Source organism: Bactrocera neohumeralis, chromosome 4 (assembly GCF_024586455.1).
Source record: "Bactrocera neohumeralis isolate Rockhampton chromosome 4, APGP_CSIRO_Bneo_wtdbg2-racon-allhic-juicebox.fasta_v2, whole genome shotgun sequence".
Classification (NCBI taxonomy): Eukaryota; Metazoa; Arthropoda; class Insecta; order Diptera; family Tephritidae; genus Bactrocera; species Bactrocera neohumeralis.
This window is the reverse complement of record NC_065921.1, coordinates 51,101,418-51,231,504: the sequence shown is the minus strand read 5'-3', so window position 1 is coordinate 51,231,504 and position 130,087 is coordinate 51,101,418. Positions and strand designations below refer to the sequence as shown.

Here is a 130,087-nt window from a genome sequence, read left to right as displayed (position 1 = left end):
CAATTTCACCTCCCTTTTGTCAATTCACTTCAAGGAAAGATGAATTCATCACGAATGTTTATCCGAACATTGGTCAAATTATCGTAACTGCAATTGCTTGAGTGCACGCGCAATTTTAGCTGCCAAAAATACCGATGTTAATGACTTAAACTGGAAGATTCAGGTTTGCGCTCATATAAATCGATCGATCATCTTGACAAGGAAGACGAAACCGTAAATTATCCAGTCGAATTTCCAAAATGCGTCTCAAAGTTGGATTACGTTTCACAATCTTCATGCGCCAAAACTGTGTAATGGAACCCGACTGATTATGACGCAGTTATCGAATACAAGGGACAGCCGTTTCAGTTCAAACGTACTCAATTTCCAGGGAAAATTGCCTTTGCGTTGACAATCATCAGGACACAAGGAAATCGGGAAATGCTATGTTTTTCACACGGCCAGATGTACATATGTGGCGTGTTGACGAGTTGGAAACCCATCTTCTTGCTTTCGTTTCGCTTTTTTCGGCACTTTCAAATTAATTAATATAAGTAATATTCACGACTTAACCCGCACACGTCTTATTCGCGCAAAATTTCCAACTTTATGAAAATTGGCGCAATTATTGACACTTCAATTTTATGTATAGTTTAAAACATGTTTACATATGAATATATAATATATTTGATTTTGGCGCAATTATTGACACTTGTCTTAATATACAAAATTGGGCCAAAACGAAACAATGAAATACATAATTACTTTTGCATGTCAATATGGAAATGCCGACGGCAAAACGCAAAGGCATATATTGCACATATGTACATACATACATACAAGCGATTTCTTGGTTGAAAGCAAAAATTGAAGCATGAGAAATTGAAATGCCGACGGCAAAACGAAATTGCTTACATTCGTACATTGTGTATGAATCATGAAAATATCATCATAATGTTTAGGTAAATCTTTTATATATTTAAAACGAGTTATTATAAAATAAGATCAAATTAGCATTAAATAATTTGAAAAATACTAAATCAAAAACATGTAAGGAAGGGCTAAGTTCGGGAATCACCGAACATTTTATACTCCCGCATGATAAAGTGATAATCGAGATTTCATTATCCGTCATTTACATATTTTTCAAATAACGTATTTGTGTAAAATTTTATTCCGCTATCATCATTGGTTCCTAATGTATATATTATACAGAGAAGGCATCAGATGGAATTCAAAATAGCGTTACATTGGAAGAAGGCGTGGTTGTGAACCGATTTCACCCATATTTCGTACATGTCATCAGAGTGTTAAAAAAAATATTATATACCGAATTTCATTGAAATCGGTGTATTAGTTCCTGAGATATGGTTTTTGGTCCATAAGTGGGCGACGACACTCCAATTTTCAATTTTTAAAACAAGCCTTGGTGAAGCTTCCTTCTGTCATTTCTTCCGTAAAATTTAGTGTTTCTGACGTTTTTTGTTAGTCGGTTAACGCACTTTTAGTGATTTTCAACATAACCTTTGTATGGGAGGTGGGCGTGGTTATTATCCGATTTTTGAACTATATATGGAAATGCCTGAAGAAAACGACTCTGTAGAGTTTGGTTGACATAGCTATAGTAGTTTCCGAGATATGTACAAAAAACTTAGTAGGGGGCGGGGCCACGCCCACTTTTCCAAAAAAATTGCGTCCAAATATGCCCCTCCCTAATGCGATCTTTTGTGCCAAATTTCACTTTAATATCTTTATTTATGGCTTAGTTATGACACTTTATAGGTTTTCGGTTTCCGCCATTTTGTGGGCGTGGCAGTGGGCCGATTTTGCCCATCTTCGAACTTAACCTTCTTATGTAGCCAAGAAATACGTGTACCAAGTTTCATTATGATATCTCAATGTTTACTCAAGTTACGGCTTGCACGGACGGACGGACAGACGGGCGGACGGACAGACAGACATCCGGATTTCAACTGTACTCATCACCCTGATCACTTTGGTATATATAACCCTATATCTGACTCCTTTAGTTTTAGGACTTACAAACAACCGTTATGTGAACAAAACTATAATACTCTCCTTAGCAACTTTGATGCGAGAGTATAATAAAAGAGTTCTACATGCATATTTCCATTCTATGGAATATCAAAGAAATCATTTTGTAAATACATATATCTCTGTCTCTTCATATTCTCGGTTAGAATATGTGAGAGAATTGTAAAAAATGATAAAATTGCGAGGCGAATTCCGACCTACCTGATCTTCACAAGACAATATGGCAGCCAAATTGGCTGGACCTCCGATCAATGTTGATAAAATAAATGACAGTGATAATACGCATAACACAGCGGATTCCAGGTTATGTGATGGTAAGTTTCTCTTGAATATTTCAATTGTCCGTAATAGATGCACCTTGTGCATTAAACTTGTGCCTTGAAACTAATATCAATTGGATTGGCAAAAATTTTAATGTTTTGATTTTAAATTGATTTTACAGCGGAAAAAAACAGTGTAGCCCGCGTTTCAAGAGGAGGGAAAACAGCACAATATTATCGTGAATACCGAGCACGAAAGAAAGCAGAGCGGGAAAAGGAGAAATTGGAAATGATAGCTGGCAGTCAAACGAAGAAGAGGAAAACAGCTGCGAAATATCAGAGAGCGCGTAAAAAAAGATTCAACGTTTGCTGTTCCATCAATCTCTGCGGGAGCATCTATAACTACTGATGAATCAACGGTCGTGAATTCGCCGATAACTGCTGGGCCTTCAACGCGTGTTGATGGATTACAAAAGAGAGATGATTACGCTGCATATTCTCTTCCGCAACGAAGAGACAGAACTACTTTTCTAGTCAAAGTTCCTTCATTTACACTTTGCTTTATTTTTCATTTTATGTGCATAATAAATTTATAAAATGTGAATTTAACTTTTCTAGTTTTCTTTCATATAAAATGATATGCATTTCTTGGAATATCACTAAGAAGTATAACTTCATCCGCGCGTAGGGACTCCACGCACCTTTTTTTGACTATGTTATAGAAAATTTAATATTGGTTATCGACATATTTATTTTCATTCAAGATTAAAAACATCTCTGAATAATGAAATGTAATAGATTTTGTGACTGTCACTTACAGAATAGCAAAATCGTCTCAAGTCTCAAAAATTGTCTCTAACTCAAAATCTCAAATTTAAAGACTTGAGACAGTATCACAGTACAGAATTGCACGGATAATCGACAGTGGTGCAGGACAACGCACAAATATGTGTAATGAAAAATAAAATAAGCAAAGTGTGTAAATATATGCACATACATATAGTGAAAGAGGGGGATTCAATGATCTATCCTGAATTCGGAGATAAAATTGGTATAAACGTACAGAGTAAGTTCCCCAGATTAAGAATGTTTATATATAAGTATAAAGACGTTGTAGAAATTCGAATGTTTATAATCTTATATATAAAAGTGAAAAACTATTTCCTTTTGTGCGTTTTTTTCGCATTAATTATGTTAGTTTTATTTAATATGGACAGCAATACTGCTAAAGGCAAAGGACCATAACGGTAGTGTGGACGGTGTCCTTCGTTCGTTACTTTTAGACGAATTAATGGCGAACTACAATTTGGAGGAATGCAGGGGGAAATGGGCGCTTTTGATATTAAAGAGCATTGATATAATTATTGGTGAGCTTTATAAAATTACATATGTATACTAAATTTATAATAGCATTGCAAATATATTTTTTCCAAATGTTTTTCCAGAACGGCTAAAGGAACAGATCATTTTAGACTTAAAACATTTTATAGCGTTAAGTCTTAATAGAAATAAGCTACTTAACTATAAACTAAAAATTAAGTCTAATTCAGTAATGTAGATATATAAAAAAGTTACATAGTTTAAAGTTAGATTAAGTTGTAAATATTAATTAGTTTTAGGATGTACATACATATTACAGTTTTGGATTAATCATACATTACATAAAAATTAAAAAATATTTATATAAATTTAAAAAAGAGTTAATTTTAAAAAAGAAAGTGAATTTAAAAATAATGGTGTGAAATTTTCAATTGAAAATTGTTTACTTTTTAAATTAAAGTTTTTATATATAAACATATTATATTACTATAATTTTAGTAATGCCTTCTTATTTGATGTTTGTTACCATTATTACTGATTGCGTGCCTGGGTGTTACAAAGCGTTTTTATTGTTTTTTATTTTATTTTTTTAGTTTCGAAAATAGTGATAAAAAAGGCATTCGAATGGTTGATTGGTGATACGCTTTACAGCAGGCATGCTTTACTTTTAGCGCTGCCAATGTAAATTTTTGATTGCGTTTTTTTGTATATGGTTTTTCTCTTATATTTTTTGAATCGCCATTAGCGGATGGCATTAACTTGGTTTGGAAATAAAAGTTTGAAATCAGAAAAATAATGTTATCCTTAGATGAATTTAATACAAGAATTCATTGAAAACACCCTGTATAAAAGTAAGTAAATTATACTACTATTATTGATATTAATTTTATTTGTGACCACTGTATGCTACCTTTAGAAACAGTTGTAAAAAATAAGGGTCGCTTGGCGAATAACAATGCATTGGTACTGCCAGCATACGATCCAACACTTCCATGTGTGCAACAATTTACACAAAGTATCCCAGCATAGAAAAATTCATCCAGCTACCTAGCTATCTCCGGATCGAAAAACAGCCAACCAGATCGATCATGTTGTGCTCTGAGAGCACTCGTCAACAACTCAGTATAAGGAAACTGTGGGACGGCATTTCTAGCTCCTTACGTACAGTTGCAACCGAAATCATTGGTTTTCGGAAAATGCAAAAGAACAGCTGGTACGGCGAGGAGTGCCGGGATGGGATAGATACCGAGAGTTGAAAAGGGAAGCGAGACGCATTTCTTCTTCTTTATTGGTGTAGACACCGCTTACGCGATTATAGCCGAGTTAACAACAGCGCGCCAGTCGTTTCTTCTTTTCGCTGCGTGGCGCCAATTGGATATTCCAAGCGAAGCCAGGTCCTTCTCCACTTGGTCCTTCCAACGGAGTGGAGGTCTTCCTCTTCCTCTGCTTCCCCCGGCGGGTACTGCGTCGGATACTTTCAGAGCTGGAGTGTTTTCGTCCATTCGGACAACATGACTTAGCCAGCGTAGCCGCTGTCTTTCGTCGTATATCTCGTACAGCTCCTTCCCCGTGGCCATCGCGCAAAGGACCATAAATCTTTCGCAGAACTTTTCTCTCGAAAGCTCGCAATGTCGACTCATCAGTTGTTGTCATCGTCCAGGCCTCTGCACCATATAGTAGGACGGGAATTATGAGTGACTTATAGAGTTTGGTTTTTGTTCGTCGAGAGAGGACTTTGCTTCTCAATTGCCTACTCAGTGCGAAGTAGCACCTGTTGGCAAGAGTTATCCTGCGTTGGATTTCTAGGCTGACATTGTTGGTGGTGTTTACGCTGCTTCCAAGAAAGACGAAGTTATCTACGACTTCAAAGTTATGACTGTCAACAGTGACATGAGAGCCAAGTCGCGAGTGCGACGACTATTTGTTTGATGACAGGAGATAATTCGTCTTGCCCTCATTCACCGTTATGTTATTTATAAAGAAAATGACTAATACGATAGGCAATGGTAACCAATGAAAAAAAAAACAAATAACCCATAGCAGGTGGCGCTATAACCATTACACCAGTTTTCTGTGAGCGGTGAATAGCGAAAAAAATAACCTATTGATCGGAACGAAAGAAACTATTTTCAATAACAGATGGCTAACCAAAAAATAGCCAATGAAACGGACGCTGTTAAAATAAATGAGAGAGAGCGAGTAAGCTAATCACGCCGACGTGTAGTTAAAAAGGAGAAATAGTTACTTTTTTTCCAAGGCTAGAACAAAAGTAGCCTATCGGATAACGAATACATTAATTACTGATAACATATCGGTGACCAGTTACCTAACTTTCACCCGTCTCGTAGAAATGAACGTCATCATTCCAGCATTTTGCTTAGCTTCGTTTTAATGTGAACGAACTCATACAAATACATGCATCGGTCATTTTTGTTAAAGTAAATGTCTGTAGCAAAGCCAATTCACAAAGAAATTTTGCTTCGCTTTACGTCTGATATTTGTTTCGTCAGAAAAGTTCGATGTGCGCTACTTAATAGGTTTTTGACGTGAGGATAAGCAAAGTGTTGGACAGCTCTCGTCTGTTTACGCTTTATCAAACACGAGTCGCCATTTTAATAGAGAAAGATATTAAGATCAAAGCGTTTATTGTGACATACCTTCTGTTTTCTGCGATTTGTTGTTTCTAAACAGGAATAAAGGTATACCCAATTTATTGCAGTGTGAAAGCACCTCAAAATAAGCGATTTTCATATAATTTTCCATTGTAGCCAGATCGGGCAAAATAATGGTTTTTGGGCATAAAAATTAAAACACCCAAAATTTAATATAATTAAAAAATTAGTTTATATTGGACTTCTAATATACCTTGAAACTATTTAAATCTTTATGATTTTATGGTATATTGAAACAACTGACTTTTGAACTTTCAATACTTAATAAGGTGAATTAAGCCTGTTAGTTCTGAATTAATAAATGTTTTTAATTATTGGTAATTAAAAATAAATACTGCTATGCATCACATTGCAAAACTTTTCATGAAATACATTAAATTTCGCATTTTCTTTAATTTTCATTGTTTTATTTCATTTCTTTTAGTATCGATCTTGAACGCCGGCACCAAATCCCTCCGTTCACATATATATTTGCTATAATTTCGATCTGGCCGTTCCAGTCAATCCAATTTGCAAAACGTCAAAACCTACCAGATCCAGTCAACTGTCAAGTGCTGAATACATTGAGCGCGACAGACTGCAAGCGACATCTGTCAAATATTAAAATACACACGTTCTTATGGACACAGTTATTTTGACAGCTGCACGACTACACGACTGCAGGCCGACAGTTGTCGCTCTCGCTAACTTCAATATATTTTTATACGACAGTAGGACGACAGTAGAGAGATGAGGTAGAGTGGTGATGCCACTAATATGTACAATGTAAAATTATTCAAAGGTCTAACAAACCTGTAACAACAAACCTTACGCCATGCCGATCCCGGGGATCCCCGAATAAGAGATCTCAATTTGGAGATTCGGCGAATGGTAAGCCATCATAAGCGGACGAAATGGATAGAGCACCTGAAATCCTGCAACCTCTCCACCGGTGTAAGTAAGCTTTGGGCTATTCTCAAGGCTTTGTCTAACCCGAAGAGACATGACGACCGAGTTGAAGTCCAATTCAATGATCATGCCTATTCGGACCCGAAGAAATGCGTGAGCTAGTTTAGCCGGCAATTTACACTGCACCCTTTGGTAAAAAAAAACCAAGCGATGTGTTAACCGACGGCTGCGCAAAATGCCAAACGTCTGAGCGCCACTTACTTTCGACAAATCGAAATCATCTGCATTATATTGCTTATGCTAAAGCATCTAGGCTCGACGGAAGTAAGCTATCTTACCAAGGTTCTCAACCATTCACTGACCACTCTTCAAATACCCAATATGTGGAAAGTCGGAAGAATGATCCCACTACTGAAACCTGGGAAACCAGCCAACAAAAGAGAGTCCTATCGTCCAATAACTCTCCTCTCCCCAGTAGTGAAGACACTTGAGGCCTTGCTACTCCCGACCTTCACTCACCACCTGAGTCTAACCAGCCACTAGCATGGATTCCGAAAAGTGCACAGCACCACCACAGTTCTTATCGTCATAAACGTGCAGATAGTTCGTGGCCTTAACCAGAAACCGCCCATTGATAGAACGATCCTCGTAGCGTTGGACTTATCGAAATCTTTTGACACAGTCAACCACACAACGCTACTGCAGGACAACGAGAAAACTACCCTTACTCCAGGACTGAAGAGGTGGACCATGAACTAAACTGAGAAGAATAAAACAGGGGGTTCCTCAGGGTGGTGTCATCTCCATCTCGAAACTCCCACGGCCACCAGAAGGAGTTTACATAACCTCGTACGCAGATGATTGCACGATATTGACGTCGGGCAATGGAATCGAAGACATGTGTTCAAAAGTTTGTTTTTTCAAAATTATTTTATTTATTGGATCTGCTTTTTCTTAAAGCCCAACAATAAGTTATAAAATCTAAAATCTTTTTAAAAACTAGACAGACTCAAGCAAGTGATTGAGCTGTTTTGGTGATACGTCGCTCTTTAATACTTTTAAGGCGTGTTTGATCGCAGGAATGTACCAAAGCATTAGCTAAATGGTTTGGGGATCTCGGAGTTTAGATATATATTTAATTCTACTATCCTGTACTTCTTTCTTTACCATAGAAATACCAAGGTCGTTATGGATATTTTCGTTACGCATGTACCATGTTGAACACGTGATTGTTCTAAGCATTTTTAATTGGAACCTTTGTATTATATCAAAATTAGTTGCACAGGTCGTACCCCACAGTTGAATGCCATACATCCAAATCGGCTTTATGACCGAATTATATAAAATCACTTTGTTGTCTAGGCTAAGTTTGGAATTTTTATTTAAAAGCCAATTTAAATTTGCAGCTCTAATCTTCATACATGTTATTTTACTAGGTGAATACCAAGATATTTTACTTCGTTCGCTTGGGGTACTAAAATAATGTTTATTTTTACTGCCGGGCACATCTTTGGTCTTAGCGAAAATGTAACATGCTTACACTTCTGTTCATGCAAATTTATACGCCAGTTCGCTAGCCACTCTTCGACAGAACTTAAATGCTCTGCTAATATCCTTGATGCTAAAATGTGGCATTTGTTACGGCTAACTATAGCTGTGTCGTCCGAAAAAGTTGAACTTAGTACATTATTAGCTGTTGGAAGATCTGCTGTATATATGATGTATAGTGTTGGGCCTGCCCTGGGGTACACCAGCCATTATCTGTCGTTCATCAGGTATGAAATCTCCCACTTTTACCTTAAATTTTCTATTTTTTTAAATAAGACTCCAAAGTTTTATACAATTCTAAAGGTAGATTTTTTTTAATCTTGTATAAAAGACCTTCGTGCGACACCTTATCAAACGCCTGAGCTACATCTAGAAATATTGCTGAACAGTACTCCCTGTGCTCAAATGCTTTCCTTATCTCGTTAGTAATTCTATTTACTTGCTCTATTGTGCCATGTTTCGCACGAAATCCGAATTAATGCATTGGTATTTTATTTTAAAGGAGACATCTTTGATAGCAATACTTTTTCAAATACTTTTGAAAGACAGGGTAGAAGACTGATTGGTCTGTATGAAGATGGCTGTGTTAAGTCTTTCTCAGGTTTATCTATCAAGATAATCTGGACCTGGTCTATTCGGTCGAATATTATCCAATAATTAATGCTAGGACTCAAGATGGGAGATGTTGTTGCGAATAGTACGCTTAGTAGGCCGATTATGTTGGGCAAAAATTGAGCGAAGCGCGCGAAACACATTTTTTACATAATGTGAATTTTCGTAATAAAGTTGATCGATTTGTAAACGTTGTTCAGGCTATTGAAAACAGTACTCCTACTTGGATCACCCGTTAACAGTTATTGCATAGATTTTGACTAAAAAATCATTATGAAGGAATGGTCGAATGTTTATGATGGTTGAATATGATGTATGAAAATTTTTGTTTTTTTTTGAGGACTACACAAATATGTACAAAACTTTAAAAAATCGATTTTTATGTTTTCACAAAGTAATCTTTATATTTTTATTTTTCCTTTTCAAAATAAAAGTTTTTTTAATTCATAACTTTTATTTATTGCTCACAGAATAACATTTTATTTTTATTTATTTATTTATTTAGAAGAGAAATAAATATAAATAGTTATTCCACTTATGTATATACATGTAAAGCACTGGCTGCTAGGGCCTGCGGCTTGATTAATATTTACAGATTAAGTTATTACATTTTTATTACTTAAGACTAAAGCAAATTAAATATAGTTTGTACTTCAGTTATTTGTATATTAAATAATTAATTTACATACTTGCATATATTTTATAAAAAGATTAATGTTATTGTCATCTGTCCGATCGAGTAAGTCAGATGGTTTGTTGTTACCAAAAATCAAGACTCTTTGTTGTTGTACGTGTGCACAGTGATCGAGGATATGAAGTATTGTGAAATCTTCCGAACCACATAAAGTGCAAATGGGTTTGCTTCTACCATTCAAAAGGTGTCCATGTGTCGCAATTGTATGTCCGATCCTTATGCGTGTGAATGTTTTTATATTTTTACAGGTGATTGTTTTGGAATAATGTGGTTTTTGGCCAAATGGATTAGCAAGTTTATAGTAGTGGTTATAGTGTCTCCAATCGGTTAGGCAACACCGAGTTATGTTGTTTGGCGTATGTCTTAATATCCTTTGTGGTGAAGTATGCTGACGTATGCAAAGGTTCTTTGTTTGCTTCTTTCGCTCGTTTGTCAGCCATTTCATTTCCTTGAATCCCTGCGTGTCCAGGTATTGTCCACATAATTTTGATTATGTTATTGTGTTGAAAAATAATGTTTTTTATTTTTGTAATCAGGTAGGACTCGTTTAATAGCATCTATGGCTGATTTACTGTCGCTGCAAATAATAGTTTTCTTACCATTCCTAGCGGCAAAACGATCCAATATTGCAGCTGTTTCAGCTGTAAATACCGAGCAGTACGAAGGCAAAACAAAAGCAGCTATGGTGACACCGTTCTTGTTTGTCAAAGCAAATGAGGTGGATGTATCACTTTTAAATCCGTCTGTAAATATAAATTCCCAATCATCTCTATAAGGTTGAATGGTTTCCTTATATAGCTGAACATATTCCGTGTTGCTGGTAAATTGCTTGCGATATTGTTGTGTAACGCTGATATAACTTGAAGATAATGTCATGGAAGGCGGAATTATTAAAGGTTCAACCATTGTAGGACCATTAATTATCCCTAGTTGCTTGGAAATGGTTAGACATCGCATTATAGTTGTGGGTTTGTTGCATTTGTGTGGACATTGGAGAGTGCTATTTACATTCATGAGTGTTAACTCGTTTCTGCATAGAAGCAACTTTGGAATGAGTAGCATTGTGTTATGTATGGTCCTTTGCTGAATATCTGGTAACCCGGATTCTTTTAAAATAGCTTTGATTGGTGATGTTGGGAAGGCACGAATACTCCTTCTCGCTGCCGCATGGTAAGGTGCATTTAAGAGTTTGATATGAGTTTTGGGACAGTGTCCGTATATTGCAAGTCCATAGTCAATTTTTGATAACAATAGTGCTCTTGTCACAAACAATTTTTTGATGATAAGTACTTTATAATGTTTAGTCTTAGAAATAAGTTTGATCGAATATATTTACAATGTTCTTTATAAGAAAGAGTTTTGTCAAATATTAAGCCTAGAATTTTTAAGTTATGAGTATGGGGAATTTGTGTATTTAAAAAGGATAAGGTGGGAAATGAGCAATTATGTTTTCTACAAATATGAAATGTGGAGCTTTTGTTTAATGAAATTTTTACACCTGAAATTTTGGACCATTTGTTGACATCATTTAAAATTTTTATAAATGCATGTTTAACTTGTGTTAAGTCTTTAATTTTTGTAAAGATCACGACGTCATCTGCGTAGATAAAGTGTTTTATTTGTGGGTTAGTACTAATTATGGAGCTGACTTTATTAAACGCAATGATGAAGAGAGTTGCCGAGAGTGGTGAACCCTGGGGTATACCATTGTTCAACTTGAAAACCTGTGATTGGCATTTATTGGCGCTAACGATAAATTTCCGTTGATATAAGAAAGATTTTATAATGTTAAACATTTTGTTTCCAATTTTCCATTGCTTAAGTTCACTTACCATGTGAGCTCCAACCCTGTCGACGGCTTATTCTAAGTCCAGGCTTAGAACTGAAACGTGATTACGGGTTGTCAAGTTAGTGGAAGCGAAGTGTTCAAATTGTAACAGGGGGTCTATTACTCCTAATCCTTTTTGAAAACCGAATTGGTGCGGGCTTATGAGTCGATTTACTTTTGCATACCACATCAGTCTCGAGGAAATTATTTTTTCTAATGCCTTGGACATACAAAGTAAAAGGGAAATGAGTCTGTAATTCTCAATGTAGGAAGAAGGTTTATTAGGTTTAAGGATGGGAATGACTAAGAAAACTTTCCATTGTTGAGGATATATACCTGAGTTTAGTATTTTATTATAGAGGTTCACAAGTCTTACTTTAAGCGAGATTTTTGGGAGATTTTTTAAGATGGGATAGGATATTTTGTCTGCACCGGGTGTTTTTCCTTTTAAGGTCGAAAGTGTCGTATCGAATTCGTTAATTGTAATGTCAGCTTCAATGTGAAGTGCATTTGGAGAAGGTGACGAGTTAGAATACGTTTCATTTTCTATTCGTTTTTTAATTGCGTTAAATGTAGGAGCAAAGTTTGTTTCAGAGGAATATGATGACCATGTTTCTGCAAATTTTTCCGCGATTTCTTGGGGTGTGTAAATAGGCCCTGAAGGCGTGTTAATGTGGGATATACTGAATCTGTGTGTAGATCCTGTTAGCATTTTTATATCGGACCATATTTGTTTCGGCTTCGTAGTTGGGTTTATATTGGCTGTTAATTTAATGATTGCCTTTTAGTCAACCTTAACTCCTTTCGAAAGTTAGCATTAGCCTTTCTATATTCAATTAAATTATCGTCAGTTCTGTTGTGTTTGAATGTTGTCCACAAAGACTTTTTCCTATTTCTGAGGATAGATAATAGATTAGACCAATACGGTAATTTTGCTGAAAACCTTTGGATGTTATTTTGGGGAATGGTTAAATGAGCTGTTGAACGAATAATAGTCTTAATAGCAGATGCTTCAGCATTTACGTTTTCTCTAGAGCTCCTAGTATTGGATAAACTTGCTGAAATGTTAATGAATTTTTCCCAGTTTGCCTTATCGGTTAGAAATTTGGATCTTGGCTTAACATTGTACGTTTTAGGGATGGAGAGGGATGTGACTATGGGAAAGTGATCGCTACTGTGGAGGTCATCGATTGTATGAGAAGAGAGTTTGGGTGCTATTGTGGATGAGGCTAGGATAATGTCGGGATGTGTGAAGGTGTTATGTGTAGAGAAGTGGGTTGCTTTACCATCGTTTAGCACGATAAGATCATTTGAAATGACTAAATCTTCGATGATTTTGCCTCTTTTATTCGCTGTCGATGATCCCCACAATGGACTCCATGCATTGAAGTCTCCCATTATGATAATTGGAGTAGTAAACTGTTTTATGATATTGTCGAGTTCTCCATAAGTAAAATTTTGATGAGGTGGTATGTAGCAAATAATAATTGTAAATTTAAATCCAATTTCTATTTAAATAGCTAAGCACGAGATGTTGCTGACGATTGAAATTTGCTTATGATTTACAGATTTCTTGACGAAAACTGCAATTCCTTGTTTGGCGTATAAGTTTTGTGTACTATTGTGGAAATAACTATGATATTTATTAGGAGGATATACCTTTTTATTGTAAGGGGTGTGGGTTTCTTGGAGTAAAATAATTTCCGGGCAAAATTCATTGATAAGGATATTTAAATCAGGGTAGTTATTAAGTAAGCCATTTATATTCCACTGTAAGATTCGCATTGTTTATTCTATCATTTCATTATCTGTTGTCAGAGAGGGGAATATTGTAGGTTGAGGTGAGTTTATTGTTGGTGTTGTTAGTATAGGAGCTGTAAGGTGAGTAAGCAATGATGAGATCATTGCGTGGGTTTGAGAGTCATCGACTGATACTGTTGTTGTTGCATTTGTTAAATTTGCTGTGGTGTAATTGTTTTCGCTTACTTCTTTATCTTGTGATTCGTTATGCATATTGATGGTAGGTTTGTTGTTTGTAATAGAAGGAATATTTTCTGTAGAAGAGATTTGTGAGAATTTGTTATTTTCCTTTGCGTTGTTGGTCGCATTTTTTGCCATACTAGCGAATGTAGTAGAGTTTTCACTGAGTGCAGGAGTAATTTTTATTGCTTCTCGCATGGAGCACTTTTGTCTGTTTTTATGGTTATTATTTGTTTCATTTGTATAAATTTGGGACATATTTTGTCAGAAGATGCGTGATTACCTGAACAGTTTATGCAAAAGGAACGAGTACAAGGGGATGGTTGGTGAGGGGGGAGAGCGCACTTGTCGCAAGCAGCGGCTTTGGTACATCGCTTTGTGGTGTGACCTAAAAGTTGGCAGTTTTTGCACCTCATAGGGTTTGGATAATATGGCCTTACCTTAGTTGTGTACCAAGACACTTCAATTTTTTCAGGAAGGTGATATTTATCAAAGGTCAGGAGAACGACTCCACTAGGTACTGGCTTTTGATTAATGTATTTAGGGAATTTGAATATTGATACAACTCCCTGTGCTTTTAAGTGTTCAATGATTTCGTCGTCGGAGATTTCATTGAGGCATGGTGCGTAGATTGTTCCTTTTGTGTAGTTAAGGTTGTTGTGGAGTTTTATTTCTACATCACATATGCCATATAAAGTTTTCGTTGATATGAATTTTTGAGCTATGTTGTTGTTTTTTACTAGTAATAAAAGTTTTCCGTCTCTAAGTTCTAATATGTTTATTATTTCGTTGCTTACAATTTTTAACGCTTTGTGCACCGTAAAACACGAATATTTGCTTATGGGTTTTTGAGAGTTAATTGCACTTAGCACTAAATATCTTGGGTTATCTTTTGTTGTTGGAGGAAGGCTTGGGAAATCGTTATTGGGAAATGCTTGATTTTTTTTTTCTTTTTGATGTAGGACTTGTTGATAACAGAGAGAATCTGTTATCACTAAGAGAGTGTCCCCCTGGGGAAATGTTGTTTGTTGTTCATTATACTATAATATATGCAGTCTTTAACACGTGCTTTAAATGAAAGTTCTAGAAGTTAGAATGCACTTACGAAAAAGGTGTGAGAGAATAGCGAAAAAAAAACACCAAAAGCACTACAAAAACACAACCGTTCGCTTCAAGTATCAGTCGATGACTGCACAAATAACAGTTATGCAGAGAATTTTAAATAACTCTTACGCAATAAGAGTAGAAAATAAGCCTTTTGTTTTGCCTTTGCGATTTGAAAGTAATAAGGTGAGAATATTATTTGCTAATGCAAAAGAAAAAGATTACTTTTCAACACTTATTGCGCAAAAATATATATTTATTACGATGCTTCAACCTTGGTCTAATAAAAGTTAGTGATTGGAAGAGAAATTGTGTAGATGTTACGACCTCACCTTCCTACATGCCTTGTAGCTCCTTAAAAATATTTAGTCTCAATAGTTAGAACTATCATTGCGATGAGATTAATCTAATAGCAAGTGGCTTTAATACCACTAACTATGTTGCCTTTTATATTTCGGGATTCAAAACAAAACCAAATTTAATTAATCGAAAAATGCTTTATTGTTGATTACCTCCATTAAGATCTATACATTTTTGCATGCGTTTGAACCAATTGTAGGATCAATGGCTCATTTTCACGATAGGTCACATGACAATCTTGCAATATCAGTTTAATCTGAGTTAATTCACGTTTAAAGTTGTACACAATAAAATCAATCAATATATTTTTGCCCGACAAGAAAATTTTAACTTACAACACAAATAGCGCAGGTATGTCAAAACGTTATGAGTATGCATACCATCAAAAATGCCAAACTTTGCGATAAAATTGTGAGTTTCCGGACTGCAACACTAGTGTCCCGAAATATAAAAAGCAACATACGTACGTAAATTTCCCTTTGGGCAATTGGCATGTGAAAGTGAAATGTAGAAGACAGGTCGATATCTCGTTATCACTACTACTATATTGGGATAAATCAGGATGGACATAAAATAAAATACTCTAGTTAAGATAAGATAAGTTAAGGATAAGAATTTAAACCGGTTATTAGGAATTGGTCGATATATAATCAGTCGTAAATTGAGTTTGATAAAGTAAACATCGTTGGTTTTTTTTTTTTTTGATATTTTCGCATATCAACAAAACTAAAACAACTACGAGGGCTGCTATATATATTCTGGTCTAGGGCAACACTAAGTTTTGCCAGGTGCAATCTGACATTTCCATTGGAAAGTTTGACATTTTTAGCATAACATCACTCAGAACGTTTTGCCATTTAATCGTGAATTGTTTTATTTACAGGGAATTAAAAAATTCATCTCGGCCAAAAAATGGAATTAACTCGTGAACATTTTCGTGCGATCATTTTTCACAACTTTCGACGTGGATTATCACGACAAGAGTGCATCGATGAACTAAAATCTTTGTATGGCTATGAAGCACCATCCTATAGCACTGTGAAAAACTGGTACAACGAATTCAATCGTGGCCGACGCTCGCTCAAAGACGAATTTCGTGAAGGTCGTCCAAAAACAGCCGTTGTGCCAGAAAACATCGATGCCGTACGTGAACTGATAATGCAAGGCCATCATGTAACATACCTTCAGATAGAGGTATGCCTATGCATTTCTCCCACCAGCTTACATTCGATATTGCATGAACACCTGGCCGTAACGCACAATTTGACAATCGCTCAAAAAAAGGCTCGTGTGAATTGGTGTAAAGAAATGCTGAAAAAATACGATCGTGGTGCTTCAAAAGACGTTTATAAAATCGTCACAGGTGACGAATCATGGATCTATGCGTATGAGCCCGAAACAAAACAGCAATCGACAAAAAAAAAAAAAACAAAAATAAATAAATAAAAAAACAAAAAAACCATTTTCGTTGATAAATATGCCTATTTACATTATTAGGCCAGATATATATATAGCAACCTACGTACATAAATATGTATACGAATACTATCCCTCGATGATCTACGCTTTCGATGTATTTTTATTTTGTTACATATGCAATTTTTTTCTACTAAAAGAGTTTTATTTCAATGTATACTTTGTTCATAATTTTAAAATTCTCAATGTATTCTTCAAAATCTACGTCGTCCGATTCTAATACACTTGTGCCAACGTTTGGTCGATATATGCGGTACAAAGTCACCCGGAAGTTCGATTATCTTTATATTAAGTAAATGGAGTATAAGGGCATAGACTACAGGCATTATTCGTGCCAAGTTTAATTCCGTTATATTTATTGCTTCTTGATTTCTTTGGCGCCGCGACCTGAAGGTACCGTTGGAAAGAGAAAATCCTCCTTATTAAAAAATATTGAGGGTTATATGTAGCGCAAACGCTAAGTTTACGAGATATTCGACTTTAAAATTCAAAAATTCCCAAAATTTGAACTTTTCAACAAGCTATTTCACTACATTTAACACACTTTATGCACATTTTCACTTCAAATTAATTAAATTAAACTGTATACATTTAAACAAATTTTAAATTTACAATTGCAGATTTTATATGTAAAAAATTTATATTTTAAAAATTACCTTTTACACTCGTAGTGAGCATCATTTATTTGCTAACAATTATGAGAAAATGGAGCGCTGCCATATGATAATAAGCAGATATGAGCAATTCGCTGAAACTTCTCTTTTTCGCTATAATTCCTCTTTCTTCATTTAGCAATCTTAGTTCTAATAAAAACAAGCGTCTGTAATTATATTTCAAATTAAAATGAGTATAAACAATCTTTCATGTATATGGATATTTCTTATTTAAATTTAGGGTTCTTCTTTTAACGCGACCGAAGGCCGCCAACACAGAAAGGGGTACTTGAGTCACCCTGGGTATTGAATCGACCAGTGTTATTTTTTTAAAGCGGCGCCGAAGGCTGACAACACAGAAATTAGTACTACGCAAAAGTACTTCAGTCACCCTGGGCTTCAGTTCGACCAGGGTTATTTTTTTAAAGGGCGGCCGAAGGCCGCAAACGCAGAAAAGAGTACTACGCGAAAGTACTTCAGTCACCTCAATATGATATAAATTTTATTATATTATTTAGAATTTTACTTATTTGTGTGTATTAAATATAGATCACATATACATGTTGACAACTCAATAATAGCTTGAAAAATGTTGGAAAGTATTTTTTATTAAAGTTAATACAGAAAAAAGAATCACGCGAAAATACAAACAAAGAAAAATCGTTGAAATCCTACATACATATGTATTTGGTGTTTAAGATGTAACAACGCTCGTTTTCCTCATAATTGTAAACAATCTCACCTTTTCAACGATAAGTGTGCTAAGTAGTTTTTAAATTAATAAATATAGCTACAATATAACAAAATAAAAGTGAAATATGAATTTATTCCAATGTTTAGAGTGTATATTTAAATATACAAAGTGAAAAATGTGAACAAATTTATTGAAACATTGTGAAATACTAAGAGTTATTAATAAAAATTTTTTAATTTTTACTCGGAAATATTTCAAAAAATATAAATGTTAGCAACATTATTTTTGCATATTCCTCCTCTGAAGAAGCTCCCCTATCCGTACATACCCCATTTATTCGTGTTTTTACCCGACCGACAAAGTAATCGGGATCGTGCCATATTTACATCCGATTTAATCCATTTTCTCACTATCGGTAGGAGTTCTTGTAATATTCGTGTTGGACAAATTTGTTTTCTGTAGCTTAAGTAATTTAGGAAATATTTACATTAAACATTGTCGCACGACTACTTTATCAAAATTTTTTTCAAACAGGTGCTTCTGGCTACTGCGATCCCCTGTGCCAAATTAGAGTTTTATATCTTAGTTTAGTGTTTAGTTATGGCCCTTTATAGTATTTCGGTTAATGGGAATTTGTGGCGAGGCAATGGGCTGATTACGCCCATCTACGAACTCGAAATTTTTTGTGTACTAATGAACCCCCATACCAAGATTTATCGAGATATCTCAAGTATACTTTGTTCTTTATAATATTTTTCTTCTTTACTGGTGTAAAAAACGTTTACGCGGTTATAGCCGAGTTAACAACAACGCGCCAGTCGTTTCTTCTTTCTGCAAAGTGGCGCCAATTGGAGATTCCTAGCGAAGCTTTCTCCACCTGGTCTTTCCAACGGAGTGGAGGTTTTCCTCTGCCTCTGCTCCCCTCGGCGGGTTCTGCGTCGAATACTTTTGAGAGCAGGAGTGTTTTCGAATACGATATTCACCGTTGCCGAACCGCAAAGGAGCATTAATCTTCCGCAGAACCTTTCTCTCGAAAACTCGTAACGTCGACTCATCAGACGTTGTCATGTCCATGCCTCTGCACCAGGATGGGAATAGTGAGCGACTTATAGAGTTTGGAATTTGTTCGTCAAGAGAGGACTTTTCTTCTCAATTGCCTATTCAGTCCGAAGTAGTACCTGTTGGCAAGAGATATTCTGCGTTGGATTTCGTGCCTGACGTTGTGGTGGTAACGCTGGATCCAAGATAGACGAAATTATGTACGATTATGTACAAAGTTTTATAATTACCGGTTAAGTAGTTTTGACATGAAAGCGTAACATGCGTACTTACATTTACATTTATAATATTAGTACGGATAATAATTGTATGGTGGGCGTTTGCTCACTTCTTTTTTAAAAATCAATCACTTACAAATTTAAACAAATACAACCTTCGCAATCACAATCCTTTTAATCATTGATTAAATTGGAAACTACATACAGTGGACCAATAAAGTTAACATACACCTAGTCCTATTAAATTACGACACTTTTATTTGTTACAAAATGAATAAATTTTTAGTTTTTTTCTATCCATTTCAAAATATGTATATTTAACCTATGAAGTTATTTTTAATTCCATAACAACCCTGTACGAACAAGATACAATGTGTACTTATTTTGGTCACAACACCGTGCAGTATCGTCTAATCGCTGAAGACATCGACTGCAGGGATACCACCAGGGTATAGCTATCCGGTCAGGCGATGTCGAGCTCGAAATATTTAATATATACATCCCCCCAGTTACATTTTGCTCTACATGTTATCACCCGAATATAGGCGCGCTACTTCGTGGTGAAAACCGTTTTGTACTAGGCGACTTTAACGCGCACCACGATCTTTGGCATTCCTGCCTGTCAAATGATCGTACGGGGGTGGAGCTGGCGGAACAGATTGACGATTCGACATTTTGCACAATGAATGAAGAAGCCCCCACCAGAGTTATGAGCACCTGTAATAGCTCGCCCGATATTACCATTGCTAGCGGTGGTCTGATAAATAGCATAACCTGGCGACCTATGCTAACTCTCGCATCAGACCATCTGCCCATAATTATCTCGACCGAGAAACCTCCTGATTTCGTTTCTGTGGACAACCGTACCTTCATTAACTTTAATAAAGATAACTGGGTCGGCTTCACAGAATTTACTGAAATCCGCCCCAATTTCCGAACCGAAGCAGCCGTTTTAGCCAATGAGCGCGACACCTTACACCATGCCCATCCCGGGGATCCCCGAATAAGGGATCTCAATTTGGAGATTCGGAAGGTAAACAACTACCTCTCACATGGGGAAAAGGCAAAGAAACGTTGTTGGCAACATACAAGGCAATCGGCCGGCCGGTCCTCAACTACGCAACACCTATATGGTCGTTTGAATGCAGTGGTACGCAGATGAGGAAACTCCAGACCTGTCAGAATACTGCACTCCAGACCACGACGGGATGCCTTTTGAACACCTACACAGTGAGACGCTTATGCTCCCGGTTAAAGAGCATAATGAACTCCTCTCCAAGCAATTCCTACTGAGATGTTTTCGTAGAAATCATCCTTGCAGCCATCTGCTTGGAGCGGAACCGCCTCCTAGGAACATCAAAAGGTCCTTCCTTGACTACGTCGACGGCGTCGTACAGTACGCCGACCGGACTCCGGACGCAACCAACTTTCGACAGGTACTGACCGCCATTCACAGTGGAGCCATCAACACCTTTACCGACTCCCTTCCCGTGAAGAGCTCGAGTTGCCGCGAGAAACGCGAGTGACCCTAGCACAGCTTCATTCTGGATATTGTAGCAGGTTAAACTCCTACCTATCCAGAATTGACCCAGACATACCCAATGTATGTCCTGCACGCAACGAGTCTCCGCATGACACTGACCAATTCTTTGCATGCCTTGCCAACCCTATCCATCTAACACCCCTTTCCCTTTGGTCCGACCCCGTCGAAACAGCACGTTTCCTGGGCCTCACACTTGATGACGTCGACGACAACCTGGATAACCCTTACCATGCTAACGGGGCTTGATAATCGTTAGAACAGTAACAACAAGGCTCTCAGTTGTCGCTCTCGCTAGTTTAAAAGTATTTTTTTTTAATTTGCAGGCGGCAGTACAGAGGAGATGAGAGGGGAGAGGATGCCACTAACATGTATAATGTAAAATTTCTCAAAGTTCCAACAAACCTAACGTTATTTTACATACCTACCTTAAAATATATTTGTTATATCATTTGTAATAACAATTGATAATTTAAGATAAATAAATTTACTTATTTAGTTATTTTTTGCATAAAAAATTCATTTCACTTTGAACAAAATAATAAAATTTCATTGAAGGGAAAGGTATTAGTATGGTAACAACAAAATTGTGTACATGCAAATTGGACAGCTGTATTGTTTTGTGTACAGGAGGGATTTTGTTTGACATTGACTTCTTACAAATGTTCACGTACAGTACAAATGCACAGTTCACTGTCGTGCAGTCATGTTGTGTCGCCCTCTATGTGTTCAGTCCATCAAGTGCTGTACACAATGAGCGCGACAGACTGCAAACGACATCTGCCAAATATTAAAATACACATGTTCTTATGGACACAGTTATTCTGACAGCTGCACGAATACACGACTGCAGGCCGACAGTTGTCGCTCTCGCTAACTTCAATATGTTTTTATACGACAGTAGGACGACAGTAGAGTTGACAGTGGAGAGATGAGGTAGAGTGGTGATGCCACTAATATGTTAAATGTAAAATTATTCAAAGCAATAACAAACCATACGTTATTTTACAAATAAAAGCATAAAATAAACCTATTATATCATTTGTAATAACAATTGATAATTTAAAACCTATTTACTTATATTTACGTATTTATTTATTTTTTGCATAAAAAATTTCACTTTGACCAAAATATTAAAATTTCATTGGAGTGAAAAGTATAGTATGGCCACAACGAAATTGTGTACATACAAAATGAACAACTGCGTTGTTTTGTGTACATGCCGGCCATTGCTATGTCGCTGCTTCTTACAAATGTTCATGTAGTAGGATTTACGACGCCATTTTCAGTTCACTGTCGGGTCTGCAGTCTGTCGCGCTCACTGTGTTCAGCACTTCATAGTTTGGTGGATGAACGGTTCTCACATTTCCAGTGACAGGAAAGTTGGGCTATAGATAACTTGATACCAGACTCTTTGGTTCGAGAGAGAGCTGTCAAAACTCACATTTTTTATAACGTTTGCCAATGATGCCCCTGCTGAAAAAAATTAGATTGGGCATTTTATAAACAACTTTTGGGCATTTTGCAGTTTCCACATTACCACTGAGGTATGCAAATAACGCGTTACCGATATTTTTTTGAGTGCTCGGTTCCCCAGTAGGCCTATATCACTCATATATATAAATAATTTTATACACTACTGATATCTAATTTTACAAAATTTTAACAACGCACTAATTTTGGCAGTTCGTTTTAGCGCTACTCTTCTGGCATCCCGCCTTTTTCACTAACAGCTGGGTGACGGGTTCGCTGCCAACTGACAAGCGAGAGAGCAAGAAAGGAGATTCTGGTCTATTTATCTATGGTTGGACATCTCTTTATATCTGGTATAAACTGTCATGCAAAACGAGAAAAGATTTATTTGAATATGTTTTACATGGGGTTGTAAGCCTCTAATTATGTTTCTATCGATAATCAGTTTGAAATTTCGTTTACGATAAGAATCCCACATATATAATAAATTTTGTTTTTAAGGACGATAAAGTGTAGTAAATTATGCAGTTGCCCTTTCATAAAGGGGTTTAAAGGAATGAATGAGAATTACAGCAAAGATTGTTTGGGGCTTTGTTTAAGGATATCCGCACTTCACCAAACGTGGAAGTGGTTGCATCAAACAATCGCGTTACATGAATATTTAATATCTGTAACTGCAGCAAGCTCGGCAGGAAATCACTGCGATAAGAATTTGATGTATTTCAAGGTCGCCAAAGAACATAAGAAAAATTAAAATAAACATATTCAACATACTCTTAATAATTAAAAGGACCATTTTTAAGTGTAAATAATGTTGACTTAAGGAATGTGTCGCGAGCAACGTTAACAAATTGAAAGAAATATAATTGTTAAGTAATAGTCGATCAAAATATAGTAATCTCTGTATTTAAAAAATTGTGCTGTAACGATGAATACCATAATAACCAAAGGTTACAAAAGAGGCATTCATAAATGTCTATATTCTGTTTTTGAAGAAGCTCATATTAATTTACCGCAAAAATTTTTTCATTCGAATTACAAAAATCAAAATAATAGGACAACAAATAATTATGGATTACCCCCGTCTTCATTTGTTACTAATTCAACTAATAATAATTTAAAAAGTTCAAATGTTACGAAAATATCTGATGGAAATATTAGAAAATCAGTGTTCATTTCACAGTCATATGACGTATTTACTAACTTAGCTCTTGAGGACTGGTTGTACAGAAATTTCGATTTCAGCCATCATCACGTATTATTATTATGGGTAAATGATCCATGTGTTGTGATAGGTCGTCATCAGAATCCCTTTATGGAAACAAATGTGTCGAAATTGAATTCAAATGGCGTGACTATAGCTCGTCGGAACAGTGGTGGTGGGGCCGTATACCATGATCGTGGTAACCTCAATTGCACATTTTTTACGCCACGAGAAAGATATGACAGGAAATATAATTTGAACATTTTAACACGAGCACTATTTCGAGAATGGGCCATTAAATCGGAAATAAATAAACGAGACGATGTATGCATTAACGAAAAAAAGGTAAGTAAAATATGACTACTGGTTTTTGAGATATTAGCATTCAAAGTTCAAAAATTCAACTGGGTAACATTTAGATTAGCATCCCCGGATTTCGGGGATAAAATGGGTGTCACTGGAAAGGTGGCGTTCTCCAGATCTCGAAAATATATACATTTAGTTGCCGCTGACTTATAGTTTTAAAGATATTTGCATTTAAAGTTGAAAAATTGACAAATTTTACATTGATAATTTGTGTATTGTGAGTAACTTTTTCACTTATATTGTGCACTTTTCACTTACTAACACTTCACTACAACGTTTCGGTATATTCATTTTTTTAATATTTGTTGTAAATAAAGCTTTATTTTAATTATTTTATTTTAGTTACAATTCTCTGCATTTGCACAATAAGAAAAGGGTTGCCATGGTTATTTTTTTTTCGCGCCGCGCTTCAAATGCAAATATCTTTAAAACTATAAGTCAGCGGCAACTAAATGTATATATTTTCGTGATCTGGAGAACACCACCTTTCCAGTGACACCCATTTTATCCCCGAAATCCGGGGATGCTAATCTAAATCCCAGCCATTCAACTATTTAAAATGCGTATTTCGCCTATTTATAATGAATTTTACACTTATATTTTTAACTTTTATATCCACTAACACGTTACTAATTCGTTTCTACCCATTTATTTTATATTAAATAGTGACAAAATAACTTTAATTCGCACAATTCCGATTTCTTAGGTGCCGAGATCTGGAGGTACCCTTGGAAAGAGGAAGTCCTCCTGATTTTTAAATATAAATTGGGGTATAGATACCGCAAACACTTAGTTTACTAGTAATTCAACTTTAAAGTTCAAAAATTACAAAAATTTTAACGTTTTAACAAGTTGTTTAAATTTTTAAATAGCATCCCCCGATTTCGGGGTTAAAATGGGTATGTATGGATAGAGGAGGTCCTCAAGATTAAGAAATATATATATATATTTGCCGCTGATTTATGGTTTTTGAGATATTTGCATTTGAAGTTAAAAAATTCAACTATTTAAAATGCTTGTTTCTCCCATTTATAATGAATTTTATAATTTAACTTTTATATTCACTAACACTTCACTAATTCGTTTCTAACCATTTATTTTATATTAAATAGTGCAAAAATAAATTGTATTCAACATTTAATTTTTGTTAATACAATAACAAAAGGGTTGCATTCTAACTAATAATCAGTGCTACCTTACGATCATATTTTACAGAAGAAATAAAGAAAACAAATAATACCCTAATGACAGGAGATATATAACACATTAGTTTTCCGCATAGAATTCTTTTCTGCATTGGGGGCTTTCGGCCGCGCTTTAAAAAAATAACCCTCGGTCGGACCAACACCTGGCCGTGCTCAGTTCGTTTGCGTTGAACTCTATTTTGCGTTGGCGGCCTTCGGCCGCTCTTCAAAAAAACAACCCTTGGTTGTACCAACACCTGAGCGTGCTTAGTTTTTTTGCGTAGAACTCCTCTTTGGCCGATCCAACACCGGGATTTATCAAGATAATGAGAATTCTGAAAGATTTTACATTACTTATCACACGATAATGAATTTAGTTATGACGTCATAATCTTTATTTTTTCTTATATTTATTCCATTACAAAATATGGTAACACTAATTTTTAGCTTGTTTACAACCATTTCCTTATTTTACGAATAAATGGATTTTAACTAAAGTTTGATATGCAATTAAAGTTATTTATGCACTAATTAATATAAAAGAAATGATTAGAAACAAATTAGTGAAGTGTTACTGGATATAAAAGTATAAAATATAAGTGTAAAATGCATTATAAATCGGAGAAACACGCATTTTAAATAGTTGATTTTTTGAATTTTAAATGCAAATATCTCAAAAACAATAAGTCAACGGCAACTATATGTACATATATATATGAGAATTTGGATCTTGATCTGGAGAATCTCCTCTATCCGTACATACCCATTTTAACCCCGAAACCTGGACATGCTATTCTAAATCGCAGCCAATTATTTCACTACATTTAACATACTGTATGTAATTTCCGAGATATGTACAAAAAACTAAGTAGGGGGCGGGGCCACGCCCACTTTTCCAAAAAAATTACGTCCAAATAAACGGACGGACGGACGGACAGACAGACATCCGGATTTCAACAACTTACAACTAAGCAAAAAAACATCAAGATGAGGAAAAAAATTAAAAGGTCTGAAAAATAACTGACACATACGAACGCCATGCTAGTACTTATATTATTTAAAGTATTTGTGGTTAAAATTTCATAAATTTTTATCAATAACGCATATGCTCGGTTTCACAGTCCATACTTAAGTTGTGCTTAAGATAAAATAGGAAAATAGTAGGAGTATTCTCTTGCTCTTGCAAGATTGCACGATGACATCAAATGCAAAAATTCTATATCGAAATATGAAAAGGCACGAGAGCACCCATGGCAGAATCTAGTGATATATGAACAGCTGATTCGGTAAATTTATTGTGAATGACTATTGTGAGTGGCGCATCTTCTGCATTCATTCTTAACAAAACAACTATAACAAATCTATAATGGAAATAGAAATTATAAAATCTTTTGAAAACTTTCCAACAATTAAACGGTAATTATATTTTTACTTGTCATTGCACGAAAATAAACATGGGTTTTGATCCAACATTGCAACAAGTCGAAAATTCTGCAATTCGTGCAACGTGCAAGGGTTTTGCAAGAGCAATAGAATATACCTAGTAGGGCAATTCAGAATCTTGTGCATCTGAATTTGCAAAATTATGCAATTGCAAATATTTACCATCAACAATGAACGTCTTTTTTGTGGTTTCTGTGTAACCCTTGCAAAGACCATTAATTCACAGTTGATCAGTGAAGAAAAACATTTTTTCGCAGAAATTGCAAAATATGCCGAAAAAAGTTTTAGGGAAAAATTAACTGACGCTTTATTTGATGAAGCTGCTGAAAAAATTATGGACATTGAAGGTAAGAAATATTTTTATGCGGCACATAGCACAAATTTCACTTTTACTTCTGGAACTTCCTACAAGAAATCCGGCATACTCTGGATTTCTTTTTCGCTCCACTTTTTATTCGACTTTTCGTGTTTTAGCCTTATTTTATTCAAACCGGTTTGCTCCATTTCTTCTCTTTGTTTTCAATGTTTTTATTTTTGACAGAAGCTGATAATTTGGAAACCAGTGTTGCAAATAATACAACAGCGTTTTATTGTTGCTTATTTGCAAGGGTGTAGCAGATGCATCGCTATACATTTTGTTAGTGTAAAAACAAAAATATGCTAGCTAATAGGCAATTGCAAAGATGCAAGACATGCAAGATGCAAGTTCATACTTAAGTTATGCTTAAAGGGTAGTTTCCAGCTCACAAGAAATGTAAAAGCTTCATATAAAAAAAAACGCTTAAGAAATGGTCAAGAAAATTTCCTGTGGTACATTTTCTTGTGCTAGTATGCAGCTCTAAAGAAATCTAGTAGGTAGGTAGGTAGGAGTGCAGCCCTATCGGGCTCAATTAACACTTGATGTGCCATTTTGATGCACTGTTCGTAGAACCTCCTGTATCTGCTATTACGTTTCACCTTCTCTTTCAAACCATTTTGAGGTTTCGATGAAACTACTTATGTCCGCTATGCTTTTAGTGGAAATCCATTCAAGGTTTGGTGCTAGATGGATTCCAAGTGTTTTGTGTCGGATCTGTGCTAAAGCTGGGCATTCACAGAGAAAGTGGAAGATTGTTTCCTTGTTCCCTGCTACTCCGCAGCCACGGCAGATGTCATTGTAGGGCATACCCATTTTGGATGCGTGTTCCCCAAATGGCCAGTGCCCTGTTGTGGTAGCTGTTACTCTGTAAATACTTTTTCTTGACCTATTTAGTAAGTCGTTGGTTCTTTTCCTGTCATATGTTGGCCATAATTGTTTAGTTATGACGCATTTTGTGATGTTTTTCCACCTGTTATTTGCAATTTGTTGAAATTGTCTATTGATCTCACTTTTGATTGATCCTAGCGGACTTGGTATTATGTCCGCCTCGGATTCGTTGAGGAAAGCTCCTGCCTTTGCCAACTCGTCTGCTTTTTCGTTACCGAAAATGTTCCTGTGGCCGGGAACCCAGATTAAGTTTAGTTGGAGCTTGTCTTTTATTGCGCTTAGTGCTCTCTTGCAGTTGTGTACTGTGCTGGAGTTTGTCATGGGTGAAGACAAGGCCAGGAGCGCCGCCTGGCTATCCGTAAATATAGTTGCTTTATTTATATTCCCGTGGTTTTCCAATAAAGCTTCGCAGGCTTTTTCTATGCCTAGTACTTCTGCTTGGAAGATGCTAGCCGAAGAAATCTAGTACTAAATAATACATTTTTTCAATAAAATGCGAATATGGCAACGCTGGTTGTGCGAAGAAACATGAAATCAACAGTTGTTTCTTGAAGGAAATTCAAAGTAATCGAAAAATTAATCCTAAATTAGTTAAAATCAGTATTATGATATATAGTTCATTTTGGAATGTTGTATAATACTTACCAATCATCCACCACATTCCTTAAATCGCAAGGAAAATGTTTATATACTTACACACATAAGTATATTTTCTTTGTTTATTTTCTCTTGCTCTTCTAATGTGCATCATTCACAATGCGTAACTTGCTGCCGAATTTAATTGACTTCAGCTCAAAAAATAAGGAATTTATTTTCTTGAGCATTTACTTGACAGCTGGAACCTAACCTTAAATACTGAAAATGGGAGACTTAAGCAGTGCTTAAGTAACTGCTGATTTTTGTTTTGAATTGTTTTGTATTTTCATTTATTTGTCAAAAGAAAAATTATAAGTAATAAGAAATTATTTTTCGTGAAAAAATATGGAATCGGATTGGGATTTCCTCCAGTTCCAATAGATGCTCCGATTCGCTAGCGGTGAAATTCGGGGTTATTTTGTGTTTTTCATCCATTTTAGATATAGCTTTCCTCGCAAATTTATGTATGTAAACATAATAAAACTTTATAGAAATTTATTTATTTATTTAGTAAAGTCTATGAACATTGATTCTTACAGACTAATGAAAAACTAGGATGCATATTAAAATTCTAAAATAATTAAGTTACAATAACATGAGTAGATAACTTAAACTAAAAAACAGAATTGATGGTATTAATGAAGGATACCCTAGAGTGAGAAAAATCAAGAAGAACTTTCTCGGAAATCGAGTTAAACTCCCGCATAGCCCTCTTGAGGGGAGCATATTCAGCAAAATTAGTACTTTCCTTTTCTAATAAAATGGGGAAATGGATCTGAGAAAACGCTGGGGAGTATTGAAGTTATAGTTTCCCTAATAAGTAGGGACAGTCAATATCACCGTTAATGACATTGTAGTCAAATGAAAGGGAGAGAACGGACCTTCGATTTTCCAGTGATTTAAGATGTAAAAGCAATAAACGGTATGTATACGATGGTGTTGGGTCAATAAACTTTAAGGAGCGGAGAGCATATTTAAGAAAGATCTTTTGAACACGCTCGATCCTGTTAATTGACGGTATGCAATATGGTCTCCAAATAAACACTGCATACTCCAAAATGGACCACACAAAACATGTGTACAGTAATTTTAACGTGTAGGGGTCGGAAAAAATTGTAGAATTTCGACGGACAAAGCCAAGTACCGAAAAAGATTTTGAATAGTTGATGTGATTACTGAAAGAAAATCTGTTATCAAAGATTACCCGAAGATCTTTGATTTCAGTAACGCATTTTAGGACGCAATTAGAAATACTGTAGGTAGAAGATAAGATGTTGCGTCCCCTACCATAAGAGATCTGTGAGCATTTATCTAGATTCAGAAAAAGCTTCGATTTCAGGCACCAATTATGAAAAGTATCAATATCACATTGAAGTTTGAGAACATCTTGTGTGTTTTTGATTAATGCAAAAATTTATAAGCCATCTGCATATAACAGAAAGTTGGCAAAAGAGAAGCAACAGTAGATGTCATTGATAAACAGCACAAAGAGAAGTGGACCCAAGACCCTCCCTTGTGGGACTCCCGAAGACGCAATGAATGAATCAGATGACACTCCATCGACAGTGACAACGCATCGTCTGTTTTGCAGATATGATTTAATCCACTTCAAGAAGACCGAGTGAAACCCTAGAGATGATAGATGATGATGATTTATTTTTAACAGAACACTAAAAAATTTTCGAAATAGTAGAAAGTTTAGAAATAGGCCTGTAATTGGAGACATCATCCTTTCTAGCACCTTTATGAATAGGGGTAATGCATGTCAATTTCCAATCAGAAATAAAATCCCCGATGGCGAGAGACTTATTGAAGATAAGCGTGACAGGATATACTAAGGCAGTACAATTTTTTATAAGTACGGGCGGTAGCCCGTCCAAATCCAATTTGGACGAAGGCTTAATATCACAAATAGCCTTGGCAATATCGTCCTCAGCAGCTTCAGAACTACATAACTGTGTCCATAAGAACGTGTGTATTTTAATATTTGACAGATGTCGTTTGCAGTCTGTCGCGCTCAATGTGTTCAGCACTTGACTCTTTGACAAAACGCCAGTTTCGGTCATTGGTTGACCGTGACAACGGAGATGCGAAAGATGCGTGCGACACTTTTTATTATGAATGTATGTGCATATGTATGTGGCTCGCATTTGCTTTCGTAGACATACAGACAAATGTGCCAAAGAAATAATATACATATGTATGTGTTGAAAATACTTGCAACACAAACTACTTGTTGTAATTATTATATTCTAATCATTGTATACTTCTTGTGATTTGTCTTATAAAGAAAATTTATTTTTCATTCTGTATAAACGATTCTTCCGAACAAAAACGTTTCTACATTTAAATTATAAACTTTAACAGATTATGAGACTTAAGAAAGGCATAACCGAGATTCGTAACCAGTCAAACGTTTAGTAAAAGAAAATTTAGGCATCGCAACTTAAAAGTGAATTAAAGAAAATAATTTTTGCAACTAACAATGGCTACTTCTGGATTGTTTTCCATTGATAAGCTCGATGACACAAATTATTCGTCGTGGTCAGTCCACATGAAAAGTGTTCTAATTCATGCCGATTTATGGGGAATCGTATCTGGTAAGCATGTGAAGAACGAAAATGCAACGCTAGAAGAATCAGCCGCGTTCGACGCAAAAGATGAGAAGGCGCTTGCGAGCATTACGCTTTGTGTCAAGCCATCGCAGTTAAATCATATAAGACACTGCACTACTTCAATAGAGGCCTGGAGGAAATTACAAGAGATCTACCAGCCAAGTGGACCAGCTCGTAAAATTACGTTTTTCAAGAAAATTCTGTACCTTAGTTTGTCTGAGGGCGAAAATGTGTCGGAGCACATAAAGCAGTTCTCTGATATCATTGAAAAAATGGCTGAAATTGGTATAGTAGTTCCAGAGGAAATGTTAGTCATTATTCTGCTATCAAGTTTACCGCAGTCATATGAAAATTTCGTGGTTGCTATAGAAACGCGTGATAATTTACCGTCATTAAATGCATTGAAAATTAAATTACTTACTTACGTCGTCAGGAGAAGGATGCAAATGTTGAAAATATCGAGAATCAACAGGCGTTTTCGGCAAGGTCGAACTTCAGGAAAAATGTAAGTGCGCACAAAAATCTTAACAAAAATACACGTAAAGGATATACTTCAAATTCGGTAACGAAGCAATCTAACGTTAAATGCTATAATTGTGGAAATAGAGGTCATCTGGCTGCACAATACAGAGCACCTAGGCAGCAAACTCAGAATGCTATTGGAAGTGTACTTGCAACATCTGGTGTACAAGAATTTAACCGTTGGACATGGTGCGTGGACAGTGGAGCGACATCACATATGTGTTGTGAGCGCAGTTTGTTTCATACGTTTCAGAATCATACTGAAAAGGTGAGTTTAGCGGGTGAACATTTTATCGAAGCGCAAGGTATTGGGACTGTGATCCTACGATCAGGAAACGAAGATGTTATCATGAGGAATGTTCTGTACGTCCCAGATCTTCAATCAAATTTTATATCTGTTGGAAAGGCTTCGAGCATAGGGTGTACAATTTTGTTTAATAAGAAATTTTGCGTTATCAAAAATGCTGCAGGAAAAAATTTACTTAAGGCGCACAAACGCAATAATTTGTTCATTTTTGGGAAAGCACCGAATTCATGTTTTTATTCTAACGCTAATGAAGTAATGAAATGGCATAACAGGTATGGTCATTTGAATTTTAAAAGTCTACATGAATTGTCTAACAGAGAGTTAGTACATGGTATGAAAGCTTTTAATATTTCACAATACAATGAATGTATTACGTGCATGAAAAGCAAAATATGTACGAAACCATTTCCAAGTATGTCCAACTCAGTATCTAAAGATCTTCTTGAGTTAATTCATACGGACGTTTGCGGTCCAATTAATAAAACATCAATTGGTGGTTCAAAATATTTTCTAACCTTTATCGATGACAAATCGAGGTACTTGTTCGTATATTTCCTTAAAACTAAGGGAGAAGTTTTACAAAAATTTAAACACTTTAAAGCTATGGTGGAATGCCAAACTGGGAAAAGAATAAAAGCTATTCGCAGTGACAATGGGCGTGAATTTTTAAATAAAGATTTCGACAATTACTTAAATTTGTACGGTATTAAGCGTGAACTTACTGTACCATATACACCTCAACAAAATGGTGTAGCTGAGCGCGCAAATCGCACTTTAGTTGAAATGGCGCGATGCATGTTAGTTCATACAAGTATGGATGAAAGTTTTTGGGCAGAGGCAATTTCTACCGCTGTGTTTCTACGCAATAGATCGCCAACAAAGATTCTAGTAAATAAAACTCCTTACGAAACTTGGTTAGGAAGAAAACCAATGGTTCATTTTCTAAAAACTTTTGGATCATTAGCTATTGCTCTAAATAAGAAAGAGATTCATAAGTTTCGACCTAAAGTTAAAGAATATATTATGGTTGGATATGCAGAAAAGGCCAAGGCATATCGTTTATATGACCCAATAACACGCAAATTCATCATAAGTAGAGATGTTATATTCATTGAAAATTCTCAGAAAATTAATGAAGTCAGTGATAAGGTAGACGTGAGCGAATTGATACTCAAAACAAATAATGACGAAGCAGTAACTGACACGGAGTGCAAAGAGAATCTCGCTGGAGGAGGAGAGCAAGTAGATACCAGCAATATTCCGATAGAAAAAGATGATAAAGTTGAAGTAGATCCTATTAATATGATAAATAATGAGAAATCTAATACAAGAGGAAGAGGAAGACCAAAAATAATCCGAACTGGCAGGGTTGGTCGTCCTAGAAAGCAACATAATATATTGAATTCAATGAATAACAGCATAAAGATACCTGAAACTGTTGAAGAAGCATTACTCAGCGAATATTCTGCAGAATGGAAGAAAGCCATGCAAGTTGAATATGATGCGTTGATAGACAATAACACATGGACGCTGGAAGAATTACCTTCATGTCAAAAAGTTGTCGGATGTAAATGGGTTTTTTCTGTGAAGCGAGATGTTGATGGTAATATTGAACGTTTTAAGGCAAGGCTAGTAGCAAAGGGTTGTAGTCAGCAATACGGTATAAACTACAAAGAAACTTTTTCACCAGTGGTACGCTACGAAACTCTTAGGATGATAATTGCATTAGCAGTAGAGCACCAAATGCATTTACATCAAATGGACGTTGCAACAGCTTATTTAAATGGGGAACTTCATGACACAGTTTACATGAAACAACCAGAGTATTTTGTAGATAAAATTTTCCCAAATCGTGTCCTTAAACTTCACAAGTCGTTATATGGACTCAAACAATCAGGAAGAGAATGGAATTCAAAACTCGATTTCATTTTGAAGAAAATTGGTTTTTCGTCATGTCCAAGTGAACCTTGCGTTTACACGAAACATTCAAATGGGTGTTTTAATATAATCGCTGTTTATGTTGATGACATTATGCTTGCATCAACCAATAAAGCGTATTTAATTGAAACCAAGAAGAAAATTGGAAATGAATTTAAAGTAATTGATAAAGGACCACTGAAACACTTTTTAGGAATGACATTTCAGCGCAAAGGGGAAACTGGAGCAATTACAGTCAGCCAATCTAATTATATCAATGAACTTTTAAAGCAATATGATATGATTAATTGTAGGCCAGTTTTAACTCCACTTGAACCTAAATTTCAAGTTAAATGCAACAACGAAAATTGCAAGAAAGTTGATCAAACGAAATATCAGTCACTTATTGGTTCGCTTATGTATTTAGCAATTTTAACAAGACCCGATATTTTACACGCTGTTTCTAAATTATCACAGCGTAATAAAGATCCACACATCGAACACGAGACAGGAGCCAAACATATATTACGATATTTAAATAAAACATGTGATTATAAATTGCATTATTTAAAAACAGGAAAGTCGATTGAAGGCTATGCAGATGCTGATTGGGGTAGCGACGCTACGGACAGAAAGTCTTATACGGGATATGCTTTCTTTTTGGCAGGTAGCGTATTCTCTTGGCAATCTAAGAAACAAAACACAGTTGCACTCAGCAGTACAGAAGCGGAATACATGGCGATGTCCGCAGCAGCAAAAGAAGCCACATATATAAGAAAACTTATGCAAGAAATCGGGATTGATCCAACGAATAATCCTATAAAAATCAACGGCGATAATTTGGGGGCACAACAATTAATTAAGAATCCTGTATATCACTCCCGCAGCAAGCATATTGATATAAAATATCATCATATACGCGAAGTTTTAAATAGTAGACAAATTTCAATTCATTACGTTCCAACAAATGAGATGGTTGCCGATATACTAACGAAAAACTTAGAAAAATGTAATCATCATAAATTTGTTAAACTTTTGGGATTAGAATAATACATAAACATATTTGGGCTGTTACTGTTGCAGTTAATATTGTGTTGAGGAGGAGTGTTGAAAATACTTGCAACACAAACTACTTGTTGTAATTATTATATTCTAATCATTGTATACTTCTTGTGATTTGTCTTATAAAGAAAATTTATTTTTCATTCTGTATAAACGATTCTTCCGAACAAAAACGTTTCTACATTTAAATTATAAACTTTAACATATAAAGAAATTCTATTGCTACGAATATAAAAATGATAACGAAAGCAACTCGAAATAGTTATCCGGTACGGGAAGTTTCGGTAAAAAGGCGTAAAAAGTGAAAACTTGTAGAAACCAAAATAAATTAAAAGAATTCAAAAGTTTAAAAGAGTGAATATACATATATATATTTCCATTTAATATCCTTCAAAACAAAAATTGTTTTAAAATTGTGAAAGTTTTTAAAAGAATCAAGTGAATTGTTATACAAAAAGGAAATATATTTTTCTCTTCCTCTCACGAAAATTAGTAAAAGTTAAATTTATATTAAGCAAATTTAACAATAATACAAAATCGTTCATAATATAAACACGTTCAGCAGGACCTTCGGCTCCGGCTAACCAAATTTCGCCAAAATTGGCAAACATAATTAAAACTATGGTAGCCCAAGCCCTAGAAACGAATGGACCCAACTTAGTTCAAAGTGTCCTTAATAACACAACAAATCCCATAGTAACCGATCAGACAATAGACGTACAATTTCAGAATAACATGAGCGAGATGAATAAAATACCAGATATAGTACGCTCATTACGAGAATTTTCAAGGAACGCTTCAGAGTTTAGCTCCTGGAAAAAAAGCGTAAAACGCATTTTGAGGATATACAAACCCTCAAAAGGCACTCCACGCCATTTCGGTATTTTAAATGTAATACGAAACAAAATAATCGGAAAGGCAGATATTGCACTAGAGTCCTACATATAACACACCATTGGACTGGACAGCAATCTCTCGCTGTTTAACTACTCATTACGCCGACAAACGGGACATAGGTACGCTAGAATACCAAATGACTTGCCTCATACAAGGCAGACTGATAGTGAACGAATTCTACCAAAAGGTATCCGCACATTTATCACTCATATTAAACAAAATAGGCTGCATGGAAGTTGGAGAAGAAGCAGAACAGTTATGGACAGAAAATTATCGTTCAAAGGCCCTCGATACTTTTGTCAGAGGACTTTCTGGCGATCTACCTAGGCTTCTCGGTATTAAAGAACCAAAGAGCTTACCTGAAGCCCTACACCTATGCCTAAAGCTCGAAACCCAGAATTTTAGAGCCTACCACGCAAATAATCAATCTTAACGCGCCGTCAACATCTCGACAACAGGGCTTTACCCAACAAAATTCACGACAACATTTTGCCCAACCAAGATACTCCCAACCACAAATCCAACATGTTTCACAGACAAAATTCCATCTTGAACTAGCTTATCTACCGCAACCTTTGACAAATCCTAACCCATACAATTATCAACGCACACAACAAAATTATTACCCACCTAATATCCAGAAATCTATAAACCAGAACACAAATCAATTTAACCAGCAATATAACCAACAAACCCATATTCCACCAAGACCTAAACCACCTCAACCCATGGACGTAGACATGAGCCTGCGGACAAACGCGATTAATTATGCAAACAGGCCGAACCCTAAAATTATTGGTAAGCGACCTGTAAGTGCATCCAATAAAAATGAAAGTCAACCAAAAGTGCAAAGAAACTTTCACTTGAATTCAACCCCAGATCCATATAATGAACAAAATTACCAAGATAATCAGTACAATTACGGCTATCAGGATAACGAAAATAATCACGACCATAACTCAACACAGGACGATGGAAATGAACACTCTTTAGACCTGACAGACGTACATTTTTTAGATTAAACAGCTCTTCCTTGCCATATTTCAGATGCAAAACGAAGAGCGGACAAATCTTAAAAATATTGGCTGATACTGGTTCAAACAAGAACTATATTCAATCAAGTTTAGTAAAAAATCCCAAAGAAAATGATTACCCTTTTTATGCAAATTCCGTATGTGGTAAAATAAAAATTACGCACCACGCACTTCTACTTACTTTTCAATATCAAAGAATGCAATTTAAAATTTTTCCTACTACCAACTCTCACCACTTTTCATGCCATACCAGGAAACGATAGTTTAAAACAACTTTCAGCAATAATCCATACTAAAGATAATTTTATGGTCGTAGCAAACAAACATAAAATCCAACTCCGACAATACACAGCACAGGATGTAAACTCAATACAAATTCCTTACGAACATATGAATGAATTAGAAAAAATCGAAATTATACGACTTGTACAAAAACACCAGAATTTATTTTCAGACCCTCCCTTTGGCTTGAAAAACGCCCCTGCCATTTTCCAACGGACGCTAGACGATATTCTACAACAACACATAGGCAAAATATGTTATGTATATATAGACGACATAATAATATTTAGCAAAGACGAAGAAACACATTCCCAAAACATAGACACAATTTTCAATACTTTAAATAATGCTAACATGAAAGTACAAATCGATAAATGCGAATTTTTCAAAAAACAGGTCGAGTTCCGAGGATTTGTAGTTTCCTCCGATGGAATCTTTACAAACCCATCAAAAGTACAATCAATAGTAAGTTTTCCTTACCCTCTTACTCTCAAAGACTTGCGATCTTTCTTAGGCTTATCCGGATATTATAGAAGATTTATCAAGGATTATGCCAAGCTCGCAAAGCCATTTACATCCTTACTTCGAGGCGAAGAAAGCAGGATGTCAAAAAATATCTCAAAGAAAACTCACATACATCTGAATGAGGAAGCTAAGGCAGCGTTTAATAAAATCAAGGCTGCTTTGACTTCAAAGGACGTCATTTTACAATACCCTGACTACAAAAAAGAATTTGACCTAACTACAGATCCTTCCAAATACGCAATAGGCGCTGTTTTGGAACAAAATGGTAAACCTATAACATTCATATTAAGGACATTGAGCAAAACCGAGGAGAATTATGCAGTAAACGAAAAGGAAATGCTTGCCATAATTTGGGCACTAAATTCCTTTAGAAATTATCTGTATGGCACGGCAAAAGTAGTAATCCATACGGATCATCAACCTCTCACGTACGCTCTGAGCAACAAAAATAACAATTCAAAGTTAAAGCGCTGGAAAGCAATACTCGAGGAATATAATTATGAAATTAAATATAAACCCGGAAAATCCAATATGGTAGCAGATACACTATCCAGACCTTTCGAAATAAATTCCTTATCAGTTGCCACACATTCAGACGAAAGCTCATCTCACAATCTAATCCCAGCTGTAGAGGCACCTATAAATACTTTTAAAAACCAACTTTGGATCTCAGTAGGACACGAAGAAAGTTATCAGTTCAAAATACCGTTCCAAACGCACCATAGACATATAATCACAAAACCCAATTTTTCTCGTGAAAACCTAATTTCACTTTTAAAACATTACCTAAATCCTTCAATTATAAATGGCATATTTACCTCTGAAGAGATAATGGGAAAAATACAGGAAATATACCCACTCCATTTTTGTAATTATAAAATCCGATATACCCAAACAAAGGTAGAAGACATACCAAACGAGGATACACAAACTGAAGAGATACTGAAAGAACACAAACGAGCGCACAGAAATAGGGAAGAAAATAAAAAACAACTCATACAAAAGTTTTACTTTCCTAAGATGAGAGCAAAAATAGCAAATATAATAAAGCAATGCAAAATTTGTAAAGAGAACAAATACGACCGCCATCCTAATAAACCACAACTACACGAAACCCCAATTCCCGAATATCCTGGTGAAATAGTCCATATAGATATATACAATACAGAAAAAAAACGTACTCACTGCAGTGGATAAATTCTCGAGATATGCTCAAGTTAGGATAATACATAGAATCAAAAGCAATAGAAAATATCAGGGAACCATTGCGACAAATACTTTTCGCTTTCGGTGTACCCAAAACAATAGTCATAGACAAGGAGAAATCTCTAAATTCATCTTCAATACAATTTATGGTCGAAGATCAACTTGGTATTAGAATTTTTAAAACACCCCCTTACGCGAGCAAAGTTAACGGACAGGTAGAAAGATTTCATTGTACCCTATCTGAAATTATGCGTTGTCTTCAAACTGAAAATACCCATCGCTCCTTTCAGGAACTCCTAGACCGTTGCACATACAAGTATAACTACTCCATACACTCTGCTACAGGGAAACGACCAATAGAAACATTTTCTGGTAGACGCATTTCAATAGACCCAGAGCAATATGAGAAAGCAAGACAAGAAAATATCATAACTCTTCAGAAAAGACAAGCAAGAGATTTAGAATTTTACAATAAACACGAAAGCCAACGAAAACCTACTCCCCTGAAGAAATAATATATGTTAGAATAAACAAACGATTAGGATCTAAGCTCACAGCTAGATATAAAAAAGAAGTTGTGAAAGAGGATAAATCCAGTGTAGTAATCACGGAGAAAGGACGAACGGTACACAAAAGCAACATTAAAATCTAGTTTTATTACCCCTTCTTTTTTTTTCCTTTTTCTTCCTCTTACAGATTTTTCGTAAATCTGGTGTACGCAGACTTCCAAATAATAGACTACACCAACTCGCAGTTAGCAACATATAATACAGGACTAACCAAAATTCAAACAGGAACGTACAGAATAATACATAAAGTCGACCTGGATGCATGCCAGAAAACATTGAATGAAATAAGCAGCATCATTAAGATAAAGATCACTGAAGAAAATCCCCTCCTTCCTATTCTCATTAACGAACTAAACTTGACACAGACTTATTTAAACAGACTTAAACCAAGGAGATTTAAAAAATCAATAGATGCACTAGGGACAGTCTGGAAATGGATCGCTGGAAATCCCGACCACGACGACCTAGTAATTCTAGAAAATCAACTTAACAATATAATAGCAAATAACAATAAACAAGTAATAGCAAATAACAATAAAACAAAGTAATTTCTGACAGAATTAACAATATCACCACAATATCAAATAAAATAATAAAAACTTTACAAACGAACGAAGAAATACAACACCATTTGGCTCTTGAAATAAAATATAAATTAAAAACAAGTAAGGAAGGGCTAAGTTCGGGTGTCACCGAACATTTTATACTCTCGCATTATAAAGTGATAATCGAGATTTCATTATACGTCATTTACATATTTTTCATATACCGTATTTGTGTAAAGTTTTATTCCGCTATCATCATTGGTTCCTAATGTACTATATATTATACAGAGAAGGCATCAGATGGAATTCAAAATAGCGTTATATTGGAAGAAGGCGTGGTTGTGAACCGATTTCACCAATATTTCGTACATGTCATCAGGGTGTTAAGAAAATATTATATACCGAATTTCATTGAAATCGGTGTAGTAGTTCCTGAGATATGGGTTTTGGTCCATAAGTGGGCGAGGCCACGCCCATTTTCAATTTTTAAAAAAAGCCTGGGTGCAGCTTCCTTCTGCAATTTCTTCCGTAAAATTTAGTGTTTCTGACGTTTTTTGTTAGTCCGTTAACGCACTTTTAGTGATTTTCAACATAACCTTTGTATGGGAGGTGGGCGTGGTTATTATCCGATTTCTTCCATTTTTGAACTGTATATGGAAATGCCTGAAGAAAACGACTCTGTAGAGTTTGGTTGACATAGCTATAGTAGTTTCCGAGATACGTACAAAAAACTTAGTAGGGGGCTGGCCACGCCCACTTTTCCAAAAAAATTACGTCCAAATATGCCCCTCCCTAATGCGATTCCTTGTGCCAAATTTCACTTTAATATCTTTATATATGGCTTAGTTATGACACTTTATAGGTTTTCGGTTTCCGCCATTTTGTGGGCGTGGCAGTGGCCGATTTTGCCCATCTTCGAACTTAACCTTCTTATGGAGCCAAGGAATACGTGTACCAAGTTTCATCATTATATCTCATTAATTATTAAAGAGGAAATAATTAATATAGATTACGCAATGCATTGGGCAAAAGCCGGCATCGTAAATTCATATATTTTGTCAAATGATAAACCTAGATTAATAAAATCTGTATTTGAAAATAATAATTTTACATTAAATAATATGGAAGATTCACTAGAACTAGCAAATATAAAAGTCGCCTCAAACAATACAATCTTACTTTATATAGTCGGAATACCCTTAACAAATGAGGATATTTGCGACTCAATTTTGATAAAACCAATAATAAATATAGTTTAAAAAAACTAAAAAACACGATTTTAAAACATATCAAACTAAAAAGTGAAAAATAATTCCTGCATTGTGAGAAAAGCGTGGAATGCTCGATATACATATGACCAAGCACCCCACGCTTTTCTCACAATAATGCAGGAATTATTTTTCACTTTTTAGTTTGATATGTTTTAAAAGCGTGTTTTTTAGTTTTTTTGAACTATATTTATTTTTAATTTTTTAGTTTGATGTGAGAAACCCCAAATTTGTTAAAATATGAACTATGACATGTGGTATGGGTTAAGTAAATCGATAATTAGGCAGCATTTAATATCTACTCGTAACCTTTCATTGACTTATTGTTATATTATTTGCGACCAAGTTCTATTGACGACTTTACGAATTATTACTTCTTAATCGAATCATTTCTTCTAAAGTTTCAATGTTACATTTACCTGTCAACTTTAAACAGTCTAGTTCTTCAATTCGAGCACCGTCCACAGATCTACAACGACTAAGTGCTACATAAGCTTGTCCAGCAGCAAACAGTCGAGAGCCAAGGTAAATTACTGCATGATCTACTGTACAACCAGAGAACGTATTTTTATAATATATACATATATCGTATATTTATAATATATACATATATCGTATATTTATAATATATACATATATCGTATATTTATAAATATACGTTCTGTGGTACAACCTTGAATCTTATGAACGGTCGACGCCCAACTCAGTATGCTATTCAAATATCACCAAAACTAGTTTTATATAGATGTTGCATACTTTTAAGCGCATCTTTTTGGTGAGTACTATCGCCTTCCTACAGTGTCGCTCAAATATTCTAGGCTTCAGCACCACTTAAAAAAGTTACAAACATACATACATGCATACATACATACATACATGCATACATACATACATACATATGTACATACAAGTGAAGCTAATAAAAGCGTATTAAAAATGAGGAAAAATATTAATAAAATCCCCTATGAGGATATAGTTACTTGTAATAATAACAAAGTTTTTGACGTTAAGAATAAATGTAAGGAACATAATAATATAAGAATTTGTAGCCGTAGGAATTTAATAGATATTAGTAACACTACTTGCGTTCCTCGACTACTTCGAAGCGAACCAGCGGAATGCACTATAATAAACAATCAGCACATCCCATCAGTAGAGAATATCTCACCTGGCATCATAGTACTAAATCAGTACAATGGCACAATAGGGATCGACAACCAAAAGATAAATCTTACTGGATCGTACGCTGTACAATATCAAAATTCTACAGTTAGCATTGACGAACAAAAATATACCTTTAGCGAAACGTTAAGCACCAAACCACTACCCGCAATTCTGCCACCAAATCTCCCTTCAAATAGGGAAGAAGAAATCCTAAGTTTGGAAATGTTCAAAGAACTCCACATGAACAACACCAAACACCTAAAAGCACTACATATAACCCACAGAGCAGCTTTAATCACGAATTTATCTCTTTCAATCATCAGTCTGATATTCGTAGCGGTAATAGTCATCGCATTAGTTCTAAGGGAACTTTTCAAAAGCAAACTGGTAGAACGGTCAAGTTATAACGTAAACGTAAACGTGAGTGACCGTAAAGAGTTCACAACATCCGAAACACCACAGTTAACATAGTCAATAACGCTAGTAAGCCAAATGCAGTAACCCAGTAGAACAAACGGGGACGTTTGCTTTTGGGGGTGGAGGAGTTAACACCAGAAATATTGCCAATAAACCAATAACTGCCGACGTCAACTATCTCCCAATAGGAATTATTCCAGACGTTTAGACAGCAGAAACAAACAATTGGGAACAACATCCGCCATGCGCCGCATAAGCGAACGTTAACCAAAAGTGCTGACGCAAGTAGATTTAAGCAATATTAAGAATATGCTTAATTGTAAATTAGTTAGTTGTTATATTGGATTTAACCAGTAAAGGTCGTTTTGACCATAAAATGTATTTTTTTTCGACTTTGTAATCAATAGGTCGTTAATTTGCATATTTCATGAAGGTCATTAATTTTGTTGAAAAAAAGGAATGAATGGAAGTGTTTATATGCGCACATTTAAGTTCATTTTATAATAGTCGAAATTAATATCATTTTTGAAATAATAATTTATTGAAAATAATTTTTTATTTAATATTATAACATAAAATTTTTACCATTTTTCGGAAAACAATGGTTCTTATAACACAAAATAATCACGCATATGTGACAATAGCTCATATAATACAAAATAAGCATGCATACTATATTTCACTAAGAGAATGCTTTTTTACATTCTCTGTGTGACTTTGTATATTTTACCTCAAAGTTCTCTTTATTTATGTCGCATGAATTTACATATATTTCTGTCACTGCACGTGCTCAATTCTGCTAAGTAGCAGCGAAAATGGTGAATTCCTTACTATGATTATATCGGCTCTGTTAGCCGGTCAATCGAACCATCATACAGAATTCAATTTGCACCTTCTCTATACTTTACATTCTCTGGCTCACCTCGTTTCACTTCTAGTTATTGTATCGTACACCCGATAAATTTAAATTAAAAATTATTTATTTTAGTAAAAACAATATTAATAAAGTCTTAATTTATAGATATTTAAACATTTTGCGGCTTTGGTAAAAATGATCAAGACGACATAAACAATTGGTAGAAACTGCACATAAGTTTAGACAGTTATTAAAAATCTTTCAAAACGGAAGATTTTGACAGTGGTATCAGGACGTGATAATGAAGGCACAACCTTACAGTATCCGCTGAATGTTTGGGGACGTTGCATTGGTGAAAACAAAATCAGTTCCAATTTCTTTATCTAACCATAGTGGATACAAGATATTCAAGGTTTCTTATCCTACTAGCTGCAATACTTCCCCACACCATCACACCTCTCTCTTTGTATTTTGTTTTATTTTGGTAACACTGTAAAATACTTGAAAGTGTAGCGTCACTTAAAATCAACATATTTGCGTCAGATGGCAAACAAACAGTGTGGAGAAAACCAAATAAAGATATGAATGGAACTAATTCGCCTGCGACTGTCAAACATGAAGGAGAACACGTGATGGTGTGGTGTCATTTAATCCGCGGCCACGAGCACTCTGTAACTGCCCTTGAAGAAAACTCGAGCAAGATACAAACATGTAAAAAATTAAAAAGTTAGTCAACTCGCTGCCAAGGATTACTACTTTGTACTATTTTAAGTGACACATAAATTTTTGAGTTGTTAGCAATAATTTTTCATTTGCTAAGTTAACTACTGAATTTATTTTGTTTTTATGGTTAAATAATTTATGGTCAAATATTAAACAAACTTCTTCCGCCGCTGTCTTTTAGGGGGGACTCTTTTGAAATTTTTTAAGTTTAACTAGAAGATAAATAATTAAAAAATATGAATCTCTTTGAACTTTTTGTTTCCGACATAAATTGCGACCTGCATCCTGCCCGCCGTCCGACAAATGCACATGCGAGATGCATCGGGCAATTGCTTCCCAAAGCCAGAATATCAAAGATTTTGTATCCAAAATAATTATGAATGATGTTTAAACATATGCCTAAAAATTGTAATCAATTATATCTTTCCTTCCCAAAAAACTCCTCACAAAAATCGATTTTTTTAAGCTTCTAAAGCAGGCTCCCCCCTTAATTCGCTTAACTTATCGGCCCATCGAATGCGATATTCGCCGTAGACAACGCGCAAAGGACCATAAATCTTTCGCAGAACGTTTCTCTCGAAAACGCGTAATGCCGACTTATCAGATGTTGTCATAGTCCATGCCTTTGCGCCATAATGAGTTTGCATTTTGTTCGTCAAGAGATGACTTTGCTTCTCAATTACCTACTCAGTCCGAAGTAGCACCTGTTGGCAAGAGATATTCTGCGTTGGATTTCGAGGCTGACGTTGTTGGTGTGGTTGGTTCCAAGGTAGACGAAATTATCTACAACTTCGAAGTTATGACTGTCAACAGTGACGTGGGTGCCTAGTCGCAAGTGCTACGAATGTTTGTTTGATGACCGGATATATGTATGTATTTCGTCTTGCCCTCGTTCACCACCAGACACATTTGCTTCGCTGCCTTATCCATTCTGGAGAAAGCAGAACTAACGGCGCGGTTGTTAAGGCCCTGACGGAGCTTATGGTATTGCTCAACGTCAGTTTACACAGCCGTATTAGTTTTGCGGGGATATTAAACAAACTACTCTGATATTTTTTATATCATTTTTGAATATTTAAATACAGTTCCATGCAGCATTTAAGTGACACTCACTGTATGGGGTTTTTTTTTTTATAATACAATATAAGGATTATACCGTTCAATTGAATTCACTATTTATATACTATATATAATAAATAAAGATTTGCATTACGTTATCCGCAAAATTTTTTTGAATATAATAGGTCAATTGATAAGCCTTCTGCCTGACACATTGATGCCACTACTACAATTAAATCTAAAAGGGGAGTGTTGAAGCAAAAACTTGGCTATGATATGTGACAATGAATGAAACATGGCTTAATCCTTTCACATCAAAGTTAAATCGACGGTCATCCAAGTGGACTGGACACGATCAATCCGCTCCATAGCGAGGAAAAAAATCGACTGGCTTATGTATTCCCAGCGACTATTTCCTGTTATCGGATCTGAAAAGAATGCTCGCTAGGAAGAAAATGTCGTCAAATGAAGAGGTGATCGCCAAAACTGAGGACTATTTTGATGCAGAGGGCAAATTGTACTACAATAAGTAAAAAAGGGTTAAGTTCGGATATAACCAAACATTTCATACTCTTGCAACTTGCTAGAATCAAAGCCAGGGAAATACCTTCAGATGCTTAAGGTTTGAAAGTTTTCACATTTGCTGATATATGCGGTAAAAGTCAACTGGAAGATCAATAAACTTTATATGTATGGGCTAAAGAAATTATTGATTCGATTCAACCCATTTTTGCCATTCATGCAATATATATTTGATAAAGATTCTCTCCGAATTTCTATAATATATTTCCCAGATTAACTAATATTTTAGGTAAAAAGTTCGCAATTGGAACTTTGAACCACATATTCGGTACCCGGGGGTTTGAAAAGTTTTGTTCCGTTTCGGAAAATTTTTGGTCATAAGGAGCCTACTGTAAGTGCACTATTCGGGCAAAGCTTTTTCCCGATATATTCATTGGTGCTTGAGTTGCACACCTGAATGTAAAAGAATCATATGGAATTTAAAATAGGGTTATATGGGAAGTAGGCGGAGTTATAATCCGATTAAAAAAACAGCTGCTTGAAGTAAAGCCAATGTATTAAATAAATTTTATTTTGAACAGATATGTATTTGGCAACAGGGGTATAATTTATTTCATTAATCGTTTAAGAAGAAAAAAGGGTTGGGATTAAATGTACAGGTTTATGTAAATCTTTCGAGGTGAATATGCACGTTATCGTGCTGGAATGTTAATTAAAAAAATAATAATTTGGAGTTATATTCATTTTACTTAGGTATTACAATCTTAATATTTTTTCAGTATTATTACAAGTCATGGCCAACTGCAATTCATATTGGGCAGATATGAAAAGCAAAGTGTTGGCGGTACTTTCAGTTCTTCTCAAAAATATATTATCTTTTGAAACATAACGATTTATCTGCGCCATCCAGTCAGAGGAACCTAAATTTACTTTTTTTTATGATGAACCATACCTAGGGATGCAAACGATGCATCGATGTTTCTGATCTTTTTGACAAAAACATTGATGTTTGCCATCGATGTTGTGATTCTAAAAACATCGATACATCGATGTTTTATGTCGATGTTTTTTCAAATTTTACTCCACATCTTTGCAGCATTTTTTCCCGGTATTAATGCGAAAACATCTGCTTCGAAACGCTTTAGCAAACTGTCATGTGTTTTGTTGTAAAATACGGAGAATTCGTTGGTTGAATGTGCACGTGAATAATACTGAGAATTCGGAAAATTACAGAATCAATTGTGAAATATATTATAATGGACAACAAGCCATTTTCCACTGTAGAAGGAAAAGGTTTTCTGCAGATGATGAAAGAACTGGTTCCGCTTTTTAAAGTTTCAAGTAAAGAAACAATAAAATTACAGGTGGATGAAAAATATGAAACGCTGTCTTTAATTTTCAAAGAGTATATTCGTAAGTGTGACAGTTATTGCCTAACGTATGACATATGGACGGAGACAATGAAAAATCAATCGTTCCTTGGGGTAACAATTAATTTTTTGGACAATTTACGTTTGTTGAGTGGGACGTTAGAAGTAATCGAACTGCACGAAAGTCATACAGCAGCTTATTTAGAAGAAATTATGTTTAAACTTTTCAACGATTGGAACGTTTCCATAAATAAAGTTTCTGCTTGTGTAACTGATAATGATTCAACCATGATGAAATTAAATAGAAGCTTGTTTGGGGGGAAAAAAATAATACCCTGCTTCGCACATACGCTTAATTTGGTTGTAACGCAGTCAATAGATAAGTCCAGGGAAGTATCAGCTTTGATAACTAAGGTGCGCGACATTGTTAAGTTTATTAAAATAAGTGTTATGCCCCTATTGCGGTTTTCAACCCGACTTGGTCGAATTGAAGTTAAGGCAACTCAACTTCAGATCAACCAAACTCTTTTTCGATATTGCGAACTTCAACTAAGTTCAGTCGAAGTATGATTGGCGTTGCCAACCTAAGAAAGGGAAATTTGACAGATAGTGAAACAGCTAAAATTTTGTAAACGACATATTTAAACATTTGAATTCAGTTGTCGCTCGCGCAAAAGTGAATAAACATATATGTATCATAAAGAATAAATAAAAAATGGATATAAGTTTTGATTTATATTACAATGACGAAAATACTGGGGGCAAAATTGATGACCTTCCAAATGCAAAGTAAGCCATAGTTTTTTCACAATTGAATTGCTTTTTAATAATGTTTGTTGCAGATTCATAAGTTATTTTCGATTAAATAAAGAAGCATTTTGTTTTTTACTGAATGAGATGAAGGAACATTTCCACAAACGTGTGCGAGGAACGGCCTACCTCCTATATTAAAATTTTGCGCAACTCTGCGTTTCCTTGCTGACGGTGGTTATCAAAAATGCAGTGGAAATGATTTTAACATTGGGTTGGCGCAACCTACGATATCTTTAGTAATTAAAGAGGTTCTAAATATAATTGAACAACGTATTTGTGCCCAATGGATTAAAATTCAAATGATTGAGGAGGAGGTTGGTTGCATCGACGGGACTCATGTTCGCATAATTTCACCAAGAAAATAAGTGCAACATCTTTATCTTAACAGAAAAGGCTACTACAGTTTAAACGTGATGATTGTATGTATGTATAAAATCTGAATTATATTAGAAACAAAATGGTATAATTTCTTAAAATTTTTAGCTTTGTGATTATAAAATGTCTATTCGGTATGTGGATGCTAGGCATGCAGGCGCAAATCATGACTCTTTTGTTTTCAATGTTAGCGATTTGAAAGTGCATTTACAGAACAACATACAGAATAACACTTGGATCTTGGGTAATACTTTATCGTATTTATTGCTAAATAATTAGAGTAATGTAATTTCTTAGGCGACGCTGGCTATCCTCTGCACAAATTTTTAATGACGCCTTATCGCTTGGCGGAAGCTTCTTCACCCCAAGCACGCTACAATACAGTACACTCAAAGGTCCGTAATATTGTAGAGCGGACAATTGGTGTACTCAAGAGTAGATTTCGATGTCTTTTATCTGTACGAGGTTTACATTACGCTCCCGAAAAGGCTACGCAAATTGTGAATGTTTGTTGCGCATTGCACAATATTTGCCAACACTTTCAAGTGGAATCTCCGGAAGAAATACCATCTACTTCACATACTACAATGACCAATGATATTTTGGACATAGAAAGAGAAGAAGAGGATACGGCTCGAATAATTCGCAATAATATTATGACTTTCCTCTAAATAATTAAAATATTAAATTTCATTTATTATTTGTAATGTGCTATTTATTCAGGCTTGGAATTAAATAACAATATCACTTCATTTTTTAATGTAAACTTAAACTATGGTACAAAAATATAAAATATCACTTCATTCCAGAATAATTAAAAATAAAATTAAAAAAATATTACTTTGTGTATTAAATAACCAAAAAAAATTAAAATCTTTGCGAAGATTTTAATTTAGCAATTTTGAGGCGCTGCACCTCAATTTGAATTTATTGTTTTCAAATTGTGGCTTTCCTCTTCCTACTTCTGGAAACTTCACCATTAACTCCACCAATTTTTCGAATTGCTTTTTTGTTGCAACTTTATTTTTTCTAAAAATTTATAAAAAATATTAATTAAAATTAATTTAACATTAATTAAAATAGTTATTTTACCCGTCCTCCATTTTTCTTTAATATTTTTTTGTATTTCACTGCACGAATGTTGAACTGCTTAATAGCAGTTGAAGTTTAGGGTTAGTTCGTAAACGCAGTAACTTGGTTGCACTGCATATTTGCAGTGGCAACGCGTTCGTCAAAAAAACCTGCGGCAATACTGCTCTTCGTCAAAAGTTTTTTAATGCATGCAGTTGGCAGCACTTCGGCAAATTGTCGCAGCCATTGCAGTAATTTTTTTGAAACTGCGTAGAACCAAAGGCGAAATGGAAGAGTGAGTAAAATGATTTCTAATTCTTCATATGTCTTTAATTATTAATATGATTATATAATAATAATAGGCCTTATTTACATTTAGATCCTACGAATTTCCAGCAAATTATATAAAAATTTTAATACGAACAAGGCTGGACATAGAGTCGGAGTTCCAGGAAGGAAGGAAAAAAAAATCATTCCTGTGGGGGAGAATTCTTGAAAAAATTAAAGAAAAAGTTCCAGAATTTAATTTATCACGGGATCAGATTTCCCGTAAATTTGTGAATCTCTTCTGCACATATAAAAGAATTAAAAAGCGAAATAGCTTAACAGGGCGTGCTGCAAGTGCTTGGGAGTTTTTTGAAGAATTTGACGATGTGTATGGAACCAGACATTCCATTAGTACGCCTCCTGAGAATTTGTATTCGTCTTTGTCACTGCCAAATACAAGGGATGCTTCCAATGTGGTGGAAGATATTGGGGTTTCGAATGACTCTCCAGGAACCTCGAACAACACAACATCGACCAATCTCGGCAGAAGGCGTAGGAGAACCAGTGCCAATGAGTCTCTGGAATTCCTTAAGGAAGAAGCTAAAAATGAAAAGGAAAGGCACGATCAAATTATAGAGCTTGAACGGGAAAAGATGCAAATAGAGCGCGAGAGAATACAAACCATGGCTAGCCTTACATATATGCTTCAAAAGTTTTTAGACAGATAAGATGATAGTATTTAGTCTTAAATATGAATATGGCTGTAAAACAGAGTAATTAGAGTTTTTTTTTTTATTTTTACTTACGAATAATTTTAAGTTGTTAATTAGTACACAAATAAAACACAATGGATTCCACTCATAAGTATTTTACTTATATTTATTTAGGAACAAAACAACGTTGTCAAATTGCGCCTTATAGCAATTCATTCTAAATCGTCATTTTCTTGAGGTGCCAGTGAAGTACTAAGGTGATTTTCATTTTCTTCATTTATGACGTTATTATTTTCTGGTAATCCAACAAGATATTCCGAAGGGTTTCCTCTATTTATAATAAAGTTGTGCAATATTGTACAGGCAAATATTACCATTGATGCTTTTTTGACTGACCTCAAGTTTATATAATTTAGTATTTTAAACTTTTGTTTCAAAATCCCAAACGACTGCTCGATAAAAACACGAGTTGAGCTTAAGCAGTAATTAAAGTTTCTTTCTTCCGATCTTAAATGCCCATTATCTCTGTAAGGTGTGAGCAGGAATTTTGATAAAGGATAGGCAGAATCTCCTAAAATGACTGCATTTTCAGCAAGTTCCACTTCACCGGAAATAATTCCTTTATAAATAGGGCTAGTTTTCCATACATGAGCATCATGGCAACTGCCTGGACAACCAAAAAATACATCCAGAAAGCGAAATTTACTGTCACATATGGCCTAAACATAAGAGGTATCAGAAATTTTGTGTTGATAAAACTGAAGCTTAAATACACAAACCTGCAAAATAATTGTATGATTTCCTTTTCGGTTGTAGTAACTAATCGCATCATTTTTTGGAAGCGAGATGTTAAAATGCGTCCCATCTACACATCCCACAACAAATGGAAAAGGATTGCATCGGCTCCTTTCGAAATGTTGCATACTTGCCTTTGTTTAACAGCAGAAGGCCATATTATTTCATTTTTTAAATATTTTATGCGTGATTCCCTTCGCAACACCAAACCGGTCACTAAGCTCGCGAAACGTGACGTTGCTGTTACCCAATTTCCACAGCGTTACATAAAGGCACATTTCAAGGGAATGCCCCAACCGGCCGCGCAATGATCTGGTCCAATATGGTTGGATAGAGTTTCGCAATAGCTAAAACACAAAGTAGCACACTACATATGTACATATCAAATTCAACAACTAAAAGTTAAGCTTACCATAAAAGTTGATCGCGCCATCCGAAAATGCGATTGAAATACATCCTCTGGATAGTTTATTTTAATATATTCAGGTAATTGCCCATTTTTGGTACGGACCGCCTTTTCTTTTTTTAAATTACTTTTTAGTAAAAGATTTCTTCTCTTTACTTGTTTAATCCTTTTTTATTGTAATTCAATAAAATATTCTCACTCTGAGTTTCCTGGTTATCAATAATTACGTTAATTAAAAATTCCATTTCTCTGGCGTTCGTAAATGCGAAAAAATTCTTCGCAGCACAATCGCAATGGCAAGGCAGTAGAATCAGCTGATTGTGCAGTAGCAACCACAGCCGGCAAGAATGCAGCAGGGTTGCACAAAATTACTGCGTTTACGAACTAACCCTTATTTATATACTAGTCAACCCCACTTGTACAGAGTTGAAAACCGCAATATTGCAGAAGAAACAAATAGACACCGGGGCTTCTACAAGTAATACCAAGAAAATGATTATTGACGTAGGAACGCGATGGAATTCATGTTTTTATATGTTAGAGAGAATTGTCCAGTTAGCCCCTATTTTAAGTGAAGTACTGCTCACTCGCACAGAAGCACCCTCTATGGTTAATGCCTCCGAGCTGAACAAAATTAAGGAGGTGATTGAATTATTAAAGTGTTTTGAAATTGTGACCAGGGAGATTTCGGCTGATACATACGTTACCATGGCAAGGTTATACCTTTAGTAAGCTGTTTAACTGAAGCTCTGACAAAAATTTCAGTTCAAGACGCTATTGTAGGGGAGCTCAAAAGTGAACTGCAAAAGAACATGAATAGGAGACTTGACAAACTTGAATTTAATTCAGTTCTGGCGTTGGCTACTGTATTGGATCCGAGATTCAAATTTCTGCATTTTAAAGATGCACTGTCTAAAAATAAAACAGTTTTGTATTTAAATAATTTCATAAAGGATGCAAATAATGGCGTTAGAACGTCAGAATCTTTGGATCAGTGTGCAACAGAAAACCCTTTTGATATTAGGAGCCATCAAAAACAGTTGGCCCACCAAAATATGAAATGTAAGTTTTCCAATTTATCTGCTATTACAACAACGGAAGTTGAAGTACAAATGTATCTTGGATCAGCTGTTGCTTCTATCAATCAAAATCCAACAGAAATGTGGGATCATATGAAAAATGTATTTCCCGAATTGTATAAACAAGCTTCCAAATATTTATCCATTGTGGCCACTTCAGTGCCTAGTGAACGACTGTTTTCTGAAGCTGGAGCAACGATCACACAGCAAAGAAATCGCTTGACAGGGAAAAGACTTTCCAAATTGTTATTTATAAATTCTGTTTTAAATAAATAATTTGTTGTTTGTTCAGAAACTATTTATATCTTTTGTTTATTGAGAAAATTTTTATTAATAAAAAAATTTAATAGGTAGCTAAAATATATATCAATTAAAGGCGTACTACTGTATTTCACTTATTTGTGGTTCTGAAATAAGCTTTTTATGCTCACTAATAAAATATGTTAAAAAAGTTCAAAAACCCATCGATGTTTCAATGGCCGATGTTTCTGATTTCGATGTTGTTTGAAGAAATATCGATACATCGAACCATCGATGTTTCATTTCACGATTTTTGCATCCCTAACCTTACCCGCTAGTTACAAAGAAATCGCTGAAGATCACGATTAGAATGCGAGTACTAGGAAACTTATGAGACAAAACCCCACAGGCGGAAATAACACTAGTTTACAGTACATTTGTTGCCGAAGAAATTTTAGCTGTTGCTGACTACATATAATATGCTACATATTTCCAAAAATATAATTTAAATATTTTTATCAGCCCTAGTTTCAGAGTTTCAGCTATATAGGTGTTACACAGAAAAAAACATGTATTTATTAAGAAAAATAATTAATCATTAAGTTCTAAAAAACTTCGTTTTAAAGCTCTTCTCCGATGTGTAGACTTTGGAAAATTACGTATTAGTGACCAACAATAGTCAGACATCATATTTGTATCCCAGAAACCATGATAGCGTTCTTCCATGACGCGTAAGTCTTGATGCATACGCTCTCCCTGCTCTTCGCTCATATCTCCTAAATTTTCCGGAAACGTCTCTAGGTGACTATGGAGGAAGTGGAGTTTAATACTCATATTGCATCCCATATTTTTTAACTGTAGCAGAAGGTCTTCTACAAGTTCAATATAATTTTCAGATTTTTTATTTCCGAGAAAATTCTGCATCACAGATACGAATGCTGTCCAAGCCTTTAGTTCTGACTCGGTCATAGAATTTCTAAATTGAGTATCTTTCGTAAGTTGTCTAATTTGGGGGCCATCAAAAATTCCGGCTTTGATCTTTTCCATAGTGAGCTGAGGAAATTTTTGGCAAATGTAAGAAAAGCAGTTCCCATCTTTATCTAGTGATTTTACAAACTGTTTCATGATGCCCAGTTTTATATGTAATGGTGGAAGGATAATTTTGTTACGAGTTACTAATGAATTGTGGACTATATTGTGCTTTCCAGGCTCCATTTTTTCTCTAAGTCCAGCTTTTCTCACCCAATGCTCTTGTTTAGCTCTACTGTCCCAAAGACATATAAAACAGGGAAACTTGGTATAACCACTTTGTTGATCGAGAAGAATGTTGACCATTTTTAAATCGACACAAATTTGCCACTCATGGTCATTGTATTTTATTTTGTTCAAGACTAGCGAAATGTTACAATATTCCTCCTTTAACTTTGTACTGTGGCCAATAGGTACCCCAGCGTATTTATTTCCATTATGTAATAGAATACATTTAAGGCTACGTTTTGAGCTGTCAATGAATAAACGCCAGTCGTTTGGTTCGTATCGCTTCAAGCCCATTTTTATCAACAAGTTTTTGAAATCTGAACAAAAGGTAATGCCGTTTTCTTCGGAAAAATAACGCCGTAATTCTGCATCTCTTTCACGATAAAAACTTATTTTAGTGTCCAAGGATAGCAAGTTTTTTTCTTTTAGTCTTGATGCTAACAATTCTGAAGCTTGTTTAGAAAGACTTAAATCTCTTACAAGATCATTCAACTCATTTTGGGGAAAAGCGGTTTGGCTCATTAGACATACCTTCAAAATCAGCATCATTTTCTGATGAGCTTGGTCCTTCAATGTCTTGCTCTATTGGTTCAGATATATTTTTAGGCTCTGAAGAGTTAGGTGAAACGCTGCACTGGACGTTGAACACAACTAGTACTTGGGTACTGCCATTTAGCTCGATTTTTAGTGTTTAAACCGTTTATGTTCACAAACACACATGTTTACAAACACAATTGGGAGACCAAGAATTCTTATTTTTATCCAAGAGCACAAACTTTTCTACAATTTTTAAACACATATTCTCCGCAAATGTAGCAAAAATGATCTGGTTTATTTAAACAACGTCTTCTTGAACTACTCATGACGCAAAAACTTGAGAAACTAATCTTAACACTGTAAAATACGCCTGTTTTCGATTAATATATGTGCTTAAATGATAAAAATCAAAAACGAAGTAACTCGATGCTCAAAAATTTTTGAGGGTAGATTTGACAAAAACAAGTAATAAGTTCAATACTGTAAACTAGTGTAATTGTTAAAATATTTGCGTCAAACACAATGAAGTTTTTTGTTTTGCTTTGGAATACCTTTTTTTTTGTAATTTCCTATTAAAGATTTAATTAAAACAAAACTGCTCCATTACTTTTGCCCTATTGTTTTTACATTCAGCAAGGCATCAAAAAAATAGGTTAATAAAAAAATTTTGGAACTTTTTATGCCAAATTAAACGATTATAATTTAAAATAATACTTCCTCTGTAAATTCATTTCCCTTCCAACTGCTTTTCATAGATTTATGATAATATATGTATGTATATTCAACGCCAATCGGTGCTGAAAAACACTTCAAAATGTTTTCTAGCATTGATAAACCTTAAAATTGGCCTCGATCAATTCAAAAGTTTCTTACAAAATATGGTCGGAATAATGTTTTAACTTCGTCAACTGTGAAATGGCTGCAAATTTAAATCTTGCGTTAAATTTGCGACACTCTGTACTAAGTTAATAAGAAACAAATTTAATATAAAGTATAATTACTCATCATCCAAAAAGTAATCAAGTTAGATATACGGTTATATACTTATTTGGTGTATAAACGATCAGGGTGATACGGCTGTGTAAGCATTAACTTTAGTTAAAATTGAGAATGAAACTTGGAAGTGAACTCGCCCCCCTAATAGGTTTAATTTATGTACATACCTCGGTCAAATAATTATATGTTAAATTGTTTTTCTTTATAACTTCTGTCCTGTTTGGTTCTTGTAATTATGGTTTAGCATCAATTAAAAAGTTTATGCGCGTAGCGTATTCATAGTAGTAAAGTTAAACCTTCTGCTAAGTTGACCGATTTTGAGCGCCATACGTACCGCTTTGAACTTATCTATTTTTTCCAAACCCAACCGTTTGTTTGGCAAGAAAAGCAAATGTATTCCCCGAATTTCTATGTAAAAAATTATTGTTGGTGTCGCGAGGTATATACATATGTACATACATTGTTTGTCATGGGCTTTTGAACTTGTGAGTTTTTTATAGTTAATGCATTAAAAAATGTCAACAAAGCAGAAAAAATCATCGCAAATCATCAGATTACATTTACGAAAAGACGGCACCTGGCCGAAAAATAGCTAAGGATAGAATCACATTTATGTTGATGGTTCGCATAAGTTTTAAATCTATATCTATACATATATATGTACGTATATAAAAGAAAGTTGTGTTAGTTACACCATTTATAACTCAAGAACGGCTGAACCGATTTGACTGAAAATTGGTGGGGAGGTAGCTTAGAACCAGGGTAAGGACATAGAATACTATTTACATCTTTATGTTCAAATTCAATACAATTCATAAATGCAAAAATTATATTTCTAATCATAAGCATTTGTTAAAAATTCAATTTTGTAGGAATCATTTGAATATGTAATTTCTTCAAAAATAAAAAACATAAATAATAATAAAAGCAATAAAAAACCACATACATATCTCTATATATAAAAAGGAGCTTTATGTATCAGTGGTGTAGCCACAACTTCGGGCGCCCGGGGCCAAGGATGTTCTGCCGCCCCTCTTTATCTACCTACATACAAGTTTCATGAGGTTCGAGCAAAAGTGAATTTTTACAAAATATCTTCGATACTATGTATGTATATACAATTTAGGAACCAGAAGCCATGCAAATTCTGAAGTTCCAAAATTCTCACAATACGGTTTTTGAGGAAATTGAAATTTAATCAAATCTACAAGACATCTTATTAAAAGCCATAGAAAAAACCCATTTTCGCCCTACTACACTTTTGACACAAAGGAGCTGTTATTAATATACATATATTAAGATCGCTTTGCCGCCCCCAAGACGTTGCGCCCGGGGCGACGGCCCACATCAAAAAAAACTCACATCTATATAGTACATACATAAGTATGTATATAAAGCTATGTTTCTATTGTCACACACCGACGAAAAAAATCTATTTTATTACGATTAAAGAGCACTCAAACACTTCTCAGAATCAGTTATTTCTTGTTTTTGTTGCATTATGAATTTGCGAGGCACCCACTTTGCACAGAGTTTTCGCCTCTTTAGAGCATCGTTGTCCTCGGTGCTCATTTCGCCTGTTTCCAGCTTAGCAAATATCTTTTCATCGGTGGATTTCCCTGAGCCCAAATGCAACAGTATTTTCTCCCAAAAAGCAGTGCTTTATAAGTTGCTTCACAAAAATGCTATATATAGATATCATATAAATGGTAGTAGTAGTAGTATCCATGTATCAGCCACAGTGGAGCGTGTACGGGCCTCTAGACATTGATAATTGGTAAATCTGCAATGGAATATGCTAAATCGTAAAATTCTTGGATGAATTCAGTCGACTTCGGGAGGTACATTCGTTATTGTCCAAGGTGGGTGGTGTTGACGACAGCACTGAAGACATCGAAAATTGGAACGACGATCAAAATACAAAAGATGACCCAGATTTCGAAGTGTCTGACAATGAAGTTGAAGAACCAGTTATCAAGGAGAATATGCAACAACGGAAAGTGAGTTTTTCGGAAGCAGTTGAATGCATCAATACCTTGATAAAGTGATATGAAAACGATCATGATGCAAATCAGATATCACATCCTATTAATATGCTCACGAATATTGTCAGGAGCTATCACACAAAAGAAAAGAAACAACCAAAATCTAAGTTTCAGTTTTGTTACGAGTAAAAGTGAGTCCTACTAGTAAATTGAACGTATTATATCAACAAAATTATGTTTATTTCCGCGCTTCTTTTTCAAATTCGAAAATCCATTATAAAAGTTGATAGTAAAACACTCTTGGGTCATTTTGGTTAACTTTTTTGCGATTCTACTGTACCATATTTTAAATGAAGTAAGTCACAAAATGAAGTATTTGTGTTCTAACTGGTGCCAAGTAACCATATCACGAGAAAAAGCGGAGATAAAAATTTTAAAGTAAGTACAGTACATGACTAAAAGTTTAAAACGAAATAAAAGGAATTTTTAGGAAAATGCCACGTCGGACTGATTCGTATAGGTACCATTGATGACAGGAGCAAACTGCACTTTCCGCAGCTAGCAACCAATAGTCATATGAGTGAAAGCGAACTTGGTTTAAATATAACTAAATAACGTGTGAATTAAATAATAAAAAAAATATTTTCCCGTTAAATATGAAAGTCGAGTGCCGAAACCATGCCTAAAGCAACGTTATAAAAAGGCGATAAATTTTATGAAAAATATAAATTTTGCAACGAAGCAAATTCTTAATACATATGTGGTTTTCATTGACGACATGGAATTTAATTTGAACAGACCAGATGGTCTTTATAAATACTGGAGGGTTTTTAGAAGCCCAAGCGAATCATGCCATAAACGCGTTCATGGTATTGCCAGCATTTTCATCAAAAGGCAAGTCCAAAATATGCTTTGTGCCAATCAAAATTAATGCAGAAATCGACATTGATTTGTTGGAAAAGAAACTCCTTGATTTTGCTGGTTTTATACTTGGTAATGAATGGATTTCTAAGCAAGACTTTTCATTGATCCATGTAGCAAAGAAGGTAAAGGCGTTCTTTAACTCTCTGAAATTTGGTGGAGTGATCTGCCTTGGGGAATTCCTTCAGGTAAAATGTATGCATCTTTCAAACAAAAACTGGTGAAGTCAATGCTTCATTGTGTCCAATTGATGCAAATACATAAGGGTAACATAATCCTTAATTAAAAGTTTCAATACTACTACTACTTTATAACTAAAATTAAATGTACTTGTATTGAACAAATTTTTTGCACATATAAATATTTTATATGGAAATTTCGGAAACTATTATTATTATTTTTAATTATAAAAACAATTTGCATATAATTTTATTGTTTAATGTTTAGTTGTTTTAATAAAGGCAAAAAATAATCAAATTTTTCTTTTAAGTCAGCTTTACAGTACCCCGCCAAGCTATTAGAAACATGGTAAATAAATAATAACGTACTGCGGAAGTTTGCTAGACAAATAATTTTAACTTTTTTCCACTGCCTAAGCATTAAGTAGGCTGTGCACTACTCTGAGTCAAAAAAAAAATATTCCGTAGCGGGTCTTAAATACGAAATCATGCTGAAATGTATACTTTACTTGGAGTTAGAATTTGTGATTTCTGGCTTATCAGAGATAAATTGTATGGCGTAATGAAAGAAATTGATTTTTTCATAAGCGTTTAACTATTATTTCAGATATTACAGAGTTTTATTTGTGAGGGAAGTATTTTTTTTCAAGTTTTCTGAAGCTTTATAACATAATCAATGAAAAATATACCTTTTAGGAAATACGCAGAAAATGGAACATTTCAAACGAAACCCGAAGTGCTATTGCTGCATTTTTAAAAGAAAAGAGAGCATGCTATAGAAAAATAGGAAATTAAAAAATGGAGCTGTTGGTCGCACAAGTATGAGGTAAAATGGGAAAGAGCGCATTCAATCTAAAGTAGAGAGGCTCCTTCTGGAATCGCGCAGCAAACCAGCTAGAGAAATTACAAAGGAGCTAAATGATGTCCTTGTAAAAATATCGCAAAGAACAGTTGATCGCATCTTTTCAGGAAAAAACTTAAAATGATCCAAAATCCAGCAAAGAAATAAAAATTGACCAAGCGAATGAAAGATCAACGGCTAATATGTGTCAGGCTCCATCAGAATTACATAAAGGTAGATTGGAACAAGATAAACATAAAAGGTTATGAACGACCCCCTAAAGTCCCCCATTCAAAGTTACCCTGTTATTTAACATGATCTTTAGCGACGAATGCCGGCTAGAAGCAGCGAAAGAAACCATTCAATTTGTGCAACGCAGACTGTGTGAATGTTATGCGGAGAACTGGAAAATATACCTCCAGTGTAATGATTTGGATCTTCATATAGGTGGAAGGTCCTGAACCAATTAATTTTCTTGAGGGAACGATGAATAGTGAACAGTGTATCAAAGTATTTCAACATGTTTTGTACCATATTTGGCGACACTGAACTCTCCAGTAGCGTAATACAAATATATGCACGATGGGGTGCCCTGCAACACCTCCCGTCGGGGGTCAATCACCCCACTTAAACCACATCGAAAACTATTGGACGTTTCTTAATCGAAGGTGTATTCTCATAGAAATTCCACAGTAGCTGCACTCAAAGATAACATAAAGGATGTGTGGCTAAGTGATCCAGATTTAAAAATAATGATAAAGAATAGTTTAAATAGTAAGGCTCAAAGAGTGAAGGATGTTATTAAAAATTAAGGTTTGTCAACCAAATACCAAAAAAAATGGAAGTTTTTCTGAAAAAATTAAATTTCAAACAAATATTATAGAAAAAAAAACCATTTACATAGGTATGGTAATAATTTTTGGTTTATTTGACTCTGAACGCGAAACTATGCGACTAATTTTCCTTGTTTCAATGGATTGGCGGCCATCGAACCAAGCCTATAGGTACTGAATATGTGTACCCCAGAATCTATGTATAGTTCACTTTTTACCGCAAATATCGGTCAATGTGTAAGAATGTGGTCTTTGAAATTCAGGGATAATATTTTCCTGACAATAGTATGTTTGTGTGTCAAAAACGGATTGAGTCGGGTCAATACTTGCCTGAGCCCCCATATATCTAATATACCTCATATATCGGCCAATATGTGATTTATATATCTCAATAAAAATAAGATGTTGTACATATATTTGTCTCATTTGACACGTGCAATATAATACACCGTTGGGAACCTTTAGGAAATTCCTAACTAACCATAATAAAAAAAATGAAATCATATTAAGAGGCATGAACAGTTCCAAATCATTTAAATGGTTTGGGTATTTACATCTCTAAAGAAAACACACATTTTTATGCGAATGAAAATATAAAATATATCAATCGCAAATAATTTCTTTTTGTACATAATAACATATATATTTTTACAGTTGTCCGGAACTGCCGCGAAATTAGGGTATCCGAATGCGTATCATCATTGCACACTTCTGGCTAATACTAATAAACTCAACCTGGGAAATTGTTTAAGCAAAGAAGAGGTAAGTTTTGTATACTATACAGATCTATAGAAACATATTTTAGAAGGAATGTTACAAGTTCTGTTCAAATGAATATATTTACAAATCAATCCACAAAAAAAATATCAAGATATTCAGAATCGTACTACGCTACGAATTAATGTGATATGATAATTCTATATAACAAAAATAAATGTAACAAGTATCTGCTCTTATAGCTTAGTTTACGAGATATTCGACTTCCAAGTTCAAAAATTTCCAAAATTCGAACATTTCAATAAGCTATTTCACCATATTAAACATACTTTTCGCACATTTTTGAAATTAAACTATAAACATTTAAAGACATCCACATTTTTCACTTTTTGCAGGTTTTTTACCAAATACTATGTTCGGACCGACAACGAAAACATGTTTTCGTGGAAAAAACTGGTTTTCGAACGAAAACTTATGTTTTCGTCCATGCAAAAGCTGTCAAACGAAAACACAGTTTTCGCTGAAAACTGCTTGAAAACTTACATTCAACTCATTATTATCGGTGCCTGCTCTAGTTGAATCGATGTTTTTGGAAGACATATTTTGCCGACCCTAAATTGTAACTTGATATTTGTTTACATTCCATACACAAAAACAGATGTCGCTTGATATTCTCATATTAGGGGGGTTCTCTTGCTCTTGCAAAACCTTGCACAGTGCAGAAATTGCAGAATTTTCCTCTTGGTGCAACGGCACAACAACAAACACACACAGAAAATTATTTGCAATGGCTATAAATATGTCAGACCAAAACCCACGTTTATTTTCGTGCCGTCATTTATCACTAGATTCTGCAATGGGTGCTCTCTTGGCCTTGCAAATTTAGGTATAGAATTTTTGCATTTTGTGTCATCGTGCAATCTTGCAAGAGCAAGAGAATGCCGCTATTGATAGTTGTCAGTGAAAACATACATTGTCGGTCCGAACGACTTAGATTCCACAACATACAAATGTGTTTTCAAAATATAAGAAATCTTATTTTAAAAATTACTTTTTACACTCGTAGTGAGCATCATTTATGTGCTAACAATTACGACGAAATGTGATGATAAGCAAATATGAGCAGTTCTCTGAATTTCTCTATTTCGATATAATTCCTCTTTCTTTATTTAGCAATCTTAGTTCTAATAGAAACAAATGTGTCTATAAATTATGTTTCAAATTAAAATGAGTATAAACAACCTTTCCATGCATATGGATTTTTTCTTATTATATTTAAATTTTGTAACAACTAGATAATATTATGTAATAATATTACGTAATAAAATACTTAGATTAACCCGGGTATTGGTTCGATCAGGATTATTTTTTTAAAGGAGTACTACGCAAAAGTACTTTAGTCACCCCGGGTATTCGCTCGACCAGGGTTATTTTTTCAGAGCGCTGCCGAAGGCCGCCAACGCAAAAAGTAGTATTACGCGAAAGTACTTGGTTTTTAAATGAATAAATTTTGGCAAAATACAGCAACATAAAAGTGAAATGTGAACTTATATCAATGTTTAGAGTGTATATTTAAATAAACAGAGTGAAAAACGTTGAAAAATTTAGTGAAACATAGAGAAATACCATGTGTTATTAGTGCAAATTTTTGAACTTTTAATCGTGAATATTTTAAAAAATATAAGTTATTTTGATTTCTGGAGAAGCTCCCCTATCCGCACATGCCTCATTTATACGGAAATTACTTTCGACAACTTAGCATTTTTTTTTTGCTGTTCATGGGATCAGAGTCCCATACTTTTGAACACTGATTCTTATGTAGAATTTAACGAGGAATCGAATGGGAAAGTCAATTTTGAAAAAAAGTTGGGAGAAAAGCACAAAAAAACGGATTTGGAAAAAAAAATGTTTATTTTTTTTGTATTTTAAAAATTTTCATCAGAAAGCTGAGATTTTTTTACATACAATTGGATAACTTCAAATTTTTTTTCACTCAATTTTGAGGTCGTTGAAAAATAAAAGAAATAGTCATTTTTTTGTTTGATCTCAATTTGAATTGCGCGCCAAAAAACAATGGAGCAACTTTGACCACTAAAAAGTTAACAGATATTCTTCGTTTGGTCTATATTATGATATTCTAAAGTTTGGTCAAAATCGGAGAACCACGGGTACAAAACCATGTCGCCAATTGATGGAATGGCCCTAATGGATTTTTTCATTCGTAAATTTTACATTTTGCTTATTTTTCATCTACCACTTCAAAAATCTGCCATACATCACCGGTAGTGAAATATCGTTCTAAATCTAGAAAGATAAATCCATAGAACATACACCCGCGGCCAAGCGTAACTTACCATTAAGAAATTTCTAGCAAACACGTGTTCTATCACTCATTGTAACGGTACTTGTTGCGGTAATGGAATTTTTCCGTTAAGTTTTAACGAAGTGATCTTTGACTTACACAAATATAAAATATTAAAAAAAAAAATAAGTTGTGTCAAAAAAGTAAAAGTAAACCAGAACTAAAAAAAATGTTAGAAAGTGTTTGGGAGGAGGAAATTTCAAGCAGTGTTTTGGAGAAACTTGTTGGGTCAATGCCTGCTCGTATCGAAGCTGTAATATCCGCTAGAGGTGGACCGACGCCATATTAGATTTCCCGTTATTCTTTTTGAATATGTTGTAATTCCATTTTCAATTGAAACAAAAAATTTTGTTAAGTTATTACAAGAATTAGTAAAAATGAAATCAAAGACTTGTGTGCAAATAAAAAAAAGTTGTCTCAATTTAATTTTACAAATGGGCCAGATTAAAGTCAACAGTTAACCAAATATATTCGAGCCATCGATATATTCCCCGTATTCTATTGAATCCATAAAAAAAGTTACCCAAAGAACGAAAAAATTGAAAATAGTGAAAAAAATCAAGTGGTAAGTTACGCTTGGCCGCGGGTGTATGTACGTTGTGACAAAAAAACACCCGCAAATTGTAAAATTCCCCGTATAAATGATATTTAAAAAAAATGTTTTTTCTGTGATGGTATTGTTGTCTTTAATTAATGCCAAATATGAGCGCGATCTGTCAACCCGTTTGTTTACAGCAGCTGCTTAAGTCGATACACCTCAGTAGTGCGTTGCGATTTTTACAATGGATAAAAATATATAAAAAAGATTTTGTCTAAAATTTTGTATATTTAACCAAATTTCATGTGCGGCGTCGATGCGAAGTTTGAAAAAGGCTTACTGTGATTCAGTTTTATCAAAAACATAAACCTACAAGTGGTCAAAGACGGTCGAGAGATCGTTGAAGACATGCCTCATTCTGCACGACCTCTTCAACTGATGCAAATAGTCAGGCAAGTGTCATCAAGAATTCCTATCCCACATTAATGGAGAGTACATATATTAAATGCCGATGAGACATGAGCTTATAACTTTGACAAGAAAACAAGTCAATAATCATCGGAATGGAGGGAAAAACGATCGTATGCAAAAAAAAACGACAAAGCCGCTCAAAAATCAAGGCGTTGCTTATTGTCTTTTTCGTTATCCGTGGTTTGGCGCATCATGAATTTGTTCCGGAGGAATGGACGGTCAATAAGGAGGAATATTTCGCCGTATTGAGTCGCTTGTGTGAGAACATTCGTCGAAAACGGCCAAAATTGTGTAAGAGCAATCCATGGATTTTACACGATGATAATACAACATCCCATCGAGTCACGATTGTGACAGAATTTAAGGCCAAAAACGCAATGAATACCATCGTTAACCGTCGTGTTCACCAGATTTGGATTCCGTGTGATTTTTTCTTGTTCCCCAAACTGAAATTCCCGCTCCGTAGAACCCGTTTCCCGTTATGAAAAGTGTTTCGAGGACTGAAAAAATCGTTGGCATGAGTTTAGTAACGGGCTTTCCAATAGAGACGCTACAAATGACTGATAGGGATAGCAAACGACACCATATCTTCCCGTGCCAGTGAGACAAAGAGTGCCCGTAGTGTCGATAATATTGCTGTCGATAGCGCATCAAGCGTTGAGCATCTCTGTGACGTCGTTGTGGCGAATTTTGCGAAAAGATCTTGGCCTACATCCTTACAAGATCAAATTGACACCAGAACTAAAACCGCTTGATCACCACAATCGTCGAATGTTCGTGAATTGGGCTGAGTAACAACCTGAAAATTATCCGGATTTTGATCGAAAAATTATCTTTAGCGGTGAAGCTCATTTCTGGCTGAATGGATTCGGCAATAAGCAAAATATACTTTATTTGTTAGGCAGCAATCCACACGTACTTCTTGAGTCACCATTGCATATCGAATAAATTACGGTTTGGTACGATTTATGGGCCGGCGGCGTCATTCGGATGACTTGAAATCGCTCAATGATAACCGAGTATTTTTGGCCCGAATTTGATGATATAGACTTGGATAATATGTTGTTCCAACACAACAAGGCCCCAAGCCACACATTATAAATAATAATTAAAGATTTTGCGTTTTATTTACAATTTCCGGGTACTTTTCGCAATAAAAGTTATCTTGGCAAAACTACGAAAAAAGGTTTCGGAGTAGTGTTCATCATTCGATCTGGCTTGTCTACTAAAATGATTGATGAAGTAAAAATGTATGTAAATTAAAGGGTTCCATGGGTTTTCGAGTTTCAAAAAATCGATTTTTTATTATCTTATTAAATCCTACAACACCTCTAGAATATTGTCCTAAATTGTCCAGTTTATCCGAGTAATAGAGTCGAATCGACTAACAAAGCCCGTCCAGGGTTAATACTTGGACGAAGGGTCTACCAAAAATGGCATTTAACTTTCCTTCGTCCAAGTTCTAAGTTAAGGTTTTAACCAAAACACGTATTTTTTCACTTTAGATGATCCGGTAAGAAGTTATCCTGCACCGCGGGTGCATCTTGTTTCGAGGGGTCATCGTAATGGCCAAGTTTAACATATTTTATTCCAAAAATAGTTAATAGTAATACTAATAAAATATTTCAGTTTTGTATGCGAAAAAATTGTTGAATTGTGTTTTTTTTACCCGAGACAACACATGTGACCCCTTCAGTTTATTTCACGAGTTTCGAAAAGTATTTATAATTTACGGGTAATTTGTCATTTGTCCCCTTTTTTTTTATAACACAAACATATATCACGTCATCCTTAGTAAGGTGGGACTATTTTGTCTGTATCAGTCTTGCTACCAACTTATTCAAGGAATGTTTTTGAGAGAAAATTAAAGAGTCTCGCATACGAATATGTACCGTGCCAATGAATCTACAAATTAAATAATACTTCAGGTTGAGTGACAGTTAGATTTTAGTTTAAGCATGTGGTATTTTAAAAAGCTAAGCTCCTCGGCTCCCCAATCGATGACGATGGAGCAGATGTTCCATTGCCCGACCATGAGGAAGTTCGAATAGCAATTACCCGCCTGAAGAACAACAAAGCGGCGGGGCCGATGGATTGCCAGCCGAGCTATTCAAACACGGTGGCGAAGAACTGATAAGAAACATACATCAGCTTCTTTGTAAAATATGGGATAAGCTTCCTCAACATCGCGTATAAGGTTCTATCGAGCGTATTGTGTGAAAGAGTAAAGCCCACCGCCAACAAACTGATTGGACCTTATCAGTGTGGCTTTAGACCTGGAAAATCAACAACCGACCAGATATTCACCATGTGCCAAATTTTGGAAAAGACCCGTGAAAGAAGAATCGACACACACACCACCTCTTCGTCGATTTCAAAGCTGCTTTCGACAGCACGAAAAGGAGCTACCTTTGTGCCGCAATGTCTGAATTTGGAATCCCCGCAAAACTAGTACGGCTGTGTAAACTGACGTTGAGCAACACCAAAAGCTCCGTCAGGATCGGGAAGGACCTCTCCGAGCCGTTCGATAACTAACGTGCGACTTCTTCAACCTGCTGCTGGAGAAAATAATTCGAGCTGCAGAACTTAATCGAACAGGTACAATCTTTTATAATAGTGTACAGCTGCTGGCGTATGCCGATGATATTGATCTGGCAGTGAACGAGGGCAAGACGAAATATCTCCTGTCATCAAACAAACAGTCGGCGCACTCGCGACTTGGCACTCACGTCACTGTTGACAGTCATAACTTTGAAGTCGTAGATAATTTCGTCTATCTTGGAACCAGCGTAAACACCACCAACAATGTCAGCCTAGAAATCCAACGCAGGATAACTCTTGCCAACAGGTGCTACTTCGGACTGAGTAGGCAATTGGAAAGTAAAGTCCTCTCTCGACGAACAAAAGCCAAACTCAATGAGTCGCTCGTAATTCCCGTCCTGCTATGTGGTGCAGAAGCTTGGACGATGACATCAACTGATGAGTCGACGTTGAGAGTTTTATTCTTCTTTTATTTTAGTTCTGCGAAAGATTTATGGTCCTTTGCGGGTTGGCCACGGCGAATATCGCATTCGATGAAACGATGAGCTGTACGAGATATATGACGACATTGACATAGTTCAGCGAATTAAAAGACAGCGGCTACCCTGCCTAGGTCATGTTGTCCGGTTGGACGAAAACACTCCAGGTCTGAAAGTATTCGACCCCACCGGGGGAAGCAGAGGAAGAGGAAGACCTCCACCAACCAAAGTTAACACCGTTCGCGCGTACGGTCAATAGTCAAGTGTGCTCCTTAATTTCTGCTAATATACGTGAAATGCAGTGAGTCGTCGCCGTGTACTGACGTATTTTTTTCTGCTCCGCGTTTTTTTATTTTATCGCTATTAATGCCGTGTGTTTGCGGGCATAGAGTTGACCGTGCTCAGCCCAAGATTGGTTGCCATAAATGCAATCAAATATTTCACTTGTCGTGCGTGAATCTATCACAGGCTGATGTAGATTTCTTGGTGAAATCTAAAAATGCCTTTTATTGCAAAGCCTGCGCGGTAGTTCGGAGAAATTCCATTCGCTCGCCGCCTGCGTCGCCATCAGTGCGCGAAGTTCAATGCACTTTTAATTTATATTGCTAAGGCTATTTGTGACATTAAGTCCTCGTCCAAATTGGATTTGGACGGGCTTCCGCCCGTATTTATAAAAAATTGCACTGCCTTATTATATCCTCTCATGCTTATCTTCAATAAGTCTCTCGCCACCGGGGATTTCATTTCTGACTGGAAATTGACATGCATTACCCCTATTCATAAAGGTGGTAGAAAGGATGATGTCTGCAATTACAGGCCTATTTCTAAACTCTCTACTATTTCGAAAATTTTTGAGTGTTCTGTTAAAAATAAATTATATTTTGCAGTAAAATCAATAATTAATGTCAATCAGCATGGGTTTGTCCCTGGGCGCTCCACTGTGTCAAACTTAGCAGTTTTTAGTGATTATTGTATGTCTGCATTCTCCGCTGGATTTCAAGTAGATTGTGTCTACACAGATTTCTCTAAAGCCTTTGATAAGGTATCACATAATATTCTAATTAAAAAATTATCATCACTAGGATTTCACTCGGCCTTCTTGATGTGGATTAAATCATATTTGCAAAACAGACGATGCGTAGTCACTGTTGATGGAGTGTCATCTGATTCATTCACTGCGTCTTCGGGAGTCCCACAAGGAAGCGTCTTGGGTCCACTTCTCTTTGTGCTGTTTATCAATGACATCTCCTGTTGCTTCTCTTTCGCCAACTTTCTGTTATATGCAGATGACTTAAAAATTTTTGCATTAATCAATAACGCACAAGATGTACTCAAACTTCAATGTGATATTGATACTTTTCATAATTGGTGCCTGAAATCGAAACTTTTTCTGAATGTAGATAAATGCTCACAGATCTCCTATGGTAGGGGACGCAACATATTATCTTCTAGCTACAGTATTTCTAATTGCGTCCTAAAATGCGTTACGGAAATCAAAGATCTTGGGGTAATCTTTGACAACAGATTTTCTTTCAGTAATCACATCAACTATATCACTTCAAAATCTTTTTCTGTACTTGGCTTTGTCCGTCGAAATTCTACAAATTTCTCCGACCCTTACACATTAAAATTACTGTACACATGTTTTGTGCGTTCCATCTTGGAGTATGCAGTGTTTATTTGGAGACCATATTGCATATCGTCAATTAACAGGATCGAGCGTGTTCAAAAGATCTTTCTTAAATATGCTCTCCGCTCCTTAAAGTTTGTTGACCCAATACCATCGTATACATCGCGTTTATTGCTTTTACATCTTAAATCGCTGGAAAATCGAAGGTCCGTTCTCTCACTTTCATTTGTCTACAATGTAATTAACGGGGAAATTGACTGTCCCTACTTATTAGGGAAACTCAACTTCAATACTCCCCAGCGTTGTCTCAGATCCATTTCGCCATTTTATTACAAAAAGGAAAGTACTAATTTTGCTGAATATGCTCCCCTCAAGAGGGCTATGCGGGAGTTTAACTCGATCTCCGAGAAAGTTCTACTTGACTTTTCTCACTCTAGGGTATCCTTCATTAATACCCTCAATTCTGTTTTTTAGTTTAAGTTATCTACTCTTGTTATTGTAATTTTATTATTTTAGAATTCTAATATGCATCCTAGTTTTTCATTAGTCTGTAAGAATTATTGTTCATAGACTTTACTAAATAAATAAATAAATACAGGCTGTGGAAATTCGTAAGCAGATTCACCGGAGGACCTTAACATCGTTGGCACCACGCGGTATATCAATTTACTCGTAATTTCTCCAAAAATATTTAAAAACAAATAATTTATCATATAATATTTGGAAACTTTAAGCAATAACAAAAAATAATATCAAATCAAAAACACTCAATTATTTTTGGCGCAAAAATTCTCCTCCGAACATCTAAAGTGATTATCAGCTGTTTTTGTCGCACGGCAAACCAGCTGTCTACGCAGAGTTGTAGGTGGCCAGGGACACTACATTATCTGCAGGTGCAGTCGGTAAAGCAGTTTGTAAGGCAGTTTCTTTTACGTAACGTAACCACAATTCAATAAGATCGTGATGGACATACAAACTCCGCCTCCCGGTGGGGGAACACAATGTAACTAAATATGTAGGTATGTTGCTCGAACGCATTAAGAAAATAGAAACATGAACAATGAACTGAAAAACGAAAATGCGTCACTTAAACTTCAAAATGAAAACTTAAAGAAATCGCTAACCAAATATACAAATGAAACATCTTCTTTTCCATCAAAATCGACCTTTGCAGACGAAACAGATGAAGAGTTTGAACCAGAAACAAATTGGCTATTAAAAAAGAAAAGAAACGTAAAGCAGATTCTTCACCGGATGAAACAGCAGAAGGTGGTAAAATAGCTACAAAAGTAAGTCATCGCCCTCCGCCAAATATAATAACGGAAAATTTTAACCAACCCTTGATGCGTTCCTTGATAAACGTAGATGTAAAAAAATCTTATACACTCAAGCTCACTGGCCCAAGTTCCTGTAAAATAAATCTTTTAGATAGTTCCGACTGTAGAATTCTTACAAGGAAATTAAACGAATCGAAAATTTCTTGGTACTTGTACGAAGACAAGCAATCGCGTGATATACGCGAAATGGTAAAAGACATTCATCACTCATGTGAGCTTGAATGTATTGTCACAGATCTTAAAAGCAAGCGTTTAATGTTACGAAAGTCTTACACAAACTTCAATATAAAACAAAAAATCCGTTAAATATGTTTATTGTACGCTTTGAATCTACGGAGAACGTTAAGAAAATTTACGAAATCAAACATATTTTAAGTTCTGTCGTTAAACTAGAGCCCATCAAGCCATCGAATCTTGTGCCGCAGTGTAAATCTGTCAGGCGTTCGGTCACACTAGAAACTATTGCTGTAAACCACCGAGGTGTGTAAAGTGCCCCGGAAATCATACAACACTAAGCTGCACAAAACCTGCCGAACTACCGCCAAAATGCTGTAACTGTAGTCAAAATCACCCTGCGAACTATAGAGGATGTGAAGTGGCAAAGCAACTTTAAAAAATTAAAAATGCGACTGAGAAAAATAAAGAGCATAAATATGAACCAAAACGCTTAAGTACAACTGCATCCACTATTCCTCAGAAGGAAGTCACTAATGTAAATAGTAGCATAATAGCATAACTAAAGGTGCTAATAAAGTTTAACAAAATATGTCTGAAAATCAAAAAAATACGAATGCCACTGGTCATATTACCGGTAATTTTTCATTAATCCTCAACAAGCTCAATAAGCTGGAATAGCAAAATGGACTTACCCACTAACGTCTTACTAAACTAGAGCGACAGCACAACGAAAGTAAGGCGCAAAAATGAAACCGATGGAAATTATGACCTGAAATGCAAATGCTTGCTCAAACGTAGTAAAGAATTAGAAGCATTACTCCATATTGAAAAAATTGATATTTGTCTTATATCAGAAATTCATTTTACAAATGAAACTTTCGTTAGATTCACAAACTACAAGACGTATTGCTCGAACCATCCAAATAACAATGCGAGAAGGGGGAGTGCCATAATTATCAGAGATAATATTCCCCACTACGAAGAAATTAATATAAGTGTCCCAGAATTCCAAACCACGACCATATCGGTTGAATCTAGTTTCGGGAAAATAAGCATTACCGCAATATATAGCCCACCTAGACACAATATCAAAATGGACTTGCACACAGAACTTATATTAAAACACCATGGAAAATTCGTCATGGGTGGTGATTTTAACGCAAAACACTCACAATGGGGTTCAAGAGTTACGACTCCGAAGGGGAGAGAGCTATTTAAAGCTGTTACGGCCACTGGATGCGACTTCATGTATACTGGCCTTCCGACACAAGGAAATTACCTGACTTGATCGACTTATTCATCATTCGACAAATATCCAAGACCTTCATTACTATTGAAAATGGATTAGACTTAAATTCGGACCACTCGCCAGTACATCTAATCTTAAATGGCCATCTAAAAGAAATCGACATACTACCTTATCTTTCTAATATATGTACATACGGATTGGGAGTATTTCAAAGTTATGCTCGACAAAAATATTGATTCTAAAGTAAATATAACAACTCAACATATGTTAGAAGATGAAGTTCATACATTTACGAAAGGTATTCAGGAATCGGCTTGGAAAAGCACTCCTGTTCCTAAACAAAAACAATTTTATACTAACTATCCATCAGACATTTTAGATCTCATAAAGAAAAAGAGAAAACTACTTTAAAAATGGCAAATCGCGATTTCCTCAATATAAAACAGAACTGAACAATTTAACTAAGATTCTCAGCACCAAAATAAAGTTATTTACGAATCAAAATATTTCTAATTACATTGAGAAATTAACGCCAATCCAACATACGGATTATTCCCTTTGGAAAGCTGTAAAAAATGCTAGGAAACTAATATTGTCGAATGCACCCTTCAAAAAGCCAAACGGATCCTGGGCCAAAAGCGACGAAGAAAAAGCGGAAGTTTTTTCAGAGAAACTCTCTCCTCTTCTGTTTCATGGAACTTTACCGCAGCTGGAAATATCGCAATGCGTAGACGAAATCCAATCAGCAACAATTAAAGAAGTGGAAAATATAATTAAAAGTAGATTAAAACCAAGAAAAGCTCCCGGCTTCGACTTGGTGACAGCTGATATACTAAAAAATCTAACGCGAAAAGCATTAGAAAAACTTACATAGATAATAAACGTAAACATTGTCATGGAAGGTATCTGAAATCATTATGGTACAAAAACCAGGAAAAGCGCACAAGAAGCATCATCATATCGTCCAATCTTACTGTTGCCTATTTCGTCCAAACTACTTGAAGTTGTAATTATAAGAAGACTTCAAAACGTAATTGAAGAAAAGAGCCTTATACCAATTCATCAATTTGGATTTAGATCGCAACATTCCACAATCGATCAAGTTCATCGAATAATAGATATAATTGAGGATGCGATGGAAAAAAGCAAATTTGCACAGCTGTTTTTCTTGTCGTATCCCAGGCGTTCGATAAAGTATAGCACCATGGCTTACTATATAAATTAAGACTTCTCTTTCCACAGTAACTAACTTAACTACTTGCCTCTTACCTGTGCAACCGCGACTTCAGAATCAAGCAGGAACAGAGTCCGTTGTGGTTTTACGTGGGATCCTACTGTCGACAGCCTAACTCCACGGTGCTTTCTATTGCTAGAAGCACATAGATCAATACAGTGCGTTGATCAGTGCCCCAAAGCATAAGTGCACGCCACAAACCCTCATACCTTGGCGAACCAAAGCATGAGTGCCGACACAAACACTTACACTTTGGTTCCAATTGCTTTGGGTGGAAGGAAACACCCCAGCCGCCTTGGTCGGGTTCGAGGCCGACCTAAAACTTCTGCCGTACTCTGGGTCCGGCACCCGGCCGCAATGCGATCCACACCGGACGAAGTGCCCTTCCTGCATTTAGGTTTAAACCACAGCCACCACGAATCTCCACAAAGGGCCAAAGACCCAATGAGCAGATTGGAGTTACCTCCAAGGGCTAACTGCTCCCCGTGGTACCATGTTTTAGTCTTTGGTGTGACTTGTAGCTTACGCTACTGCCAGTTGAGCCCCTAAGAACTCAACTGTATGATGACAAGTGTCTCGTAAAGTGTAAATCGTAAAACGAAACGTCATTATACCAGGAATAGAAATATACAGCGTACAATAAACGTTTTCTACGACGATACTATAGCACTGTATCTGACATGGACTATGCTGACATTTCAAGGCAAGCCCAGAAAGACAGACACAGTGCATGTGGAATTTTAGTCGCCTCTTACGACAGGCATGCCTTACTACGGGTATATTCAGTGTCCCCCCCTACCCAAAGGGGGTCCACCCTACCTGCAGGGGGAAATCAAGCAGGGACAATCATATACTATGTTACAGCCAATAAAAACAGGTGCACCCCAAGAAAGTGTCCTGGGATATTTTGTTTACAAGCCATATGCCAATGCCGCCAAACAGCACAATCGCCACATTTGCAGATGATACCTGCATTACTACTGGTAAAAATGAAATAGAGGCGTCGAACAGAATGCAGTCTTCAATCAACCTAATCGTAGAATGGACACAAAAATGGAACATTACTGTCAACGAGTTGAAGTCTATACATATAAACTTCACTAACAAAACTGCTACGTATGTATATCCCTTTATATATTAGGAATGAAGTAATTCCGTACTCCACCTCGGCGAAATATCTTGGTTTGACGCTGGATGGAAAGTTAAAGTGGAAGGAGCATATACAAAGAAAACTAACAACATCAAATAAAAATTTAGTCTACAATCAAACGTTAAAGCCCATCTGGACATATGGAATCCAACTATGGGGATGCGCTGCACCGGTATACATCGAAATGGTGCAAAGATTCCAAAATAAAGTTCTTCGAAAAATTGTAAATGCTCCGTGGTACAAACGGAATTCAGATCTACATCATGATCTTCACATAAAAATGGTTCGGGAAGTCATTCGCGAAACGGCATCGAAACATGCCACAAGGTTGCGAAATCATGTAAACGCTAAAGCCCGACAACAATGTGAAGCTAGAAAAAGCAGGCACAGATTGAAAAGAACAAGGTTTCATGATCTTCTAAGCAAATAACAAATATTATAATATTTAGTTTTTAATACAAAGTTTAGTTTTTGTAAAAAGCTTCTTAATAAAGCTTTTATTGTTTTACCTTATAAATTATGTAAAATATTGCTTGTTAGTACTTTTGTAACTAGTTGTAATTCGAATGAAATGTAAAACCATATCTTTGTTACGATTCAAAAAAAAAAAAAAACAAAAAACCGTTGGAAAGAACAAGTGGAGAGGGACATGGCTTCGCTTGGAATATCCAATTGGCGCCACGTAGCAAAAGAAGAAACGACTGGCGCGTTGTTATTAACTCGGCTATAATCGCGTAAGCGGTCTCTACGATAGTAAAGAAGAAGAAGCTCCTCGGCAAAATAAATATCTACTGCTTTAAATCATAAGAACTATTATGTAAAATGTTTATACATATGTACTATTATTCTTAATAAGCTAAGATGCTAACGGTACTATTTATTCCACACAGAAATGTTACTTACCCCAAACATGATCTGGATACTCGCTACAGCAACAACAAAAAGACAAATTTCACAATAAAGGTCTAAAATAAACTTCGAATAGACCATTGGTAAACATTTAACATTCTTCTTCTTCTTAATTGGCGTAGACACCGCTTACGCGATTATAGCCGAGTTAACAACAGCGCGCCAGTCGTTTCTTCTTTTCGCTACGTGGCGCCAATTGCATATTCCAAGCGAACAGGTCCTTCTCCACTTGGTCCTTCCAACGGAGTGGAGGTCTTCTTCTTCCTCTGCTTCCCCCGGCGGGTACTGCGTCGAATACTTTCAGAGCTGGAGTGTTTTCATCCATCCGGACAACATGACCTAGCCAGCGTAGCCGCTGCCTTTTAATTGGCTGAACTATGTCAATGTCGTCCTATATCTCGTACAGCTCATCGTTCCATCGAATGCGATATTCGCCGTGGCCAATGCGCAAAGGACCATAAATCTTTCGCAGAATTTTTCTCTCGAAGACTCGTAACGTCGACTCATCGGTTGCTGTCATCGCCCATGCCTCTGCAACATATAGCAGGACGGGAATAATAAGTGACTTATAGAGTTTGGTCTTTGTTCGTCAAGAGAGGACTTTACTTTTCAATTGCCTACTCAGTCCGAAGTAGCACCTGTTGGCAAGAGAAATCCTGCGTTGGATTTCCAGGCTGACATTGTTGGTGGTGTTAATGCTGGTTCCTAAATAGACGAAATTATCTACAACTTCAAATTTATGACTGTCAACAGTGACGTGCGTCGCGAGTGCGACGACTGTTTGTTTGATGACAGGAGATATTTCGTTTTGCCCTCGTTCACTGCCAGACCCATTTTCTGTGCTTCCTTGTCCAGCCTGGAGAAAGCAGAACTAACGGCGCGGGTGTTGAGGCCGATGATATCAATATCGTCGGCTTACGCCAGCAGCTGTACACTCTTATAGAAGATGATACCTTCTCTGTTTAGTTCTGCAGCTTGAACTATTTTCTCCAGAAGCAGGTTGAAGAAGTCGCACGATAGGGGGTCGCCTTGTCTGAAACCTCGTTTGGTATCGAACGGCTCGGAGAGGTCCTTCCCGATCCTGACGGAGCTTTTCGTGTTGCTCAACGTCAGTTTACACAGCCGTATTAGTTTTGCGGGGATACCAAATTCAGACATCGGGGCATAAAGGCAGCTCCTTTTCGTGCTGTCGAAAGCAGCTTTGAAATCGACGAAGAGGTGGTGTGTGTCGATTCTCCTTTCACGGGTCTTTTCCAAGATTTGGCGCATGGTGAATATCTGGTCGGTTGTTGATTTTCCAGGTCTGAAGCCACACTGATAAGGTCCAATCAGTTTGTTGACGGTGGGCTTTAATCTTTCACACAATACGCTCGATAGAACCTTATATGCGATGTTGAGGAGGCTAATCCCACGGTAGTTGGCGCAAATTGTGGGGTCTCCTTTTTTATGGATTGGGCATAGCACACTTAAATTCCAATCGTTGGGCATGCTCTCGTCCGACCATATTTTACAAAGAAGCTGATGCATGCTCCCTATTAGTTCTTCGCCGCCGTGTTTGAATAGCTCGGCCGGTAGTCCGTCGGCCCCTGCCGCTTTGTTGTTCTTGAGGCGGGCAATTGCTATTCGAACTTCTTCATGGTCGGGTAATGGAACATCTGCTCCATCGTCATCGATTGGGGAATCGGGTTCTCCTTCTCCTGGTGTTGTGCGTTCACTGCCATTCAGCAGGCTGGAGAAGTGTTCCCTCCATAATTTAACTATGCTCTGGGCATCAGTGACTAGATCACCTTTGGGGGTCCTACAAGAGTATGCTCCGGTCTTGAAACCTTCTGTAAGCCGCCGCATTTTTTCGTAGAATTTTCGAGCATTACCCCTATCGGCCAGCTTATCAAGCTCTTCGTACTCACGCATTTCGGCCTCTTTCTTCTTCTGTCTGCAGATGCGTTTCGCTTCCCTCTTCAACTCTCGGTATCTATCCCATCCCGCACGTGTAGTGGTCGATCGTAACGTTGCGAGGTAGGCAGCCTGTTTTCTCTCCGCTGCGACACGGCACTCCTAGTCGTACCAGCTGTTCTTTTGCACTTTCCGAAAACCAATGGTTTCGGTTGCAGCTGCACGAGTAAGGAGTTTGAAATGCCGTCCCACAGCTCCCTTATACCGAGTTGTTGACGAGTGCTCTCAGAGAGCAGGAGTGCAAGCCGAATAGAGAATCGTTCGGCTGTCTGTTGTGATTGCAGCTTTTCGACGTCGACCCTTCCTTGTGTTTGTTGGCGTGCGTTTTTTGCTGCACAGAGGCGAGTGCGGATCTTAGCTGCAACAAGATAGTGGTCCGAGTCGATGTTAGGACCTCGGAGCGCACGCACATCTAAAACACTGGAGACGTGTCTTCCATCTATCACAACATGATCGATCTGGTTGGTAGTTTTTCGATCCGGAGACAGCCAGGTAGCTTGATGAATCTTCTTGTGCTGGAATCTAGTACTACAGATAACCATATTTTGGGCCCGGCGAAGTCAATCAGCCTCAACCCATTTGGGGATGTTTCGTCGTGGAGGCTGAATTTACCGACCGTAGTGCCAAATATACCTTCTTTGCCCACCCTGGCGTTAAAGTCGCCAAGCACGATTTTGACATCGTGGCGGGGGCAGCTCTCATAAGCGCGCTTCAAGCGCTCATAGAAGGCATCTTTGGTCACATCGTCCTTCTCTTCCGTCGGGGCGTGGGCGCAAATCAGCGATATGTTGAAGAACCTCGCTTTGATGCGGATTGTGGCTAGACGTTCATTCACCGGAGTGAATGATAGTACTCGGCAACGGAGTCTCTCACATTAGCTCGCCTTCGAACGGATGATCTTAGGCTACCCAGAGGATACTTGGTCAAAGACCGGAAGTAGTGAGCTGCTTGAGCCATGTGTAAAAGAATCGTTTCTGGCCACTCCCAAGTGAATGGCGATCAGAGAACTTTCCTCACTTGCGTGAACTTCTACACATGACTCCATCCTCCACTTAACATTATTTTAACATTAGTTCGGACAATTATTGAAAACTTTGTAAAATAAACAAGTAGGGAAGGGCTAAGTTCGGGTGTCACCGAACATTTTATACTCTCGCATGATAAAGTGATAATCGAGATTTCATTATACGTCATTTACATATTTTTCAAATACCGTATTTGTGTAAAGTTTTATTTCGCTATCATCATTGGTTCCTAATGTATATATTATACAGAGAAGGCATCAGATGGAATTCAAAATAGCGTTATATTGGAAGAAGGCGTGGTTGTAAACCGATTTCACCCATATTTCGAACATGTCATCAGGGTGTTAAGAAAATATGATATACCGAATTTCATTGAAATCGGTAGAGTAGTTCCTGAGATATGATTTTTGGTCCATAAGTGGGCGACGCCACGCCCATTTTGAATTTTAAAAAAAAAGTCTGGGTGCAGCTTCCTTCTGCCATTTCTTCCGCAAAATTTAGTGTTTCTGACGTTTTTTGTTAGTCAGTTAACGCAATTTTAGTGATTTTCAACATAACCTTTGTATTGGAGGTGGGCGTGGTTATTATCCGACTCTATAGAGTTTGGTTGACATAGCTATAGTAGTTTCCGAGATATCTACAAAAAACTTAGTAGGGGGCGGGCCACGCCCACTTTTCCAAAAAAACTACGTCCAAATATGCCCCTCCCTAATGTGATCCTTTGTGCCAAATTTCACTTTAATATCTTTATTTAGGGCTTAGTTATGACACTTTATAGGTTTTCGGTTTTTGCCATTTTGTGGGCGTGGCAGTGGGCCGATTTTGCCCATCTTCGAATTTAACCTTCTTATGGAGCCAAGAAATACGTGTACCAAGTTTCATCATGACATCGGATTGAAAAGGCAAAGAAGAAAATTTGCTACATTCCGTCAATTAACGTAGAGTAGATGTGATGATGTGGGGAAGTAAGGCAGCTAGTGGGTTAGGAAACTTTGTATGTCTTGTATCTATTATGGTCAGATAAGGAAATTGTGAACAATTTAAGACAAAGTGCCACCAATTTTGGTCTAAATAACGAATTTTGGTTTTCGATATTGTCAGGTTGTGGCTTCTTCATAGCGTTATAGTACAACTGTCAACGCCTTTTGTTTTTATACTCTTGCAACAAAGTTGCTAAGGAGAGTATTATAGTTTTGTTCACATAACGGTTGTTTGTAAGTTAAAACTGTCAGATATAGGGTTATATATACCAAAGTGATCAGGGTGACGAGGCATGTCTGTCTGTCCGTCCTGCTTTTAAACAATAACTTGAATAAATCGATATGTAATCGGTCTACAGATTACTCCTGTTCTCTTATACCCCTTGTAACGGCTTTCGTAATTACAGTGGACTTTACGGTGAATATGTCGCTAAAATTCGGAGTTATTTTAGTATAAATGCCCAGAAATATGGGAAACATATTAAGGTTAGGTTAGTGTAGTAGTCACTTATAGACAAGTTTTGGTCCTTTGCGATACCAGATAGAGTTAAGTGACGAGGTCCATGTGAAGTCGTAATCCTTTATGATGGCTGCGCTTGAAGCGAATTTCAATAGACTCTGTCGCCTCACTATCTACATCTTCTAGTGTCTCATACCGTGGGCCCCAAATGATTAAGGCATATTCTTACAAATGCGGGGGTTTTCTTGGTGCCTTGTTCTTGACATTTTTTGCATTCTTCTTGATCTTTCAGCCCCATTCTGTAGGCGTGTGTCGCCACCAAACAGTCACAAGTGAGTATTCCGATTATGTTCCTACAGTTTTTTTTATGGAGTGCCATTATGAATTTTGTACATTTCTGATCTACCGTTTTGCGCTTTACTTTTGCATTGCAATGTCGCATTGACATTGTTGGCATTTCCCTTTGTATTCTCTGTAATTATGTTTTCAGGTCTATTCCCTTCATAACTAGACCTTACCTTACCGCGCCGTTATAGCTAGGAAAATGCACACTAACTAGGTATTCTAATGAGTTTTCGCCGTTGTCCGTCTACTCCCCGGAACTCTTGTGAATTAGACCCGGCGAGGTGGAGTATCCTCATCCTCGCCACCTCATTGGACTTTTCAAAGCTGCTACAAAGTTTTTACAAGTTTTTTTTTTTTTTTAAATTCCCGTACTCTGCGTCTGAAAGACCCGAGCTTCTTGTTCCATCGTAGAGGCTTCCTTTTGTGCTTGAGTCGAAGCGAAGGGCAAGCGGGATGAAAAGCGTTCGTGAATATTGTCCCGCCCCTTTCCTGCTCTTCATACACGCTCTTGTACACGCAAGGTCTAAGTCTCTTTTCTAATAGTATCTGCCCAGATCTCAGTTTGTGTTTCTGCGATTTCTTCTCACATCTTGTCTGATCTTTGCATTTGATTAAATGTAGAAGTAGATGTACCTAAGGTCACAGAATGTCCGTGTGTTTAGCACCCTTCAATTGTTTACCATTGACGTTTCTGGAGATTAGCCCTTTATACATAGGTTCCTCACTTTTATTGGCTACGACTAGACTAATTTGTAAAATAAAATTCCGCATTCGTGTGGCATATAGCAGGGTGCAAGTATTAAAGACTGATATAGTATGGCAGTATAGATTTTTTACCGTTATGACCGTTCTTACCTTTTTCTTCACGTTCGGGGTGTCTGTTGTGCAGTTTGGTGACTTTAGTCCAGCGACCACCTTACCCGATTCGATCTACAGTTCCTAGACTAAAACCACGTCGTAGCCTGCCTAGAAGAAGCTCAGCAGAGGCGATCTTGCATTTGTGGAGGTTTACCTAAGGTACCCTCAGCTCCCGGTTTTGGAACCTCAGAATGGTTTCCGTCGATTTATGCCTTTTTTCAGCGATATGCTCCTCAATGCGATTCACAAAGGCTGTATCAAAGTGTGCCCGGCCGTTCGTCACCTCCTCTTCTTTCAAGTTAGACTAGCCTTCGGTCGGTTGCATATTCCTAACGCCGCCTCGTATCTCGCTTTTGTCATAAACCCCTCCTTGGTTGGCATTTTTGGGGGCCCTCTCTTGTTGTGAGACTTGGAACTCTCGGTCACCAGCTCAGGAGAGCGAAACAGTTCTTCTTATTTTTCGCGTTTATACTCACAGCGCTTTCTTGGTCTGAATTTGCATTAACTGTGTATGCTGTACAAATGGTCTGGCAGTAGTAGTACAACCACCGCAACCGCTGGGTTTCACAATATAAAGGGCACCGATCCGGTTTTAGCAGCCTTGCTCCCAACCAACAATTGGACTTATATCCCAGTCCGCTTTACTCCATTGTTGAAGAACATTTTTGATTTTATGCCAAAATTAAATGGTATTTACTTCCGATAGAAATTGTTCAATAAGTGTGATATTTTAACGAAATTCAGTGGACATGTTTTCTTAAACATAATATGGTTTGGTGCTAGTGAATATGAACTAGAGCTCCCACTCCCGGGCTCCCGAAATCCCGGGATTTAATAAAATTTTTGTCCTTTTTTTAAACACTGTTAATTATTATTTTTTCATAAACAAAGTTGTATTTACAATAGATGAACATTGCCAAAAAAACAATTAGTAAGAATTTAGTACTTTACAACACTGTTTGATCAAAGTTACAGCACTGGTTTGATCAGCTGTTAATTGGCAAGCTGTAGCATGTGCCAAGAATACGATCAACCGCACTGCATTTGACAAACTTACACTTGTGCTTATTGTATAAATTGTAAAAATGGAATGTAAGTACTAAATATTTTAATTATAAATGTTAAAATAACAATTTTTCATTCACTTTGCATCATTTATAAAGCACACAAAAAAGGAGACGACAAATTGACGACATGGTTTTATTTTCTAATATCAACAAGTTCAGAGGAAGCCAAGTGCAAAAAATGTAATGCAGTCCTCAAAACAAAGGGTGAGTTCAACAAAAGGATTACACGAACATTTAAAGGTAAAAATTATAAATCCGCAATAAAAATAAGATTGTAGAGAAATTGATAATTTTAGGTTCATGGCATAAAGTTGTGCCGCGAAGCAACTCCTACAATTGCTGTTCCCAAGAAAGTGGCAAAAATTACTTCACATTTTTCACCAAAAAATGAAGAAAATATTCGTGCTATTATGGCCAGTTTGGTAGCTGTGGATGGATTAGCATTTTCAACCATTGCGCAATCAAAACAAATCAGAAAAGGTATTGAAGCCAGAAAATTTAAAGTTCCCAAATCTGACACCACAATCAGAAAATATGTAATGGAATATTGTGAAGAATGTCGCGAAAGAGTGAAGAAAGAAATAATCGATTTGAAAGTGAAAAATAATAGATTTAGCATTTCATTCGACAAATGGACTTCTGTGGCCAATAAACCCTACTTGAATTTAATACTGCATGGTCAAAAAAACATATAGAACTTGGGACTCGTCCGAATAAAAGGTGCCGCAACTTCTGAATACTGCATTGATATGATTGAATCTCGTTTCGTAGATTATGACTTGAGTTTAGCAACTGATATTATTTCTATTATCACGGATGGTGCCTCAACTATGTTGAAAATTGGCAAACGCATAGGTCCACATCAACAGCTGTACCTGGCACATGGAATACAGCCAGGTATCCTTGATGTGATGTACAAAAGACAAATTAAAGTTGAGCCAAATGAAATTTCTATATGTGAAGATGATGATTCCGAAGAAGATACGAGAGATCAAACTGATTGCATACAGGTAGACAGATTATTTATTTTTTTAATATGAAAATCCAATTTTTATGGTATTTTTAGTTAGCTGATAATGAAGAACGTGGAGAACTTACAGACGGATTTGATATCAAAAAAATTATGGACAAAATTCGGGGCAAAAAGAATGAAATTTTACAAAAATATGTGAAAATGGAGTTCAACAAAGAGTTGCAGCTCATCCTAGATTGTCAGACTCGGTGGAACAGTTTACTAAAAATGATCGAACGGTTTCATTTGCTGGAGTCTTGCTTGAAAAAAGCGATGGTCGACCTTAAGGCAGATTGCTTGGAAGATTTTGAATTTAATATTATTAAAATCATTATTAAAGTTTTAAAGCCGGCAGAGTTAGTTATAGAAGCTTTGTGTCGCCGTGACATGAACCTCTGTTCTGCTGATGCAGTGATACATTTTATGCTGGACGAAGTTAAAAATGTGGACTTATCAATAGCTTTCAATCTTTTTGAATCAATTAAAAAACGCGTTTCTGAAAGGCGCACAATATACACGAATATATTGAAACTATTAATAACGGGAAATTTTGTAAGTACCACAAATGAACCGAATTTAGAAGAAATGACAAACACTATTGTAGAAATTGTCAAAAAGTACAATACTAATGATATTGAGAATCGCGATATCGATTTAAAAATAATCGAAAATGAAAAGGAAAAAACGTTTAAGGAAAGGTTGCAAGAAACTGTCAAAGAATCTCGCGTTTTAAAAAGAAATGTCTCATTATCAGTAGAGGAAGCGGTACCAAAGGAAATAAATTTACTTCTTGGGGGTGGCGGGCTTGGCAGCAATCTGGAGGTTCTTTGTAATTTTTTAAAGACAATACCATCAACTAGTGTCGAATGCGAGCGTTGTTTTTCATTGTCTGGCCGCATTTGCACTAAAATCAGATCTAGTTTAAACGATGAAACAATGGATGCGCTTGAATTTTTAAAATACTATTTAAAATTAGTTCCTACAGAAATCGATCTGTGATTTTTATTATTTGTTTTTTGACAAAATAATATATATATAATACCAAATACATAGGTATATTTTTAATTGAATTCATGTAACTGATTCGAATTAAAAAGTGAATTATATATTTTTTTTTAATTTATAAGAAATAATAATTATTATTAAATAATAATTTTTTTATTATAAAGAACCCAAGAACATGGGCATAAAAAGAACATGGAAATAAAAAATTAATTTAATTTTTTTAAATTTATAAGCAATAATCAACAATTTTTATTTTCTCCCGTTTTTCCCGGGAATCCCGGGAAATGAAATTTCGATATCCCGAAATCCCGGGAATTCGAAAACATTCCGGGAGTGGGAGCTCTAATATGAACACAACTTAGCGGCAACTACAACTTATATATACCCTGACTCACACTACAAATGGGACCTCTCAAAACTGCTTTTTTTTTAACTTGAAATATAAATACTATGGCAATTTGTTCAAATGCTCCTTTTTATATCAAATAAGTTATTAATGTTTAATAATAAGAAGAAAAACTCACAAATGCTACGAAAAAATGCTACGACTAACAGAAGGTTTCAAAACCGGAGTATACTCTTGTAGAACCCAAAGAGGTGATCTAGTAACCGATGCCCAGAGCATACTAAAATTATGGAGGGAACACTTCTCCAGCCTGCTGAAAGACAGTGAATGCATAACACCAGGAGAAGGCGAACCCGATTCTCCAATCGATGACGATGGAACAGACGTTCCATTACCCGACCATGAAAAAGTTGGAATAGCAACCACCCGTCTGAAGAACAACAAAGCGGCGGGACCGATGGATTGCCGGCCGAGCTATTCAAATACAGCGGCGAAGAACTGATAAGGAGCATGTTTCAGCTTTTTTTGTAAAATGTGGTCGGATGAAAGCATGCTCGTGAAAAATACCCGTGAAAAGAGAATCGACACGCACCACCTCTTTGCCGATTTCAAAGCTTCCTTTGACAGCACGAAAAGGCGCTGCTTTTATACCGCGATGTCTGAGTTTGGTATCCCCGCAAAACTAAAACGGCTGTGTAAAATGACGTTGAGCAACGCCAAAAGATCCGTCAGGATCGGGAAGGACCTCTCCGATAATGATCTTGACATCATCGGCCTTAACAACCGCGCCGTTAGTTCTGCTTTCTCCAGAATGGATAAGGCAGCGAAGCAAATGGGTCTGGTGGTGAACGAGGATAAGACGAAATATCTCCTGTCATCAAACAAACAGTCATGGGGAGTAGGCACCCACGTCATTGTTGACCGTCTTAACTTCGAAGTTATAGATACTTTCGTCTATCTTGGAACCAGCATCAATACCAACAACGTCAGGATATCTCGTGCCAACAGGTGCTACTTCGGACTAAGTAAGCAATTGAGAAGTAAAGTCCTCTCTCGACGAACAAAAACAAAACTCCATCAGTCACTCATTATTCCCGTCCTGCTGTAAGGTGCTGAGGCATGGACGATGACAACATCTGATGAGTCGACGTTGAGAGTTTTCGGGAAAAAATTTCAGCGAAAGATTTATGGTCCTTTGCGTGTTGGCCATGGTGAATATCGCATTCGATGGAACGATGAGCTATATGATATATACGATGACATTGACATATGTAGTTCAGCGAATTAAAAGATAAGGGACGAAAACACTCCAGCTCTGAAAGTATTCGGCGCAGTACCCGCCGGGGCAAGCAGAGGAAGAGAAAGACCTCCACTCCGTTGGAAGGAACAAGTGGAGAAGGACCTGGTTTCGCTTGGAATCTCCAAGTGGTGCCACCTTGCGAAAAGAAGAAACGACTTGCGCGCTGTTGTTAACTCGGCTATAACCGCGTAAGCGGTTTCTAGGTCAATAAAGAAGAAGAAGAAAAAACCAAACAATGTTTATGCTGTAACAATAACAAAATTAACATAATTACGTTTATTTACGTTTAATGCTACACTTAAAATGGGACAGTTTGTAAAATTAAGAAAAAAATTAAGTCTGCGATTGTTTAATATCTTGTGAATTTAAGACCTCATGGAGACCGCGTGGCATACTTTCTAAAAGATTTTTGCATGCCGAAGCTTCTATATGGTTCCATTCTTCTTCCACGGCTTTCTTCGACTCTTTTTTGTTTGTTTTAATATTGCATGATTGTTTAAAATAATCACGAATCCCTTCTTCTTCGCGCTGTTATGAACATTTGCTTTCGGATGTCTATATATCCTATGCCATTTCACACTCCGTCTAAGTTTTCCAACCCCATCCCCGACATAGAACCCCAAATCATCAGTGAGCGTTTCTTGGCATTCTTCATACTAAACACTTGTCGTCCGATCTAAAGATGTTAATTTTGCTTTCGTCAGTGAAAAGATCCAAAAAAATATAACTGAAATACACACCAAGTTTTATAAATCAAGCTTTAAAACCACGTAACCTTTCGCCAAAAAGCTAAGTCTTTATCTGGATATTTAAGAGCAGACTCCATTCTTTATTTTTAATTGTTTGTGATATCATTGGTTTCCAGCGAGGTATTATTATTACTTTTTTTCAATATTTCTTTACTTATTGAAATTTGCTTTTTGTTTTAAAAGCCTAACAATAAGTTATAAAATCTTAAATATATTTAAAAACTAGACAAACTCAAGCAAGTAACTGAGCTGTTTTGTTATACGTTGCTCTTTAGTGCGCAGGCATATCTCTTCTTTTAAGGCGTGTTTGATCGCAGGAATGTACCAAAGCATTAGCTAAAGGGTTTGGGGATCTCGGAGTTTAGATATATATTTAATTCTACGGTCCTGTACTGCTTTCTTTACCATAGGAATACCAAGATCTTTATGAATATTTTCATTACGCATGTACCATGGTGAACACGTGATTGTTCTAAGCAATTTTGATTGGAACCTTTGCATGATATCAACATTAGTTGCTCAGGTGGTACCCCACAGTTGAATGCCATACATTCAAATCGGTTTTATGACCGCATTATATAAAAGCACTTTGTTGTCAAGGCTAAGTTTGGAGTTTTTATTTAAAAACCAATTTAAATTTGCAGCTCTTATCTTCATGCAAGTTATTTTACTCGCTAAGTGTTTTCTCCACGTAAGTCTTTTATCTAGGTGAATACCAAGATATGTTACTTATTTCGTTTGGGGTACTAAAATATTGGTCATTTTTACTCCCGGGCACATTTTTGGTCCAAGCGAAAATGTAACTTGCTTAAACTTTTTTTCATTCACATTTATACGCCAGTACGGCCATTCTTCGACAGAACTCAAGTGCTCCGCTAATATTTTGATGCTATATTTGTTACGGCTCACTAAAGCTGTGTCATCCGCAAAAGTTGAAGTCAAGATATTATTAGCTGTTGGAGGATCCCCTGTATATATTATGTATAGATTTGGGCCTAAAACACTGTCCTGTGGTACACCAGCTCTTATCTGTCTTTCATTACATATGAAATCTCCCACTTTTACCTTAAATCGTCTATTTTTTTTAAATAAGACTCCAATGTTTTATACAATTCTAAAGGTAGAATTTTTTGTCTTCATGGCACACCTTATCAAATGCCTGAGCCACGTCTAGAAATATAGCTGAACAGTACTCTCTGTGCTCAAATGCTTTTCCTATTTTGTTAGTAATTCTATTTACTTGCTCTATCGTGTTATGTTTTTCACGAAACCTGAATTGGTGCGTTGGTATTATATTATTTTCGTGGAGGAAAGGAGACATCTTTGATAGTAACGCTTTTTCAAATATTTTAGAAACACAGGGTAGAAGACTGATTGGTCTGTATGAAAACGGCTGTGTTAAGTCTTTACTAGGTTTATCTATAAAGATAATCTGCGACTTTTTCCATGAAATTGGACTCAGAATTGCATTGAAGATCAATTATTGGTAACTCAATTAGCATTTTTGGGGAAATATTATCATGTCCCGCCGCCTTTTTTGGATTAAGTTCTTTGATAATACCAATAATTTCAGAAGGTGAAGTTTTAAGATACTCGAGCGACTCTTTAGCTGTGTTGGGTAAGATTGACAGTTTAAAGTTGTTCTTTGGCAAATTGGGTTGAAATACCTTTTCTAGGTGATTTGCAAAACAATTAGCCTTTTCCTCGTCACTTCGAGCCCAATTTCCACCCAAGTCTCGTGTTGGCATGTTGGAGTCAGTTGGTGGCTTCATGGACTTTTGGGCTTTCCAAAGGGAATTTTGCTTGTTTGAATTTGGACACAGCTTCTTTATATACTATACATTTCGGTGTTCAATTCTTCCTCACGTTTGAGCGCTTTTTTAAATTTACGTATAGCAGCTTTCAATTGAAGCTGAGGGGAGGAGGAGCGATTTATCTGCCATTCACGTCTTGCACGCCTTTTTTCATTTACAAGCATTTCTATATCTTTATTAAAGATTTTTCTGAAACCAAGCGGATTATGGCTTTTGTTTGGTGTTGCTAAGACAGCTGCGCTGGTTCTTATATCATTGAGTTCTCTTATGCTTTCGTCAATATCTCTTCCTGTATTTATTTTATACTCAATATTAACTTATTAGCTTATTTTTTATATTTTACCCATTTTATTTTATAAGATGTTAGACCCACTTTCGGTTTAACGAATTTGGGTTGTTCACATTATCTTTTCAGGAGAGTGATCAGAAGATAAATCAGTACTTGTATCAACTGCTATGTGCGATTTATCTATATTTTTGATTACAGCAAAATTAATTAAATCTGGTATTTTATTACTATCACTAAGCCAATATGTCGGCTTACCCGAAGATATTATGTCAAGGTTATTGTGCCTATTTATAATAGTGTGATATAGCTGTCGTCCTTTCGAATTAATTAGTCGTGTGTTTTGCATTGTAATATCCACCTGCTAGAAATCTATCAGTTTTAAGTCCCCGCAGCGATTTTTTATAAATATTGATGTAGCTTGTAACTGCGCTGTAGCATGAGATTCTAATTCGTAGTGACTTAATCGTTTTTTTAACCAACACTGCTGTTCCACCATGTGCCTTTCCATCTGGGTGATTTGTAACTTAGAGTATAATACCAGGTATAGAGACATTGTTTTTATTCGTAATTGTAATAGCATTACATCAATATTATTTTCCTCCAGAAATCTAGTAAGTTCCAATTTATGTTCGTTAACACCGTTAGCATTCCATAAACAAATGTTCAATACACTAACTTTTTACTTAAAAAAGTTTGCAACATTTGGTTTTGTGATTTGATTATCTCTTGAATCATATTTTACATTGAAGCCATGAATTGTCTCATACATTGGGTAAGGTGGAAAATCATAGTTTCAACGCTTCTATTTGGTTGGTTTTGGGGCAAATGCATTTGTGCAGTATTTCCTTTCACCACGTTTGCATAGCTCCCATTGTCTTTAGGATTTACTGGTTTTGAAATATTGACGGGGATTTCAATATTTTCGTCAGGAGGAATATTTAACATTTCTAGCGTTAAGTTTATTTTGTGTAAGCAATCGACGAACTGTTTCCGCACTTACTTCAACTTTCTTTTCTTCCTTTAGTTTATGGCTACAACAGACATACGCGTATATGGGTTATTTTTGATCATTCGCAACAAAAACCGGCCATTTTGGCCGTCAATTTTTCGTTTTGTACTTCTGTCAGATATTTTATTACATATAAAGTACGAGTTTTTTTTTTAAAGCCTTGATTAATGTAGATTACAGTAGATTTTTTTGTCAACAATTTCGTCTATTTCACATATGAATTTATTATTTTCGTAATTATTAATAATAATGTTCCTTTCTTCAATTGTAGTGCAAGTCATTTTTTAATTTGAGTCGTTGATAACCTTATTCTGTTGCCAGTTAATAAACTAAGAAAAGCATTTTCATTTGAGTGTAGTTTTCGGACAAAATGACAATACTATGGCGCGACGTGATAACTCTCTCATTTCAAGCGTGAGTACTATTGAACGCACAATAAATGTAAATATATTAATTTGGTTGTTACTATAACATAAACTGTGGTTGTTTTTCTTTTTTTCTTTTATGTAGGATTTGAAATTAAAAGGAATTTTGGTGAATATTAACATACTCTGCTTACTATTTTTATTCTAAGTTACAAAATCAAATAGTTTGGGGGTGTCCCATTTATAGTGTGAGTCAGTGTGTATATACTTTCTTAATCTGAAGAACCCCCTCTATCCGAACATACCCATGTTAGCCTCTCTATTCTGAATTTTAACCCCTATTATATGTATCACATATGACCTAACATAATGATGTGAGAATATTTCGATTAATATTATATTATGTCGTAAGTATGTAGTAGAAATTATGACACCATTGTCATGAAAATAGTGATTTGAGCTAGTTGAATTGGTAAAAATATGTATATCGGTTACTAAAAAAAGTGAATGAACCTAAGTTAGTTTCTAGTGTGCCTTATAGTATGATTTAATAAGATACCAAAGACGTAAGTTGCCTATCATATTTTTAACTTAATTCAACTTTTGGCAATAAAGCTCCAAATACCAGTGTTTATCAGAGGTATAGTGAATCCAATCGAGGTCATAGATCTCTCCAAGACGTTCTTGTTCCGGAAACTATTGATGCTGTGCGCAAACTGATATTGTAAGATCGGGATTGAGAATGCTATGGGCATTAGCGGGGCCAAAATACATTCAAAATTGCATAAACATTTGTCGTTTGGTCCAGGGTAATGTTAAAAAACACCATAACGGTGCTTCAAAACACGTCTATGACAACGTGACAGATGATAAATCATGGATTTATACATGTGAGCCCTTAAATAAACAGCAGTTGATTGTATGGATGTTTCAAAATGAGCCTAATCTAACAAAAACTGTTCGACTACGAAACACATCCAAGCAAACAGTTGCCTATTTTTTTTTTTTGCAAAAATTGAACATGCCGCAACCATATCACTACAACGCTTATCGACACCTGAAGAGGCGGTTGATGCGTTCAGAACGCTATTGGCAAGAGTCCTTTGAAAATTGGTTCAAACACAAGCCAAAGTATGTAGATTGTAATAAAGAATTATCAAATAATTTTTTCTGCTTATAAATTATTTTATAAATTTGAAAACAATTAAAAATGTTTAAGGTATACGGTTGGTTTGTGTTGATCCTTTTCTAACCGCTCCTTAACGAGTGATGAACAGTAAACATCACCAATTTTTGGAGATTCATTAAGGGGTCAGTAGGGTAATCTGGGCTGTTTTTTGACATTGTTTTTCATAGAAATTTTTATTCTACAATAGAACTTTTTTCACATATCATGAGGTATATCATGGAGTGTAAAAACAAATTTTTCGGAATTTTTGATGACTTCTGTCGGAGAAATAGCTGGGTGAATGAGATGCGTTTTTTTCACTGGCTGACACGTCATTCTCATGTTTGGATCATATGAAACACAAAAACCCAATTTATTCTTAAAAAGTACGCGAATGGTTATCGTTCCTACTAGAATCATGAAAAAATGTTGATAAATAAAAAGTAATTAATTTTTTTTTAAATTTTTTTCCATGTTTTTTACATAAATTTTGTCATAACATTGTCAATAAATTATAAAAAATTATGAATCTAGTAGGGACGATAGCTAGGCGTTTTGTGAACATTAACACTAGATATACCAGCGATTGAAGTATACCTATTTATACCTAACCGGTCAAAATGACAACCGCAAAGTAATGTGGCAACCCCAAATTCAACTCTGCAACAATTATAGATATGGCAACTCGAAAACTGGATAAGTTGTCAGCTTGACGAACCGCCATTTTACCTTCTTCTTGGCGCATCATCACGACTGCAAGCACGTCTCATCATTTCACTCTCCATTTCAATTTAAATTCAGTTATCAATTTGTTATCAGTTTTTTATATTAAAATAAATCTAAAATTATTGTGGACATCCCACGTATTGGTGACCCCGACAAAAAAAGACGGAAGAAGAAGCGGTTAACCAGGTAACACAGAATTTGCAGCAACGGGGCCAATGGGCAGAGGACATCCAAACCTGCAACGTGGAAGTGACCAAAGTTTCCATCAGGATCCCACCATTCTGGCACGCAAAGCCAGAACAGTGGATGGCGCAGGTCGAGTCGCAATTCATTGCTGCAGGCATAACGAGCGACAAAACAAAGTACCACACCGTCGTGGCCGCGATCGAAAGCAACGTGCTAGCCAAAATAAGCGACATAATTCTTAATCCACCGAACAGTGAACTGTATATCACGCTAAAAAATTGTATAATAACACAATTCGCTGACTTGGAGCAAAAACGTGTAAAAAAGCTACTGCAGGAACAAGAGCTCGGTGATATGCGTCCATCACAGCTCTTGCGCGAAATGCGAAGTCTAGCCGGCAGCGAGATTAACGATAATATACTAAAGTCCATTTGGATGAGTCGGTTACCTTCCACCATGCGACTAATAATTTCCATCAGCAACGAACCGCCCGACAAAGTTGCCCAGCTCGCGGACAAAATATGTGAGGTTAGCGACACCCCACAAGTACACGTGGTCGAAACTCAAGATACAGCAACTCGCAATCAATCCAGCATCGAGCAGCAGCTAGCCGAAATCACAAAGGAGATAGCCTCAATAAAGGCGAACATAAATCGTCGGCCTAGAAGTCGCAGCAGAAGCCGTCCTCCGTCACGTTCCGGTATGCAAAACAACAATTCGAGTGGTTTATGCTGGTACCACCATAAATTTGGTAACAATACCAAAAAATGTCGTAGCCCTTGCGTAAAAAGTTGAACTAACTAGTCTGCCGTCAATGACGGTCGGCGGCAGGCTCAACAATAAAAACCGCCGCTTAATCGTTCGAGACAAAAAATTCGCAATAAACTTCCTCATCGACACGGGAGCTGAAGTCAGCGTAATTCTACCGACGCAACAACAACGTAGATGCCCGAAAAAAAGCAACTACCTCTACGCAGCAAACAAGTCCACCATAAAAACTTACGGCGGAAAAACTATGTTCCTCAATCTGGGTCTACGCCGCCAATATTCCTGAAATTTCATCATTGCCGATGTGTCACAAGCCATCATCGTAGCAGTCAACCTACGGCAACGCAAACTCATCGACGACGTCACAAACACCAGCAGACTGTGTTCAATATCAACAAATAAAAAGGTAGTTTCCAATTTGTCTTACACTAAAGATTATCAGCCGTTCCACGATTTATTGAGGGAATTCGAAGACATCACGATGGAAAAGTCTTCAGTCAAAAAAACACAACACTTTGTCACGCACCATATCGTCACCAAAGCACCACCAGTCTTCTCTAAACCGAGACGCTTATCTCCCGGGAAGTTAGAAGCCGAGATACAACTCTTGCTGAACGCAGGCATCGGTCGTCCATCGCGCAGCCCATGGGCAAGCCCGCTGCACATGACAAAGAAGAAAAACGGCGAGTGGGGGCCTTGTGGCGATTTCAGGCGACTAAACGTCGTCACCGAGCCTGACAGGTACCCCCCGCCACACCTGCACGACTTCACTCATTCCCTGCACGGTTGCAAAATTTTTCCCACACTTGATCTGCGTCGGGGCTACCACCTGTGGAGCCGAACGACATACCAAAGACTGCAATTACAACGCCATTTGGCATGTTTGAATTTCCGTTTATGTGCTTTGGTTTAAGGAATGCCAGTCAAACGTTCCAAAGATTCATGGATCACATCTTCCGTGAATACGACTTCGCCTGGCCATACCTCGATGATATTTTGATATCATCGAAGGATATGAATCAACATCGTCATCATCTACAATTAGTATTTAAACAGCTACGCGAGTACGGCCTTGTCATCAACCGTTCGAAATGCATACTAGGTCAGCCGCAAGTTAAATTTTTAGGCTTCAAAATAAACTGCAGTAGAATTTCACCCCCAGAAGAACGAGTACGGGCAATTCAAAATTTCAACCTACCTTCTAGAGCATTTGATTTGCGACGCTTTCTCGGTATGGTAAACTTTTTTCGCCCTTGCGCCGCAGAAAGGCAAATGACATTATTCAACCTCAAAAAAGGGAGCAAGAAAAACGACACATCGCCAGTTGATTGGACAGTTGAAGCAAAGGAGGCATTTCAACAATGCAAAAACGACTTATGCAAAGCAACTTTACTCGCTTACCCAAAACCCAGGGCGCAACTCAGTTTGACGGTGGATGCATCTGGAGCTGAGGTAGGAGCTGTACTACAAAACGACAACGACCAGTGGCAACCACTAGGTTTTTATTCCGAACGCCTTACCAAAACACAAACACGATACAGCACTTACGATCGTGAACTATTAGCGGCATACAAAGCAGTCTAATATTTTCAACATATGCTAGAAGGAAGAGAATTTTTCATCCTCACCATCTCAGCGTCAAATGCGTCATTCGGAATTTATCGCAAAATTCACAACAGACATTCGGTAACAAAAACTTACAAGACTCGAATACCAGCCTATTAATCAAACCTACCTGTAGACATCTTTTGTGACGTAAGCACCAGCCAAGTCCGACCGCTTAACTCCTTCGTTTCGCAGAACAGCTTTCGACTCCATACATAGCATGACACACACTGGCGCCGCTAAAACAACTAAATTGATTGCAGAAAAATTTGTGTGGCCGAGTCTCCGACAAGATTGCCCGTTATGGTCCAGGCAGTGCATCCCATGCCAAAGAGCTAAAGTGCAGCGCCACAACAGAGCACCGTTGTCGACATTCACGTTATCGCCGGACCATTACCACCTTGCAAGGGTTATCGATACTGTTTGACAATAGTCGATCGTTATTCCCGATGGTTAGAGGCACTCCCGCTCAAAGACAGGACAACAGAGACCATTGCTTTCAATTTCTACACGCACTGGATCGCTAGATTTGGAGTACCGAGTAGAGTAACAACGGATCAAGGTAGACAATTTGAATCTACGCTACTCAGAGAACTTTCCAGACTTTTAGGCATCAAGCTTTTACGCACCACTACGTATCACCCTGCGTCAAACGGGATTATAGAGCGATGACACAGATCATTAAAAGCAGCCATAAAACGCTATATGACAAACAACTGGGTCGAAGATCTCCCACTCATCCTTTTAGGTTTTCGTTCCTCATGGAAAGATGATTTAAGAGCGACACCCGCAGAGATGGTTTATGGAAATACACTTCGATTACCTGGCCAGTTCATTGCCGAAAAACATACGCACAATGCCAACGACCGGTTAAAAGCAGCTTTCGTCGCTGAGGATTACCAAACCCCGTCGAATCAAACAGTTCAACATAAAGAGTACCAAACAAAATTTGGTCGTCGAGTACGCTTTCGTCTTCGCGCATAGGGGGAAGTAATGTGGCAACCCCAAATTCAACTCTGCAAAAATTATAGATATGGCAACTCGAAAACTGGATTAGTTGTCAGCTTGACGAATCGCCATTTTTCTTTCTTCTTGGCGCATCATCACGACTGCAAGCACGTCTCATCATTTCACTCTCCATTTCAATTTCAATTCAATTATCAATTTTGTATCAGTTTTTTATATTAAAGTAAATCTAAAATTAAAATTAAATCGGACCAAAAAAATTATTTTTATTAATAATTTCTAAACAAAACCAACAGTTAATTCTTAGAAGAAAATTTATGCATTTTAGATCTACCGAGCGGTTTTCGAGCTACAGTGATCAGCAATTCTAAATAAATTGGTTTGGAAACACGCATATAAAGTTTTGGGAACCAATTACACTAAGTTGAAAAATTCTTACAAACACGGTCATACATATCTCCAAAACTAGTTGCCAAACCAACTTCAAATCTTCGGAAAATATTTGTAAGGTATTATATATGAATATACATTTTATATATAATCTAGAACGTAATGCAAAGTGTATTAATGAAACAAAGGGAGGCTACGTCCTATAGTAGAATATAAGTTAAAAAATACTAACTGTGATTGGATTTCCCCGACATTGTATAAAATTTTCTAACACCCGAACTTAGCACTTCCTTTGTCTCATCTGAAAATATAGTGCGAAGCTTTTAACTTTGAAAATTTCGAGAGTATAAAATGTCTCAAATTTAACTGTTCCTCCTTGTTTTGTTAAAATATGTTTACATAATTATATTTTATAAATATAATCCTACGGTAGGAATATATTATTTCGGTTAGAAAATATATAAAAATTATTGTAATTATTTACATATTTTCAGGTTAATTATATTAGCAATTCTACGCATTCAGTTCGCTCCCCAATTAAAAATTTATGTGAAATAAATCGCAATGTCAATATATCGCAGTTAATATCTTCAGTTGGTTATGAATACTTAAGAACTTTTGCTACAGAGTTGAGAGATGGCGGAAATCAACAAATTATGAAACAACGTGGTTTCCAGCTTATCAATCCTACAGAAAAATGGTTCCCAGGAATTGGTAACTTAAGAACAGAATTCAAATCTTGGGAGTGGATATATGGTAAAACACCAAAGTTTTCAGTTGAAAAGGAGATATTCTTAAAAGATCAGGATAAAGAACATAAAATGGTTCTTAATGTACAAGTGGAAAAAGTATGTACTCTAATTATTTTCGTTGCAATTTATCATAATAACATAAACATAATAGATAATATTTTTTGCATTTTAGGGTCTGATCCACAATGTAACTATTACGATGCCAAATCGAGAGCAACTACCGGTGGTATCTAGCTTACAGCGCAAATGTTACAATGAAGAAAACTTAAGTAAAATTATAAATGCTCTTAAATTGGCATCAACCGACAACATAATGCAAGCTATAAACCGCCATTAACATAATTGTATATTTTCTTAATTTGCAAATAAACTTAACCAATAATTAGTTAAAATGATTATTAAATATTGTGTTTTATAACCTTATACTATTATATTATGGTTTATTTTAAAATAGAACTGGTGATAGGGACAAAAAGTTGCGTTAAATTATTAAATTGTGGAAAATCAACAACCGACCAGATATTCACCAAATCTTGGAAAAGACCCGTGAAAAGAGAATTGACACACACTACCTCTTCGTCGATTTCAATGCTGTCTTTGACAGCACGAAAAGGAGCTGTCTCTATGCCGCGATGTCTGAAATTGGTATCTCTGCAAAACTAATACGGTTGTGTAAACTGACGTTAGGAAATACCAGGGAAGGATCTCTCCGAGCCTTTCGATACCAAACGAGGTTTCAAACAAGGCGACTCCCTTTTGTGTGACTTCTTTAATCTACTCTTGGAGAAAATGATTCGAGTTGCAGAACTAAATTGAGACGGTACCTTCTTCTATAAGAGTGTACAGCTGCTGGCGTACGCCGATGATATCGATATCTCTGACTCTGTGTTCGCATCTTTTGCTTATGCATAATGCGGATCCTGCAAATGAAAATTCACGTCTTTATTTAGGGCTTATGTCGAGAAATATAAAATTCTTGGCGGACCATGTGTTGCACTAGGCCGACGAAACCAAATCGTTGCTATATTTTCACATAGTTCACAGTAGTTACAGTGCTACTGCCAAACCGATTTGCAATGTAGAGGTACTACAGTCTGTGAAAACTCAGTTTCAAGCGAAAACCCAATGGAAGAGGAAGCTCTTTTGAGCTCTCCGGGATATGCCAAAAGTACTATGTCGGTGATAAAGACTAGGCCGAGGGCGTAACCCAGTAAGGAGGTGTTGAAAGCAAAAGCGACCTACAAAGCAGTGGTGAAAGTCCACGAAAGGCTTAGTTGTAAGACCAACCGGACGAAGAGGGAAGATAATTGGGCTATAGCCCAATTAATGAAAGAAAGCCGAGTATATTATTCATCGAGGCCGCAATTCAAATCCTCGATTCCGAGATTCGCAAAACAGATCGAGGAAGGAATTGCATCCAAAAGGCAAAGGTCCGTTGAAAGTCAAGCAACGTTTCTAGCGAGAAGGTCGAGGAAAAGGACGAAGCAGTAAGGCCAAAGGTCAGACTGGATCAATAGAATCCCTCAACGGGCGGTAGCGTCGGACAGCGAGATAGCCAAGAGGCTTTTTGCATGGTGAGATGGAGACCCGTGCACCCCTATGTTAACTTTCGTTAGTGCCGGCTAGCTCAATGGGGTCATGATATTAAAATGCAAGGACGACAAGTTGCGAAGCTTCAAGGCCTGTGGGAGGGAGTAGTTATGGAAATAGTGGACCGCAATTGCATTTAGTCCATACCGAAGGCGTAGGTTGCGATACCTCACAAGGTAAAACCGGATGATGCACTGAAGGTTACCACTTCCGGTAAGGAGCCAAAATAATCACAGTCGAGGGTTGGGAAGTGCCTCGTTTTCTGCCCCTAGGTATGTCAGATTCCAAGTAAAATTCTGAGTCCTCAATAAAAATGTAACCTTCAGAAATCTTAAGAATACTACCTGGGATCTATATTCCATTTAAAGCGATGCACATGTGCCAACGCTTCTTCGTCAAAACATTTTTTATAGGCACTTTCCGGGATGGCCTTCAGCTCGCGCATCGAATTTGTTTTTGTGTCTTCAATTAAGTCGGAGCGTGTTCCCCGAAGTGGATATTTCAGGAGAAAGGTAAAAGTCACAGGGGTTCATATCAGGTGAATACGGTGCTTGCTTAATGATCTTTGTTGAGTGTTTGGCCAAAATTTAACACAAATACGTTGATTTAAATTTTAAAATTCGACAAACTTTACTGGTCGACTGACATAAACAGCTGCTGTAAACATACTGGTTGACAGATTGCGTTAAATTTTAGCATCTTAATTAAGGACAGTTATACCAACCTAGGAAAAGAATTCTGCCGCTACAACAACAACAACAGGGGGGAAATGAGAGGGTGTATGAAGATAGTGATAGGGAATTTAAGTAGACTAGAGAAATGTGACTCGATTTCGGACTAACATAACATATAACATCACGTGCCTTCCAATACTTGCAAATGGTGTATCGAGGCTACCTTGTTAGAGCAAGGAGCTCTTCAAACTAGCCGATGAAGAGTTCTGTTGGGGAGAGTACAAAGACGCACTTAAAGGTTACAAAAAATAAATTCTTAAAGCCGATAGGGAGTCGTCGAAGCTTCTGAGGACTGGATGCAGTAAGGAATCGTTTTCAAGGGTGCATAGACGCTGTAGATCTCCAAAATACAAAATGCTTTGGTCAATCAACGGTTTCGAACCGTTTATACCCCTGGTATGGACGGTATTTTCCGGTAGAACTTCTTCTTCTTCTTAATTGGCGTAGACACCGCTTACGCGATTATAGCCGAGTTAACAACAGCGCGCCAGTCGTTTCTTCTTTTCGCTGCGTGGCGCCAATTGGATATTCCAAGCGAAGCCAGGTCCTTCTCCACTTGGTCCTTCCAACGGAGTGGAGGTCTTCCTCTTCCTCTGCTTCCCCCGGCGGGTACTGCTTCGAATACTTTCAGAGCTGGAGTGTTTTCATCCATCCGGACAACATGAACGTCGTACAGCTCATAAATCTTTCGCAGAATTTTTCTCTCGAAAACTCGTAACGTCGACTCATCGGTTGCTGTCATCGCCCAAGCCTCTGCACCATATAGCAGGACGGGAATTATGAGCGACTTATAGAGTTTTGCTTTTGTTCGTCGAGAGAGGACTTTACTTTTCAATTGCCTACTTAGTCCGAAGTAGCACCTGTTGGCAAGAGCAATCCTGCGTTGGATTTCCAGGCTGACATTATTAGTGGTGTTGATGCTGGTTCCTAAATAGACGAAGTTATCTACAACTTCAAAGTTATGACTGTCAACAGTGACGTGAGAGCCAAGTCGCGAGTGCGACGACTGTTTGTTTGATGACAGGAGATATTTCGTTTTGCCCTCGTTCACTACCAGACCCATTTTCTGTGCTTCCTTGTCCAGCCTAGAGAAAGCAGAACTAACGGCGCGGGTGTTGAGGCCGATGATATCAATATCGTCGGCATACGCCAACAGCTGTACACTCTTATAGAAGATGGTACCTTCTCTGTTTAGTTCTGCAGCTCGAACTATTTTCTCCAGGAGCAGGTTGAAGAAGTCGCACGATAGGGAGTCGCCTTGTCTGAAACCTCGTTTGGTATAGAACGGCTCGGAGAGGTCCTTCCCGATCCTGACGGAGCTTTTCGTGTTGTTCAACGTCAGTTTACACAGCCGTATTAGTTTTGCGGGGATACCAAATTCAGACATCGCGGCATAAAGGCAGCTCCTTTTCGTGCTGTCGAAAGCAGCTTTGAAATCGACGAAGAGGTGGTGTGTGTCGATTCTCCTTTCACGGGTCTTTCCAAGATTTGGCGCATGGTGAATATCTGGTCGGTTGTTGATTTTCCAGGTCTGAAGCCACACTGATAAGGTCCAATCAGTTTGTTGACGGTGGGGCTTTAATCTTTCACACAATACGCTCGATAGAACCTTATATGCGATGTTGAGGAGGCTAATCCCACGGTAGTTGGCGCAGATTGTGGGGTCTCCTTTTTTATGGATTGGGCATAGCACACTTAAATTCCAATCGTTGGGCATGCTCTCGTCCGACCATATTTTACAAAGAAGCTGATGCATGCTCCCTATTAGTTCTTCGCCGCCGTGTTTGAATAGCTCGGCCGGTAGTCCGTCGGCCCCTGCCGCTTTGTTGTTCTTGAGGCGGGCAATTGCTATTCGAACTTCTTCATGGTCGGGTAATGGAACGTCTGCTCCATCGTCATCGATTGGGGAATCGGGTTCTCCTTCTCCTGGTGTTGTGCGTTCACTGCCATTCAGCAGGCTGGAGAAGTGTTCCCTCCATAATTTAACTATGCTCTGGGCATCAGTGACTAGATCACCTTTGGGGGTCCTACAAGAGTATGCTCCGGTCTTGAAACCTTCTGTAAGCCGCCGCATTTTTTCGTAGAATTTTCGAGCATTACCCCTGTCGGCCAGCTTATCAAGCTCTTCGTACTCACGCATTTCGGCCTCTTTCTTCTTCTGTCTGCAAATGCGTCTCGCTTCCCTCTTCAACTCTCGGTATCTATCCCATCCCGCACGTGTAGTGGTCGATCGTAACGTTGCGAGGTAGGCAGCCTGTTTTCTCTCCGCTGCGACACGGCACTCTTCGTCGTACCAGCTGTTCTTTTGCACTTTCCGAAAACCAATGGTTTCGGTTGCAGCTGTACGTAAGGAGTTTGAAATGCCGTCCCACAGCTCCCTTATACCGAGTTGTTGACGAGTGCTCTCAGAGAGCAGGAGTGCAAGCCGAGTAGAGAATCGTTCGGCTGTCTGTTGTGATTGCAGCTTTTCGACGTCGAACCTTCCTTGTGTTTGTTGGCGTGCGTTTTTTGCTGCACAGAGGCGAGTGCGAATCTTAGCTGCAACAAGATAGTGGTCCGAGTCGATGTTAGGACCTCGGAGCGCACGCACATCTAAAACACTGGAGACGTGTCTTCCATCTATCACAACATGATCGATCTGGTTGGTAGTTTTTCGACCCGGAGACAGCCAGGTAGCTTGATGAATCTTCTTGTGCTGGAATCTAGTACTACAGATAACCATATTTCGGGCCCCGGCGAAGTCAATCAGCCTCAACCCATTTGGGGATGTTTCGTCGTGGAGGCTGAATTTACCGACCGTAGTGCCAAATATACCTTCTTTGCCCACCCTGGCGTTAAAGTCGCCAAGCACGATTTTGACATCGTGGCGGGGGCAGCTCTCATAAGCGCGCTCCAAGCGCTCATAGAAGGCATCTTTGGTCACATCGTCCTTCTCTTCCGTCGGGGCGTGGGCGCAAATCAGCGATATGTTGAAGAACCTCGCTTTGATGCGGATTGTGGCTAGACGTTCATTCACCGGAGTGAATGACAGTACTCGGCGACGGAGTCTCTCTCCCACCACGAATCCAACACCAAACTTGCGCTCCTTTATATGGCCACTGTAGTAAATGTCACAAGGACCTACTCGTCTCTGTCCTTGTCCCGTCCATCGCATTTCTTGGACGGCGGTGATGTCAGCCTTTATTTTTGCGAGGACATCAACCAGCTGGGCAGCGGCACCTTCCCAATTAAGGGTCCGGACATTCCAGGTGCATGCCCTTAAATCGTAGTCCTTATTCCGTTTGCCATGGTCGTCATCAAAAGGGGGGTCTCTCATCCGAGGCTGTTTTAACGTTTTCATTGGTATTGTTTTTTACGTGGCGGGTCCCAAGCCCAGCGCACAACCCTTGTAGGGAATGTTTCGCCTTCTCACTTTAGCTCGCCTTCGAACGGATGTTCTTAGGCTACCCAGAGGATACTTGGTCAAAGACCGGAAGTAGTGAGCTGCTTGAGCCATGTGTAAAAGAATCGTTTCTGGCCACCCCCAAGTGAATGGCGATCAGAGAACTTTCCTCACTTGCGTGAACTTCTACACATGACATCCATCCTCCGGTTTTCCGGTAGAACTTACGTGAACATAATAAACGAAGGATGTTCGAAGCTTAACTGCTGTACCTTTCCTTTGGAGACTTTGGCGAGAGTCGTATTCGTGCCGAAAGTGAGAAAAGGAGTCCTCCTTTATTCGAAATAATACAGACTTATAAGTCTAACCATATTCTTTCTGACCACATTTGAATAAATTCTAGACGCCTATATGTATATGATAAAAGCAACTATATTGAAAGCACATCACGCCTATACGAGGGATAGATCCAAAGAGACTGTACTTCACTTGCTAACCTTAAATATAGAAAAAGCCCTAGAGCATAAGGAATTTGCTTTTGATGTCTTTCTTTACATAAGTGGAGCATTCAACAATGTCTCCAATAATGCAATCGGGAAATAAAATCAGTAATGTGTTGGAGAATTCTCTGGGCGTCATACACCGATGGGCGATATCGGCCAACTTAGAGATAAATGCTAATAAAACGGATATGGTACAAGGAGCGGTGTTTCCCGCTATAGAAACTTCCGAGACTTAATGGAAGTGAATTAACGATTAAGAAGCTTACCTTATACCTGGGAGTAATTTTGAACAGTAAGCTGATATGGAAACACAATATATAGGAGAGAGATACGCATGTAAGAAAATGCTAAGATCCACTTGGGGCCCATCATATGGCCTCATGCATTGGTCAAGCCAATCTTACTTTATGATGCTCTGGTGTGATGGACCGCTATGAACAAAATTTCATATTGGAAACCGATGTAACACGTTCAGCGACTCGCTATATTCTGCATTAAGAAGCACTCCAACGGCGGCACTAGAAAGGTTACTCACCATACCATCAATTGCAATGTCGATTGAGTGGAAAGCTCTGCGACAAAATCAACTGCAAGATTGGCTGCATTAAGTGAATTCTCTACAAGGACCTTCGGGCATAGCTCAATAAGTAGGGAGATACTCGACAAATTAGTCCTCATACCGACACTCTTTTTTAGGAGAGAAGCTTCCAAGTCACACTAAAAGGGGGTGGGTGGCACTGAAGCCATTACGTAAGAGAATGTTCTCAGAAGCAGGGAGGGAGTAGATGCAGTGGCTGCAGTGCCTGCATATTTACTGGGTTCCAGGCCACAAGGGAATTTCGGCAAATAAAACTGTTGATGAGATTGCCAAAGTCCTATCCGTCTGGCTACCGAACAAGTACAAGAAATACGAAAGTCGCTAAAAACGATATGCAACGAAGTTTCCGAAAGAGCTGACAGGCGGATCAGGGCGATATGGAATGCATGCAGGACCACCAAGATCATGTGCAAGACCCCTTCGGAAAACTCGCTTGCTTCTACTCACACGGACTCGAAAACTGTTAGCACCTTGACAGGTACAACCTGCTGGCATCAGATACGAGTTGGATGGGCAAAAGTGTTGTCGATACATGTAGAAAAATCAGAGATGTTAATAAGATAGAGACGCTGGAATACCTGCTATGTCTGTGTCCAGCACTATCTAAAACTCAGCTCAAGTATATAGGAGTTTCGGAGTTCTTAAAATTCTGTGATAATATAATGCTATTGCGACCGCAACTAATTCGACGTTTAAACGGAGATCTTTTGTCGTTATTAGCGACAAACTCTCTTTTGGTGCGGCTCGGCTACCGGACACTTAGTTCATTTGTATGTTGGTATGATGGTTTCAAATATTGCTTACAGGGAATTGCCAGCGTTTAGATCACCCGCTAATAATATTTTCAAAGAAAAACTAATGACGGGAATTCCATAATCTATCAGAATGTTTGCACCTCTTCTGTTCTGCATACCCTCTATTAATATTTTCAAGACCAAATTAATGCTTAAAAATTATGAGAACATTACACTCAAAATTTCAAACTGCTATTACAAAAAATAGCATATACGCATACATATGTATATACAATACCCTGAAGAAATCTGTTTTTTTTTTTTTGCTATTTGCTATTGTGATCGCAAGTAGTGTACTATTAAAAAATCACAGTTTCACAAGTTTATTATGAACAGCAATGGAAATTCACAAAATCGAACTGTTATCGCAGTTTACAGGTTCTAACTACTATCGCAAATCACAGTTCATAGAAGTTAACTGTTATTTGCAAAATGTGATCGCAGTTGCGATTTGCATTTTCCAATCACAGTGGAAAAATCACCGGTGGTAAAATATCGCTCATCACTATTTCGGTGAAACATATTTGTTTTATACGATTTTGAATTTCATTCAAAAATATTTTTTTTTTTAGATAATACCGCTAACAGATAGAGAGTTAACAGTTATCGATCTTATTAATAAAAAAGCGGTTCTATTGAAATCTGTTGATTATCGCTATTGAGTTTTTGAACAAGCAGTTTAAACTCCTTCAATCTTAAATTAATTGGAACTTAGAAGTCAGCTGTTCGAGTTTAGACGTCTCGTCCTGAAATTCTGCATTGATACGAGCCTGGTCGATGGAATTTTTTATCATTGCCAAAGCACGAAACGAACTTTTACAGTGCAAAATATTCTCAAAGCTATTCAAATATATACTTCATGGTAAAAAATATACCTGATGGTAAAATCGTATCGACATCCCTTAATTCTTCATTCAAATTCGGAGTATAATTGTTGCAAAAAAAAATATTCTCCTCTGGGTGCCAAGTCATCAAGGAATTACGGAAAACGAACTTACAGATAAAACAGCCAATTTAATAGCCCAATCTCCTTCCATCTATTTCACACCATCGTCCGAATAGGACCTCCAACACTATATATCCCAATACATACAACAAAAAAAGGCAGCTAATTGGAAAAATTTCCATCACCGATATACCAAATTCAATGTAAAAGGCCTAGGCGCCAATTTATATACGCTTACGAATTGGACACACGAAGCTTACTCAGAGAACTTAAGGGGGTATTCTAGTCTAGAAATTTAAAAAAAATCGATTTTTTTATATTTTCAAAGTTTAACTATTCAAGAATATGTGTACAAGAGGATTTTTCCAAATTCAAATTATTTTCGGAGATATAGGCATTTTTCATTTTACGCGAAACTATAAACGCGTTTTTCTCAAAACTGAGTTTTTCGGAACGATGCCCACGATTTCTCAGGTTTACTTGAAATTTTTATAGAGTCTTCTTTATAGGCTTGTCAATGCTTGGAACTAGCCCCATCCCCAAATTTTTATTTTTATTATTTTTAAAAAATTCGAAATAGTCAGAAAAAGTGATAAAATTTTTTTTTTTCATGCAGTCGCCATTTTGCGAAAAAAAAATTTTCCCACTTTTCCGTAGTTCCGACCATTGCGACATTATTCTGGATTAATAATCTTTTTTTTTGGTTTCTGTTTAAATGAGTTAAGCATCCATCCCCTCTATCCGGTAAAACTGGCGCATCCTAATACGCCAGCTTAATTCACCACAGCTGATGACATTACAACACCACACCAATGTAACACACCACTCTCGTACGTAACCCAACTCACAAAAGGAAACGACAGCGGGAAAGCTATTCAATTCGTCAGCTGCAACTCGCCCATCAACACACACATTCGCCATATACACATTCGCACCTTAACATCCGTCTCCAGCACATTCGTTTACACAATTCGTCCTAAACAATTGGTTCGACACAATTCGTGTACACATTTCGCAAATCACTATTCGCGCTGCATTTTCAACAAAGAACGTCGTCTCCACACGGTTTCAGCTAGTTGCCATTGGACTTAAACCATCAAGCAATTCAACTCAACTTTAGAGCCTGCGAGGCGCCGCAAATACTTCCTACGATTACTCAGCGGTCCGGTTTGCGAGTTCCATCTGACTCGTTCCGCACATATGTGCTCGCATTTCAAATATACAATTGTATTTTTCGTGAGTTGTAAATAAACGTTAAAGAGATTGTGTACTTTACATCCTTACGCATTTTTATTTAACAAGAGTGAAAGTGATTAGTGCTTTTATTTGCAAATTTGGCAGCAAATTAAACAGTTTCAGATAACTAGGAGGGTTGAAATCATGGGCATGGTCACGTGGAAATTTTTAGAGACCCCCACTTCGTCAGCTCATAAGTTTTGAAATTTGTTACCTTTTTTAGTTTTTAATTTTTTTCTGTACTCTTCTAAAATTAACAAATAACTAATAAAAAATGGATCGTAAAAATATTAATTGCCTTTTTTTACGACACCTTAAAAATTACCCCTTAAGGCATAGAGAAGGTGCAGGTTCGACAGCGAACATTTGTTAGATTTATAGTAAAGAATTCACCTCACAACCACATAATTCACGCTGTGAAATGTTAACATTTTTAACAGTTCTCCACATACTCAAACAGAGAATATGAAGAGAAATAAATATATGTATTTTCGGCATATGATAACGTGGCATGTATGAACAAGCAGAGAATATGAGGAAACAGAAATATATGTAGGCATGTCCATGATTACACTCCCAACGAATGTAAACAATTTCGTTCTGCTTGTTTACATTTTTGCTTTCAACCAGGCAATCGCTTGTATGTGTAATGTATGCATACTGCCTGGTCAAATTGAACAATTTTGCCTTAATATTTACAAATCTTTTGCACACAGTCCAAAAAGAATTGAAGAATTTAAAGATTTTCAAGATTATTGTTCGGTGCAGCCACATAAAATATTGGGTATTTCCATAACCAGATGGCTTTCACTGGAAGCAGTCATAAACAGAATAATAGAACAGTGGAATCCATTACAGTTATATTTTTTAGACTCTGTGTTGGAAGTAAATGGAATCAAAGCCAATGAGATGGCAGTGCAAATGAATGATCCTGAAATCAAAACCTACTTTTTTTATCATATGTCTTCAAAATCATAAATGATCTCAACAGGGAATTTCAATCGGAAAAAGTTCGCTTGCCTTATTTATATTCTCATCTGGACACGACTTTTAAATTATTATTAAGCAATTTCATGAAAATTGAATATGTAAGCGATTTGGAATCATTAGAAAATATTAATTTCCACGAAAAAGAAAACTATTTACCAATAGAAGAAATATGTATTGGATCCAAGGCAGAACAACATTTGCAAAAAAATAAACTATCCTTTTCTGATACAGTTAGAATAAAAAATAGCATTTTAAAAAAATAGCATTTTAAATTTTTATTTGAAGCTGTTGCAGCAAATTAAAAAAAAAGGTTCGATTTTTCGAGAAATTACCTAAAATTATTATCGATTATTACGCCTAGCAGAGTTTTATCTGATCATCAAACAAAAATTGAGCCCTTGTTGTATCAATTTTCCAATTTATTTGAATTTGATGAGGACGTAATTGTACAGCAATGGAAAATATTGAGATTTTCCAAACTCGATTTAAAAAGGGATATGGATATTGAAGTTTTTTGGGAACAAGTTTCATACCATAAAGATGGAATGGGCGAACATTGTTTTAAGGATTTGACCAATTTGGTACAAAATTTAATAACATTGCCGCACAGCTCAGCAGCTGCTGAACGGCAATTTTCTGAATTAAATCTGATAAAAACGAAATTGAGAAATAAACTCAGCTTAAAAACTATTAATAACATAATGCTGGCCAAAGAACTGTGCACTAGTCGCAAGCCAAATTATGTTTGGTCTGCTGCAAAAGAAAATCTTTGAAAATATATGAAAGTTTAAAAAATTCCACAAACTTTACAAAAGAATTTCAGAATTTTCAGAAAGTTGTTGAATATGCCCATAAAATTTATGTGCAATTAAGTGCAAGTTTCAAGTCGCTGAAAACTACCGTTAAGTTTTAGAATTTTGGGTTTTTTAAGCCAAATTGCATTCCCGAAATCTTGAAAATTCTGAATAAAAAGTTTGTAATTTCTATTGGAGGTTTTTGAAATTTGATTATTTTTGGTAAAGTTTGTGTAATCTTTAAACTTGTATTTATTTTGTATCTGTTATGCATCGAACTATGTTTTAAATGAAAATTCTTTGAAATAAATAAATAAATATAATAATTTTGCTATTATTTTGAATGCAAGTGTAAACCGAATTTATTACTTTTTGAAAAAGTAACTTTATTTTTAAAATTTTTTTTGTTACCTACTTATTTAAAATGTTAATGAATGGTTATCTTTATTTTATTAAATTTTTCAGTGGCATCACTGCTCCCAACGAAGAATTTCGTTTTGCTTTCCGTTTATATTTTATTCCATTTTGAACAGCGTGTACAAAACAATGACACACAAATGAGAACATAAAGACATTTTTTTATGTTCTCTGTCTCATATACTCAAGAATGTGAAGAGACATAAATATATGTACTATATGCATGCCCATGATGATACTCCCAACCACAACATTGTGATATTTTCATGCTTCAATTTTTGCTTTGAACCAGGCAATCGCAATGTATGCAAATATGTATGCTCTTGCATTTTGCCGTCCGCATTTCCATATTGGCATGTAAAAATAATTATGAGTATAATTTTGTATGAATGCATGCATAGTAATATTTACAGTCAATTTCGACTTGCATATTTAATAATTTTATTTGATTTTTACATAATATATATAAATATTTTTGTATTAAGTTTCTTAGTAATAGAAATTGAATTTATCACAACAACATATAAATATATCGTCTATCATATTAATCTTATTATCTGCTCATATGATTGCATGTACTATACGCACGTGCGCATTCAGAAATTCAAATCATGATTTTATCACTTATCAATATATTACATGTGCGCGGATTGATCTGCATGTTCATATACATTCATTTATACTTATATGTACATATATTTGTATACACTTCGGACAAATATGGCACAAGCATACAAACATACATATGCGTACACATGTGAATATGTCACCAACAAAAAATTGAAACATTGTTCTACAAAAACAATTGTCTCAAAAAACAGAAGCATCACAAGTCAATATGGCAGCCAAATTGGCGAAGGACAAATGTAGTAAATTTTACAATAAAAACGATTTCATTCATAAACGCAGGCGCAAATTCCACAAGCGACCTCGCTTCATTCATAAAAGCGACCACCTTCACATCTCCCCGAGCATGCTTTTACCAACAAGCGGCCTTTCGCGACGATGGCAAACGCTAAAAATCATAAACTGAACAACTTTCCAATGCTTCTTCACAGAAAGAAGTGAGAAAAGTGGCAACAACGCAGTTGTCGATTTATAATATTTGTCCATTCTAAAATATTTTTCCGTGACTCGCAAAAATCTGCGTCAATATGTATTCTCGCTCATACGTATACATACATACCAGAGACCTGCACGATTAAGGTAGGCATCGTACGATTACGTTACTAAGTAACACTTCTGACGATTACCACGATGCGAAGGAAACATTGCGCATCGGCATCGCGGCATCGTGGCATCGTACGATTACTATCTGGTATCGTCAATGGCAAATGAAACGAAGTATGTACACATATAAAAGAAAATTCTTGTGATTTTTCTTTTTTATTAGGAAAAACTTAATAAAATTCTCTTCATTTAAACATAAATTAATTCAATAAAACATAACATAACACAACATAAATTAATTCAATAAATAAAAATAAATTAAATATATCTCGTTATTTTCGATCAAAATAAGCAACGAATTAAAAATAAAAAAATATTTAATATGAACTTAATTTTTTTGTTGTGAATGCAAAAATAAAATGACGTCCAGATTTTCTCCTTTCAAATTTGTTCTTCTTTCTTCTAATATACGGTTTGCCAAACTAAAACATCTTTCGCTTGCTGCACTAGACGCTGGAATACATAAAATTTGTCGTGCCAGTCTAGCCATCAATGTAAACTCATCTTCATGACGCGCACAATACTAATTGAGTAACATGTTAGTAATCAGCGATGCCGCGATGCCGATACCCACGATGCCGATGCCCACGATGCCGATGCCCACGATGCCAAAGTACCGTTACGTAGCGTGTACTCGCCGCATCGGCATCGCCGCTTGCTAACATGTTACTTTTTTAATTACTCGTGCAGGTCTCTGATACATACATATTTACGCACGTTTGTGGGCACAGCTGTTACAGCGGGAAGGGAAGCGGTGACAATCGGCGGCCATTCGTTTATTGTTTTCGACACACCATGGATTTTCTATCATCACACAAGTGCTGAACACAATGAACGCGACAGACTGCAAACGACATCTGTCAAATATTAAAATACATACGTTCTTAGGGACACAGTTATTGAGGCAGCTTCACAACTACATAATCCATAAGAACGTGTGTATTTTAATATTTGACAAATGTCGTTTGCAGTTTTTTTTTTTTTTATAGTAGGAGGAAGCATCGAAAGCCGGAGTGCGGGACTTTAATCCGCTAAACCTAACCTACTCCCACCTCATGTCTCTCCCACGGGACCACTAGACAAAGTATTACTTCATGGGAGAGAAGAAGACTTTTAAGTCTCCTCTATTGCACGGACTGACTGACGCCTAATCTGTTCTAAATGTCTCAATTTTGTCATAATTTGATTTGCCGCTTCGCTGACAGCATTCCACTTTACAGAGGACTCGCACATAAGTGCTGTCAAATTTTCCACCGTGATACTACCTCCAGTGGTGGTTTTCAGCTTTTCCCTTATACTAGAAAACCGAGGGCAATAAAAGAACATGTGTTCAGAGTCTTCTATACACTCTTTACACTTCGGACAGTATTGACTAAAGTCATGACGATATTTGAATAGATAGCTTCTGAAGCAACCATGCCCACTGAGTATTTGGGTAAGGTGGAAATCCAGGTCTCCATGTTGCCTACCTATCCACGAGTGTATGTCCGGAATCAGTCGGTAGGTCCACCGTCCTTTGCATGAAGTTTGCCACCGCTGCTGCCACATTGCAATGCTTTTTATTCTCTCTTCTCTTTTTGCTGTGGTAGACGTCTCTGATAAGTTATATATTCGCGCGAATTCGTCTCTCTGGATGTCAATCGGTGCCATACTGGCTAATACCTCAGCAGCGTCATTTGAAATGGTTCGGAAAGCACTTATCACTCGTATTGCTGAAAGCCTATGCACTGTGTTAATTGGTCTAGCATATGATTTTGTTTCTAGCGCCTGTATCCATATTGGAGCCGCATACAGGATCACTGAACTTATTGCCTTAGCTATTAAACATCGTCGGCTGGAACGCACACAGCCTTTATTTGCCATCATTCTAGATAACGCATTATATATTTTATTAGCTTTACTTGTCGCATTTTCTAAGTGTTCTTTGAACTTGAGTCTTGAGTCCACTATTACCCCAAGATACTTCAACTGCGGCTGTGAAGTAATCTCACATTCTCCTATGGTCAGCGATATTTTCTCCTCAATTTTCCTTGAGCTTATGAGCAGGACTTCTGTTTTCTGCTCAGCCAGCTCTAGACTCTTAGTAGTAAACCATCGGCGCAGACCATTTATTCTGTCATTGCATTTGATCCGGAGGTCATCCAGATGTTTAGCTACAGCTACCACTACGAGGTCATCCGCATAAGCGATTGTTTTCACATTTTTTGGTTGCGGTATTCTTAACACCACGTCGTACATTAGGTTCCATAACAGCGGGCCTAAAACCGAGCCTTGCGTTACTCCACTGGAGATAGTGTAGCTCTGAATGCCCTCGTCCGTCTCGTATAGCAATATCCTATTTTGGAAATAACTCATTCTAATATTTATCAGATAATGAGGAGCATCTATATCGTGTAGAGCTTTTATTATATTTGCCCATTTTGCGGAGTTGAACGCATTCTTCACATCCAGGGTTATTAGCGCGCAGTATTTTTTCCTGCCACCTTTCCATCTTTTTCCACTTATTGCACATTTTGCAGTATCAACTACTTCTCTTAATGCGTCAATAGTGGACTTCTTTTTAATAAAGCCGTATTGTCTCTCTGATAATCCGCCGGCTTTTTGGATTGCTAACTCCAAGCGGTTTCTTACAATGCTTTCGTACACTTTCCCAATTGTGTCGAGCATGCAAAGAGGTCGATAAGATGAAGGTTCTTCTGGTGGCTTTTTTGGCTTTGGGAGTAGAACCAGACGCTGTATCTTCCACGGATCAGGGAACACCTCTTCTAATATACACCCATTGTACATATTAACAAATAGGCTGGGCCTTAGAGTTATGGCTTCTTTAAGGGCTCTATTTGGTATACCATCTATTCCGGGCGCTTTAGAGTTTTTGATTTTTTTCGCAATAGCCAATAATTCGTCTTCTGTGACTAATAGGGGTGGCTCCGTACCTTCGTTTCGTTTAATATAGGAAATTGAGGCATGTGTTGGGAATAACGCTTCGACAACATTTTTCATAAAGGATGCGTTCTTAGGTTGCTGAGACTTATTTTTAAACTTCGACATACAAATTTTTTTTTTTTTTTTTTTAACAGGGGTCTATGTTCGCTTCTTCACAGAGCTTTTCGAAACAGGATCTCTTACTACGGATAATGGCTGACTTCAGGAGCTTTTTTTGATATTTAAATGATTCTCTGAGTTTGATTTCGTTATCACCTCCCTGGTTACGCTGTAGGCGGCGTCTAGCTGAGTGGCAGAGCTTCCTCAGCCTGGCGATTTCGTCGTTCCACCAGTACACCGGCTTCCTATTTATATTGTGTCTCGTCCTGCGCATAGTTGCATCGCATGCTGCAACTAGCTCCTTTTGCACAGCGGATACTAAGTGGGCGGCATCTTCGCCTGATGCCTTTGCCGCACTCTAGACGCTTTCAAAAACGTTAGTATCAAAGTCTTTTTGCCGCCAACTTCGTTTTCGAGAAGTATTTCTACGACAGAGTTCCGTTTCCTGTGAGAACGAAACTTCGGCAATTATAGCCATATGGTCGCTATTTGTATACAAGTCTGACACCTTCCATTTAGTATGCCTGCTAAGCGCGTCGTTGGCAAACATTAGGTCTATTACTGATCCTTTATTTCCCTTTTGAAAGGTATTTTGTGTGCCACTGTTTAAAATCATAAGGTTTGTTTGACTCAAAAATTCTAGAATGAGGCGACCACGATGGTTTGTAATTCTGCTACCCCAAGCAGTAGACCATGCGTTGAAATCTCCCGCTTTTATTATTGGGGATTTGCTTCTGATTTCTAGAGACAACTCCAGGAGAAAATCTTCAAATTCGCTAATTGTTGCACTAGGACGAGCATAGCAGCTTACAAAAAATATTCCTTGTATATTCGCCCATGTAAAGCCATTATGGGTTTCATTGGAGCGAGATGTGAAGGCTTGTCCTTTGCAGGCCCATATTGCTGCTTTGCCACTTATATCTTTACACCAAGTGCTTTCCGAACGTTGAGAATATTGTTCGCTTAATATGGCGACATCTATGTTTTCTTCTAGCACCGTCTGTTTTAGAAGGTCTTGTGCTGCAGCGCAATGATTGAGATTAAGTTGCAGTATCTTCATTTTTTCGTTGACTTTAACATATCTGCGTATTTAGGACAGGCCGTACTCAGAACAGAGTGTTCCCCTTTGCAGAGCATACAACTCGGGGAATTCGTGCATGTCTTTGCCATGTGACCTGGGGTTCCGCAACGAGTACAAAGGGATGACCTATCAATGGGGCTGCTACATTTGGGTGCTATATGTCCTAGTTGGAAGCACCTAAAACAACGAGTAATAGGTGAAAATTCCCGGAGACGACAAATAGACCACCCGATCTTTACTTTACCGCATTTAAGTAAAGTTTTGGCATCATCAGCTCGTAGGCATATAAGAGCTATTTGAGTGCCACTTCGAGTTTTCCGCAAATTTTTTATATTTTGCTTCCCCAGGTTCTGGATCCCACACTCCTTTTGTAATGCCTCACAGATTTCTTCAGGGGTGGTTATCTCATCCAAGTCTTTACACATAATGGTATTTAATATTATGAGTTTTTGGCTGTATTACGGCCATCTCACCAATAACTCCTTCTAGGGCACTTTCGAACGTGTCGGCTCTCTTTTCTGCTTGATTTTTTAGTTCAATTAGCAGGTGTCCTTTGAGGGTTTTTCTAATGTACCTCACGTTTGAACCCAGTTCTTCAAGGCCTCTGTCGCATTTTATTTTTTTCAAAATATCCGCATACGACGCTCCCTCCTTTTTTGTTAAGATTATAGCGTCTGGTTTCGATCTGATTTTCTTCACGATCGGTTTCTTCTTTCTTACGACGTCTACCCATTTCTCGCCAGCGCGCTTGTCTCCCACACTGTCTTTGTGCATGCATTCAGTGACCTCACTATATGTTGCTTGCACTTTATGACTCATGTTTTTCGGCTTCTTTGTTGGTGGCAAATATCCCAATACCTCGCGAGGTCTCTTTGGGGCATTTTTATCACTTTTGATAGGAGATACCTTCGACGCTTTTCCTACCATAACTCTTTTCGACGGGTGCTCTTGCTTTTCTGCTTTGTCATACAAGCTTGTGATACAGCTTATCAGATCCCGCATAGCTTGGTTAATATGTCTCTGACCAGACATCATGCTTTCGAGCTCTTTGATTTTTTTACCCAGTATGCAGAAATTACTTTGATTTTCATTATTTCCATTATTTTGGAGCTGCTCAGATTTGCCACCTTTGCCTGCTTGGTCGGTATTTTCGCATATTTTTGCTGATCCAGCAGCGGTGGCCCCTTCAGGTTTGCCTTTTGGAGGCGTTCTCAAAATTTTTGAGTTCCTCCGAAAAGGATTCTCTGGTGTACATCCCAAACTGTTCTCAGAGGCCATAATTCTGCCAGAGAATAGTTGGGAACACCTGTCAGTGGGTACGTTCAGTCTTTGCCCTAATAAACCTTACTTATATTTTGATGGTTGGCAATACCGTAACCAAAGCAAAACGAAGAAGGAGAAAAAGGAGAAACAAAACAAAAAAACAGCTGATAGACTAAGTCAAAACGGCAAAAAGGAATTAAGTGCACGTTTTGATACGCTGTTACGAGGGGAAATTCCTATTTATTTTTGTTTTATGTATATAAAATTATCAAAAAAGGGGCAGGTAAGTGCCAAATTCTATTCTATTGAAACCAAATCAAAGTACTTATCTAATTTTTGGTACTAGCATCCACTCAATCAGAAGTCCAGTTCCAGTCTCCTGGTAAGTCTCAAACAAAAACACACAAAAACAAGTCTGCTACCACTTTAAAAAACACCAATTCTTTCTGATGTTTTAGACCACTAGAAAACACGTCTGCTTTCACTAACATGCGATCACATCCTTTGCAGTCTGTCGCGCTCAATATGTTCAGCACTTGACTCTTTGACAAAACGCCAGTTTCGGCCATTGGTTGACCGTGACAACGGAGATGCGAAAGATGTGTGCGACACTTGTTATTATGAATGTACATACATACATACAGACAAATGTGTCAAAGAAATAATATAAGTATGTAGTACATATTATGTACATACTTATATGCCATAGAAATTCTATTGGTGCAAATATGGTAATGATTACGAAATAATGCGAATATGCATATTTCATGAAGGTCATCAATTTTCTTTGAAGAAATTATATATAAATATAACTTTTTTGAAATAATTAAAAAATTAAAAAATGTAATTAAATTATTTTTTACCTAATTTTTCACAATTTTGTAAAAAAAATTAAAGTTTTTATCATTTTTGTGAAAAAAATGGTTCAAATGATACAAGATAATCACGCATATGTTACTCAGAGAATGCTTCTTTACATTCTTTGTGTGACTTTGTATATTTTTCTTCAAAGCATTTCTCTTTACTCATTCTCGCATGAATTCAGTCGTTTTACATATATTTCTGGCATTGAACGTGCTCATTTCTGCTAAATAGCAGCGAGAATGGTGAATTCCATACTTCAATCTTATAAGCTCTGTTAGCCGTCCAATCGAACATCATACAGAATTCAATTTGCACCTTCTCTAATTAATTAATTATTCTCTGGATAAGATAACTGCCCATTATTTTCCAAGAGCTATCGTCATCTAAAAAGTTCAAATTTTTGATTTTTTAAAGCTTAGAAAAGTGAAATAAACAATTGCCATCCAAATGTAGTAATATGTATATTAGAAGCAACTTCTTCAATTACAAAATTAAAAGTTTTTGTTTCTCAGAAGTTTATGGCATTTTTAAATAATAAATTCGTTAATCTTTCGCAATTTGTTTCGTTTTTTTATTTATTCAATCACAATACTCGTTAAAATAGTCATTCACAATATCCATTCACAAAAATGCAATGGGTGCTCTCGTGCCCTTGTATATTTCGGTATAGGATTTTTGCAATCTGCAATCCTGCAAGAGTAAGAGAATATCCCTAATGGGTGTATATATTTACACATAATTTACGAACATTATGCGAATGATTCTTTCAAATTTGTTTACATGAACACAAAATTACATACATATAGATGTTGATATGTGAACTTTATGCGTACGGTTTTTTAAAATCTGTTTACATGTACACATACATATGTATTATATGCATATGACATGGTCTTTTAAGATGTTATCAAAACTTCTAATGCCCAAAGCAAATAAATACATACATATATAAATATATAACTTAATAAACCTATATTAATTATAATTATATTAATTAAATATTTAAGTAATATTACAAACTTTACACTTTATTATACATTTCAACAGATTTAATGGAATTTATTATTAAATAGGTTAAATTGCACATACATATATACATATATACTAGGGTGGGTCGATTCCGGACTTTTTACAATTCGGGATTTCTAATAGTGCGGAAAGGTTGCCTTAGTACTTCCTGATTCCAATGGAACTTTTTGTTTTGAGATCGGATTGCATCTTCAACCCCAACTCCGGCCTTGAAATTTCGGAAATTCGCCTAGAATCGTGAAATTGTCTACCTAGCGCCTGAAATACGCATCTCATGGCAAAATGTATAAAACAAAAGTTATTTGTCACGTCATTTGCTACCGAAATGGTATATGTGATCATGGCCGTAGGACGAACTGTTCCCGAGATACGAGCGAAAAGGCGGCGCGCCACAGCGCAAAATGAAAATTGTTGCAGCTCTCAGCTAACCTGTATTGGTCACCCAGAACCCACCGCGTGGAGGTGGCTGCTCTTCGGGTTCCTCCCAAGCCCAACCCAACCAACCAACCATATGTCAGGCTTGTTTTAGTCTGAATCTGTGTCAAATTTATGATTTCAGTGTAGAGCGTATAAAACGATCACGAGATTGGGGGCCAATAACTTTAGAAGATGCCTCTGTCACCAGTTTGACGGTTCTCTCCACTGCCACGGTGTGAGAGGAGAATTCACTAAACTTCCATACCTCTGCAGTGTCTCCCGACAGCCCTTTTATGAGTTCTTCGTTAGAATCTGAACAAAGAACTGGTGGAACAGTCAAGGTAATAGTCTTCCAGTTAATCATATCGTAATAATTATTAGCTTTGAAATTCAGCTTTGGCACTTTATTACATCTAACTCTTCCATTTACAGTGTCAGACTCTGTTTTCTAGAAGAGCAAAGAAAGCATTCTGTTGAATGGATGAATCGACAACCTTGCGCAGTTTAGCAGGTAAGTATCTCGACCTTTGAATTGCAGCATAGAGATGGCGCGAGCCATCTTTGATTGAACTGTTGAATCTTATGGAGAACCACAAAGGTGAGGAAACTGTAAGTATGTACTTGACCAAAATCTTTATTTCCTTTGTTGGTTTGTCAGTAGAAATGTATAATCTCAGAATTCTATTTGCACAGGTGAGGCAGCAAGATTTGCACATATTACCTGGATGCATCGACGCTATATCTGAGGAACATTGACCGGAAATAACAGCTTCTGATATTTTATAGAGATAAGCTTGGTCTGTGCTAAGTTGGGTCGGATTAATAACCTCAGAAGGTAATTGGCAGGATGGAAAACTTTCAAATTTGACAACAGGCACTTCTCACAATCAGGGAGCAGTTTACCTATGTCGCCAAGGAATGTATTTGGACTCTTTGAGACACCATCTATGTGTTCGAAAAGAGCACGAAATGGAAGTTGGTTGAAATGTAGAAGACAAACAACCCACTGTAATGGCGTACCTATTCTTTCTTCTAGTTTCCGAATGATTCCACCTTTCCAACCTGTGTTCGTGTTGGTGCCATCAGCATCGACAACTTCTAGATGTTCCACATCAACTGAATTGTCTTGTAAATGTTGCCATATAGCTTGCGTCTCATCCTCAGCTGACCCGGAAGGAGAGGTGACGTGGCCTAAGTAATGACAACCAGGTTCCGCTATAAGAGAAATATGTTCCTCTTTGACAGTATCGCGGTAGTACTTTTCACCTTCGCTGACTTGTGTAAGTGTATTGTCTTTGCGGCCGTCAAAATACAGCCCATATACAGAGTCAATACTTTCTGTGTTTTGGAGCTTAACTCCAACACCTTTTTTGCCCGAGTAATCTTGCATTTGTCAGTGACAAAGCTAGCCCTGTTATCAAAACTGCTTTTTTGGCATCCAGAAAAGCAGATGAAACAATCAAGGCCGCTGCTCTGTCATTTACTCCAAATTTTTGGGCAGCTAAAGCAGTGTGTTCTAATACTAGTGTGTTTTGTTTGGTTTTAGAGGATGGAAGAGAAAATTCATCATCAGCATCGTTTTTGGAAGAATCCATGTGCGACGCACCTACATTGTTTTCGTCTGTATGAGAGTCTGGCTGATCTGAATGGTCACGTGTTCTAGCTGATACTTTTCTGGTAAGTGTTGATGTTGAATGACGTTTTGAAAGCTTTTCTTTAGGTTCATTTTTCTTTGTAATCTTTTTTGTTTCAGGAAGATAAACACTTCCAATGCGACCATTTCTTCTGGTTCTCTGGTCCAAGAGAAATGGTTGTTCATTGATAGGAACTTTCCTTTCCTTTGGACAAGCGCAAGAAGAAAAATAAATGCATTTACAAGCAGCGATGTCACATAATTTTCCAGAAAGAAGACGAAGTCGTCTCTTTTAGAGCTCAAACCTATTGGGTTCCTTAAAAACATTTGTTTAAGAGTCAGAAATTTCTTATGGTATGTGGTAAGCACTTGTACAACTCTGGTGTGTGAAACTATCGGAATAGATTACTTTTTGAAAGTACTTTCAACCTTTTTTGCAACTATTTCTGTAACCTCTTTACTTCTAGGTTCATAGTTGTCGCCTCGGCGTCGCCCTATATGAAATCTTTCAAACTGATAACACAAAAGAACATCCTGGTAAGTAGGTAACTGGGACTCAGAGAGATTGTACGGATATATGCCAAACACAGGACATTTCTGTCAAAATTTTAATTTAGATACAGAGATTTCGAGTTCTGTGTGCTGTTGAGAGAATATAAGTGATAGCACTCGGCGAAATCAATGACAAGAGTGAAGGAACTCGGTGAAAAAATATTTATGTGGAGACCAGTCCGAACGTGTTGTATGGCGCAGGGAAATGAATGTAAGTGATAAAACCATATAAATATACCAATGAGCTTTGTATTCAAATATATGGAGAATATCTATAAATTATATACATACATAGTCGCTTGCGCATTGTAAATATGCGAATCTGTAAGCGTACATTTCTAAACATTGAAATTAGCATCATTTTTCTCATTTAACACTGAAAATGCTCAATTCTGCTATTTTCGACACTCCGGTTAAATATTGGTGAAATCCGCTTATAGAAAAGAGTACCCCTCTTTTTGCGGTGAAATCCACTAATAGAAAAGAGTACCCCACCAAAAAATGAAATATCGTAAATTTGGCAACGCGGTGAACCTTCTCTATATTAAACGTTCTCTGTAATAAGTCAACCGTGACGTCAGCAAGAACAGCTGACTGGAAGCAAACATGCGCATTGCGTAATCTCTTTCTCTATCATTCTTGATCTATACCGACATACAAAAATAAATGTACTTAAAGGGTCAGTAGGATTATCTAGTCTGTTTTTTGACATTTTTTTTTATAAAATTTTTTATTTTTCAGTAGAACTTTTTTAACATATCATGAGGTATGTATATCGTGGAGTGTATAAAAAAATTTTCCGAATTTTTTGATGACATCTGTCGGAGAAATTTTGTTTCAATATCTTTTTATTTATTGAATCCGCTTTTTGTTTTAAAAGCCTAGCAATAAGTTATAAAATCTTAAATATATTTAAAAACTAGACACGCTCAAGCAAGTGATTGAGCTGTTTTGGTGATACATTGCTTAGTACGCGGGCATATCTCTTCTTTTAAGGCGTGTTTGATCGCAGGGATGTACCAAAGCATTAGCCAAAAGGTTTGGGTGATCTCGAAGTTTAGATATATATTTAATTCTGCTGTCTTCTACTTCTTTTTTTACCATAGGAATACCAAGGTCTTTATGAATATTTTCGTTACGCATGTACCATGGTGAACACGTGATTGTTCTAAGCATTTTTGATTGGAACCTTTGTATTAGATCAATATTAGTTGAATGTCATACATCCAAATCGGCTTTATGACCGCATTATATAAAAGCAGTTGGTTATCTAGGCTAAGTTTGGCGTTTTTATTTAAAAGGCAATTTAAATTTGCAGCTCTAATCTTCATACATGTTAATTTACTAGAGATGTGTTTTCTCCACGTGAGCCTTCTATCTAGGTGAATACCAAGATATGTTGCTTCATTCGCTTTGGGTACTAAAATATTGTTAATTTTTACTGCCGGACACATTTTTGGTCTAAGCGAAAATATAACATGCTTACACTTTTGTTCATTCACGTTTATACGCCAGTTGGCTAGTCATTCTTCGACAGAACTCAAGTGTTCGGCTAATATTCTTGATGCTACTACATATGTGGCATTTGTTACGGATCACTATAGCTGTGTCGTCCGCAAAAGTTGAAGTTAATACATTGTTAGCTGTGGAAAGATCTGCCGTATATATGATGTATAGTGTTGGGCTTAAAACACTGCCCTGGGGTCCACCAGCCCTTATCTGTCGTTCATCAGATATGAAATCTCCCACTTTTACCATAAATTTTCTATTTTTTAAATAAGACTCCAATGTTTTATACAATTCTGAAGGTAGAATATTTTTAATCTTATATAAAAGGCCATCATGCCATACCTTATCAAATGCCTGAGCCACGTCTAGAAATATAGCTGAACAGTACTCTCTGTGCTCAAAGGCTTTTCTTATTTCGTTAGTAATTCTACTTACTTGCTCTATCGCGCTATGTTTTTCACGAAACCCGAATTGGTGCGTTGGTATTATATTATTTTCGTGGAGGAAAGGAGTCATCTTTGATAGTAACAATTTTTTTCAAATATTTTAGAAAGACAGGGTAGAAGACTGCCCGCGGAGCGTTGGCGCATGGCGGTCCGTTTTGGGGTGCGATGCAGCATAGTGTAGTGTGGCCGGTTGCACAGTTGGCAGAGGGTGACTGACGTACACTCCTGCGTGTTATGTGCCGTCGCCAAACAATTCAGGCAGTGTCCGTGCGCCTGAGCAACCTTCTGCTGCAATGCTGTAGCCGATGAGAGCGCCGACATAGGAGACATCGGCTGCGCGGAGGCTCCGCGGCTGGTGCTGAGGAGGGTGGTAGTGGTCACGTACCACTACGAGGAGCGTTTGCAGGAGGCCTTGCCGCTGGGCTTCGTGGCGCTGGAACTGCCCCAGGGCGCGGCACAGTAATGGTGGACCTCACTGTTGGCGTTGGCACGCTGGGCATATCCACATCCATATTGATCTGTATGAAGAAGTTATTATAATTACAAGTTTGTTGCATGCAAATTTATATGGCGATTGTGCCACGGTATGTGGCAAGAATGGGTCGTCATGTAGATCGTCCATTGCGGTTAGATTCGTTAGTAGTTTCGATAAGGTTTTATTTGCGGGTTCATCGATTAATTATTTGATTTTAAATGTTGTTTGCGGGATTATCGGCGGTTTTTTCGTTATTTGCGATTTCGTTAATATATGGTAGAAAACATAGTTTCACGAGCGGTCTTGTTAATATGTCGCTTTGAGTGCGGAGATCAACAACTCGCACATGACCGTCGGAACCGTAGTGTAGTTTTTCTATGCGGCCAAGCCGCCATTCAGTAGGGGGTAGACAGTCATCATGGATGATGACACAATCTCCAAGCTTTGGCGCCTTTTCTGGACTCTTCCACCTGTACCTTTTATGAAGGTCCTTTATATATTCTTCCTTCCATCGGCGGCTGAAATCGTGATGGAGAATTTCTATTATCTCCCATTGATTTAATAAGGACCCCACGTCTGGTTCAGGTGTGGCCAGAATGGGTGCTCCTTTGAGAAAATGCCCTGGTGTCAGGGCTGTGAATTCAGAGGGATCATGCGAGAGGGTTGTGAGTGGCCGTGAACGGCTTAAATTCGCACTAACAGTGTGGCGAACTGTTCATAATTAAATTTGTAGTTTCCAGCTACTTTTTTGAAGTGGGATTTAAAGTTAATACCTTGGGGAGCATACTTTTGTACAATCTCTGGTGAAACTTGTTTGATAAAATCCACAAACTCCTTTTCAGTGGCTCTTTGGGCTCCAATGAAGGTTTTACCATTATCGCTCATCAGTTTTGATGGGAAGCCGCGTCGTCCGACGAAGCAAACGAATGCCGCGAGAAAAGCCTCCTTTGTCAGATTCGTACACAGTGCACTGCGACGTGCACTGCTTTTGTCGTAAAACAGCCACAAACCCTTTCATTAAAGTGGGGGACCTTAGCATGGACGCCTTTATCTGAAAAGGACCAGCAAAGTCGACACCTGTAACTGTGAAAGGCAGAGCGAAGTTGCAGCGTTCCGGTGGAAGTGCTGCCATAATCTGTGTTCGCAACTTCTGCTTGTGCATAGTGCAGATCTTGCAAATGAAAATGCATTTCTTTATTTGGGGCTTAAGACGGGGAATATAGAACTCTTGACGGACTATATGCTGCATTAGGCGATGTTCAGCGTGAACCATGAGTAAGTGGATATAATTGAGGAGTAATGTGGCAAGTTGGGATTTCTCTGCTATGGTTAGAGGGTGGCGTTCGTTGTACGTCAGGCTTGAGTTAGCAAGCCTACCATTCGCACGAAGCAGACCTTTCGTGTCCAAGAATGGGTTAAGAACCAAGATTGAACTCCTTTTATCAATAATTTTGATTCTCTTAATAATGAGATATCGCGGCTGAAGTAGCGCATTTGAGTGGATGCGATTAGTGCGACCTTTGCCTTTTGGAGTTCTATGTGCGTCAATGTATCGCATTGGTTAGATTCGGGGTTAATTCCCTTAATTTTATTTTTGAGTCGCTCTATGAACTTTAGCATGTAGGCGATAACTCGAAGGGCACAAGGGAACGATGAAAATCGCTCAAGGATGTCATTATCATCCAATGTTGCGTGAAAGCAGTCGATTTTTCGACTTTCTGGGGCAATTATATTGCGCATGGGCGATTTTGGCCAAGAATCGGGAGATTCTGTTAACCATCGGGGGCCATTCCACCAGGCTTGCACCCTCTTGTACCTGAATCGGCAGGATTGTCGGCACTGGCTACGTGTCACCAAGTGGCTGACCCACTAGGTCAAGTATTTGTGACGTACGATTAGAAATGTACATTTTCCATGCGTGTGGTGGTTTTTCCAACCAGGTTAGAACTATTTCAGAATCGGACCAGAGATGCAATCTGTATTTCTTCATGTTTAAGTGGGTTGCACCATGAAAACCAACCACAGAGCTAAAGTCGAGGTAGACTTAGCGTTTTTAGGGGAGCCACCTTAGCTTTAGCTACAAATAAGTGGCTTGTGGTCGCGTTATCGTTTTGTGTGCGCACATATAAAGTGGCACAGTATGCCTTCTCAGAGGCGTCACGGAAGCCGTGTAATCCGACTTTGTGTTCGGGGGAGTAGTTTACCCACCATGGGATTTGTATCCGTGAGATATCGTATAGATATTCGCTCGCGAACTGTGACCACTTTTCTAAACGAAGTGGTTTTACTTGTTCGTACCAGTCGGTCCCATCCAGCCATAATTCTTGTATCAGGATTTTAGCTTGTATCATAATTGGCGAAAGCCATCCTGCGGGGTCGAAAAGTTTTGCCACAGAGGATAGAATTTAGCTGAAACCAGAATCCGCTAGCCTTTTTTAAGTAGATTTTTTTCCATACTTAAAAACTGTTGGATAGCAGCGGTGCGGCAATGACCTAAGGCGAGTGTGCGGGGAAAATCTTTGTGGTATTTGTAAAAATTTTCACAATACCGATCTTCAGGGGTTGTGATTGATATGGGGGGGAGTTCTTCAAACTCCCAAAATTTTCTTAATTGCCAATTGAGGTATTCGTTGGAGATTTCCTCAACTTGAGTTGTCATCGTGGCAACTGGTTCCGCAACTAGTCCACTTAGGACCCATCCGAAAATGGTATTTTGCGCCAGAAGTGTTTTTGTAATTTTCTCAATACCTTCGAGTATTGTAATAGAAGATCTATTTGAGCGGGAGTGTTGCAGTTGGGGTCTGCTAACTTAAGGTGTGAAATCTTTTGCCAATGCTTGCTATTTATATGATAGCTTGGAAGCATGCTTGTTAATTGCGGTAACACAATAGCTTCTGCTTGAATGCGCTTATCCGCTTGTGGGGAGATTAGGGTAATTGGGCAGATTTTATTGGAGTTTTGAACTACTCTTCCGCCCATTCCCGTAATTTCAAAATTGGCTAATTTTGTAGGCAGTTGTAGCCTATTTTGTGCCCTAGACGCAATAAATGATCGTTGTGATCCTTGGTCTATTAAGGCCCTGAGTTTAAACAGCTCTCCTCGGTGTTCGATGGGGACGACTGCTGTAGGTAGTAGCACTCTACTGTGGTTTTCGATATGTAGCGTTTGGGTTTTTAACGCCTTTGAGCAGCATGGTGCTTCTTGGCAGTTTTCTGAATTTGTTGTTGCAACTAAACCTGTTGCTCTTTTTATGTTTGCGCTGTTTGGGGATGAGCTGGAAGAATTGGTAATGTGTAACATCGAATGATGTCGTTTATGGCAATAAACGCTATTAAATTTGCTTTCACAGTCTTTACGCATGTGTGAATGTGATAAGCAGTTTGTGCAAAGTCTTTTTAACTTTACAAAATTGTTTCGGTCAATTACATTTAATTTCTTAAATTTCTCGCAAGATTTAAGTTTATGTCCCCCTGTGCATAGTTCGCATGACGTTTGTTTGTACTGTTCAGATGTGAACGTTTGATTTTTGAAGAAGTTTCTATTTGAATTGTTGTTGCTACTGGCTTGGGGTCTTTGGAAGCTTCTATTAAGATCATGGGAAATACCTTTTGTTTTAATTATCTTTTCATCAACTCTTTCTGCGATTTCATACTGGGTAGTTAGGAAATCTTTCATTTGCTGCCACGTAGGGCATTTTTTCCTTGATGAGAGAGATTGTTTCCATAGCAATAACGATTTTTCTGATAATGCGGTAGTGCATATTATATTTACCAGAATTGGGTCCCAATTGTCAGTGGGAACGTTTTGTGTCGCTAAAACCGACAAACAGTTGGAAACCGTGGATTGAAGTTTCATATATTCTTTACTTGTTTCCTTTGGAATTTTGGGCAAGTTCATTAATATTGTTATTTGCTTATCTACCAGTATTCGTTCGTTTTCGTACCTTGATCTCAAAGTTCCCCAAGCCAAATGGAAATTGTCGTCATTTAATGCGAACTGTTTCACGATGACGCCTGCTTGACCTTTTGTTTTGTATCTGAGGTGATACAACTTTTGAGCATTTGATAATTCCGGATGGTTTATGTAAATAGCTGTGAACATGTCCCGGAAGGACGGCCATTGTTCATAGCCACCATGGAAAATTTCAGTGTCACATGCGAGCACCTTGAGGTGGATACCCGAACTTGCCTCTTGATTTTGAATTTGTAGCAGCTCTACTCTCGGAGGTGGAGTGTGTGCAACTGCTAAGAAGCAAATCGATTGCAGTATTTTATTAGACAGGCACTCCCAGAAATGAATTTAGAGTATGATATGTCTTTCCCCCTTTTCTGTTTCGTAGCACCTTGCTTCGAGCGTGTAGCTTCTGCTGGTGTACATGGACTTTTTTCATCAGAGATCATTTTTGGAACCTTTAGCAGCTGAGTTGGCTTAAGTTCTTTTGAGTCTGAGCTCATTTAAATGGTGAAATGAATAATCAAAATGTTTCAGTAAAACCTGAATAATAGAAGTATACTCGTATAAATGGTTTCGTACAATGTATGTATAATATGTCGCAGGAAGACTCCTTTGTAAGTAGAGCTGCGAAGAAAATCTATAAACCTGTAATTTTTTTTTAATATACTGAAATTACTTGTTGTATTCCAAGGTAGATTTCGTATATGTATGTTTGGACGAGAACTCTTTATGTAAATAAGAGTGTTGAATTAAATTAATAAACAAAAACGCTTTTAATTGCTGTATGCTTATGTATACCGAAAACTCTTTTAAGTTAAATAAGAGTTGTTTTTCCGAGTATTCAATTTAATTTCGCTTTAATTTTTTCAAATTATTTTTCATTGACCGCAAACATTTTTGTATATATGTCCGTAAGTTTTATAGGGAATACCTATAAGTGTTTTTTTATTTTGTTTATTATGTGCAAATGAGAGCTCGTTTTAGAGACCACTGCACTTTGTAAATTTTTTATGCTTTAATTGAGAAATTTTTTTTATTTTTTTAAATTGTACCCTATTTAAATAGGGTATATTTTTTACCCGTAAGGAGAAACCGCGAATAGAAAATTAGAAAAATAATTTCCGCAACTTCAATTGTTTGTGAATATGTATGAATGTATATGCAAATATATATACAATATATATGTGTTATTCGTATAAATTATGTTATATATTAAGGAGCAAATTATACTCTTGTACAATATACATACATAAGTAAGTATGTATATGCTGTAGATATGACAAATATATGTATATATGTATTTATATGTTTGAGCTTTAATATTTTCTTTATTTTTGTCCGCTTATATTTTGCCTTATGCTTATTTTGAGCAATCCTGCTTATACTTGATTAAGTATAAGAAGGTATTGCTGGAAATTAGAGAGCAAGTAAATGCTTAAGAATTTTTTTTTTTGGATATATATTTTTTGTGTTTTTCAACAAAACGTTAAACATTTATTGGCAATCCATAATTAATTACATGTATAACCAAACTGTTTTGTTTCTAGCGGTATTTCGGTTTTTACCTGGAAATAAACCGAATACTAAAAACAGTTTGGCAACAGATTTATTTCTTAACGGATCTTTTATAAAAACCGCTAAAATTTATTTATTAAATATATGTACATGCATAAATATAAAAAGAATGATTGAAAGGAATCGATACGACTCACTTTATTTTCCTCCAGGGGGTTTTTGGTAGTTCGCAACTTTTGCTTCGGTTCTTCTTCCCAATCCTTGCTGTGGTGGAGCTGATTTGGTGTGGTTGTTGTTATTTTGTTTTTTTGGTTAGTTCGCGCCCGTTCTTTTCAGTTACATATGTATATTTTGTTGTGATTCGCGCCCGCTACATATTATTTAGCTTTTTATTTATGTCGCGCCCGTTCTCTTTTTTTCTAGTTGCTATTGTTTTACACCGTTTTCTTTTTTATTTTATATTTGTATTATTTCTGTTTTGTTGAATTTCACCTTTTTTTGTTTGTGATTATACCTGTGGACATTTGGAAAACCCACTTAAGTCTAAAAACCAAATTTTACAGGGGAGCGAAAAACACATTTAACTGTTAACAAAACTTTTGTTAATACATATTAAAAATAAATAGGACCATTACATAAAAGGCTCATTTTAAACCAAGTTTAAAGGAAATAACTGCTTCTTCCAAACTGATTTTAGAAAAAAATATCCGCTTATGTCAGGTAAGAGCATTTACAGAAATCACCTGAGACGAAAAATTTCACAAAATTTTTAACCTATTACCACTTAAGTTCCTTTTTCAAACATTTTAATGACACAAACCAGACTTAAGTGGATAATCTAAAATTCACTTTTATTTATAAAAGACAAAATATGCAAGCTCTTTATGTAATTTACAATAGAAAACTCATAAGTAAAGATATACAATAATTTGCATTTAACAAAAGAATTTTTAAACAATAAAAGAAAATTAACATCAGTAATACAATAAAATAAATAGGCACTTTAATTAATTAAATTTTTAGACATTTTCTTCAATTTCATCCAAATCTGAATCTATTTCAACCACGGATTCTCCTTCAACTTTAATAATTCAGTAAAAACTGTGCAGCTCTGGGTTGACCAACGGCAACATATCTAGCAAATCGCGTTTTTTGTTTGCAGAAATAGGGAGAGGACCCGTATACGATTTTGCAAGCTCATAGACACCGTGCTTTTATGTTTAATTCCTTAAATGGATCGTCCAAGCCAAAATAATATTTGTAGCGTATCAGTCCAGGCTCCTTTTTCTCATACCGCAACCACCTTATAAATTTCCACTCAAACTTTTCACCTAAAAAATTGTAAGAAATATTAATTTTTAAATAAGAAAGAAGCAAAATACTAATATTAATACTATTACTTATAAGTAAAATACTAACCTTCGGTGTTGTTGTTTCTCCAGGTATATTTGTCTTTCATCAATGCATTGAAATTGTAGAATTCTTCTTGCTTCATCTCCTGAGTAATATACTTTTTGTTTGTAGCAGCAATTAAATTTGACCAGTCATGGGGATGTTGAATAGAAACAGAAGTGTATTTCTTTTTCTTTTCTATCTGTGCGTGAACTGTCCCACATTCTAGATGGGTATGACCAACAACTAGAAACTTGTGATCAATTGTTTCAATTGTGGGATGATCTTCCAACACCTTTGCAAACATAGCACAAATATACGTGTTACGATTTTGACCAGTGCATGAATCACTGTATAAAATGACATGCTTTACGTCATTAGATAAGCTTGCGAGGCACTTATAAATGCAAGAGCCGATGTCATTAGTTCCGCGCTTCGCAATAGCTTCATGCCAAATGTAGCAGTTGACCTTGTTGGTGGCACCATTATGAATAGTTAAGTTGAAGGTCCACAAGGGACGTTTATAAAAAAGCATTGAAGCTTTCAAATAAGGCGTTGGCAGACACTGCTGCAGGTCGAAAGAAAACATTTTCACAGATTTATCTTGACGGGAGAGTTATTTGTCCCTTTTCTTACAGTCATATGCGAAATCAGCAGCATCATGGTGGTTTTTTAATTGTAAAGTAATCTCAGCTTTTTCCTCCATATTCTCAGTGTTTTTAATTTTTTCTTTCAATGTTTCGCATTGGGTGCATAAATCAAGCTGGGGTTTTTTAAATTTAATGTCTAAAGTTTTAAATATTTCCTGAAATTTTCTTTATACAATCTATAGAGTGATGCCTGATTAAGTCCTCGTTGGAAATAGATCTTGGTAGTATGACGCCGACTGTAATGGCTTTCATATTTTGGTATAGAGTTTATAAAGTTCAAAACTTCGTTATGCTTCTCAACCGTAAGCTTATTGCTTGGAGCACTCCATCCTCGGCGGTCATTAGGAGGGACTCCGCCGTATTTCGGTTGTATTTTGTACATACAAATAGTTTTGATTCTCTGTGTTCTGTTTCGCCATACAATTGAAGGAAACATTTCTTGCAAACTTTTGTGTTTTC

The 130,087-nt window shown here is 36.8% G+C and overlaps 5 protein-coding genes and 1 long non-coding RNA gene across 7 annotated transcripts in view; 4 read left to right on the top strand and 2 right to left on the bottom strand.

Annotated features, from left to right (window-relative positions):
* Positions 1-9,785: 9,785 nt before the first annotated feature.
* On the bottom strand, positions 9,786-16,820 carry LOC126754691 (uncharacterized). Its single transcript, XR_007666366.1, has 2 exons — positions 11,861-16,820; positions 9,786-11,774 (listed from the first exon to the last, which is right to left on the bottom strand). It is a non-coding gene; the product is annotated as an uncharacterized LOC126754691 (long non-coding RNA).
* Positions 16,821-22,868: 6,048 nt separating this feature from the next.
* Positions 22,869-23,202, top strand: LOC126754656 (uncharacterized). The gene has a single exon (XM_050466784.1). The coding sequence runs from the start codon at positions 22,970-22,972 to the stop codon at positions 23,165-23,167; it is 198 nt and encodes a 65-aa protein (XP_050322741.1). The 5' UTR covers positions 22,869-22,969; the 3' UTR covers positions 23,168-23,202.
* Positions 23,190-96,995, top strand: LOC126754556 (lipoyltransferase 1, mitochondrial). 2 transcript variants are annotated; one of them, XM_050466643.1, is made up of 4 exons: positions 23,190-23,962; positions 61,315-61,422; positions 96,335-96,688; positions 96,765-96,995. In XM_050466643.1, exons 1-4 carry the CDS (start codon positions 23,342-23,344, stop codon positions 96,927-96,929), a joined length of 1,248 nt encoding a protein of 415 aa, XP_050322600.1. In that variant the 5' UTR covers positions 23,190-23,341; the 3' UTR covers positions 96,930-96,995. The 2 variants fall into 2 exon arrangements, with proteins under 2 accessions (XP_050322600.1, XP_050322601.1); XM_050466644.1 differs by lacking the exon at positions 23,190-23,962 and adding an exon at positions 26,872-26,957.
* LOC126754630 (putative nuclease HARBI1) lies at positions 48,524-49,264 on the top strand. The gene is made up of 3 exons (XM_050466741.1): positions 48,524-48,584; positions 48,649-48,784; positions 48,838-49,264. Exons 1-3 carry the CDS (start codon positions 48,579-48,581, stop codon positions 49,209-49,211), a joined length of 516 nt encoding a protein of 171 aa, XP_050322698.1. The 5' UTR covers positions 48,524-48,578; the 3' UTR covers positions 49,212-49,264.
* On the top strand, positions 79,724-84,174 carry LOC126754559 (uncharacterized). Its single transcript, XM_050466646.1, has 3 exons — positions 79,724-82,382; positions 82,439-83,152; positions 83,209-84,174. Exons 2-3 carry the CDS (start codon positions 82,892-82,894, stop codon positions 84,151-84,153), a joined length of 1,206 nt encoding a protein of 401 aa, XP_050322603.1. The 5' UTR covers positions 79,724-82,382; positions 82,439-82,891; the 3' UTR covers positions 84,154-84,174.
* A 31,570-nt stretch (positions 96,996-128,565) lies between the features above and the next one.
* Positions 128,566-130,087, bottom strand: part of LOC126754604 (uncharacterized) — a 1,803-nt gene continuing 281 nt past the window's right edge. Inside the window, exons 1-2 of the mRNA XM_050466713.1 lie at positions 129,006-130,087; positions 128,566-128,917 (exon numbers count right to left, since the gene is read on the bottom strand). The exon at positions 129,006-130,087 is cut by the window's right edge and continues 281 nt beyond it. Of these exons, the coding sequence (XP_050322670.1) occupies positions 128,784-128,917; positions 129,006-129,567 (696 nt within the window). The 5' untranslated portion in view covers positions 129,568-130,087 and the 3' untranslated portion in view covers positions 128,566-128,783. The remainder of the gene's footprint in view (positions 128,918-129,005) is intronic.

Excerpts from the sequence above, each read along its gene's own strand:
- LOC126754656 (XM_050466784.1), top strand. The coding sequence starts at position 22,970 with ATGAATGAGAATTACAGCAAAGATTGTTTGGGGCTTTGTTTAAGGATA.
- LOC126754556 (XM_050466643.1), top strand. The coding sequence starts at position 23,342 with ATGAATACCATAATAACCAAAGGTTACAAAAGAGGCATTCATAAATGT. Across the intron at positions 23,963-61,314 it reads TATGCATTAACGAAAAAAAG|TTGTCCGGAACTGCCGCGAA; the intron begins GTAAGTAAAATA and ends ATATTTTTACAG. Across the intron at positions 61,423-96,334 it reads ATTGTTTAAGCAAAGAAGAG|GTTAATTATATTAGCAATTC; the intron begins GTAAGTTTTGTA and ends ACATATTTTCAG.
- LOC126754559 (XM_050466646.1), top strand. The coding sequence starts at position 82,892 with ATGATTGAATCTCGTTTCGTAGATTATGACTTGAGTTTAGCAACTGAT. Across the intron at positions 83,153-83,208 it reads ATCAAACTGATTGCATACAG|TTAGCTGATAATGAAGAACG; the intron begins GTAGACAGATTA and ends TGGTATTTTTAG.
- LOC126754630 (XM_050466741.1), top strand. Across the intron at positions 48,785-48,837 it reads GAATAACACTTGGATCTTGG|GCGACGCTGGCTATCCTCTG; the intron begins GTAATACTTTAT and ends GTAATTTCTTAG.